The sequence below is a fragment of the Lepisma saccharinum genome, chromosome 7, assembly GCF_977018435.1.
Source record: "Lepisma saccharinum chromosome 7, izLepSacc3.1, whole genome shotgun sequence".
Taxonomy (NCBI): Eukaryota; Metazoa; Arthropoda; class Insecta; order Zygentoma; family Lepismatidae; genus Lepisma; species Lepisma saccharinum.
Genome location: NC_139235.1, coordinates 15,353,333 through 15,497,511, shown reverse-complemented (window position 1 = coordinate 15,497,511; position 144,179 = coordinate 15,353,333). Strand labels below are relative to the sequence as shown.

At 37.7% G+C, this 144,179-nt stretch overlaps 2 protein-coding genes and 1 pseudogene across 3 annotated transcripts; 1 reads left to right on the top strand and 2 right to left on the bottom strand.

Moving 5' to 3' along the window:
* Positions 1-17,841: 17,841 nt before the first annotated feature.
* On the top strand, positions 17,842-18,579 carry LOC145990106 (uncharacterized; annotated as a pseudogene).
* A 6,186-nt stretch (positions 18,580-24,765) lies between these two features.
* LOC145990146 (ribitol-5-phosphate transferase FKTN-like) lies at positions 24,766-61,319 on the bottom strand. Its single transcript, XM_083125813.1, has 6 exons — positions 60,976-61,319; positions 58,373-58,537; positions 55,146-55,264; positions 30,827-31,089; positions 27,410-27,668; positions 24,766-25,033 (listed from the first exon to the last, which is right to left on the bottom strand). The coding sequence occupies exons 1-6, from the start codon at positions 61,270-61,272 to the stop codon at positions 24,817-24,819; spliced, it is 1,320 nt and encodes a 439-aa protein (XP_082981939.1). The 5' UTR covers positions 61,273-61,319; the 3' UTR covers positions 24,766-24,816.
* A 16,787-nt stretch (positions 61,320-78,106) lies between these two features.
* On the bottom strand, positions 78,107-132,747 carry cdm (importin-13-like protein cdm). 2 transcript variants are annotated; one of them, XM_083125026.1, is made up of 18 exons: positions 132,607-132,747; positions 127,734-127,896; positions 124,349-124,516; positions 122,586-122,738; positions 120,489-120,561; positions 117,024-117,328; positions 113,306-113,515; positions 110,542-110,724; positions 107,750-108,002; positions 99,458-99,639; positions 98,106-98,267; positions 94,627-94,887; positions 90,368-90,505; positions 89,121-89,337; positions 88,145-88,300; positions 82,749-82,923; positions 81,511-81,648; positions 78,107-79,716 (listed from the first exon to the last, which is right to left on the bottom strand). In XM_083125026.1, exons 2-17 carry the CDS (start codon positions 127,887-127,889, stop codon positions 81,540-81,542), a joined length of 2,901 nt encoding a protein of 966 aa, XP_082981152.1. In that variant the 5' UTR covers positions 127,890-127,896; positions 132,607-132,747; the 3' UTR covers positions 78,107-79,716; positions 81,511-81,539. The 2 variants fall into 2 exon arrangements, with proteins under 2 accessions (XP_082981152.1, XP_082981150.1); XM_083125024.1 differs by lacking the exon at positions 132,607-132,747 and adding an exon at positions 132,149-132,204.
* Between the last annotated feature and the right edge of the window lie 11,432 nt (positions 132,748-144,179).

The window sequence follows — 144,179 nt, the reverse complement described above, 5'->3', positions numbered from 1 at the left end:
ACCGAATGAATGAATGCCTCCGTAGATTCCAGAATAATGACTCTTCATATAAAAATAAATAGTTTAAAATAATATAATTTATGTGCAGTTGGTTAATGACATTCGTCGTCACGTACCAGAATCCGCTTTGTTGACGGAAAATAGAGAACTGTAATCATTTAGGATTGGAAACACTGACCTTCCACAAAAGCACGACTTCCCAACGTCTTCTTAATTATTTCATGCACAAGCTTCACTTGTATTTTGTCAGCAATGTGTACAGTATATGAACCCTATCTAATGAAGCGTATTGCTTTCAAATTAATGGAATTAGAGAGAAGCGACATCAAAAGTTTTGAGCTGGACAGGAAAAGATGCAATATTATGGATAAATTACTCGAATAGCTTTGTTTCTTCACCGTGGCTTGTGGCCATGTCGGTTAAAGGCCACCTTTCTAAGCTGAAATCCTAGGTACGAATCCCCGGGTCTTCAATTTTTTTTCTTACCAAAAGGGTGCTACATAAAGTATTTTATTCTCGTCACACCAATTGCGGCCTGAAACTTTGTTATTGTTTGCGTGCCAATAATAAAATATGTATTGACACTATTACGCGTTCAGAGAACGTGACTGTTACTCGAGACTACTTGAAATTGAGATTTTTTAGTTGTTGCTAAGCCTCGATATTTAAATCAATTCCTAAAATTGAAAATTGTTGTGTGATATGACACACCGATAATATTCTCAAGAAGAAAACCACTAAAATTAAATAAGTAAGTTGTGAGGAACGTCAGTAGATTTATTTTAAAATGTTCCGTCATTCACGTGTCACTCCCCTCGTTTTATACATAGATAGATATTTACAAGTTACCCACTCGATGAATCCTTGCACCTTAAGAGTAATTTTCAAATGGGAAAGAAAAAAGCCTGGTCCAAATTATAAATTCAAGACGTGCTCAGATTGGTGATGTTATTATCAGAAACAAACAGAATTAATCAGTAACTACAATTATTTACCTAAACACCGATGGCGCAGTGGCATCAATCAAGGTGTAATCAAAGTGTCCCGGGTTCGATACCCGGTGGAGGCACAAGGGGTTCGGATCCCACTTTAAACTGTGGCTCCAGTCCCGATTAGCCTTACTGGGCATAAAGTGGACTTAAAAAACAAATCAATTAATCAATCAATCGAAAGTAAGCAAGACCACACAGATCAGACCACTTTGGATTGTACAGGTAACAGTGGCATCAGACAATTTTGCTTTGTTTAGAACTTTGAAAAGTCACAAAGAACTTTGAGGAAGGGAAATCGACAGAGAGTACGTTTCAAACTAGTTCGTTAATGAATTTTTTCGTGACCAAACATAGAAAATGCCTCTGTGTAATATAAAAATCCTGTAAAACCTTTAAAAATACATCAAAACCTAAAAAAGGGCTTGATTTACGGGCATAAACCTAAAATAGGTTCTAGCAAGCAAAATAGTTTTTTTAGGCACTATAAAAGTTCATCAGTTGTTGCATTTTTTTTAATGAAACGCCGACCTAACTTATTATTTGTTTCATACCTGTAAAGGGAAAAAAAATAGGTTAAAAACCTAGAATCCGAGGTCTAGTTATAACCAAATAAATAGCATACATAACAAGGTAAATAATGTACGTATTGTTCCAGACGTTTTTCCGAATGTGCAAAGAATCATGCTGCCACCTATTCTTGGGACACACTAAGCGAAAGGATTGTAGGAAACAAGATTATACCGAAGCAGACAAACAGTTTAATCCCATAAAAAGTTATTACAATCGTCCAATTTATTTAGTTAGAACACTTTCAAAACAAGGAAATGTGCTTCTTTTTTACAATGAGTATAATTTGGCCAATACTGTAATTTCGGCAGAGGCCAAAACGAAGGATGGTCTAGGGGCACAAATTTTATAAATTCCCTCCTGGTTCTGGGTAAATTGATGATAATTACAGGCAAAGTAAAAAAAAAGAGAGATACATGTGCACAATGAATTCAACCCACCGAAATTTCCGTCCTCCAGTTCGCCGCGACTCTTCCAATCGAAGAAAGGTCGTTCGCCCATTTGTTCATCACCCGAGGCTGCTTGGATAGCGATTGAGCGCGGGAAACAGGTGGAAGCTGAGTGAAGGGGTGGGGGTTATCGAATCGGTGATCAGAACAAAGGAACTGAAGCTGGATGGGAGCCGGTAATTTCGTAATTGCTTTCCGATGGTAGAAAACTAATAGGCATTACGCACGAAACATACTAGTTTACCCTTTTCGCGAAAACTTGGAAGCTAAATATATACACCACTACAAAAGGTATACTTTCAATCGTGCCAAGAAGGCTCATAGGTAGGGATGGCCAAATCCGGATATTTTTTTATCCAGATATCGGATAATTATATCTGGATATACGGATTATCTTAATTATCCCGATATTCGGATTATACTAAATGTCCGGATATCCGATGTGTTCTAAAAATGGGTGTTCTAAAAATCTGTTCTATACGAATTATCCGTTGAATCAGAAACGGATATCGGATATTTCGAAATCCGGATTTTGTGACCATCCCTAGAGGGTGTGGATGTAGGGCAATACATATTCTCGATCTTGGCCATAGTGAAGGTGATGTGATCAGCACCACCCTCCGGCAGCCTTTACCACTACCTGGTGCTCATTGTTTAGAGGCTGATCGAGTCCTAGAGCCGCTATATGGAGGCTCACTTTCGGGAAAATTCACGCTCAAGCCTCCCGAGTGGTGCTGCACACGCGTACACAGTTTTTTCTGTAACTTTCTGATCTTTTACGCCGCCTTATTTCAATTAACACTTTAAATCGACACGGTTGCCACTGATATGTACCGTGCGTCCATTTCGATCTGCAGCCGAGAGATCGGGAGAAGCGTGGCGGGCGGCACTGACGGAGATGCCGACATTTGCGGTCTGAAATGCCCGCTTATTTTTATGGACATATGCAGACATTTATATAAATATTGCAAAACGAGCACTAACCTGTGTTATAAGAGTATGGTTTTAATTTTAGTAGCTGAGTGACTGTATGTGCCGATGATTTTGACACGCCCACCTCTTGTGAAACACGGCGTAGAAGTTTATTTGGAGAACGTTCTAACGCTGCACCAATATCATCGAGTTTTGCTTCGGTTAGAATCAGTCGTTTTTGCTTAGGTGTTTTAAAATTTAACGATACAGTTTCTCGTAATTTAAGGACAAGATGTCTAACCGTATCTCTGTGTGGAGTGGAAACGCATGGGAATTTCTGTACAAATTACCTACACACGTCTCGACACGAGTTTGTTTTCACGTAGGTACGTGTCATACATAAAAAATCTTTGTTCTAACGTGAATCTTGCGGCTGGCATTCCAATCGTCTCACTGACACGTCACACATACACACTACAATAACACAAACAAGTAACTGCAAGTAACCAAGAATAACACTCTTGCGCACAGTACGAAATTAACACGCTCTTGGTTTACATTGCTCGCCACTATATTTACAACTCTGTCTTCATCTAGTCGCGAAGGAACAAAAAACTCGAGCTCGGATATTTCGGATTGCAAGGAAGCTCACGAACACTATTGACTTTTAACGGTTTCTTCTACAGCGTAATCTTGATACAGTGTTGGACATTCAAAACCTCCAAACGATCCCCATCGGCACAAAACTCTTTCAAGGATATAAACTTAAGCAGGACGTTACTGGTCAAAACTATGATTAAAATGTTTTATTATCTGTGGCTCTTAACATCGTTTCTAAAGCGTATTTTTTTGTGTATATAAGAGCAGAACTTGGATGAATTACAGAAGAACTTTTGCGTGTTATAACACAGGTTAGTGATCGTTTTGCAATATTTATATACATGTCTGCATATGTCTATAAAAATAAGCGGGCATTACAGGCCGCAAATGTCGGCATCTCCGTCAGCGCCGCCCGCCACGCTTCTCCCGATCTCTCGGCTGCAGATCGAAATGAACGCACGGTATTTCTTCTATTGAATTTGAATTATTATTTTTTTGGGTGCGTCAGCACTTAGGCTATTTTGCACCCGTCACACTATACGGGGTCTAACCCCTTATCATAACAAAAATAAAAGCGTGTCTGAAAACTAAAATTTCCTTTACTACGTTAAAAGCTGAGGCTAAAAAGGGCGCTCAGCACAAAAAAGGACAAAACAGAATTATACTGGCCATGGGGCCAGTCGCCAGAGCCTCGTTAGTCTACAGTCCAGGGTGTACTACGTGGAAGCGAGGTTGACTATTGGGTGCACTACGTGGAAGGAGCACCCCTTACACCCCAATTCTTCTGTTGAATAATATGCCAAAATCTTTTGTACGCTAAGGACGGAGTGAGTAAGGAAGCAACAAACACACATGCCTCACCACAGTCTGTGATTAATTGATTGGGTTTATTTTAGTTCGCTTTTCTGCCACTTTTGGCTAACCGCGAAGACGAGAATGAGTAGTGATATGATGAAAGGACGCTCACAAAGAACACCCATGCCCAGGCCGAGATTCGAACCCGGAATCCCGGTGTCGTAACGCGGTACTAACCACTCCGCCACGAAGGCCGGTCCCAGTCTGTGGGACTTGTGTGCTGTCCATTAGTGTCTGTGACTGTCCTTTCAATAATTGTATCTTATCATCATTCATCCTCATCGCAATCAGACAAAACTGGAAGGAAAGCCAAGTAAAAGAAAACGATAGAATCAATCAATAAATGCTGAGGGCAGAAATGGCCAGATACAGCACTGTATTCAATATTTATGCAATTAATTCACAACACCCGCTAATAATAATAGCATGTAGAGTTCTGAAAAAAATGGAGAAACCCAACAACTTGGCTTGATACTGTTCCCATGGGGCAGTGGTTTCCTAAGTATCCGCCTTGTTAGTATACACATGGATTTTAGAATTGTAAATAGCTTTATTTTACTTCGCGCTTGTGCCACTTTTAGCTAATTTGCGAAGATGGGGACGAGTGATAAGGAAATTGATGATTGATTTGATGTTTTAAGTTCACCTAATTGGGACTGGACCTACAGTTTAAAGTGGGATGCGAACCACTATGTGCCTCCACCAGGTATCGAACCCGGGCCTCTTGATTACAGATGAAAATGATGAATCGGCAGTCACAAACATCGAACCCGGGACCCTGGCGTCGTAGCGCAATGTGCTAACCACTCTGCCACGGGGGCCGGCAAATTCAATCAAAGAAATGGTTTTCCAAATAATATAAGAAGACCTGCAGGAAAGCCGAGACGAAGATGGAGGGACAACGTTGAGATGGTCCTAAAGGAAATCGGTAGGAATGGAAAAGAGTATAGATCTTGCTCAAGATAGGGACAGATGGAAGGCCTGTGTTGCTGCAGCCATGAACCTTCAGGTTTAAGAGAGTTAGTTAAATAATATGTGCTTAATTAGTACTTTTTACATATAAAATGATTCTGAATGTGAAATAAGTGTTCATTTTTTAACTTAAGGCAAGCAACCCAACCACACTAGCTGAGCGTTGCAAGTGTTAGATAGGCCTACATTCTGACTTAGGCGCCGCGGTAAAATCTTGAAACACTAAGGGCGCCGTGAAACGAAAACGTTTGGGAACCCCTGCGGCATAGGGTATGAAAATATGTTATCCGACAGGAAAATAAATGTCGGTGGCAACAATGATTCTGCGATGCGAGGCTGCATTAAGTGTAGGATAAAAATTGTCATTTTTCGAGGAGAGTGTCGGAACGAGCTTTCAGAGAACATTGGGAAAAGTTCCTCGCCCTCGCTTTAATGTCCTCTACGCGATGTAAAAGTTAGTCGTTGATGTATAAGCACTACAGAGTGAGAATTCAGATATTCCCATTCCACCTAACAACTGTTATAAAAGTTTTCAGCCCAACTACGACATGATACATTGTTTCACTTGTTATAAATTAGAAGTTTATCTAATTTCGAAAAGAAGTATGAATTTATTATTTATGGAGACATTATTTTTTAAAAAAAATCGTTGTACTAACCTAGGAAGGTCAACACAAAGATTTTAAAAGAAAATGACAAATTTACAGAACTTTTTGTTGTAAGTGCAGTGGCGGCGATTAGGGGTTGCCACTTTTGCTCAGCACTATGCAAAACCTTATCTACAAAGTGAAAGTAAAAAGTTAAATATGCAACGATGGGGAAATGTGCCTTTCTGAAGGTTATCTTGTTAAAAATAATATAAATGTTACTCAAAATGTTTAAAGTATATTATTATTCAAATATTTAATAATGAATGTCGATTAATTTTTCGAATTAAACGTAAAACAACTTCAATAAAATTGGAATTTTGTTACCGCATCAATCAACCTGATTTTCTTAAGATCATAGACAATAGCGATGCATACAGCGAGTTAAAAAAGTATTCGTAGATCTCCAATTTTACACCTAAATGGTTTTCTCGAAATAATTTCGTACACAATGACAACGATCACCAAAAAAATGTGTCCGAATACACTATTATAATTTCTCGTATATGCTTTTTCATTAGCGAAAACATTTGGCTGTAGTCAGATCATATTATTATAATCCCAACATTAAGCATCAGGGATAATTACATGAAATTGATAAAGAAACAGTCAAAGATAAGCCACGACAAGGCATGGACTCGAATCGGTCTGGTGCGGAGCACATCCAGCTGCTACCAAACGCTAAAACTAATTGCTATAACATCTCTAAACTTGACCCTCCTAACCTAACCGCATTATTAGACCTAAGCGGAATTCTAAGTTAGGAGGGCCAGGTTTAGAGCTTTTATAGCAATTAGTTTTAGCGTTTGGTAGCAGCTAATAGATGAGCACCGCACCAGACCTAACTCGAACATGGAAACTCGGATTAAACCATGTCGACGACTACACACGCTTGTCCACTATATTGAGTTTCGAAAATGCTATACTAATGACAGCACAACACCAAACTTTAAAAATACAGATACTGCAAACGTAACGCTGTATATAGGTAGGCCTATCCTGTCGGTCAGTGATTTAGCCGCACACAAGCTTTCTTCAACGCCCCAAAAATTCTTCCCAAAGGCACAATTGATTGTCACTTCCGCATTAAATTTTCCTTTAGCCCACCTGAAAACTGCCTTAGCCCTCTCCCCCCTCTCAGATGGCATTACTGGATAAGCCCCCGTTGCAGCTGATGTGAGTATAACTTTCAACCTGGATGTCAACTTGAAACCAAGAACATCGCAAATATCCTTACAAAAGAATGTTTCTGGGCCTTTCACAGACTGTACTCCTCCCTGGAGAATTGTGTCGAATTTTTTAATTGGTACATTTCGATGTTTTACGAAAAATAGTGTGTTTTAGGGCGCGGAAATGAAAAACAACTAGGAGATTAGATCCCAAAGTACGGCCTGCGTAAGTAAAATAAAAAATATATATCAGAGTATTTTCGAAGTTTTTTTATTCGTAAAAACCGATTGTGTGTACACTCAAATAGAAAAACAACGTGCAAATGATAACATAGCCAAACTTTAGCATTCCTAACCTAACAAAAACGTCCAGAATTGCTATCAGCGTCAAACATAACCCTCCTAATCTAAAAACTTAAAAATTATAATCACCAATAGGCTTCTAAATGTAACACTCCTAACGATAGTTTCACTTCCATTTTTGGTTTCATAAGTGTTAAGTTCGTGTTTTAATTACATTATTTTATAATGCATTTTAATGCAAAATACATTTATTATAAATTTATTGACTTTCGTCATTATTATATTTTGTGTTGCTTCAGGTTAAAAAAAAAAACAGATGTACTTTACTTCGCTGTAACTCATCTCTGCGAACTAAATTCAACAGAAAACGTACGTAAACAACATAACTACGAAAAAGTTTTTCACTTTTTAGCGTGGGTACATAGGGTCAAGGGTACCAAAGTTTGTTTCTTAATTCGTAGTTTTCGAGCAACAAATGTTATCAAAGTTTCGTATTGTGAACGTACAAGTTTAATTTCTACGTTTCGGATATTTCAGTTTTAGCATTTGTAATGGTGAAATAGTCAGTTTACAGCACAGGAAAAGGTTGACAACGAAAATTTAAACACAAATCATCCACACGTTTTGACAATGTTTTTCAGTTCGCAGTTCTCGAGCAACAAATGTTATCGAAGTTTCAGTTCTACGATTGTAATTACTTCAATTTTAACATCTGTAACGTCGAAATTGTCCGTTTACAGCACAAGAAAAGATTGACAACGAAAATGTAAGCGCAGATCACTTACCCGTTTTAACAAAATGTTTGCTTCTTAGTTCGTAGTTTTCGAACAACAAATATTATACAAGCTTCGCATTATTAACACATAAGTTTCACTTCTACGTTTGAAATTACTTCAATTTTAACTCTGTAACGACGAAATGGCAAGTCTACAGCACACGAAAAGGTTGGCGATGTAATTGTAAGGACAGATTACTTACCTGTTAGAATTAGCAGAAGGTAAACTTCGCCGTACTTGATACGCCGTGCTTCCCACATGAGCGCCGCCTAGAGTAAGCTACAACAGACTGAAAACACATCCGCACAGCCCGAAACGTGAGCGAGCACTAAACTCGACACGAGGAAGAACTCGGCCACTGTCTGATGGGGCCTGCGCGGACTAAGGAATCTATCTACGCACATCGCTACACACACAATCGCCGAGCAAATACACATTGTAGAATCAACTCGGGGAGAGGCATTGCCGGTACTTTACATGCGAGTCTTCCACGGTTCACTTAGAGGGCAGCACAGGATCTCAAAGCCGGATCTCGAGGGGATTAGAAGCGCTCTCCAATTTCGATTTCTCCGGCAAGGTTGGAGAAATTGTTAGCAGCGAACGATAACTTTTTTCGGGTCGATTTTCTCTAAGTTACCGCAAGCTTCACCAACGCTCCTGTGTGCTGAAAGTCTTCGTTATGGAAGTTTTATTTTTTGTTTAGCGAAATCGGTGGGGAATTTACAGCAAAGTTCGTCTGGTTATACTCGGGAGATTTGAAGAGTAAAGCTATCTGTACACGGTAAAATAAACCTCGAACAACCAGTTTGAAGGAAAATTACGTCATTTTTACTCACATTAATATTCAAGAATTGCTATTTGAGAACGGTTCTAAATAAAGCTATTCAAGCCAGACACTCGACCAGTCAGAGCGCGAGTTACCGAAATAGATCCAACGAAACAGAATGCTATTGCCGACCTCGGTGTCGGAGTGGTTAGCACAGCAGGCTTCGACGCCAAGGGTCCTGGGTTAGAATCCCTGTCTGTGCGCGGTTGTTCATTATCAGTGTATTATGTTTTGTGCGATTCAAAGTTACATATTAGGCGAAAATATAAGGCATCAAACATGGAAAAGCAATTTCCAACGATTTCTAAATTCCATTTTTAATTCAACCAAACTTTGAATACATTGAGAAATTCATTAAATGCAATTTTGTAGAAATTCATTAGTATCAAACGTTCGTAATTTTCAATGTGTAGTCATAAGATGCGTTATATACTTGATCAAGTTTAATCAATTAGTGTTTTTACACAGTCGAATCTTACTAGTTGCGTCCACACAATAGAACAAGTTTAATTTGAACGCAAGACTTTTATAAAAAATATTGCCGATCTTGCTCAACTCGTGCATTCGGTTGTCAAAACCAAATTATCCTCAACGATTTGTTTTTTTATAAACTACTCTACTGATCATTACAATTTTCTGAAATGCATTAGACACCATAATAAATAGATATTTTAAAACCTTAGCCCTTTTTTTCTTTCTTTATTCGAGCCTTGCTCGATATTAAACTCGTACCTTCATAATGTTTGGGTTCGATCAGGTTTAATCGGTATTCAAGAATACATGGGATACTTTCCCTTCCTTTCTGTACTGAGTTTCTTTTTCTTAACGCAAATTGTTCCCCCATATTCGCCACTTCGCCCTTAAGTCAGTCACAAAAGATTTTGCGCTCTCGTTATAAACATTAATCCTACAAAGTTTTATGCGGACGTAGCTTATCAGTGAAAACCTAAAGTCTGCAGGGGTTTATTTAGAAAGACAACGGGGTCAACGAAATCAAGGTTCGAGAGATGTTGAGCAATTTGCAAACTATTTTTTTCGCCGCATCAGAATAAAAACGAAGATAATTTACTTGGAAAGATTCGACGTGAATTCGCCCCTTAGGTGTACGCGTAGAGATGGAAGAATTAAAGAGTCTGTTCAACTCCCTTTCGACCATACTGTTAACAACGTTCTCACTGGCAACTGGCTAGTTGCTTGTTCTCGTTCACGGGCTTATGCTGCGTGCAGTTCTATCAAGGTCGTCTTCTCTTGTGACTGAACGATAAACGAAGCACTCCTTGACTCAAAGAAAACAGTAAGTTCGACGCTGCCAAGACATACAGTGCAAAAGGTTTAACTTGGCACGGCTCCCGCCAAAACCTTCTCTGTCGTCTGCAGGACGTTGTTGCCACTGATTTCGGGGCAAGCGAGCAAACGTGGCCACAAACCAGGCTGCGAGCGGTAATTTGGGGGTGCAAGCACAGATGTCTCCACCACCAGAACATTCACGTCCTTAACAACGTGGCAACAAAGGACACGCGAAGGAAGCGGCGACCCCTGGTAGGCAGATGACAAAGCACGTGCTGTCTCCAAGGCTTCTGCCAATGGTTGAAAACACTCACGTGACGCCTGGGAAAGTCTGCTAGCAGAAGAAAATCTATGGTTTGGCGCGAACTGTGCAAGGTCAAATCTTTTGCACTATAGTTGTGGCCAGTGGCGCAAACTCACATGAGCCTGTGAGGCTCCACCCCACCCAATAATTTGCCTGTTGTTACATTTTATTTTAGAAAAAATGTCCCGCGCTAAAGAAAACAAAATGCTTCGACACAATTAATGAATTCTCACAACTTGATCACTGGCTGGGCGTTATCAAAATATTTAATGATGATTTATTACATCTCCTCTATAATACTTATCAGTGTCCTTTACACTGACAATAAAGCACCGAAAATACAAAATGGGCACTACAAGTGATGAACTTCGACAGATTTCTCATCATTTTCTCGAATCAGGCCCTCAGAAAGCAGTTATCTCCTAAATAGGCACTTATGATTGAAATGATTAATATATGCAAAAAAAAGCACTACACAATTCATTCTCAGACATGGCCTGAAACTATTTTTAAATGTAAAAGCCTACATTCCCTTGCCAAAGAACAAGAAAGGCATTTTAGTTCTAATTCTCAGCCTACTTATGACTATAACACCATTAAGCCTTGTTTCCATGATATGATCCATTTTCCCTGAGATTTCCAGAATCCTCAAACTTTTTCCAGAGTATTGAATGCACAGTGAATGACTACTATAATTTTACAATGGTCTCCTCCATTTCCCCTCATAGCCATACCATCCTCACCTTCTTTATTACTGTTGTTTTCTGATGCAAATAACAAAACTAGTTCAATAATAAAATAAAATTACACTTCTTTGCATGTAAATAAGAACAAAGATGACCAGTTTTCTAGAACTTTAAACAACTCGGAAACAATTTCTAACATATCTGATATAGAACATTGAAATATTTTCACACTTTTCATAGATGTTCATAAATGGATACAATATCAATTAATCTGTAATGCGTACAATAATAATTAAGACAAACAAATTATTGGAATTTTTAAAACATATAAAAATGAAGTGACACTTATTAGTACCAATTTAAAAAGGAATAATAAGTTACCGAGACTGAAATATAAAACAAGAAATGTACTTAATGTCTGATACAGTAAATTAAGAAAATTTACTTCTCAGAAGCTTCAAGTTTTTTTAATTGTTCTGCAATAGCCTTTGCTTCTTCTTGCATCTTTTGTTGTTTGGTTTGTAAAGCACAGATCTCGCTTGCTTTATGTTTCATTTCTTTCCTCTTGTTTTCTTTGTGATCACATTTCTTTCTCATCTTCTGCAATGCTTCTTCGTATCTAATACGTGCACCTTTAACACTCTGGATCATATCTTTGCTTACTTCTACATTTGACACTCCTCCTACCACTTTTACTGCATCATAAACTTGCTGAATAGCCACAACAGACTCTTCTTTCAAGTTTTCTATTAAAACCTGCTTATTTACAGAAAACCCACTTTCCACATATGCATTGTCATGTGATAAAATCAAAACCAACTTAACAGTGCTCCATAACTGAGAAAGTCATCCTTGCCCTTCATGACACCTGTAAAAAACAATCTAGTGCATCAGTTTTGATTGAAAAGTTACAAAACTTCTCTTTCAATTCCTTTTCACTACTGACATTGTGCAACAATGTCTTAAACTGGCAAATTACTTTATCACCAGTTACAGCCTTCATTCTCTTTCTCCTGAGAAGTTCCTGTATCAGGTCTTCCATGCGCTGAGCACATCGCTTTGGAAACTGAGTCATTTGCTTCGGAACTAAACAACTAGCGGCTCTCACCAACCTGAACTTAAGGGGTCTATGTTCCACAATCTTCCCTGTTGTTCGTTGCAAAAAAAATTATGCAGCTAGTAAAAAAAAATAAGCTTCTCCTTTTCATTCACCTCTTTAGCTTTCAAAGCAGCTTTGGCACCAATTCCAATATCAATCTTTGTCAAAGGAATCAAGTTGTCAGAATTCCTGACATTAATTTGTATTAATTGAAAACTATTTTTTGCATTGTTCAAGATGTCTTTTTGTAAAAAAAGAAGGAAGAAAAACTTAAAACTACTCCCTAATAAGGGAAATTAGATGAACACTGGTTAACTTTAGACATCAGGTTATCTTTATTATGCGTTTTCCACATCTTGAAAAATATTTTACGTCATGTAAAAGATCGAAATCCGTTAATTAAATGTTAAAAAGTGCAAAATTTATGAGGGTATACACTTGGTTACCAGCCCTGGAATCACATTTAAAAACCAGGAACAGACAAACAAATAGATATGAGTTCCTTGCTGAAAGAAAAATGCTACAACGTTTGGATTATCCACAGACAGGAGCATATTATAATCCCTCAGTTTTGCTTCATTGGGAACCATTAATCAATTACAAGGTTTTCCCTGAGATTTATATTTTTTTCAAATTCCCTGATATTTCCAGGTTTTCCAGGTGTGTGGGTACCCTGTAAATGTAATGTTTCAACCTTCTAGCAAGGTCTTCTTCAGACTCTGTACCAAGTACAAATGAAACAAGGTACAAAACAGGAAGATATATATACACAGAAATCACTCCCCTCCAGACACAAGATTATTAGAAAGTTGTTTCTGGAACATTCCAGCAGGTGGCCTTCCCTTATCAACTGTACTTTCACCTGACAGGCGATTTAGCTAAACATTTACTTTCATCTGGAAAGTGGTTGAACTCTTTATCTCACTCTCTTTTTCCTTTCTTTCCTCATTCCTCTTCCTTCTTCTCTCCTCTTTCGTTCGGCAGAGATCTATGAGGAGGGTATCCAAAAACTCATAGCTCGTTATGATAAATGTTTAAACTGGCAAGGAAATTATGTAGAAAAATAGAGAAGTGTATGTAAATTCAGAAAATAAATGTGTTTTTTTAAAAAAAACATTTACTTCATTTTTATTGCAAAACGGACCTTACTTAAAAAATAATCCTTGTATGTTGCTTGTTATGTGTTACTTGTCGCTTCGATCGGAAAGCTCCCTATACATACAACTACTGCAAATTAACAAATACATTGTAAATAAAATACTGCATATGTAAAAATCAGTTCTTTATTGCTGTTATGGCACTAGTAGTAAATAATACAATATAAAAAATAAATAAAATATATCCAAAAAATTAGGTATGTCAATGTAATACTACTTTATTTACTAGGTTTAAAAACTTAATTCATCACACTACAGGAGCAGCCTCACCACCTAGGTGTAAGCTGTGACAGGCCTGATTAGCTGACAGCCGAAAACACAAAAACAAAAAAAAAAAATTGAGAAAAGAGACAGGCCAAGTGTGAATCTAATGGAGAGAAGAGGGATCAACATCTTTGGAATGAGCGAAACAAAATGGAAAGAAAAGAGGAGAAATGAAATTGAGGAAAGACTATAAACTGTACTGGGAAGGTAGCGAAGAGGGCAGGATAAGTGGGGGTTGAATTTGTAGTCAGAAGTGGAATTAGTGAGGAAGTAGAGGGGGTAAATGACAGAATAACAAAACTAAAAATGAATGTAAGAGGAAAAGTAATAGAAATAATTCAAGTGTATGCCCTCAAACAGGATGTACAAGGGAGGAGAAAGAAGAATTTGAAGAAGACTTGGAAGAACATGTAGGAAAGGAATATACACAAGTGGGAAGAGACAGAAAAGGGTGTATGGAAATACTTGGAGCAGATGGATGGGGACAGAGAAATGAGGAGGGAAGGAAGCTACTGGACTTTTGTAGGAGAAACGGACTGTTAGTAGTTAATAGTTGGTTTAAGAAGAAATGTGACAGCCATAAAATTACAAGATACAGTTGGAATAATGAACAAAAGTCTGTAATAGATTATATATGTAAACAAGGAAGTAAAGATGATAATGAACAACATTAAAGTAATACCCAGTGAGAACTTAGCCAGTGACCACAGGCTACTAGTAGGAGATGTGAGGAGATGGAAAATAAAAGATAGAAGGGAGGAACAAGAGAGATGGATAAGAGTATGGAAATTGAGGGATAAGATGACTCTATCAGAGCGTTCGAAGATCAATATGGAACAGGAATGTACCTATGAAATGCAAGAAGGTAATATATAACGCATACTATATGCCAATAATTGCATATGGAACAGAGACTTGGACAATGACAAAGACAGAAAAAAAAGAAAGATGCAGGCATTGGAGATGAAATTTTAAAGTAGTAGATTGGGGAAGACTAGAAGGGATACAATAAGGAATGAGGAGATACGACGGACAGTGGGGGTGGTGAAGCTTCAGGACAGAAGAGATCAGGTACAGATGGTGTGGTTCAGACACATGAAGAGGATGGGTGCAGAAAGACTGCCAGTAAGAGCTTACAATGCACAAGAAGTGGGAGTAAGGCCAAGAGGGAGACCAAGATGTCTGTGGAAAGAGCAGATAGTGGAGAATGTTAGAAGAGGTCAAAATTGGAACACCATGGAAAGAGAGGAGTGGTGGAAGACCAGAAAAAAATGGAGAAGCTTGACTTCTATACCGACCCAGCCAGAGGCAGGAAACTGTGAAGGGTGGTGATAACTATAAAATAAAATACAAAATTATTTTAATTGGCACCATTTGCTTCTGTATATATATACCTTTTGTCAAGACAAATAACATCAATACGGTCTACAATACACAAGACAATGATATTCTTGTCTAAAAAAAAATTTCACACAACTATATACTGGTAAAATTAAAACAAATTTAAAAAAATATTTTAAAAAACCCTCTTAACAATTTCTTCCAAATCAAGATCCTGTGTTACCACTGCTATGTGTATGTCTTGACTCTTCAATCAAATTCAAATGATCTCCTGATGAACTTTATTTTGTAATTTTCTGTTATTAATTTTCTAAATAAGTTAAAGCTCCATTTATCTACTCTGTTTGGTTCATAGCATCTCTTTTTCTTTTTTACAATCCTTACACAGTATACGAGGGGAGAGTGAAAAGTTTTGAGCTTCGCATGGAAGGAGTGATGCTAGGTAGTTAAAATTTGGAGGATGTAAGGTTTGAGTTTTAGGACACACTGTGCGAACCTTTATGAAATTCACGTTTTCTTCTATTTTTTTTGTCAGGTTGAAAATGAATGAAGTGTCAGAGAAGAGAGTGGCCGACAGGGCCGTGATTCGGTACCTCTGTTGGCAGGGCATCACTGCACAGGCTGCTTTGGTCGAGTGTGGCTTCACCGCACTTCCCCATCCACCTTATTCCCCTGACCTGCCCCATCAGATTTTCATCTTTTCCCTGCTATGAAGAATTCACTTCCACATGGACAAAGGTGGTCAGTCAGTGGTGAGAAGACTCAGGACAAATCATTCTACCAGATGACTGTAAACAAAGTGCAGCACAGAATGCATACGTGCATTGATCTGGGGGGATGATTATAGATATTATGTGATTATGTACAGAAATCATAATGAGAAACTGTAGCTGAAATACCCCTTCCCTGTGAGGCTCAAAACTTTTCACTCCCCTCCTCGTACACATTCAGTAAGCCAAGTTCATTTCTTCACCATTGGCCAACTGAAAACTTGGTATCTTCCATGGGTGTTGCTCAAGTTTACATCATTTCACTCATATGGCACACATTGTTACACTTAACTAAATAGTTATATACATATTTAAAATGCTACAATTAAAACAGAATACTCCTCAAGTATCCTGATGTCAATTCTTGTAAATGATGCCATTTTGTAATTTCACAAATTGGTTATTGACTAACTTGAGATTTACAGTTACCAAGAGCTTGTTATCATGGAAGTAGAAGATGTGTGTGTATTCTGATCCACTGTTACATTATTTTTTTGGTGAAATATTGGAAACAGCAATTGAACAAAAGGTTATTCAATACTAATGTTATTTTTATTTCTTTCAGTGCTTCGTTTAAAATGTGAAGTATATAGAATCAATATTAGTGGTAGCAGCTGAGTGATAATCAAAAGAACATATGGACTAAAGTGCTAGTGGAGACACCTGTGATATGGGATCATATGTTCTACAAAATTTCGCACATCTCAGGTGGTATCAGAGTAGGTTGATTAAATCTCATTGTTCACCACTTAAGGAATAAAACTTCATTATATATTTAACTAAAAGGCAACAGAAACATTACAATATTTCCTATTGGGTCAATCCATACAAAAACAAATAATTGTTTGCTTGACAATTATTTTTTTTATTCCACCACCTATTCAAGGATAGTTCAAAACCAGCATATCTTTTTAAAAACTGAGATTTGTTTAAAAAATGTAGGCCATTTTTTTCAAGACTTGGAACACTTTTGGCCTTTGCAGATAGTTGAAATAATTATGATACCTCACCTAATTCAAGCTACATTTTATATTCTGTGCCTTTTTTCACCAGCTCAAATGCAAATGGGTGAAATTTAGGGCTACAACTGATATTCAATTCTGAACAAATATCAAAGTTTAGAATTTTTATAGCATGGAAGTAATGTAATATCAGAGCTATAATTCGTATAGAGGAAATATATACATCCAAAGTTTTAGCAGAAAATATTTGAGCTCTGTTACGGGTTTCATAGCTCTCTGAAAATACTCTTTTCTCATTTTTTCAAAATTTGAGCCCCAGTATCTCTGGTGGGGGAGCTAATAAAAATTTGAATTACAGCGTAAAGAGTATCTATGAGAGGTACATGTAAAAAAAATAGATTGATTTTCCATAGGTACCAAAGTTACAACAGGAGAAAGTTAGTCAAAAACAGGCAAATTTACATTATTAGCTTCAAATAAATATTTCATTTTTAATAAACTACATGTAAATAGAATTATTATTGTTGAACGTTGTACAAACAACACACTTTCCCAACATGGTCAAATTGACTTATCAATTTGTATTTGCTCTGTAGTGAGTAGTCTGTGGAGAATGCTCTCCAAGAAGGTTGTCATGTAACACTATACATCGCGTTGCGGTCGGTCATGTTGGACACTAATAAAGTGTCAATTAACTGTTAGCACATGTTGTTACTCTTTGTAAAACCAACTACGGAAATATATTTGCTGAGGTTCAACAGGTTATGGGTCCAGATACGTTCCACTGTGCCCGTGAAGTTTGGTAGTTTATCGGAGTGCAACGGGAAGTGTCCTTTGTCTTCCTAACTGGACTGGCGAGAGTTTTGCACTTTCAGAAGAAGCTTGTTTCGTTAGCTGCTGAAGATGGAGTTCAAAACAACAGTAGACAAGCTGGAAGGTGCGCACAACTGGTCGAGGCGGAAACGACAAGTGGAGCTGCTGTTACGACACCACGACGTCCTAAAAGTTGTGGATGACACGTGTACTTCTCCACAGGAACTTGGTGCTGAGTGTACTGCGGAAGAACGAAGTAAGTACGAAGCAGAGTGTAAAACATTCCAGAAGGCGGACATTATGGCACAAATGATATTGGTAAATAGCATGAATGATGCTAATTCAGAACTTTCCAGCACGTGTGATACGTCTAAGGAAATTTGGAACAAACTGATGTCAGTGTATGAGCAAAGTTCGGCACAGTGATTGGATCTATTATCAGAACAGTTCTTCAATCAATCCAAAGATGCAGTGGAAGATATTGCAACATACGTGTCCAGACTTCAGAGAAATTTCCGTGAAATGAATGATGAAATGGAACGTCTTACGAAGTCCAAGGTTCCATAACTGCTTTTGATGAGTTGAATCATGTCTACCTTACCTAGTGAATATTTTGAATTCAAAAGTGTATGGGAATTAGTACCAGTGGAAGAGCGTACTGTAGACAGGCTAACTGAACGACTTAGGCTAATTGAAATGAGGCTTCCCAACAAGAGTAGTGACACAACAGCTTTTGTGGTGAAAAGTGATGATCCAAAGAAGCACAAGAAACGTCCAGAAATTGTTTCAAGGATGACTTTTCGAAATTCTGATCTGTGTTTCTTCTGAAACAAAAATCGAAATTGCTGCAAGACTGAAACAGATTTTAGCTGAAGTCAGTGTTGCAGGTCATGTAGTGAAAGAATTGATCACTGACTGTGGGAAGGAATTTGATAATGCAGAAGTGAAGGCTTTATTGAAAGAAAAGGGAATGAATTTCAGAACCACCATGCCTTACACACCTGAACAGAATGGAGCTGCAGAACGTGAGAACAGAACATTGGTTGAATGTGGCCGCTCCATGTTGCATTCAAAAGTTCTTCCAGTGAAACTTTGGGCTGAAGCAGTGAATACTGCAACGTATGTTCTGAACAGAACTGGACCAACAACTGTAGAAAAGAAGACACCATATGAACTTTGGTATGGAAAAGACTTACCAAGTATAGATCATTTGAAAGTGTTCGGAACAGAGTGTTTTGTTCATGTACCAAAGCAAAAACGACAGAAATGGGACAAAAAGAGCATTAAGGGTCTTCTGATTGGTTACTGTGATGAAAAATATGGTTACCGCATCTGGAATCAGAAAACTGACAAAGTGTTGCTCAGTTGTGATGTTGTTTTTTGCACAGAAACAATTTTACTGGTAAAAAGAGTATTTTGAAATTGTTTCACCAGAAAAATCGGTAATGTTTGAATCTACTGTGGAAGAACCTGATAGCCCTGGGAGTGAGTCTGCATACTACAATGATACAGGAAACAGATGCATCACAGAAGATGTAATTGGTGGAAGTGAATCACGTTATGAATTGAGAGATTGTCAAAGGGTGCAAAAACCAGTGTGGCAAGATGGTTATGTGTTACAGGTTAGATTGCTTAGAACCGAGCTCATATAAAGATGCCATGTCGTCAAGAAATGCTGCAGAGTGGAAATTATCAATGGAAGATGAAATGCAGTCTTTAGCTAAGAACCAGACTTGGATACTAGTTGAACCTCCAAGCAATAAGAAAGTTATTGATAATCAATGGGTTCTAAAAGTAAAGACCAAGGCAGATGGCAGTATCTACAGATTTGAAGCGAGACTGGTAGCAAAGGGTTATCTTCAGAAGAGTGGAATTGATTACGATGAAACCTTTAGTCCAGTAGCTCGATTTGATACTGTACGAACTGTGCTGAGTGTTGCAGCTTGTGAAGGGTTGAAGTTAGCTCAATTTGATGTGAAAACAGACTTTCTTTTTGGTGAACTTGATGAGGAAATCTATATGTATCAACCTGAAGGGTTTGATGATGGGACTGGTCGTGTGTGTAAGCTAAAAAGGAGTCTTTATGGACTGAAGCAAGCACCTCGTTGCTGGAATAGACGATCTGTGAATTTCATGTCGAAACATGGTTTTACATGCAGCAAAGCTGATCCCAGTATGTTCATTTGTAAGAAAAATGGAAAGAAAATAATCGTAGCCATCTATGTGGATGATGGTTTGGTTACAGGTAATTATATTGAAGATACCAACAGTTTTCTCGGAACTCGAAAAGAAGAATTTGAAATTGTGGTTGGGTCATTAGATTGTTTCTTGGGCATACAGATAACACAAAAAGAAGACGGTTATATTTTTGTATGTCAAGATAACTATACAAAGAAGATTCTTGAGAAATTTCGCATAAGTGAAGCAAATTCTGGGTCAATGCCTGCTGAAAAAGGAAGTGTAAATGCAGGGGAAGTAAACACACAGCAGTCAGTAGACACTAGTGTGCATACAGAGAAGCAGTTGGCAGCTTGATGTATCTGGCTACAGTCACTAAGTCTATGCTGTTTGATTAGTGTTGCAAGCATTGGACAGTCCAACAATATCTTATTGGCAAGCAGTGAAACGAATTTTCAAATATCTACGAGGAACCACTACTTATGGGATATGCTACAGTCCAAATCATGATCCTGGGATCCTAGAAGCCTTCAGTGATGCAGATTATGGTGGAGATCCAACAACAAGACGCTCACGCTCAACAACTGGAGTTCTATGCAAGTATGCAGGAGGAGCGATATCCTGGATGAGCCGAAAGCAAAAGTCGGTTGCTCTATCAACAACAGAGGCTGAATTTGTGGCAGCCAGCGAGGAAGTGATATGGTTAACAAGACTTTTGAATGAGATTACTCATCTGATAGACATGCCCACACTGCTAGTGGACAATGCTAGTGCTATTAAGTTGGTAAAAAAGCCTGAATTTCACAAACGCTTAAAACATATTGCAGTGTGTTACTATTTTGCAAGAGAAAAAATTCAGGAAAAAGTGTTAAATGTGGAACACGTTGATAATGAAAGTCAGGTAGCAGACAATCTCACAAAACCATTAGCAAAAGTTAGGTTTGCTAAATTATGTGGCTTAATGGGAGTGGGAAATGAAAAGTAGTATACTTATCGTTATGTTAAAGTGTAACAATGTTTTATGTAAAAAAGGAAGCTTGTGAAAGTTGTTTTTGAGGGGAAGTGTTGAACGTTGTACAAAAGACACACTTTCCCAACATGGTGAAATTGTTTTCCTCTAGTTTACGGTTATTACAAGCATAAGAAAACAGTTTTTCGTTGTGACGTTTCAACTGCAACTACAGGAAAATAATTCTACAATGCAAGCAATGCGTACATACAAGAAAAACTATGGTGAAATTGACTTATCAATTTGTATTTGCTCTCTAGTGAGTAGTCTGTGGAGAATGCTCTCCAAGAAGGATGTTGTGTAACACTGTACATCGCATCGCGGTCGGTCATGTTGGACACTAATAAAGTGTTAATTAACTATTAGCATGTGTTGTTACTCTTTGTAAAACGAACTACGGAAATATCTGCGCAGAGGTTCAACAATTATATTTATTAATTACATCATGTGAATGCCATAGAAGTCCCTTAGTAGCTATTATGAATGAAAACATGTATAATGCAGAGATTTTACCCCAGATTTCTACCATTTCTCTTAGCTGAGTTATCATAATTATTGCAACTCTCTGCAAAGCCAAAAATGCTGAAGTTATGCAACAAAAATGGTCTCCATTTTTAAATGAAATCAAATTTTAGAAAAATAATGACTGTTTTGACTACCCTTGCGTAGGGGTTAAACAACAATATGATTTTTTTTAAAAATGGTCACACAACCAGTGTTGGACAATTTGGTGTGGATTGGCCCTATTTTGCAAACTTATACTTACCTATTTTTCTTAATTTATTTAATTCAGTATAATTATTTTAGCTTAATTTCAACATATCTCCTGTCCTTCGTAGTGGTTCACATAGCATACATACTATATACATGGGACCCTATGTTCGAATGCTGCGGAAAGCTTGGATATTCCTTGTATTTGTTCCCTCATCCATTTCATCAAGTCACCAACCATTCACACTTATCATCGCCATTAATCTAAAGGTTTAGAGAAGCAATGAAAACACAAACTCTACATCTCTTGGGCTAAAAAAAATACATCTGGCTACCATTTTGTGAATTTAGTTGGTGTATGCAAAAACCTGATATGTAATAAACATTGGGTTTTTAGATAACGTAAAAAGAAAAAAATCGTATTATCTCAGATTAATTGCTTTCAGTATCTTCATTGTAGCAGTTCGAATAGGTCACAAATGAGTTAACTCAAGAAATTAGAATAAAACAAAGATATTAATTCAGCAAAGGAGAAGAAGAGGTAGAACAAAAATATTATGCTGTCATGGCTGCAAATTTGCATACTTAGGTATTCACATGAATAATATGAATGAAGAATTGGCAATGACACAAGCTTATATCTTCAGATAAAAACACCAATCATGAAGGATATGAATGTTTTCCTTCTCACTCATGACTAATAATGCACTGATGATTTCTCATGTCTGCAATACCATAACCCCAACGTCTTAAGCCAAAAGCATAAACTATTACACGTGTACATTATGCACGATCATCATTCCTAATATTTGCTTCACTTCCATGTGCCAAATTTACAAGTAACACTCCACATAGTCATAGCACATGAAACCAGACAACAATCATGCAATGCAACATATCAAGTTTGTGTTTAAAGTCCACTTTATGCACAGATAGGGCAATTGGGACTGGACCTATAGTTTAAAGTGGGATTCAAACCAGTATGTGCCTCCACAAGATATCAAACCAGGGACCCATTAATTGCAAGGTGACGACGTTACCACTAAGCCATCAGGGAGGCCTCGCAACACAAGTGTCTGTCATGTTGACTCCCACTTAGAACAAATTGTCCTCTCTATTTCTATTGAAGATGGAGAAAATGAATTTCCAGATAACAAAAAAAAGACAGCTGACAGAAAGACTTAACTTTTCAAACAATAGTTATACTTTGACTTCCTCCTTCCTGGAATCAAACAGATCAGGAAGCTACTTAACTCTACTTCAGGTTCAACGGCTTTCTTCATATCGAATCAATGATCCACTTATGAATTAAGCAAGAAAAGGGAATATGTATCTTATATAGGGCTGAGTCGATACCAATGCATCATTATCAGGAGATACCAGTGGTATAAGTCACAAAGTATTGCTTCAAATTTAATTACTGATACCAACCAATATTTTTTTCAGAGTTCAAGAGTCTTGCAGGGTTCGCAAATTGTTGTGCAATGTGTTTGCTAACTGCATTGTGGTGAGAAGTGAAATTGTGATCACATGATTCTCTCATGTGATATTTAAAATAAAACTCTGGTAGATTGATATTAAAACATATAAATATTCTAAATTACCTTACACTGTTCTGGTATTGGTGACAATTGGTATGACCAGCACTAGTATCGAATAAAAGTGGTATCAGCTCAGCCCTAAGCTTACATTTATTTAATTTCTACGTACTTAGAAATGTAGACTTTCCATTCACCTTTCATATTCTTTGGAAGTTTACAAAATTCGAGCAGCAACAAGTTAGTATTCACTTGGCAAATTCATTTAAACACGTTCCATTCCTTATGTATTACCAAATTAACAAACTTTCATTATACAAAGAATAACAAAGGTATAAGAATTCACATGTATAACAGGAAGTAATGCAGGAAGTTGCTGTTATATTAATGCAGTTACTGCAAAAGGAGCACATTAGCAAGTATTTTTTAAATATTTTTAAATCAATTTTCTGCATCTTTAGGCTAATCGCAACAAGGAGGTTACATTTACTTGATGAAGCTGATACAGTGTACACACACACAATGGCACATCCACACCCAGGCTGAGGGGAACCCATAGCCTTCAGTGGCTATACTCAGCTGCTGAGGTGGTTAGTGTTACGTTATTCAAAATACTGACTCTTCTCTACATACAATACCTTCTTTTTACAACAAAGAAATACAGTATTTTCTAGCTATTTACTAGGATTGAACCGACAGCTGATACAGCAGTATCATTCTCGATTGGAATTTATTCACAGATACCAGACAATACTTTAAGGAGTTTGGATATTTCGGGGTGTCCATAAAAATGCCATGCAACACTTTAGTAGAGTCTAATTATACTGGAAATTGTGGAAAAATTTAAATTTACGTTCATTTTTCTCAAGTATATGAAAATTCTGTGTGATAATATAATGAAAATAATTTTAATATGATGATGTAGTTCTTTGAATGATTTGAATTTAAACAAGTAAATCGATGCATATAATTTATGTAAAATACAACATTTTGAACAACTTTTAATTTGCACTAATTTGAATTTTCAACCTTTCATATGATTGACTAAGTAACTGAAGTCCAGTTTTGGCCCATGGCGCAGTGGTAGCGTCATTGCCTTGGAATCAAGGGGTCCCGGGTTCGATATGCGGTGGAGGCACAAGTGGTTCGGATCCCACTTTAAACTGTAGGTCCAGTCCCGATTAGCCTTACTGTGCATAAAGTGGACTTAAAACAGCAAATCAAACCAATCCAGTTTTGGCATGTATTTACATTAAGTACGGCCCAAATTAGACTTCCGTTACTTAGTGATGTGATGGCATGTGGTGTAATTTATGCTTTACCAGTTGATTTATTTGGATTATTTTACTTCGCTTTTCTACCACTTTGCGAAGATGAGTGATATAATGAAATTGATGAAGAGACACACACAATAAACACCCATGCCGAGAATGGGATTTGAACATGGGATCCCTGTCATTGTAGCATGATGTGCTAACCGCTCCACAATGGATGTCAGCTTAAAAATTTCAGTATTGGCATTATTGAGAATCGAGAATAGGATCTACAACAATGGTATTGGTTTTCATTCAAAGTGGCATCAGTTCAGCCCTATCTACTATCACTTACAGATCCACAATGTATACTGCATCAGATATTAACCTGTATAACTTGTGGCCACTCGTCTACTGGCCAAATGCCATTCTCCCTCACATTCGGTGGGCTTCTCTTCCAGTCCCAATCCTTCACTGGAGTGAACCAGTCAACTCCGTAATTTGCTTCGATGTATTCTTGCGTTTCACAGGGAATGCGAACTTTCAACTCCAGGAATTCTGTCCAGCACAGAGTGAATTTTGGGAAAACGTACCTGTGAAAATAATGATAGCTTAATGTACAATTTTTACTAGCACTGATCTGATACTTTTTTTTTACACCACATGTCTACCTCTCGAGCTTGTGACGAAGCTGCTCAAAATAGATAAATGAACAAGCACACCATACTCCGGAATTGAACCAAGGACCCATTAGTTTAAACAGTCTGCCTCAAAGACAGTTTTTGAATTGAAGGAGGCATGTCGTGAATTCACATCTGACATATGACTTACCAGTACCGTGCACTGAGAAGTATCCACTCTAGCAGTAATAGGTCACTCAATCTAACAGCTTTCTAATTTCAATATTTATTATTTTGATGAAGTGGCCTCTTTTTCTCGTGCTTTTTTCATGCCCACAATCAAAATTTAAATTGTGCTATTTCTAAAGTGCTTTAAATCACTTTAAATATAAAGAAATAATTCATAGATTAATGTACATATAAGAACCACTTTTGGTGAAAGTACATTAATCTTATAATCTATCAATGGCATTTATTAGGCTCTAACATTTTCAAAGGAAAAGCATGGAAACAAAATACAACATAATACGAGGCGCATCCAGAAAGTAAGTTTCCCTATTTTTTTAAAAAAAAAACCAACACAGTTTAAGGAAACAATTTATTGGCAACAGGTACAGCAAAGGTTCAGCTATTTTTCAACATAGCAACCACCAGAATTCAGACACTTGTCGTATCGTGGTATCAACTTTTGGATCCCACTGTCGTAGAACTCTGCCGCCTGTGAATGGAACCAGCGTGTGACAGACGTCTTCAGCTCTTCATCGTTGCCAAAATGCTCACCGGAGGACAGGAATTTCTTGAGGTGCAAGAAAACGTGAAAATCGCTGGGAGCCAGATCAGGACTGTAAGGTGGATGATCAAACAACTCCCAGCCAAATTCCGTCAAAACAGCTGCTGTGCGCCGTGCCGTATGTGGACGAGCATTGTCATGGAGAAGCACAACACCTGCAGTTAGCATGCCACGCCTCTTGTTTTGAATGGCACATCGCAATTTCCTTAGTGTTTCACAGTAATGGTCAGCGTTCACCGTTTCACCTCTGGGGAGGAAGTCAATGAGCAAAATGCCCTTCCTGTCCCAAAACACGGTGCACATCACTTTCTGTACCGACAGCGTCTGTTTGAATTTCTTCTTGACCGGAGATCCACTATGCCGCCAATGCATTGACTGCTGCTTGGTTTCCGGGGTGAAGTGCGAAATCCACGTCTCATTGCCCGTGACGATCCTGTCGAGGAAATCATCGCTGTCATCATGGTACCGTTGCAGGAATGTCAGTGCTGCTCCTGAACGTTTCATTTTGTGTTCGGGTGTCAGGTTTTTCGGCACCCACCTAGCACACAATTTTTTGAACAGCAGGCGCTGCGTGACAATCTCATGCAACATGGATCGCGATATCTGCGGAAAAAGGCTACTCAACTCCGTAATCGTGAAGCGACGGTTCTCTACGATGCGCTGCCGCACCAGCTGAACCAGATCATCAGTGATGAGGGACGGACGCCCACTGCGCTCTTCATCATGGACACTTTGACGACCTTCCGAAAACTGCCGACACCAGCGACGCACCATCTGCTTACTCATAATGTTTGGCCCATAGACCTCACAGAGCTGACGATGAATGTCAATTGGCGCAATGCTTTGTGCATTCAGGGACTTTATCACCGACCGAACCTCGCATGCGGCGGGAGAAGGAATACGAGCTTCCACTTCGGACCACTGCTGCCTCGCTACTGGCGCCGTGCGGGATCTGTCCGCCTGGCATATGATTGATACGTCTTAGCTCTGCTGCGCGTGCGCAATTTACATGGCTCATTATGTTTACTTTCAGGGGGAAAAAATAGGGAAACTTACTTTCTGGATGCGCCTCGTATATAAACTGTAAGGTAAAAATTGCAACAATTTGGAGTAGAATAATAAAAAAATACTAATGAGCAACTATTTGGAGTATAATAATAATAAAAAATATTAATCATGTTAAACTGTAAATAGTGTCATTAACATTAAGCTCTATAAACATGGCAGCTGATAATATTTTGCATTAAAAAAATGCCCAAATTAAGTTACAAAGACTGTAAAAATATTTTAAAGTTACAATTACATCCAAAATGTTTTAGTTTTACTGGAAGAAAAATGACTGAAATATGAACTGTGCCAAAAAACATACAAGCAATTTCATGCATTTTTTAAAAATCAAAAACTGATATAAACCTAAATAAAATATTTAAATAAAAAAATTATCAAAATGATTATTTAAAATAAAACTCATGATTTTTATAAACTGTGTCCATGCTACTAAAGCAGAAGTATGGTGGGAAACAAAACAATAAAAAATAGAGAGAGAACTGCATACTAACTTGAATTTCCTTCCTGTTCTTGCTTGCGTCCCTCCATTCCACATAATATCACCTTCTTCATAGAAGAAAAATATATCCAATTTGATATCATTGTCCATAAATGACAATTCCAGGCTATCATTTAATTTTCCAAACCAATGTGTTAATTTGAAGCCATGATTTGTAAATTCTGATACTATATTTTTATTATAGTCTTTAATGAAAATTCCTATGTCAACATCCTTGGCATACGGTATGATGTCGCACTGACGAAAGTAACCTGAAACAAGAATATGAAAGACCACAATATGATCACATATGAAATGTCACACATGTGATATTTCTCTCTTATTAAGGTAAAAGTTAAAGGCAAAGCTACTTCTGTACAATTGCACAGTACCATGAGTGCACACATGGAGTGTGGATGTACAACACCACATTCTGATTTTTCGCCATAGTAGAGGTAGTGTGTTCAGCTTGCAATCGTTAATTCAATAGGTTTGGTAAGCGGCCCTGGTGCCCACCCAGTGTCAAATAAGATGGGTACCTGGGTACCCTGGGGGGTAAAGGCAGTCAGGGGCGTGATGCTGATCACATCACCCCCACTCATGACCGGATCAAGAAAGTGTGGGGCGTTAACCCCACACCCCCTATATGCCTTCATGGCGTGGTGCTATGCACAGAGGAGCACTTTACCTTTTTCACCCCCACATAACAACTGATTACATAGTATAATTTAGGGTGGGGGATACATCGACATATTCAAATTGTGTTCGTTAGAAATAATTGAATTGAATAGCTGTTTTTTTAAGTTTACTTTATGCACAGATAGGCTAATCGGGACTGGACCTACAGTTTAAAGTGGAATCCAAACCATTGAGCAATGTGCTGGTTTTGAACCCAGACTGCTTGATTACAAAGCGACGACAGTTTGTTAAAGATAGTAATAATAAATATATTGCTTTTTCACTCCAGTATGTCATACTTTCACATGCATATAAACTAACAAAATATACAGAACTGAATTATCATCTGTAGTGTTCAAGAAATGAACTTTCATTGATGCCAAGTGGTGGTGGTTTAATTTGAATACCGATGGACATAATTTGGGTGGTTTGGTTTGAAACCTGGGTGGTTTGGTTTGAAACCAGCCATCCTCTGAAGATTAATTGAATTGAATTGAAAAGTCTTTTTATTTACTACAGAGTGACAAAAATCAAGAAGCCTGCTACATGTGAAATGCCATCTGTAATCCTTTCCTTGAATGCAAAGAACATGAAACAATCTGAAATTAATCGTTAACTTCATGAGGTGTATGGAGAACATGCAAGGAGTGATTCAATGGTATAGGAGTGGGTGCAACTCTTCAATGAAGGACATGGAAATGTGCATGGTATGTCGAGCACCTCCACAGTGGCCCCTGTAGTGGGTTAGCAGACCAGATTTGTAATAAAATTGCCAAGTCTGTCATAAGTTTGATCCACATGATTGGCAAAAAGAAACTGTTCACCTGAAAATGAAAGAAGAGCTCTCTCGTAACAAAGTGTTAGAACAGGTAAAAATAATACATGCACTACACAAAGGATAATGTTCAATTAACATTGCATCCTGGGTGTGAAATCCTGGGGGTGACGGGGATTTCTCACAACAATATTGTCCTTAAATTCACCACCAAAAAAATCCAGGGAGGGAGGGGTTGTTACAATAACAAAAATAAGCAATTAGTTTTGACTTCAAATATACTTTACTAAGAACCATATCAAACACACACATGCTTTCTCTTCCTCTCTTTCAAGAGAACATTAACAGATCTACAGCCATAACAATATATGCTTAATAAAACAATTACAACTATTTTGTAATTTAATGACATTTTTAACTAGTTGGTAAGAAATTACTTTGCTACTTTATAAATATCTGACAAAAATATAAAATTAACAAATCAATTCCTCGTAATAATACGAGGGTTACAGCAAAAGTCATGGCAACTATTTTTTTTTTTTCATGATAATGCAGGTCAGGCAAGAAATTGTAAAGTATACAACTGGAGGGTCATGATTAGGGCCTGGGACTTCATGTTATAACATATTTTTCATTTGGCTTCGGATCTAATATTGGGGTGAGATCTTTACATATCAGATGAAAATCAGCCGAAATAGACAAACTTGACAAAGCATATTGTGACATACTTCACCAATTTTGCATTTATACAACATATTTCTTCAATTTTGTTGTAATAAGACATATTTCTGTATAATTTTGTAATTCTCTCACACATAATCGGTTATTTCATAATTTTTTATTTGTAGCTTTAGCACAACAGATAGTTCATATTGTCGATGGCAGGACCTGGAAATTACGTAGGAAGAAAGATGCAGTCTTTTCTTAGTACAGAACAATAATACACCACTTTTTTTTATCCCGCCGACAATTGATAGCCATGCAATCATTATTGAGGAAAAATGTTCTCTCTTATTGTTGCACGGGAAGTGAAGAAGTTTCGTTCTCATTTCTTTGGCTTTTTCGCTTTTCACAAAAATCAGTCAAAAGTAGAAATAACATTCGGTACATTACAGCCCCTACTCTACATACGAATTCTATAGGGTATGGGAGAAATTTGAGAGTACTGTTGTGCATATATTTGAATTTACTGGGATTATTTCTGAATTTTTCTGACATATTTGTAATGTTTCATGACATATTTTCTGATTTATATGACATAATTACATACATATTTTACAGTTTTATAGGACATAAAGTCCCGGGCCCTAGTCATGATATATGCTAATGTTTAATGTATGAATTTTGAACAACATAAAGATCTGTATTAGGATAGAGAAAAAGGCAAAATATGTGCAGTCACAGGTCATCCAGAACGTTGCATGTCAGGAGTTGCTTCTCTTCCATGCCCAAATGCTGCTGGCCACCTCGCAACAGTTCGGTATGGTAGAGCATAATTTTCTAAAGCTCCCACATAGCTCAGTGTGACATTCTCTCGCATTCTTTCCACGGAGAACTGCTATTCACATAAGAACGCTGTTCACGCCAAGTCACATTCATCCTGCATGATTGTTAAACATGCACTGACTTCCCACTTCCCTCTGTGCAATGCCTTGGCAGCCCCGGCCATCTAGTGGCATCGCAATACATTGCATGTGATGGGGTCTCCACTGTATATTTTAAAATTTCTTGCCTGACCCGCATCACGGGAAAAAATTATTGCCATGACTTTTGCTGTAACCCTCGTATATGTTCTTAAAATATTTATTGATATATGTATATGTATTTGTGTGCATGTGTTTGTGTGTGTGTGTGTGTGTGTGTGTAAAAATTAAGATCTTCCTTCTCCTCCCTATTAGTCTTCAATCACTTCCAACCCTGATTGTGTTCTAATAAAGAACCATTGTCACTAACATTAAGAGAATTTCTCTCTCTTACCTAGGCAAGTTCCACTACTTATCCAAAATGGGACTTGTAACTTATCAAGTAGAGCTTTTGCTTTCGAAAGGATTTTCCAAGCTTTGTGATTGAATCTAAGAGCCTCCACACTCGTATCCTTTCCATAAAGTTTGTAGAACACCTTGGCCCTTCTTATGCTGCATTCAATGAATCTTGAAGCACGAGTTTCCTTCAGAAAATTGTCTAAATCCTTTGGCACTAAAACACTGAGACCATCCATTGTAACAGTGGTTGTAGAAAACCTAAAACAGACAATAGAATGTATAAGTTTAGCACCATTTCATTAAGAAGAGCCCCAGGCTAGAATTATGAAGTGTATGAAAGTAACAAAATAGTTAAATTTCCAGATAAATTTAAGGCTTGTGAAACATTTAAGGGGCTCACAGGAGATGTACAGGGTGGTGCATATTGTATCTACCAATATAAGTTGGCAACCCTATCGGAACGCAGGTGAGCATGCACAGAAGTTTCCCATGCTTAGGCAGCTGCAAGTCTCGCAAATAGTCTGCCATGGAACATTGGCCGGTTCAGACACGAATCGTGGCAGTGGAGGTGTTCATCCGAACGGGTCCCATTTAAGAGACGCAGTAGATGCTGCACTGGGAAGCATCAGGGGGCTAGAGAATCCACCTCCTTCAACCTGAAGACTTCTGTTTCTGCAAGCTGCCATTGGCTCTCTATTGTCTGACCCATCGTATCATGTTGTGACACTCTGGCACTGGTTGATGGTGACCCTCGTTGGGCCTTTGTCGCAGTGTCTCCTGGGTCTCCTGAATGCAATCCGTTCGGATGAACGCCTCTACTGCCACGATTTGTGTCTGAAATGGCCAACGTTCCATGGCAGACTAATTGTGAGACTTGCACGCATGGGAAACTTCTGTGCATGCGCACCTGCATTCCGACAGGGTTGCCAACTTATATTGGTAGATACAATATGCGCCACCCTATACTTATTGTAGAAACTTAGTAAAAACTGAAATTCCTGTTTAAGAATACATGATGTAATACAAGGAAACTACAATTTTACACTATTCTGCATTATATTTGACCTTCTTAGCTCCAATAAAGAACATTCTTATTTTTTTCTTCAGATTATACATTTTTCCACACTAGAAGCTCTGTAGTCAAAGACCTCCGAAAAACATGTAGTTTAGTTTCCACTATATTCAATTCTGTTATGCAAGATACAGTACAACCCATTTTACATTTTTTACACATTATACATTCAATCTTGATGAGCCCAACATAGCAAAATGCTGTAAAATTTACCTCAATTTTACATTTTTCCGAATTTTAAGTTTTTGCACATTGGTCCCCTGAAAAATGTAAAATAGAGGTTACACTGCAATTGGCATTATTACCAGTAAATTAAATGCAAGTTTAAGTTCATTTGTATTTTTGTTACTTAGCGATACTTTTGGCTAATCACAGCGATCAGGAATGATGATATGCTGAAATTGACGAAAGAACACTCATAAATAGGACTAGGAAGTTGATGAGAAATCATCTTTTTTTCTCGACCTTTAAGACAAAAACCTTATGGTAGTGTGTTTTCCTTCAATTAGAACCCGGAAACATTGTTTTTATTTTACATTTCCAGTCATTTTTTTTTTTTTTTTTTGCTTTTAGGTCATTTTTCAGAATTCCTTCCCATTTTTGTTGCATTTTTTATATTTTTTTTAGGTTTCTTTTTGATCCTTCCCTGTAGTTTCATGCATTTCCTAACATAACTTACATATTTAAATTTCCTAACATGGTCTTTTTAGCAAGTACGCCATTACTAGAAAATATTGTCCATGGAAAAAGCACTATAACTGAAATCTGTGGCAATAAAAAATTTAAACTTTTTTCCTGTATCCTGGATGAAATAATGTGTTCTTTACTAATTTCAGTGAGAGGAATTCAAAGAAAGTCTCAAAATTTGTGTATCACGTTACACATACAGGGTGTACCAAAAGTCACGGAACAGAGACTTTGAACATATTTAACTTTTGGACAAAAAACGATAGAGACATGAACCTTGTATTAGTTATTAACTTTATCTAAATGGATATTCTTTAAACATTAAACACGAAAATAATTCTCTGCATGAACGTTCAGTGTGGAATAAAAGCTTGTAAGGTGTAAAAAAAAAGGTTGTATGAATGAAAGAAAAACATGGATAAAAGACAGATATGGTGTAGCTTGCAATAATTTTTGATGTGTGTTGATGGTCTCAATGGGTATTTATCTAATTGATAAAAGAACGATACATTTTTATGTATTCTATGCATAAAAATTTAAAAAAAACAACTAACGTTCCCCATGCATATAGCACTGTGCCATGAAAGCATATTAGATGATGTGGGAGTAATTCTATGTTATTACTAAATTACAAAGTGTACTGGCAACATTGGTCGTGTCAGAGTGCAGTACCAGGTGCACTGACATCTATTGTGCAAAAACTAACCTACCTATCGTTTTCTATCTAACACTATCTGTTATATTTGAAAGAACCTTCCTGGTCACGAGAAATGTTCAATTCCACTGTGGTGGATAGTGATTGAGGAATTGGGAATCCCTCACTGTGTGGTACTAAGTTCAATGCGGAGGGCACATCGGTATATACACATGCTTTTATTCTTCGAGGAATAGCCACGTATTACGGTGCAGCAAAAATAATAATCTGTCACGTGGTCCCTTGGTTCAAGCCATATCATAGACACATCAAAAGGCAGTGAATGAATACCATTTAAACATTCTCTTAGTGTTACAGCACAACTATCACATGTACCATGTGAGGCCCCTGGGTGGTCTTGATCTCCCAGCGACAACAAATGTACAGTCGGTACACTATCTTTACACAATCTGTGATGTTTTCACATTGCAATTTTGGAGTGCATTGGTCAGAAATGTAACAATGTGTTAGGATGATATATATAGCTAAGGTTTTTTTTTCAGTCAACATAGTTTATCACAGCAGAGCCCACTGTGTCACTGCACAAATCCAACGCTGTACAATGCATTTTTATTTATTACGATATATAGTAATATCCTTTTTTTGTAGCAAACAGCATTACAATGAATCTCACATACCAACACATAAGAAACGACTGGAGGTATACATGATAATTTGGCACACAAACAGTTTGCAGTGTTGCCAGATTACAAGAAAAGTGGAATTCAGTGACGTATAAATTACCCATCTTATACCATATATGACGACACGCGTATCTCGAAAATGGTACGTGATGGAGAAAAACGATTGGCAAATCCAAAATCAGCATGCCGAAATTAGTTAAGAACACAAATTCGCTAACAGGATACAAAATGGCTGTTTCCTAGTGTAATTAATTCTGGTAAACTTTATTATTCCTCCAGCAAACTTATAATACTTGGAGTGAAGCCTGCTTTGAAGTTCCCTTCCTGGCCACTATTATCGCTTTAATCTGTAGTTTTAAATTAAAATGAATCACTACATTAAAAAAAATTACAATCTGATGTATGTCAAACAAAATTGTATTTTCAGATGCTGACGACTACTAAATCGTGCAAGACTTTCGGTGTAGCGTCAAATCATCGCCAACAAAACATCGACGGTACAAAACATCGACGGTACAAAACATCGACAGCACAAAACATCGACAGCACAAAACATCCACATCAAAAACATCGACGGCAAAAACATCGACGGCAAAAACATCGACGGCAAAAACATCGACATCAAAAACATCGACACCAAAAACATCGACTGCAAAAACATCGACGGTAAAAACATCGACACCAAAAACATCGACGGCAAAAACATCGACGGCAAAAACATCGACGGCAAAAACATCGACGGCAAAAACATCGACACCAAAAACATCGACGGTAAAACATCGACGCCAAAAACATCGACGGCAAAAACATCGACATCAAAAACATCGACGGCAAAAACATCGACGGTAAAAACATCGACACCAAAAACATCGACGGTAAAAACATCGACACCAAAAACATCGACGGAAAAAGTATCGACGGCAAAAACATCGACGGCAAAAACATCGACGGCAAAAACATCGACGGCAAAAACATCGACGGCAAAAACATCGACGGCAAAAACATCGACACCAAAGACATCGACATCAAAAACATCGACGGTAAAAACATCGACACCAAAGACATCGACGGCAAAACATCGACATCAAAAACATCGACGGCAAAAACATCGACACCAAAAACATCGACGGGAAAATCAGTTTTTTACAAAGTTTTCCACACTAATGAATTCAGATCTAATCCCGAATATTTTGAGATTGGCTACCCTAAATTATAAAGTGTTTCAGTGAAACGAACAATGTGTAATGAGCGAACTCAAGTTTCAAACTTATAGTGCTACCGTGCTACCAATGTATAATGGTCATTGTTGTAAGAACGGTCCGCGAGGCCGAGACACGCCCTCTCAATAAAGACGTTATTATTATTATTATTATTATTATTGATAAAATTACAAACAATGAGGTTGCGCAGTGAACGTGATTGTTTAGTTTCTGGTAACCATTTATGACTTCTCGCCGGCAGCGTTTGTGGTCGGGGGAAAGGGAAAGGAAGGCTCCTCCGTGCGAAAGATGAAAAGACCACCGACTATTGTTATTCCTTGTTTATTAGACGCAGGAGACCGTAGTAATTTCTTTTGGTACATGCACTGGTACACACCGTGTGCAAGTAATACAACTGCCCCCTTGCAATATTGCCTTGCCCCCTTCCTCTCCAGACATTTTCCCCGGGTGTCGCACGACGAAGCGCCTTCACTGTGTATCAGTACTGCTGTTGTATTTGATTCAAGGGGTCCGAGGTTCGATCCCCGGTGGAGGAAAGTTGCACAGTGGCATGGATTCTTTAAACTATAGGTTCAGTTCCGATTAACCCTTCGTGGGTCACACGAGAATAATTAGCTTGTTGATCGCTCACGGTGCCAGAGACCGGGCTCTTAATATACAGTGATGGACAAAAGTTATCATACAGTGGAACTGAAAGGACGAATTGCAGCAGCTAGGAAAACAATAAGGAAGTCAAAACTGTTAATGCTGTACCATGTATGCACCAAACAGTATATTGACAACAAAAATAAATATCAGATGCTGCTTGTAGAAAAATAAAATACAATACATTCTCAATACCCGCTTCTTTGGCTGGACAAAAGTATTCATACACCAACATAAAAGTTCACTTTGAAGAAAAGAAAGAAACAAATACCATGTCGTCAGAATTTAGTATGCATTCCTCTGTTATGGAGAACAGCTGTCAGTCTCTTTGCATGGAATGAACAAGAGGCGTGGTTATTTCAGATGTAATATTGTGCCACTCATGCAAAATGACCTCTTTCAGTCTATTCTTGCTTGTTATGTCATGTTTTCGGAGTCTGTTTCCAAATGGCTCCAAAGACGTTCAATGGGGTTAAGGTCGGGGGACTGAGGTGGTGTTTTGAGTGTGTGGGGAGTATTATATAACAACCAAAGGTTGACAATCTCAGCTGTATGTTTAGGGTCGTTCTCCTGCTGGAAGTAAAAATCATTCCCAAGACCCAAATGATTGATACTCTGCTGCAAATTATTCATCAGAATATCCAAATGGATATTGGATATGGTGGCGCGGTGGCTCAGTCGGTAACGCATCTGACTACCATGCTAAAGGTACCGGGTTCGATCCCCGGCCGGTTCAAATCCGGGAACTTTTCTAACGGTGGAAGCGGCCCCGGCGCCCACCCAGCTTCGAATAACATGGGTACCTGGGGGAAACCCTGGGGTGTAAAGGCGGTCAGGGGCGTGATGCTGATCACATCCCCCCACTCACGAACGGATCAAGAAAGTGTGGGGCGTTACCCCCACACCCCCTATACGCCTTCATGGCGTGGTGGTATGCACAGGGGAACACTTTACCTTTTTTATCCAAATAGGCAAATATATCCATAGTTCCCTCAATAAAGACGAGTTCTCCAACACCTGAGGCTGACATACAGCCCCAGACAATAACGCCACCACCTCCATGTTTAACTGTAGCCAAGAGATTTCAAGGCTCAAGCTCAGTATATATTGTGTATATATATATATATATATATATATATATATATATATATATATGTGTGTGTGTGTGTGTGTGTGTGTAGTTGTGTGTATATGTATATATATATATGTGTGTGTAGTTGTTTTCAATCTGAACCTGAGATCGAAACCCCCATAATCTCCGCCACTAGTTAAATGTGAAAGAACATTTTTCTACTTTCCAGCAAATCATGGGTTACCTTCGTAATGGGATTGGTAACTGGAGGTTGAGTGCTGTATTTATTCCCTCAAATGTAACAGTTATTTAACAAAATAGTCCTGGATATTATTTTTAAGGGATGAAACAACTTTTTGATTCTCGAATAGTGCAGTGGCGGCGATTAGGTTTGCACGGGGGTGCAGATGCCCCCCCCCCCCAACACACACACTTTTTGCCGTTTTTGTCCCCGCATTATGCTAAACCGTATGTACGAAGAGAAAGTAAATTGTTCTTGCCCCCCCCCCCCACCCAAAGTTTTGTAACCCAATCGCCTCCACTGCATTTAACTGTTAATGAATAACACAAAGCTTATAAAGTTCGTTAAAGGCAATTTTGAACGTTTCAGCTTTCCATAGTTCATAAATTCGGAACTTTCTGAATTGAAACGGCCAAATCCAATTAACAATTAGTAAAGCCTTACTTTAATTTAGAAATTAATAAATCATAATTTTAATATTCTCTTCACATGTAGCTCTTCTGCTTTCACATGGTGGAATCGAAATGGGCTACTATGACAGTGCACAAATTATTTTCTAACCTCAGAAATGAGGTTAATATAAATCCAACCAACTAAATACTGCAATACGGTGCAAAAATCAGCACGCTTGGGGAATGTAGGCATACTAAGACTCCAAAGAGCATTAACTTGCCCAATCGTGCTGACTTTTGCACAAATTGCAGTATTTTATAGTGGAATTCGAGGCACTTAATGAAATGTACCCCCACCAGGGATCGAACACGGGTACACTTGGTTATAAGGCAACAGTCTTATTGCCAGACTACCTGGGTGTGGAGCTTGATTAATAAACTCAAAAATTTAACAATCAAAGATGCGCATCAAGCACAGGCATATCTCATCGAATTTATGACCCTAACCTTGCAGCTTAGCCAATTTTTCACCCTTTTTGAATATGAGAATACCATTAGCAATTGTAAACATCATTTTCTCTCTGAACATGTTGTATCTAAAACAACACTGCACCGAGACTTGAAAAAGATTCAAAAAAATATTCTTCCTACTGGATTTGATATAGCGATTCCTCTCACACTTATTGACATGTATTATCAGATACCACTGTCCCAATGCAGAATTTCTGCTGATGCTGTCAATATTGAGTTGAAAGTGCCTATCACTTCCACTCAGAAGAAATATAAACTTTATTTAGCAATCCCTGTCCCCTTTTCATATCAAAATTTAACATGCGTAGTGTCGCATAATCCATCGTATATCGCCATCGATGATACTCATAATGTTGTCACCATTAGTGGTACAGACCTTGAAAATTGTCAGGTCCATACACAGAAATTGTGCCTTCTGCCTTCTCACACAGGAAGACACGATGGGCTCAATTTCTGTTTTTCCAAATTGATTCAAGCAACAACCGTGGCTGATACGATGAATGGGTGTACCTACGCATGTCACGAATCCCACCTCACTGATGTGGTCAAATTAGATTTAAATGTTTATGCAATAATTAATCCTCCTCCTACCATCACCTTTTTTTACGCTAATGGCTCCACTTTACATTACAATCTTACCACTTTTCACGAACCCGGTGCAGTATTGTTACACGTGGCTTGCCGTACAGATGTACTTATCACCCCCGATATCAAAATTCATGCTATCTTTCCTTGTGGTTTCGATCATTCAACAATCCACCGAACAATTCATATACTTCCTGCTGCCTGGACTAACAATCCCAATTTTCTACTCGACACCCATTATAAAATTTCCCCCCTTGTGAATGCAACGGCTCTTTATCATAAACAATGGACATTTCGATTCCACCATGTAGCGTGACGTCGGGTAAGGTACGGGATCGAGTCACGCTGGGACGTAGCTCAGATAAATACAATAGGGCTTAAGTTTGACTTGGCTAACCACCTCTACCCTTAAGGAGGCTGATGAAGGATTGTTGGGAGCCTGTGTTGTTGAACGCTACTCACCCCTTGCTGTTGGTCTGGCCCTCGGCTTCTGGCGTCGGCGATGGTGACAGGTGTCCGCTGGAGAGATCGAAGATGACGACAAGAGACGGCAGGCAATTCGGCGACTTGTTTTATTCTTGCAGATTCTTCGGTTGGCTTAATCCGGACTGCTATGGACTTCTCGCTTGTTGCCGCCTCGTATTGTCGCGATCTCTCAGCAGGCCGTCGTCCTCTTCTCGTCGATGAGTTTGGTGGTGATATTGGAGCGAAGTGAGAGATTGATTTACTGTCTCCAGCGGTTTTATACATTGGATTTGAGTCATAGGTTGGTGGACTTTGCACCTCCACTGTGCACCTGGGGTATCCCTGGATGCAGATGGAAATTTACAGTGGAGGTGCACTCACCGCTGGCGAGGGCCGTTGCCTTGCTGACTGTGCAGAGCCGAGTGGAAAATTCTAGTTGCTCGGCTCTGCATCCGGTGGAATGTGGGGTGAATGAGCGTTCAACTTGCGAGCTTCTGAGCGATGTTTGAGGCAAATTAATGTTTCGACTTTTATGCTCCCAATTCCTTCATCATTCCCCTGGCCAAGATGTATCCACTGTGAGTGGTTACGAAGCAGAGCAGAGATGGGTATGGAGAGTATATTTTGAAATAATACTTGAAAGTACATTGAGTAAAGAAAAATAAAAACCCTGTATATAATAATGTGTAAAAAATAAAAATAAAAAAAAAAAGTTGGAGCTGTCGGTATAGCTGGTACTGCACGGGTCTGGCTGCATGTCCAGCTGGAATGCTGACCGCTGGTGGTATGCTGAGCTGCAGGCTGCCTGTGGTCTGCTGGCTACATGTTTATGTGCTTGCTGCAGGATGGCGGCATGATGTCTGGCTGGCTGCATGATGTCTGCATGGTGTGCTGCAATAAGATATCTGCTGGCTGGCCGGCTGCATGATGTCTGCATGGTGTGCTGCAATAAGATATCTGCTGGCTGGCCGGCTGCATGATGTCTGCTGCAATAGGAAGGCTCCTGGCTGGCTGGCTGCATGATGTCTGCATCATGATGTCTGCTGCAATAGGAGGTCTCCTGGCTGGCTGGCTACATGATGTCTGCATCAGGATGTCTGCAATAGAATATGTGCAGGCGGCCTGGCTGTATGATGTCTGCATCATGATGTCTGCTGCAATAGGAGGTCTCCTGGCTGGCTGGCTACATGATGTCTGCATGGTGTCTGGCTGGCTGCAATAGGATGCCTGCTGGCTGCATGATGTCTGCATGAGGAGCCGCATGATGTCTTCAATAAGATGTCAGCTGGTTGGCTGGCTGCATGGTGTCTGCATGATGTCCACTGGCCGACTGGCGGGCTGCATGATGAGCTGAAATAAGATATCTGCTGGCTGGCTGGCTGCATGATGTCTGCAATAGATGGCCGCTGGTTGGCTGACTGCATGGTGTCTGCAATAGATGGCCGCTGGTTGGCTGGCTGCATGGTGTCTGCAATAGATGGCTGCTGGCTGGCTGCTTGTACAGCTGCTCCAGGATGACTGCTGCGCCATGATGATTCCTCGCTGACCGACTGCTGGGTGACTGGCTCTATGCGGAACTGCCGAAGAGATGCTTGAGAAATGCCGTGAGTGTAGTATGGCCAGATGGTGACGTTGTGCAAGGGGGAGCCGACAAGCGTAGGGAAGGGGAAGTTATAATAAAAGGTGTTCGCCTAAGTGCGGAAGAGTAAAGGTTGGAGGCGAAGGTGACATAAGTGAAATGACAGAGGTGGGTAGACAGTAGCCATCATCGAAGGTGATACGTGTGGGAAGAGGAGGAGCTAAGCGAGTGGGAGTTGTAAGTTGACGAAGAGTGGGAGGGGGTGGTGGGGAATGTGCGGGACGTTGAGATATAGTAGCTAAGGAAATAGGAGGACTAATAATAGGGACGGAACATGTCTTAGGAGGAGATGGGGTTCGCCGGTGACAACATGAACAGCAAGAAGTGTGACGTTTTAGACGTAAGTACATGTAAGTAATGCAAATACAAAGAAGCAGGAGAGCTATGAAAATTAAGAAGAGATAGGAGGTTGTATGTGCAGGAGATTTTACAAGGTCATGAGGGGTAAGTGCACGAGCCTTAGAAGTAAAACATAAGAAAAGGGGAATGTGGAGAAGTTTAAATTGGTATATGACACCTAGAGTGAGACATGTGAGCCAGACAAAAATTATAATGATGGGAAAATCTGCATGTCTGTAAAGGGGAGTTATGGGAGGGATGTCAAGAACTTTATATTGGGAGAGGTTAAGGTGAGGGATATGAAATGTCCATTGTTTATGATAAAGAGCCGTTGCATTCACAAGGGGGGAAATTTTGTAATGGGTGTCGAGTAGAAAATTGGGATTGTTGGTCCAGGCAGCAGGAAGGATATGAATTGTTCGGTGGATTGTTGAATGATCGAAACCACAAGGAAAGATAGCATGAATTTTGATATCGGGGGTGATAAGTACATCTGTACGGCAAGCCACGTGTAACAATACTGCACCGGGTTCGTGAAAGGTGGTAAGATTGTAATGTAAAGTGGAGCCATTAGCGTAAAAAAAGGTGATGGTAGGAGGAGGATTAATTATTGCATAAACATTTAAATCTAATTTGACCACATCAGTGAGGTGGGATTCGTGACATGCGTAGGTACACCCATTCATCGTATCAGCCACGGTTGTTGCTTGAATCAATTTGGAAAAACAGAAATTGAGCCCATCGTGTCTTCCTGTGTGAGAAGGCAGAAGGCACAATTTCTGTGTATGGACCTGACAATTTTCAAGGTCTGTACCACTAATGGTGACAACATTATGAGTATCATCGATGGCGATATACGATGGATTATGCGACACTACGCACGTTAAATTTTGATATGAAAAGGGGACAGGGATTGCTAAATAAAGTTTATATTTCTTCTGAGTGGAAGTGATAGGCACTTTCAACTCAATACTGACAGCATCAGCAGAAATTCTGCATTGGGACAGTGGTATCTGATAATACATGTCAATAAGTGTGAGAGGAATCGCTATATCAAATCCAGTAGGAAGAATATTTTTTTGAATCTTTTTCAAGTCTCGGTGCAGTGTTGTTTTAGATACAACATGTTCAGAGAGAAAATGGTGTTTACAATTGCTAATGGTATTCTCATATTCAAAAAGGGTGAAAAATTGGCTAAGCTGCAAGGTTAGGGTCATAAATTCGATGAGATATGCCTGTGCTTGATGCACATCTTTGATTGTTAAATTTTTGAGTTTATTAATCAATGCTTCCTGATTTCGAGCCAGACTATCAGAGTGGTTAGCATATTCAGTAAAAACATCCTCAATCTGATGTTGGAAAGAGTGAATTTCACCAGTTAAATTTTGATAGAAAATATGATTAGCTTGCAGTTGTAATTTAATGTTAGATATCGTTTGTTTTACTTCATGAGCATTTTGGAATAGGGGTTCTAGTTGCTTAGTAGTGGCAAAATCACAACAATAGTTAGCAATGCTACTGATAAAGCCAAGGAGTGCACGCTTTTGTCTAACTACGGAAGTGTTGGGGGTGGGTCGTGTGAAGAGGGAAAGGTGTGAAAAAAGGTGTGAATGAAAATTTTGGAGTTGGACCGCAAGTTTACATTGGTTGGAATCTTCTTCACCTTTATTGCACATGGCATTATGTAGTGTTGATGGGAAGTGTTGGGGTTTAGGCATTTGTAATTTCACATTATAGTAGATGGGGATGGTATAATGATAAGGAATGGTGCCTGGTAGTTCTTTCAGATAAATTCCCGAGATAATTTTTACATGTTCAGTCGCCGTGGTGACCGAAAAAATGAGGGAAAAAAAGGAAAGTAGTAACATTACTGCCATTGTCGGTAGTGAACCCTGAAAGGGACAAAGATACAATTTTAAAACTGAGTTTGCATAAAAAAAAAAATATCATGTATTAAGCATGAGATTTGTGATGGAAAAAAAATTGTTTTCCGAGTAAGCTACTCGAATAAAAAGGTAAAAGATCACTAATGAAAAATTATAAAAGAGAAGGATTAACAAATTGTAATGCAAGAGATTCTCGAGACTGAATAGTTTATAATATAAACTTCTGCATTTTTATTTGTTTGTATTTTATTACCATTTGTTTGTTTTGCGCTCCGCGATGTATTTGCTCGAGCCGAGGCGATTACTAAATCGTCAGCTGTGCGAGATTCGTCTACGGGTAGATCGCGCATGCGCATATACTTGTGCGAGTTTTTTTTTTTTTTTTTGTACAATCTGCTTGCTGCAGACAGAAAAAAAAATCGCGTTGTCGCTAGCGAGTGGAAAATTCACGTACTCAACCAGTAGTCAGTTGAGAGACTACGTTCCTGATTGGCCGTTTTTACTTTCTACTTCTTTATTATTAATACTTTGTGGAATATTAAAAGTTTATTTTAGTCTTCGAACTTGCTTTTAAAGTTAATTTCCGACTCTTTTATGTGTACAGTATTGAGGAGGAGGGAACAGGAAGAAGAGGGTACTACGTGAATCAAAATGGCGGAACTTCCGTTTTTACATGTGCTCGTTCTTGTGTGCGGCTTGGTGAAAAAATCACGTTGCGAAAGCAAAAATTGCGAAAATACAAGTATTATATTGACATGTGGGTGCGAAAAGATTATTTATAAGGTGTGAATGGACTGTGCAACGGTGAAAAATGGAAAAATTGAATATTTAAGTGACAGACTCGTCCGAGTCAAGGTGTCTTGGTTTCAAACGGTGAATCGTGATAGCATCGGTTTTCAGTTTGCCACGACCATCGGTGTATTCCACCAAATAGGAATTGGCGTCGTTTTGTGAAATTATTTTCCCGTGAAATTTGTAGGAGGAGGAAAATGCCTTGGGTACGTGGGGATGAGGGGTAGTGTCCAAAATATACACTAATTGTCCAGGGGAGTAGGTTGTTTGTTGTGTCTTTTTGTCGGCACATTGTTTTTGCTGCTCAAATCGCTTTGCTAAATGTTTGTGTGCTAGTTCTCGAGCGGCCTGGAGTTGTTCTAATCTCTGTTCATTAGAGTGGATAGTGGTGTTGGGATTAGTAGGGAGAACAGCATCTGCAATTAATCTAGGGTGTTGTCCAAATAGCAAAAAATAGGGGGAGTTGTTCATGCCAAGGTGTGTACTTACATTGTGGGCATGGGTCGCGCTAGCCAAAAGTTCATGCCATTTACCTTGTTTTTGTACCACATAAGTTTTCATGATGGATTTCAAGTAGTGAAAAGATGATTCGACTACACCATTTCTGAAGTGGGCAGCGGTATCAACAAATTTTAATGTGACACCAGTAATTTTGGATAATTCCTGTATTAATTTGCTACAGTTTGGGGAGCTCCTGTCAAGCATAATCGTCTCTGGAAGACCAAAAATGAGAAAAACATGCGAGACAAGGGCGTTAGCTATTGAGTTGGCATCATGGTTGGGGAGGGTTGTAGTTATGGCAAATCTGGTACAATTGTCAACAACGGATAGAAAATATTTGTGTCCTGTGTCAGAGGTTGAAGTCAGTGGTCCACACACGTCAATATGTATTTGGCTAAAGGGATGACTAGCGGGTGGGCTCGTTTGCAGTGTATGTTGTACGGCTCCGTGAGCTCTTTTTGCTACTTGACATTCATTGCATTTGCGTACTGCAGCGTACACATATTTCTTTAGATTAGGCCAATAGTAGCGTAAAGAGAGATGGGAGTATGTTTTAGCAGCACCTTGATGTGCGGCCATCATTTTGTTACAGTGAATTAATTGAAACACTTCTTTTCTTAGTTTTTGGGGAATACATAACTGTCTTCTATAGCCTGGTGAAAATTTAGTGTTCCTATAAAGGATTCCGTTGTCAAGAACAAATGAGTAGGCTGTTTTCTCTAATTTGTGATCAGCATCTGGGTGGTTTTCATGAATTTTGATTAATGCTTGTAAGTATGGGTCCTCTCTTTGTGCCGTACCTATGTCAAAGTCATCGGATTGTAACATGAAGACTTGATTTAGTATGTCCTCCTCGTCTGTGTCAAGGGAAGTGTCTTGTGCTGTGTTGTTGGGCAAGGAAGGGGCTGGGTCTACAGGATTCCTCGATAATGCATCAGCAATACCATTCTGTGACGATGGGATATGGTGGATTTGGAAGTTGAACTCTTGGAAGAAGAGTGATCTTCGAGCAAGGACCCCGGACAACTGTTTTGTTGTTCTAAGGTAAGACAATGCATGGTTATCTGTGAAAACTATAAAAGGTGTGTTGATTAAGAAGAATTTGAATGATTTTAGGACATAAAAGGCAGCTGCAATTTCAAGAGAAAAGACGTCTGCTTTTTTCTCAGTGTCTGTAAGGTGTCTGCTGCAGAAGGCTATCGGATGTAGTACTCCATCAGTATCCCTCTGCATAAGACAACCTCCCATACCCTGGTAGGACGCGTCGATGTATACGCATGAAGTTTGCTTTGGGTCATAAGGTCTAAGAATGGGTGCGGAAATAATTTTGTCTTTTAATGCCTCAAAGCTTTTCTGATGCTCTTCATGCCAATGAAAGTTTACTTTCTTTTTGAGTAATTTGAACAAACATTCTGCGGGTTCCGCAAACCCTTGTACATAGCGTCTGATGAAATTGCATATGCCTAGGAAAGATTTCAAATTCTTCTTAGATTTAGGTGGAGGGAATTCTTTGATTGCACGCAGGATGTGATCAGAAATTTTAAATCCCTTTTGCGACACAAGATGGCCTAAGACTGGAATTTCCTCAAAGCAAAATTTACATTTATTTGGCCCTAGTTTCAAATTGGCTGCACGTAATTTAGCAAAGACTTTATGTAAAACTTGTAGCATTGCGTCAACTGAGTTTGTGTAGCAAATTATGTCATCCGTATATGCAGATATCTCGGAACTATCTATGCCAGATAGAGCCATAGACATTACATTGTTCATGACCTGACTACTTGTCTTCAATCCCATTGGCAGTACTTCATACTCGTAATTTCCACAATTACTAATTGCAAAAGAGGTCATTTTCTTCGACCTTTCTGTTAATTTTACCTGAAAAAATGCCGATTTAAGGTCAAGGGTTGTGTAATATTTCTTGCCTGCCATGTCTGCTAAAATGTTATCAATGTTAGGTGTGGGGAGAGAAGAGGGCTGAATAATTTTATTCAGTGCCCGAAGGTCAGACACCACGCGGAACGAATTGTCTCGCTTGCGCACTAAGAGAACTGGGTGTCGGAATGGACTACCTTCTGACCTGCGAATGATGCCATCTTGTAAGAGCTTGTTAAGCTCAATTTTCATTTGCTCTCGAAGATTCAAAGGAATGGGGTATTGTCTCATATATGGAGGTTGATTGTCGCCAATGTCAATGTCGTACTCATAAATTGGGGTTGTGGTGAGTTTATCGCCTTTCCAAGCTAAAACATCAGCATAATCAAATACTAACTGTATGATTTTTTGTTTGTCTGCCTCTGATAAGTCAGGGTTAATACTGATGCAAGATGGGTCAAATTTTTGCTGACTTTCCTTCAGTCTTGTGTTGTCTGTATTGTCTTCCGTGCATGCGTATGTGGTGGTAGTCATATCAGTGTTGGATGCATCTGTCATGTCTACTATTATGTCACAGGGGGTTGCTTGGCCAAGTGGGGTGTTGGATTTGAGAGTGACTGGTTTCTCTGAGGGGTTATGAATTAGTAACAGAGGGGAAGAAGTGTTAAGTAGGGCATGGGGTATGAGGATATTGTATGTAAGGAGTGTTTCCTGAGAGGGTGTGAGTAGGATATTGTGGGGGAGGGGGGGAGTGATGGAAACTGGAACATATGTTCGGGTTCTAGGTTTTAGGGTTACATTTTCTGGGATTGTTACTAAACTGTGTTGGGTGCTAGTAGGGTGTAGTTTAGAAAAAATTACATCAGGGATGGTGTAGGTGTGTGATTTTGTGGGAAGGTTATAGTTCGGAATATGGCCTAAGCGTCTAAGAGTTAACAGGTTAGTACTAAGTGAAATGTCACAATTTTGTGTCTTCAAGAAGTCATTGCCAAGGAGAGGAGGTAATTCTTTGGATTGCACAACTCTAAAAGGGTGGGAGTACCTATATCTTCCTATGTGAAGGGGGAGTATTACAATTTCTGAGATAGGAAGTCTGTTGCCAGTGACGCCTTTAATAATGCTGTGCATTTGAATTTTCTTTGCATTGGGTGGAATTAAATGCTGAGGACAAATACTAATTTGGCTTGCGTTGTCAATCATAATTTCTAGGGGGTGATTATTTACATGAGCTTGAATGAAGAATAGGTTGTTTTTTTCAAGGATAGGAACTGTGTCAAATTTTGTCTTGCGTGTGGATCCGTCCCATCGATTCACACGGTTTTTCAGTTTAAATCGCCCTTGTTTTCATTGTTTGGATTATAAAAACAGTCCCTGGTAGAGTGATTTGACCGGAAACAGATCTGGCATTGTGAAAACTGTGAATTTTGTCGCCCCCCGGCTGAATTGTTATTTCCACCTCGAGATCTGAAATTACGTCTCATACCGCGAGTAGAACCTCTGCGATTACCATTCCCCTGGCCGTAAAAAGTAGGCCGGGTCTGAAATTGATTACTGTTATTTGATTGTATTTGATCAGCCAGGTTCTGGACAGTGTGACACAACGCTTCAACTTTATTTTCTAATGTTAAGGTTTGCAATTGGTTCGTGACTGAATCTAATTGGTTCGCTGTTGAACCGCCAGATGGCAAAATTGCGTTGCAAGACTGGGAAACGGCCGCGCTGGGAGAACTAGCAGACTGCGTGTTTGGAGTTTGACTTGAGGGGAGGGAAGGAGAGGCTGTGTGCGTGGGTTGGACCTGCCACGAGTTGGTCGGGAGAGCTGGTGGTGTTTGATAAGATTGCTGCGGAAGGAAGTTGTATGGAGCTTGAGAGATCTGCGGGAGGGGGGTAGGGGGGGAATACGTCACAAATGACGAAGCAGGCTGAGGTGTGGGGAAAGGATGGGTGTTGCTGACCTGAGGTTGCGTACAGCTGGTAAACTGAGGGGAGGCTGTTGCGTAAATGGAATGCATGTACTTGGCGGCATCTATCAGTTTCATCGCTTCACTTTGTTCCTCATTGCGTCTAGCTTGAATCAGCATGTCTTGCCTTTCTTGATTTTGCAGATGTGCAATGAGAGAACTTGTGTCGGTGAACTCTTTGTCTCCTATCGCAGCGATGTGTTTAGATCGAAGTCCCGACACAACATAGGAAAGGATTTGAGGGTTCGTCGCTTGCGGGAAGAATTGAAGGACGAGATTTTTCTTACGAATAACATAATCATGAATGGGCTGGTTAATTTCCTGCTTTGTCTCTAATAAAATTTGGATGGGCATGCTGACTAAGTGACCGCCTTTAAATAATGAAATTAATTCTTTTTTGATTTGCGGAAAGGTGAGGGTGTTGAAGTTTGGCTGCTTCTTGAGATCGTTAAAAAATGTGAGCGCTATGTCTGCGAGGAACAATGGCAACATTTCGCGTTTTTTATTTTCCTCCCACGCCAAAGCGCCCGCAATGCTTTCGAACTTTTCAAAAAACTGCTCAACTTCTTGAGGGTTTTTTCCTGTGAAGGGGGCGGGGTATAAGCCATGGGGTATATTTACGGACATTCTTGACGGGGATGAATTGATAGTGGTAGGATTGATGGTGGTAGGGGTGTTAGTTTTAGGTGTACTGGTTTGGGGTTCTGGGTGTTTCTTTTTTCGTTTGGGTGTTTCTAGACCACCTAGAAACTGTGGATAATCGGGATGTTGAGCCTTGGATCTGGTTATTCGGGGGGAAGGAGCGGGGGAATTAATAGCGGAGGCTAAGGAGAGAATCTGGTCAAGAGAACGGTCTAGCTCTTCGTGAAGAATAATTTGGGATTCGTTCATGCGAATTTAGGGAGGGGGAATTTTTATGCACTTATTCACAAGGAATGAAAGATAGTGAGCGGAAGAGAAAATTTACGAGTGGGAAGTTTATAATACGAAGTGTATTATCGAAAAAGAAGAACTTCTAGGGTTGCTGCTGTGTGCGGCGGGGATTTTAAATTATGGGGTTTTGAGTGACGTAAAAAAAAATTAGAATTTTATGCAATTCCACGGAGTGGAGCCGGCTATCTCCACCATGTAGCGTGACGTCGGGTAAGGTACGGGATCGAGTCACGCCGGGACGTAGCTCAGATAAATACAATAGGTCTTAAGTTTGACTTGGCTAACCACCTCTACCCTTAAGGAGGCTGATGAAGGATTGTTGGGAGCCTGTGTTGTTGAACGCTACTCACCCCTTGCTGTTGGTGTGGCCCTCGGCTTCTGGCGTCGGCGACGGTGACAGGTGTCCGCTGGAGAGATCGAAGATGACGATAAGAGACGGCAGGCAATTCGGCGACTTGTTTGATTCTTGCAGATTCTTCGGTTGGCTTAATCCGGACTGCTTGTGGACTTCTCGCTTGTTGCCGCCTCGTACTGTCGCGATCTCTCAGCAGGCCGTCGTCCTCTTCTCGTCGATCAGTTTGGTGGTGATATTGGAGCGAAGTGAGAGAGATCGATTTACTGTCTCCAGCGGTTTTATACATTGGATTTGAGTCATAGGTTGGTGGACTTTGCACCTCCACTGTGCACCTGGGGTATCCCTGGATGCAGATGGAAATTTACAGTGGAGGTGCACTCACCGCTGGCGAGGGCTGTTGCCTTGCTGACTGTGCAGAGCCGAGTGGAAAATTCTAGTTGCTCGGCTCTGCATCCGGTGGAATGTGGGGTGAATGAGCGTTCAACTTGCGAGCTTCTGAGCGATGTTTGAGGCAAATTAATGTTTCGACTTTTATGCTCCCAATTCCTTCATCAATATATATGTGTGTGTAGTTGTTTTCAATCTGAACCTGAGATCGAAACCCCCATAATCTCCGCCACTAGTTAAATGTGAAAGAACATTTTTCTACTTTCCAGCAAATCATGGATTACCTTCGTAATGGGATTGGTAACTGGAGGTTGAGTGCTGTATTTATTCCCTCAAATGTAACAGTTATTTAACAAAATAGTCCTGGATATTATTTTTAAGGGATGAAACAACTTTTTGATTCTCGAATAGTGCAGTGGCGGCGATTAGGTTTGCACGGGGGTGCAGATGCCCCCCCCCCCCACACACACACTTTTTGCCGTTTTTGTCCCCGCATTATGCTAAACCGTATGTACGAAGAGAAAGTAAATTGTTCTTGCCCCCCCCCCCACCCAAAGTTTTGTAACCCAATCGCCTCCACTGCATTTAACTGTTAATGAATAACACAAAGCTTATAAAGTTCGTTAAAGGCAATTTTGAACGTTTCAGCTTTCCATAGTTCATAAATTCGGAACTTTCTGAATTGAAACGGCCAAATCCAATTAACAATTAGTAAAGCCTTACTTTAATTTAGAAATTAATAAATCATAATTTTAATATTCTCTTCACATGTAGCTCTTCTGCTTTCACATGGTGGAATCGAAATGGGCTACTATGACAGTGCACAAATTATTTTCTAACCTCAGAAATGAGGTTAATATAAATCCAACCAACTAAATACTGCAATACGGTGCAAAAATCAGCACGCTTGGGGAATGTAGGCATACTAAGACTCCAAAGAGCATTAACTTGCCCAATCGTGCTGACTTTTGCACAAATTGCAGTATTTTATAGTGGAATTCGAGGCACTTAATGAAATGTACCCCCACCAGGGATCGAACACGGGTACACTTGGTTATAAGGCAACAGTCTTATTGCCAGACTACCTGGGTGTGGAGCTTAATTTTAATATTTCTAATTCATAGTTTGTTAACTCCTTGATTTCATAACGTAGTATTTCTCTCTCTCAGAATTTTTAGCGATAAGGATATACGTATACACTGCCTTTCACGGCCGAGGTGGCCGTTGGGCGGCGGCTAGCGCGTCGGAAAGTAAGAGCACATCTGCCGGCATTTAAACCCACAACTGTACGCTGACCTTGACATTGGACACGTCCGTGCTTCAGTATCCGGACAGCTGTTGTCCAGTTTGCACATGTTTGTGAAGTGTTAAATTCTTAACTAGTGTTTTAGATTGTTTTGTTTTATTTTATGTATTGCCAGTTCTTTCTGCAGTCTAATAATGCCACGCTATCCGTACAATTTTAAACAACGAATTTTTATATACGACTCTTATGTCATTACGAATTATTGTAGGGAAGTCAGAAGGCGTTTTGCAGCAGAATTCCCACATGTTCCTGTTTCACACAGACAGAGTGATCTGATACTTGTGAACAAATTTAGGAAAATAGGGTATGCTCTTGTTAAGATAAGACGGCATGTGCTTACTGAGGATAACCTAGACGACGTTGGAACACGAATGAAACATACTCCTCAGAAATCTCTCCGATGCCTTGCACAAGAAACATACATATTTCTAACGTCATCGTGGCGAGCTGCCAAACTTTTATACCGGAAGCAATATATCAGAAGAATCGAAAGAAAATATGAAGAAATAAATTGAAGCAATTTCGAAAGAGGAACTGATACGTGTTAGTGAAAATTTCCTATAAATATGGTGATGCAGGAGGACATCATTTCAGAAACACGTTCTATATCCGCCTATGTGTATGGCGACAACCTGTATATTTATGTCTAACACAAACTACTAGCAAAAAATTACAGCTAAATTATTCTCCTTATTTTCTTAAGTTCATATAAGGCTGTGTATTTTTAAAAAATAAAACACGTTGTTTGTTAAAAACACTTCATGCACAATCTACATTTGTGACAAAAATTCTTGAAACCCTTCTGGTGTGACTGGCAGAATTGATATCAGTTGCGGATAAACCCCGATGTTTGTGAGAGACGATGTTTTGAAGGCTTCTGTCCGGTGGCTGTCACAAGGGGTCTGCTGTGTGAAGGTGGGCGGGGGAGGTAAAGCAAAGGGGCCCTCAGTCGGTTCGTACCACAGTCATAAAAGAACATTTCTTCCACATCCACAATATAACGAGCATACAACTATCCCGTCTATGAAGTTAAAAGCAGCTTGCTAGAAAGCAGAAGGAAACATGACACTTCGCATTGTTTACGATTCCATTGTTTGAGCTTTGAGGCAAGAATCAGGTGCTAATAATAATATTGTTTTGATGTCAGAAGGTGCGCGTGCAGCGCGAAATAATCGAATCAATGAAAATGCCGCTCTTGCACAACAACCATGGCTGATAAGAAATCTAAAAAAAAGATCGACGAATGTAGGCATGTTTGGTCGAAACAAAGAAGAGCTATAGCTTCATGATGCTATTATCACAACTCAAAATCCTATTCATGGAACGAATCAAGATATAAATTTCACCTGGGCGAGTTGGAGTTTTAGCGCCCCTCTACTTTCCATTCTGTTACTCACCCCAGTCTTTCTACTCTGCTCCTCCTACTTTCCGCCTTCCTCCAATAATAATAAAACATGACTGCATTATAAATTAACTGCTTTAATGACAAAAAATAGCGATGTTTTTGGTGTCGATGTTTTTGCCGTCGATGTTTTTGGCGTCGATGTTTTGTGCCGTCGATGTTTTTGGCGTCGATGTTTTTTGGCGTCGATGTTTTGTGCCGTCGATGTTTTTGGTGTCGATGTTTTTGCCATCGATGTTTTTGGCGTCAATGTTTTAGCCGTCGAAGTTTTTGGGATCGATGTTTTTGCCGTCGATGTTTTTGCCACCGATGTTTTTGGTGCCGATGTTTTTGGTGTCGATGTTTTTGCTGTCGATGTTTTTGCCGTCGATGTTTTTGGTGTCGATGTTTTTGGTGTCGATGTTTTTGGTGTCGATGTTTTTGCCGTCGATGTTTTTGGCGTCGATGTTTTTGGCGTCGATGTTTTTGGTGTCGATGTTTTTGCCGTCGATGTTTTGTGCCGTCGATGTTTTGTGCTGTCGATGTTTTGTACTGTCGATGTTTTGTGCTGTCGATGTTTTGTACTGTCGATGAAATGTAGGCGATGTTTTTGTTGTCGATGTTTTTGCGTCGATGTTTTGACTTATAACCAAGACTTTCTCTGAAAGGAGGTGAAAGGCATTCAGGAAAACTTTCTGACATTTCAGAACACACGCTCCCTTCATCAGACATTTATTTTCATTTTGACTAAAGATACAGTTATAACAATGGTTAGCAATTTTTTAAACAAAAAGAATCCGTTATATAATGGATGTTGTCAATGTTACATTGTTGTAATATAGCAACTTAACTGTGAAAAGAAGCAGTCTGTTTTATTTTTATTTCAGATAAAAAAAATTGATCACATTATTTTTTTATTTAAAATTATGAATCCCAAAATATCATCAGGTAATTCAAAGTCATCATTGTTTTCACAAAGTCTCTTGATGTTTTCTGTTATATTAAATTTTAAAGATGGTGGCTTACTCCATTTGTGAAAAAGAAAACTCCATACTGGATCTATGTTACCATTTTCATTATTTAATTTATTCTAGTGTTCTTCTGCAATGAGCGAAGCTTCCCAGACATTCAACTCTATGTTTCCAGTTAATATTTTTAAAACCCTTCTCTTTTTAATCAAATGCTTCTCTTCAATGATGTGAGCTGACAAACATCTTCTTGGGTTAAGATTTATAATGTCCAAATCATGTTCATGCCATCTTATTGCCATTTTCCTTGCTGTTTGTCCTACATAATCCTTTGAACATGAACAACTTATATTATATATTCCTGTGGTTTCCACATCTGGTAGAGAGTTTCTCATTTTGAATTCATTAAATGTACATTCCAAACTTCTTGATCTAAAAACAATTTTGAAATTAAATCTTTTAAAAATTTTGGCAATTTTATGTGAGAATCCCTTGTGGAATGGAATGCACACAAATTTATTTTCAACGGATTTTTTATTTTTGTCTGTATTTCTCTTTTCCTTTAGTTTTCTTGCGACTTGTTTCTTGATTTGGTTTATTCTGTTAGTGTGAAAGCCATTTTCTTTTGCTATATTAAAAAGCCTTTCTTCTTCATTTTTGATATCCTTATTATTAGAACATAAGACTTTGTGCTCTCAGGAAAAAAAATTTGTTTAAAAAATTGCTAACCATTGTTATAACTGTATCTTTAGTCAAAATGAAAATAAATGTCTGATGAAGGGAGCGTGTGTTCTCCTGAAACGTCACAACGAAAAACTGTTTTCTTATGCTTGTAATAACCGTAAACTACAGGAAAATAATTCTACAATGCAAGCAATGCGTACATACAAGAAAAACTATTAAAGTGTAAAGCTGCAAAAAGAAGGAACCTGTATCTACCTTCAAACCCTTTCAACTATAAGCTGGCCTCTGTGGCAGAGTGGCTAGCACAACATGCTTTGATGTCAGGGGTCCTGGGTTTAAGTCATGGGTTTTCTTTGTGAGTGTCCCTTCATCAATTTCATCATATTATCACTCACCTTCATCTTCGCAATTAGCCACAAGTGACAGAAATGAAGAGTAAATAAACCAAATCAATTTATCAATCAAATCCTACAACCACAAAGACAAATTTTGATGGGCTGTACACATACCAAAAAATAGCTTGCCATGAGGAAAAATAATAAGTGAGGTGTAACCTCAGAAAATGTTAAATGCAAATAAGAATTGTATCTTTCCTGCCACCATGATTCAAACAGGTATTCTCGAGTTACCAGCCACATTATGTCGGTGTTCATTTCCAACATTCCAGGGATGTGGGGCTCAAGGTCAGTGAAGCCTGGAATCTACTTCACCGTATAAGCACGACATCCACCAATGAAACACTGGGATTCAGAACAAACCAATCATAGGAGAAATCTAATCTCTTCCTCCTCATCCACGCACACTTGCTCTCCAGTCAACATTTCCTGATGATGAAAGCAATGTATGCATTCAAAACGGAGGAAGTAAATACTGACTTAGCAAGGCTGATAACCGGAGAATACTTGTTTGAATGTTAAATGCAAAATTTAATGAAATTTAAGATGTAAGAAATGCTGGTAAGATAAAGTAATATGGCTAATTGTTGTATTGTTTCTGTGACATATAAATTATGTTACAACGATATTCATATGACAGATTCAATTTAAAAGTAAATCTTACTTCTCACATGCAGCTTCTTCCTCCATCATAGTTAATTCACTGCTTGTTAATCCAATACTCTGTAGTTTCTGATCCAATTCAGGATCACTACTTAATTTTCCACTCCACCAGTAATTGCCCTATGAGTAAGAAAAATATATGTTTACATTTCAATGCAAAATTGTATAATATTCACATAATTATGTTTCTACAGGATAACCATAAAGTATGAAACCAATGGTGGTACTGAGGCACTGACGAAAGACGACAGAATGCAGATAATTCTCTGCGGTCAAGAGCGAGACATCGGAAGGGGTCAATATGTTGTAAAAATTGAGATACTGGGTCATCTCGAAGAACGGATGACCACTGCAACAGTTGCTCTGATTCTTAGCATTTCAAAGAGAATTCTTCAAGGAAACATGTTCAAACATTAAAGTGTGCTGAGACTAATAGTGGACATATGAAGCATGCTGTACATTAAGGAAATGTGCTGTTCAGCTGTTCTTCCATCCAGACTTTACAGCCACCCTGTATTTTAATAAACAGCATATTCCACATAATACTGTCCCGGGTGACATGAATGAAAGAACAACCACCCAAAGACCAGCTTAGAACCAATAATATTAACTGGCAGTCTATTTTAAATTGTCATGTGGTGAATGTGGCAATTAATGTGTAACTGTGCACATGTCTTCATCAGTATTTGCTTTCTTGTCGCCTCTATGCCAAGTTTCATCACAATCTGTTGCTTGAAACAGGCTCGAGAGAGCTCTGAGTAAGGGAAATTTAATTGTAAGCACCAAATTTCCACCTGGTGGTGAAAATTTGAACTTTTTCATCAGCATTCCTGTCTCCAAGGGCTACATAGCCTCTACACCAAATAGGCTGCATATCAGAATTTTTCCAGCCTTGTCCCCACGTAAAGTGCTGGGGCTCAACCAGCCCTAAACAAGTGGGTACCCAGGGACAACCCTGGGGGGTAAAAGTAGCTGGAGCATGGTGCTTATCACATCACTTCCTAATGGCAGAGATCGAGAATGGTGGGGCCCGATACCCACATTCCCTAAATGTGCCTTCATGGCACGGGAAACTTTACCTTTACCCAGTACGAACAAACTTGATTTGGCTAGATATTAAGCTTTTTCAAAAATTAAACATTGGTACTGGTTACCAAAAGACAGCATCCCAATTTTAGTCCATGCTACTTGTTTCTTCAAGACGATGCAAAACACATTCAACAATTAGCATGACCTAATATCACCCCCTCCCTCTAAAGAATTCTGCTTGAATTTGAGAACTGAACAAATAATCAAGCACTGTCGCATTCGACATGCAGTATTTGTTGCAGGGGAAAAGTTTTATTCTTCACATTACTGTTCTGGTTTCCAAAATCGCTTAGTGGGCCAGTTAAAAAAATGGAAACGATGATTTTCTGAGGTTCCACACAGTAGCGAGTAGAGGAAAAAAAAATAGTGGAGAGGCAGAAGGCGAAAATATTTTCTGTGAGGCAGATTACATCTAATATGGTTCTAGATAACATTTTTAAAAAAAAAAGTATATTGTGGCTAAACAAAACCAATATTATTGTGAAATTATGGTCACATTTACACGGTGTACAGAAAGTACACTAAGAAAATTATCACTGTCGACAACACAATGTATTGTAAGCAATATATATATTTTTTTTTTTTTTTACAGCACACACCTTACAAACAAGTGGGAGCCACTTGTGACTCGACAAATGTCCACTCTGCAATCCAACTCTTGCCACACACAGCCCAACATGTCCTCTGTGACTGTGGCTGTCGCTTGCTCGATTCTCCCCCTCAGTTCCATCATATCGCTGGGAAGAGGAGGAACATACACCAGGTTCTTTACATATCAACATAGAAAAAATCACATGCGGTGATGTTGGGGAATCTATGAAGCTATTCCATCACACATTGGTCGTTTTTTTTTTCAGCACAGCCAACGGTTAGGTAGTTCTGCATTTAAATATGCTCTAGCATTGCCGCGGAAGTGTGGATGGGGCCTGTCTAAGCCCAAAGTTATCAAAAAAAAAAAGTGCTCCCCTGTGCTTAGCACCATGCCATGAAGGCGTATAGGGGGTGTGGGGGTTAATGCCCACACACTTTCTTGATCCGGTCGTGAGTGAGGGTGATGTGATCAGCATCGTGCCCCTGACTGCCTTTAACCCCCCAGGGTTTCCCCCAGGTACCCATGTCATTCGATGCTGGGTGGGCGCCGGGGCCTCTTCCAATGTTAGAAACGTTCCCGGATTTGAACCGGCCGGGGATCGAACCCGAGACCTTTAGCATGGTAGTCAGACACGTTACTGACTGAGCCACCGTGGCCAAAGTTATCAGAATCAATATTCAATAAGGGCATCAACCAATTCTGCAACATTTCAAGGACAGACTGTCCAGTTTAAGTGGGTTCTTCAAAGAAGAAAGGTCCATACAGTTTTTTGCACAAAAACATTTATCTTAGATCGATGGAATTCACAACCGCCATTTCCCTTTTCTTTATCTGTTGGACAACTGTAGCACTCTTCGTTTTTTTCAAAATGTAGGACACAAAAGCATTTTCAGCGCCAGAAAGCAGCATCTTGAATTTGCCACCATCTAGCGCGGAGAAATGGAACTACAGGGAACACTTGCAAAAGGACTTTACTCCTTCAACTAATGTACTGTGTGACTTAGTAATGTTAACAGTTTCTTTACAATAAATTTTTGAAAGTATTACCAAACTTTATGTACACCCTGTGTATTCACCCAATCATTCCAAAAAACAAATCAATACTTTACTCAATGCTGAAATCATTTATACGCTCATAGTTTTGTGGTCCATGCCGTCATCTTGTCGGCAAGAGGGTTCAGGTACAATTTCCAGTAGAATCACAGTGGTTTAGATAATTCTTTATTCAGATTTTAATGTCTGAATACTTTTTTCAAAAAAAATCAGTAATGGTCAAAGTACACATTTAGTGCTTGTCTCATTAGAAAAGGTATGACCCCCATGTTACTTGAGATATATAATTGTTATTTGGTTATTAATTTTAGTGATTCGCCCTCAAAAAGTTCCCCATTAAAAAAAAAATAGCCTTTTTGCAAATGGTGAGAGTGAGTCACTGAAACTGGTAAATGAGTAAAAATCATATTTCTCAAGTGACATGGATTTAATGTTTCTCTGTGTAAAAATATATGTTTTACCATATTTGTGCTATGAACTGAAATGATACTCACTTCTCTCTCATGGAATAGTACAATGTGAATTGTACTCTGACCCTTCTTTAACAGAATAGCAATGGGAACATTCTTTATCTGTGATGACGCAGCTTCTGTAGGCTTAAAATTATATAGTGTGATGTCTTGAAAACCACTATCTCTAAGCTTTTTCAATACACTTCCCTGCAAAAAATAAAAAAATACACCCAAACTTAAAAAAAGTTCGAAATAACTTGACATCATACAGATAATACATATTTTTTCTGTAATTCTTCACACCTGCTTGTTAACCCTCTGTGACACATGGGGTACCAATGTCCACCATCAGTATTCTTTGCGAGATTGCAACACTGTGAACAATACTGCACATGGGTGCTTTCGTGTAGCTGAACGTTCATTCTTTGTTCAGCTATGTTGTTCTGTTGCACTTCTAAGCCACATAACACTATAAAGTTAATGTGAATCACATGCTTGGAGGTCTGTTGTCCACCACGTGCCTAAATACAAAACAAGAAAAATATCAATGCGTAGAAAGACAAAACACACAGCAGACACAGGTGTTATACAAACGTGACCAAAAAAAACATGACACTGCTTCATTGTTACATATTTAGGCACGTGGGGGATAGTCCCCCAAGCATACAATTGACGTTAACTTTACAATATTACGCCATTTAGAAATTGCAGCAGAAAATTACAGCTGATCTTAGAAAAAAGACAAACAAAGAACATTCAGCATGCATGTGTAGGGAAATTCCAGTGGCGTAGCAAGGGGTGGGCAAAGTGGGCGACCACCCGGGGCCTTGCGCATGAAGGGGCCTTTGCGTCCCATGGGGTTGATACGAAAAATATAATAAATGGAAGTTGATACGAAAAATGTAATAAATGGAAAAAACAGATGGAAAAAGGTAATTATTGTGGGCAATAAAATTAAAACGTTCTCTTTTTATCTTGCTTTAAATTCTAGTGTAACGTTATAATTTGAATGAATACGTCAAATCAGAGGCATAACATTCAGGCAGTCGGGGCCCTAAGCCTAAGGGAAAACCCCCTCAAAAAAAAAAAAAAAAAATAAATAAATAAATTATTGTCATATTTCTCATGCGAAATATTTATGCAAAAAAATTATGTGCGTCCTTCGATATTTTCTTCTTATGCCATCCATGGTCTGTGATATTTACATCCTCCAAATTTTGAAATGAGGAAACAAAGGAAAAATCATTGAAAATAATATAGGTTATATTTATTGATTCGTAGTTTGCATTTCTGATTTTTTTTTTAAAAAAAGGTTTTGTATATTTAAGGATAGTTCAGTTATGTCATAGTGCCTGAAGAACATCTTTGAAAATGTACTATTACTACTACTTTGGTTAAAGAAAATTCCAGCAGTGTTTTACAAGAATTTCTCTGTCGCATATCATTTCGTCAGTAATTTATTATTACTATTAATATTTAAATATGATAATTTGTTGGGAAAAGTAGTTAAACTTTGTAAAGATTTTCTATCGATTCAAATTGAGATTTCAAATTTAAAGATCGGATGAGGGCCTCACATTCTAATCTCGTCCAGGGCCTCGCGATATGTTGCTACGCCACTGGAAAATTCATGTTGTATTTCGTAACTTAAAGGTAGTTAAAGGATTGCCTAAGCATGTTACAGAAAATGGACGCACCTAATGCAGGTTAAACTTGAGAGAGAAGTTTCGGGGGAGGAGGGTGAAGGGTGGACCTCCTGCACCAGAGGTAGACAAAACAAAATAATTCGAATGCCAGCCCCTCTTCCTCACAGTGGCGTGCCCAGGATTTTCGAAAGGGAGGGGTTACATACACTTTTTCTGGTAGTCAGCTCTCATTTTGCCATCTTTTCCTACTTTGATGATCTTTTTTTTAGGAATACTGGACCAAAAGGGGGGGGGGGGGTTATAACCCCCACCAACCCCCCCTTGGGCACGCCACTGCTTCCTCAGGAGCCTTTTTTTTACTATGGGGTAAGAAAGCCACAAATTAACTAAGATAAGGTATGAAATGTGATCTTAAAACATTTAATTTAATTAATACAAGATTGGATTAAAAGTAATTAATTCTTGGACCGGAATGACTTTCCTAAAGAAGACCAGTAATAGCATAAATAACTATATATGGCCAATGCTACCATATTGCTCCAGATTTTAAAATTCTGATTTAATGATATGTGTGATGCAGGAAACACACAAACATTAAAAAAACACATACTGTGTGGGAATTTCCATAATCAAATTCGAAATATGAAAAAAAAAAAAAATGAACTGGTTTTAAAAATTCAGTCACATGGTGAAAATTTTCAGGCACCACGACAAACTGTATTTTTTTCTACCCCTGCCCTAAACCATCCCGTTTAAATATAAGCACAATGATCATGTATACACTATGTTTTTCTGGTTATAATATTGTACATAAAATAACATTTTTAAAAAATTAGGTAACAATCAAGAGAACAAGCCAAGTGAGGTAAATTAGCTGGCATATATTTAAAAAATGGCTTATATGAATCTAGAGCTAATACTTTGCAAAGTACCACAGTTTCTAAGCTACAATATTCTATGAAGATAAATTAAATACCAATATATACAGCACATTCATACCTTTAGTGTGACTAGTCTGTATAATGTAGCAAATGCTAAAGGCTTGTGCTTTCCACAAAATACGCATCGTTTTTCGTAATTCCAGGCAGACTTATAATTTTCCAGTATGTTACTGTCAATTAATACAAGAGGAAGTTGCCACTTGGAAAAAATTCCTAGGACAGTTCTAATGTCATTGGTGCTGGATGACCCTCCTCCATCATCATACTTCAGCAGCATCCCAAGAAACACCAACTGAGCAATCAATAAGACGACACCAGCAACCAAGCACAGGTGGATTGCATGAATGTTTTTCATTTCCAAAATAAACTATGTTCATAGTTAAATTATTATGCATAACGACCATTCCTAGAAAAAGATATCAATAAAAAGACTCATGTCGATGTTACAATATATCATATTCTTTACTATGCAACTCTACAATTGTTCTTAATTACTTTACACATTATCTCTCTTGCACATTACGGCTGTTACAAGCAACATTTTTTGTTGTAACTTTTCAGGAGTGTGCACATTCCCTTATCAGACATTTATTTTTAGTCGAAACGTTACAACAAAAATTGTGTTGATATGCTTGTTAACAACCTTAAACTACAAGAGAAATAATTCTACAATGAAAGCAATATGTTCATACAAGAAAAATTACTTTACAAGTCTTTTTAATTTTCTAATGGTTATAATGAACATAAGGATAGACAATGTACTAATGAATGGATAAAGGAACATATATTGTTTCACCTTGGTACCTATGATGCTCATGAACATTTTTCCAGATCACCCCTACCTAACCCCCCCAAAAAAAGTGTGTCACCCTTGGCTCTGTTAATTCTTGTCTAGCGAGTTTTATTTATTTATTTACTTAGAGTTTCAGATACAGTACTGAAAGACCATTTTATACAAGAAAAAATAAAAATAACAACAACAAAATGAGACAATACAAGACGGCAGACGAAAGAAAATAAATTGTTACATGTACATTCTTAGTGATTGTCGGAAACTGTGTTCTGACAAGAAAATATCAACTGTTACAGGTAGGTTATTATATAAGTTGGAGAGCCTATAGTAAAGAGACCGCTGTAGGAGAGAGAGCCTTGTAGCAGGAATGTGAAAGAGCTTTACGTTGCAGGTTGGCCGTGCGGGTACTCATAGATAAAATTGATTGACAAACAATTCGGTTTTAATTTTGCCACTAATGATTTTATGCAAAAATTTCATGTCTGCTAGTTCGTGACAAGTGTGTGGTGACTGGATGTTCAAAATATACATAATATCTGTTTTATGGAGGTGTCTGAGAGAAGGCATTCTATGGCGAGGAAAAAGCTGAGGACAGAATCAAACCTGGAAAGATTAGTTTTAGAAGCCATAGTCCAGATGGGAGAGCAGTTTTGTTTTTGTTTTAAGTTCAAAATGAGATCACTATGAAAACACTGTGTCTCTCCATCAAGCAGCACCTCTGGGACCCTACATTAGGTGGATTTTTAATTCTTCTTAATTAAACACACCGTCACTCAATCCATGTAAATATAATCATTTTTAAAAATGATCAGTACGAAACATTTCCAGTAAAAGAAATATCTGCTTGTACTTTTGTAGTGATATTAGAGTAACCACTAGTGCATACACAACAGTAGAACAAATATAACTGCACAAGAACTATACAGTACATAATAATAATAAAAATAATTCCTTTATTTGGCAGACAAGGTTCAGCTGTGAGGCTGCTCTACCACCTAACCCTTGTCATGAGCTACATAAAAAAAAATCACATGTACCTACAATCACAAATACAGTAAAACCTCATTAATCGCGACTAACGGGGGGATAAGTTGACCAGTTTAACGAAAGTCTGGATTAACTGAAATAACCTAAAAGAACAGTACAAAGTGCATTAAAACTCTGTTTATAGCAACATTATTATGGTGTATTTAAAGGCCATAGGCCTAAATACACTATACAGTACAAAGTCTGCAGGAAACAGCCCAGTTGTTGACTGCCTTTTCTTTGGGAAGTTATCTTGTTGACTTCTAGCCACATTTAAAATCTTGCATTCTGCCCCTTATTTTTTTTTTTTTTTTTTTTTTGCCTGTCCGGATTAAGCGAAGTCCAGCTTATCAGGGGCCAGATGAATGAGGTTTTACTGTATCCTCATTATAGTAATAGTAGTCATAAAATAATACAAATGTGCCGGACCCTGTGGCTGAGTGGTTAGCACCAAAATTTAATGTAAATATAGTAATAAAATACCAACAGTTATAGAATGTAAGTGTTATGTCATCTGTTGAGTGTCACTTTACTTCTAGTATGTGCCACTGTTCTGTGTCAGTATGAAAAACAGACACTGACAAACTTCCACAGCATATAAAAGGAAGGTGGTATTTTATAGATGATGGTGACCCCCACCTCCTTCTGCCAGAATAACAGAATGAGAGAAACTAATAGTTTCAAAGCAAACGAAGGAAAGCAGGACTCTTGTAAATAACGTTGATGTAGGAATAGCGCATCTGTGGAGATAACAAATTCCGAAGATAAGTAGCCTAAAATTACTAACCGACTGAAAACGTTTTCGCATCTACCAAATAATGCTAATTCTTGGAAGTTGGTTGAGCTCAATTATATATATACGTACGAATGTGTGTGTGTGTGTGTAATTTGTATAATATACGAACACCAGTGCCTTGCAATTAAAGGATTCAGGCTTCGATTCCAAGTGCAGGCACTTTAAAATGTACGCCCAGTTCTGATTAGCCTATCTGTGCATAAAATGGACTTACAGTCAACCTCAACAACCAGCTTTAAGTTATTGGCGAGACATGCTGTATAGTGCAGGAATAAATATTATCTGGATTATTGGGGGACACATCCCACCACTAACAATGCCCATATGATATACTGATTACTGGAATGCTCCCCTTCCCTCCACAATTTTTTCAAATATCACACTGAGCAGAAAACATCATGGTCGAAGACTCATTTTGAAGAGCTGAGCCACACAAAAATGACATATATCATTAATGTATGAAACCATCTCGCACAGATTCAGATTTGCAACTAACATTTATTTTTCCAATGGAGAATCATAACATATTTATGTTATGGACTACATGATCACAGTTAACATAGCATGATTAGAAGACAGAGGTCACAGGTTCAAATCCCAGCCTGGGCATGGGTCTTTGTAAGTATCCCTTCATCTCCTTTATCATATCATCACTCAGTCCTCATCATCACGATGCTAAATCAAATCATACTGATAATGTCAAATAGTCAACAGGTTCTGCATTAAAAAGATCCAAGATGGCACACTAATTTTTCAGCATATTTAAAAAAATCAAAATTGCTTAGTCACCAAAAATGACTACTTGATCTGATTCAGAAAGGCATCAAACAAGAAAATAATTACATCTTGCAACTTTTGAATACTACTACATCCACCCCATTAAAAAAAATAAACATTGTTTAAGGTATATTTATTTAATATGTCCTTCACCAGAAAGCTACACTATCCTCTCTCTTCTCCAATTGTTGCAGATCAACACCAAAGCTAAATTACAACATAGTCCTTGTATATTTTTCATTATTTTTTTACTATGTAGTGTTTGATGCAGTGTGTGTGTAATATGCTCAGGTCAAGAATACATATTTGGTATCCCACTTCCAAATTAAATATTTAAGTTAAATTAATATGTATTTATTAAATGCATAAATCCATTCTGGTTTCCTCTTTAAAAAGATAATGGGAGCGAATTTACAATATAGAGAAAGTCTCCAATTTTGTTAATTTTCGGTATACTAACAAATTTTGACCTCCTAATCACGAATCTGTTGAAAAAAACCGGGGGTCACGTCTGAAAATTTGAAAAAAAGCCGATTGAATTTTTTATATATATATAGGTGCATATGCGTAGTTTTACGAACAAAAATGTAATATCCTGTCATTGTGTCCAACCACGCCGTTGTTTAACAAGAAAATGATTTATGATGTTCAATTCTAGTACGATCCCAATTTTTTCGATGAATTTAGGGGTGAAATGAGTGCTAATGGAACCTAACCTAACAGGCCTAACCTAACCTCGTGTGAATGGTTCGTGGGGCTACCCGTGGATGGTTTTTGGGGCTAACGTCAATGGTTTGTGGGGCTACCCGTGGATGGTTTTTGGTGCTAATGAACAATTTTTCATCAAAATGTACAATTTCCAGACGTGACCCCCGGTTTTTTACAACAGATTCGTGATTAGGAGGCCAAAATTAGTTAGTATACCGAAAATTAACGAAATTGGAGACTTTCTCTATATTGTACATTCTAGCCAGATAATGTCTCTGTGTTTAAATGTTGAGGAAATAAAGGCCCAAGTTGCATTTGTGTGATTTTGATATCATCATGATACAGTTTTCTGCATGAATCAAATTCTTTGTATGTGCATAAGTAAATACTGAAGAGGCTTTGTAATTACTTACTGTGTTTTATTTCTGTGTAAAATTATTTTTTGCATCTTGTTGGTAAATGCTCACATGAGTAGGTTAAGTGAGTCGTTATAAGTGAATCAGGTTATGCTCCTATGTCCTTATGGTGTTATTATTTATGCACTTGAAGTAAGTTAGGTATATTAAGTTGGAATGCCTTACTATTTCTGAGGCTTGCCCTTACCTTCTGCATATTTTATGTATTAAAAGAACACTTCAGATAGTGGGGACTTATGAGCATGGTTACTTGCACAACCTTAGGGTGACCAGACGTCCTTTTTTTAGGGTCATGTCCTGCAGTCTGCAATGCTACTCCAAAAAAAAACAAAATATGTCCTGCAAGACATCCAGACAAATTGTTTACCTCTGTGAAACTGTTAGTGCCTTTTAGATTAATAATATTGTTAGTTTGCAAAGAAATACTTGTGTACTAAACATTTTCACGCTCGCGACCTTAATCTTACTGTAAAGCTTATATTTATTGCTTAGAACCCTTATTGCAGGCTGCTTGTTCATAATATGATATGCAAGGTACCGAGTGAAGACTAAAAGTCTATGCATGGGCACTTTGAACATTGAAAATAGCCCAATTCTGGTGATTTGAATGTTTGATGGGTAACGGTTCAGATTGTTTTATGATTTCTCCTAGCACAAAAACTATTATTGTAGAATTTTGGAAATCATTGTCACACGAAATGTGAACGTTCCTTAAAGTAATGAGCACTGTTTGGAATCGGAGAAAGGCTCAGTCAACAAGCGACAGTAAATATCGTAGAAGCGTGGGAATGAATGTAGAAGTAAATCGGAACCTTAGTAGAATGCATTTAGGGACTTTATTTTAATGCTAAGGGAACCTAACCTAACCATGAAAGCATATATTGAAAAAAAAAAAAAAACCTTAAGTAATCGCTAAAACTCCACACTATATGTTAACAGATGTACATTGAAATCGAACCACATAAAAAATTGCCATTCGTAGCATGAAATCGCAATAAAACAAAAGGAACTTGGGCCGTTTGATGCATTGATGAGATGATTACTACAGCTGTGGCAAGAGATGAATATATTCTCACTATTGATTAATATTTTAATATTATTTCACAATGTATGGATGTTTTATGGTAAGAAGAGAACCACAAAAATACAGTAAGAATGAGAGAGATAGAAAGGTTAATCTGTAAAATTAAAAAGAAAATCAAAAGGAAGAACAAAAAAGAGAGAAATGAAAAGGGAAATACGTAAGAAGGGAAGACCTCCTGGGATTGAATCCCGGCCTGGGCATGGATGTTCTTTGCGAGTGGCCATTCATAAATTTAATCACATCACTCATATTCATTATTACAATTAGCCAAAAGTGACAGAAAGGCGACGTTAAATAATAAAACTTAAATCAAGAAGAAAATAGATCAAAGAGAATTGTGAAACATTTCAGGAGACATGTAAGCAGCATGATTAGCGCCGTCTAGTTGGCTGCACTATTTGACACTCGGTGCAATGCAGGTGTAACCAGTGTCAGGGTGGTGCAAGGAAATTACGTTCGACCAACTAGACGGAAAGTGGTGTTCAAGTTCAAAAGATTCAACAAATGCTGTTTTAAATGGTCATTTGATTAGTTAGTACTCACCACGTGACCATACACCACACATACACCGGTCCGGAAGGTAGTGCAGACACCAAATACACTACTTGACTCCGAATCAACGAACTAGATGACTTGGTGTTGCACCGTGTATCCAACTAGATGCTTCAGTGCAAAGAGAGTCAAAAAAGGCAGCGAACTATTTCTTTGCCAAAGAGTGGGGGAGAGGGTGCACTTGAGCCTAGATTATTTTAGTTACACTTGCAATTTCCCCCATACGCATCCATGGATGTCCTGCATTACGTTTCAGAAAATCTGGTCACCCTACACAACCTACTTTTCATGACACATTGTTTTACAAATTAATGCTCTCTGCATCTTTAAAATGAGCAAATTAATTAAGGCACGTTGGTTCTGTCACTTATCTGAGCATAAAATAGATACATTTCTTCCTCATTTAACAGTCTCTTTTTGGGGAATAACAAACATTTAAAAAAAAATGGTACCAGTTTCATAGATCGGACACACATTAAAATCGGATATTTTGTGTTTCGCATGGTTCGTACTTACCAATTGGGTATTGCAGAACATAGTTCAAGGTGCCATTATGCTTTTTACACGAAGAAAAAAAACACAATTTTTCACAGAGTAATTTCTTTGACTCCTTTTTTTCGCTTCCATAACACAGAATATGGCGGGCAAATCGGTAACACTTTACTATACCTGAGACAGATTTCTTCAAATTTACAGGAGAAAGTACTTACGCAAATCATTTTCTGTAGCGTTGTTGATGTTCGGGAATGTAATTTTGATTAATTTTAATGCGAATGCATGTGGTTTTGTACGAAAATCTATTTCCGACGCGCTATTGCTGCTGCCGCCATTTGCTTCCTGCATGAGAGCACAATACGCTCTCGTATTGTCCGTATATGCTAAACTGAACGAAAGGAGTGTTAATGGAACCAAACCTAACAGGCCTAACCTAACCTAGTAGGCATACCTCGTCCCCGTGATGGTTTGTGGGGCTATCGTGAATTTTTGGGCTAACGTCAATGGTTTTTCTGGCTCAAGGAACGATCAACGGTAAGCTATCGCCATGTTGTGTGTGGAAATAAACAAGAACAGTAAGTACTCGTAAATGTAAGAAATATACATTACTTTCCTAACAAATTCAATTATTTCACCTAAATAAGTGTTCCGGAATGCAGAATAGTACGTTAGCAATGTAAAAAAGTGCGAAAGAAATGATTCCCAGGTGTCTCAGGTATAGTAAAGTAGTACCGGCAAATCTTGACTACCATAGTAGGCATGCAGTGTTTCCAACATCCTTCACCGAAAAATACCTACTATCGTGTTAGTCACTTGTGCAACTTGTACATTATGCATGGGTAGCTGACGGATAGCCCCACGAACCATTTCCGATAAGGTTAGGTTAGGTTTGGTTACGTTTGGCAAGCATAGTAAAAGAAAATGGGTTTGAAACACTGAGAGGGGCATACGTCATCAAACATATGCAGCATCCGAGGTATGACTTGAGATGACCGGACCCCTCTCAGATTTTCTTCATATTTGACATACTCATTAACTGAGACCTCCTAATCACGAATCTGAAGTTAAAATTTGTCAGCCACGTCTAGAAATTGTGAACCATTGACGCTAGCCGCCTGAACCATCGGCCAGATTAGGTTAGATTAGGTTAGATGGTTAGGTTAGGCAAACATAGTTAATGTTTGGTGTTGTGGTAGTATCAGGAATATACATTTGGTTGTGAAACAAAAAAATTCGCGAAAATCGACAGTTTCCATTCCGAAAACTAACGCCTTATTTTCGCTTATTTTGCAATTTCTAGACGTTTCCGACAAATTTTAACTTTAGATTCGTGATTAGGAGGCCTCAATTAGTGACTATGCCAAATGTGAAGAAAATCGGAGAGGGGTCCGGTCATCTCAAGTCGTTCCGCATCCGGTTGTCGTAGGGCAAGCAAATGAAAGCAATGGCAATTGTGCGTCGGTGAGATATTTCACTTGAAAAATACATGATTTCCCAGTCAAATATATTCCACGATGAAAGAAAATACCTCGACGAACCTTGTAAACCTTGGAGAAACTCATTTCCGTAAGTAGTTTCTTGTGTAAAATTGAAGAAATGTGTCTGTAACAAACTGAATAAAAAATACAACTATATCGTGTCCGTAGTGCTACTAGTTACCACACTATGAATAAGATCTACTGGGCAGAAGTGTATCTCCACAAGGAAAAACTGCATCTTAAAATCGTTTAGTCAGTGTTGCCAAGTTGGCCCTTTTGGGGCCAGAACTGGCTCTTTTCAGTACGTACTCAGCCCCAAAATTCAGCAAAAGCCCCAAGGGGCTTTTTAGCCCTACAGAGAGAAATCTTGCTACAAATCTAGCCCTTTCAGTAATGAAATGTTTTTTGGTATTTCAGTAAACTGCAAAGAAAAAATCACTTAACCGACCCTCCTCTGCACCTGCAAGCTCGTCCTGCGACCCCTCCTGGGGAGTAGGTAGCAAGTGCACATTGTCACTTTATCCCCTTGTTTCTGGTTTTGGGGTATGCTGTGTAGCCCGAGGCGAATTACGGATAACGTCGATTCCAGAAAATGCGAATCTTTGTTCAGTTGCATTGCATCTGGTTCTTGAAAGTTCACAGAAGTGCGGTGCGGAATCAACGAATCGTTCGTAACAGTGAGGCTCGCCAGTTCGTGCGTGCGGCCGTGTGTGTGTGTGTGTGTGTGAGTGTACGTGTGCATATATATGAAGGAGGAACATGCCGAAAATGTGTAATGCTTTTGTGTAATCTATTGCACCACAATTTACGGGGGAAATAAATTATTTAAGTTAAGAACATTTAATTTGGTTGAGCGTATGCCCCTCATCTTGACAGTTGATTAGTTGTGGTTCTTGAGTTTCAGAAATTTTGCACCAAAACACCCAAGAATTAAGAACCAGTTTTTTTTTTCAGTGTGCAGCCGCACCTCTGTAAATCTAGCCCCTTGGATGTAAATTTTAGCTCCATTTTGGGTGCGATTTAGCCCGTTTTTCTCTCGTGCTGTTGGCAACACTGCGTTTAGTAAACGACATTGGCTAGAGCTTGCAATTTATGGATGTACGTATGTTAAAGAATTACAAAATGTTTAATGCACTTCTTACAGTTCTATTGCCGATAAATCAAGTCGTATCGTTTTCATCTTGTATCTCTAACGTCTCCTATACTTACATGTATAGATTATAAATAGGTTCCACATGTGCGGAAAGAAAATCCAGAAGTATTTATATTACATATTTGAAAGTTGAACCTACCTCTCGTATATTTTGTATTTTATTTTCGTCTGCTAGCCTGAAATCAGCGTTACCAACCTATATACGTAAAAAAAAGAAAGTACAGCTACAGACAGACGCTGTTGTGCAGAATAAAAGATGCATTCATTGCATTACCTTTGTAGGATCACAGTTCTGCAATGATATATGAAACTTAGATGAGCAAAAGTTTACTTTAATTAGTCTTTGCAGGAAATCTTCGGCATACATAGGATGAGTATGACTAAATATCATGATTGGCAACACTGCTTTTGCTGTTGTTGCCAGGTACAGTGCAATCCACTAGTATTGCCCTGCAAATTGTCCATGACTATTTTCATTAATTTTTCTCTTATATCCTGCGTGTTTTTAAGCGATGGATTTTTATGTATGCCGGTGCAGAAGTTGTCAACAGCTTGTTTTGAGTTTTCTTTTTAATTCTTGAAGCTCTTATTGGGTCAAATAGAGTGCGCGGACATGGTGATGGACAATTTGCAAGGTATTACTCATCGATCCCACTTTACACGAAATTCAAACTCCTCACAATGTGACCTTGGCTAAATGGCCCGTACTACTGTAACTGCAGAAGAACGCTCTGGGGTAAAACTGCTTCGAAAACTGCCACACAACACAATGGAAGGAAACAGACATTTGAAATGTAATAAAAGGTACACGCACTAATACACTCGCAGGAGTTTTTTTCAGAAATTAGCATTTGAGAGGGGGGGGTCGTAACAAAATGGCATGTTGAGGAAATTTTGGAAAATGTTAGGGAGCACACTGACTGAACTTTAGGTTTTCAAGCAGAACACATGGGGAAAAGAATGTCTTAAAGGAGGCACGCCCCCTTTTAAAATGAATGTCAACAGAGAATATCACACATATAATTTCATTCCAGTCACAGTAATTTATGTTATTCTTATAAGGGTGTTGCAGGAGAATGATAACTTCAAAATAAATTAGTGTTTCCCTGGAAAAAATCCTGTGGACGTTCATGATAGTTGAGCCAGACCACCCTTTTGTCAAGGGGCGGGCACCGTCACTCTGTCTGTGTGGTGCTGTTCCTGGGTTTATTTACTGACAAAATTCGGCAAGAATTTCTTGCATCCTGTGTGGGATATTCTGACTTGGATACACGCAAGCTGACTTCGGTATGATGGATGATATTTCCACGGTGTACAGGAGAATGAAAAATCATTTGGAAATGAATGAGATGTAATATTTGCAGTTAGATTAAAGTTAACCTGCAATTTATAATCGCTGTGAAGAAGTAATCGTGCATGTATGTACTTTTGGGTTGTGGAATTGCGCTCTCATATGTTTGATGCATGGAGTGAGTATTCGGCATTGAAAAATATTATCCGAGTCCATACAATAACAAAAAATTTTGTTTCAAAGTAATTTGGTACTTCATTCTGAAAGTAATAATTACTTATGTATTACTTTTTCACACAGTACAGACAAATATCAATATTCATTCTATTTTTGTGTATAAGCATGCAAACTATATTTACATAACCACGCATTCACGCATCAGTGTTTCTAACTGGACCTTGACATTCAGGAGTCATTTTACTTCTAATGCATTAAACATAGCTGTCAAATTATATATCATTTTGAAAAATAATAATAAAGAATACTCTTTAATTTTGAAAGTCATTAAAAGGATTAGCCGTTTTGTTAGAATTTACTGAACTCCACCGACAAGGTCTGATATTACATTTCACAAGTAGCTCCTGAAATTTCCCTTGAGCTTCCCTGATGGAATAGTGGTTGATGCTGTCACCTTGTAATCAAGGGATCACAAATTTGATTCCCAGTGAAGGCACAGTGGTTCACATTCCAATTTAAACTGTAATTCCAGTCCCAATTAGCCAATCTGAACAAACTTTTTATGATGGCTCTCCCACCGGAATTTACTCTTCCTTGCAGGTGAACAACGCTCTGATGCCAGAGTTTACACCCAATATAATTCTTGGTGTGGTTGAACATTGTCGTGTTTTCGACCACCTGTGTGCAGAGTGCCTCTTTACAGCCTGAACTTTTAATCAGTTTGGTAGGAACTTTAGTTATTACAAGTATTTTAATTCATTCTTGATAAGAAGTTATGTTTTTTCTCCATAATATTTGTTCTAGTTAAAATATTTATTCTTTTAATTCACTTGAATGATACACCTGTGTATCACACATGTAATATATGTAATCATTTATATATTTTTTAAGTACATTAAAAATTAAATATAACTAGTTTAATTGAAAAAAAGAGTAATTCTTTCCTCAATTTCAGGTGTTGGTTGTGTGATATTTTTTTATATCTGCGTAGAACTATACTGCCACACAGAATACTGTTTCTTGGGTAAATTTGCTTCTGGCAAGACTGCATCAAAAGAGAGGAAGTACTTGGAGCAATCTCCATCGTGTGATCTTGCTTGCATCCTCAAAGTGATCTTTGTTTTCTAAAACAGAAAATTATCTGTAATTTAGTATTTTTTTTTTACCACAGTATTTGAATCTACAAAAGTAAAGGGTAACAGTTCGATCTCGGCAGGATGGATTTCTTCATTTTTACAGGAGAATCTACTTACGGAAATGAGTTTCTGTAGCATTCTGAAAGTTCATGGACATATTTTCTTCCATCGTGTAATCTATTCGACCGGGAATTCATGTAGTTTTGAAGAAAAATATCTCTCCGATGAACAATTACCGTTGCTTGTATTTGAGCCGGATGTTCTGTACGTTTTATGACGTAACCCCCTGTCAGTGTTTCCAACCATGCCATTGTTTTGCAAGAAGTGAAGGTGATTTTTTTTTAAAGCTGTATCGCATTGTTTTACGAACAAAATTTTAACTATGCTTGCCTAACCTAACCGAACCTTGCCAGAAATGGCTCATGGGGCTATCTGTGAATGGTTTTTGTGGCTATCCGTCAATGGTTTGTGGGGCTATTCAGGTATTTTTTGGTTACGAAGGTTGGAAACACTGCATACCCACATGGTCCACCTTGCTACTCAAGCTGCGCCTGCCATATTGTGTGTTATGCAAGCGAAAAAAGGAAGAACAATAATTACTCTTAATGTGAAAAATTGAAGTTATTTTCGTGAAAGAATCAAAATTACACCTTAAAGAATCTTTCGCAATGTAGTTAAGTACGAATGTAAAAAATGACAAAATAAATAAGTGAGAGGTGTTCTGCCGAGATCGAATAGGTAATAAGTAAAGTTCTCCCCTGTACATTGTCTGACGTCACACCTTCGATCTCGGCCACAGGGGGTGCAATGTGATCAGCACCAGGCTCCAGCTACATTTACCAGGAAGCCATCAATTACAATCTAGCTAAGCCTCAGAAATCCTTCTGATCACCTTTGCTGGAGCACATCCAGGTGCAGTTACATGCCCTATTAATTAGACCACCACAACTCTCCGCATTAAATCTAACGGAGCTTTCAGAACACAGCGGCAAGTGACATGGGGTGTTTGACACTGAAGCATGAAGGGCACCATCCAATTTGTAGAAAAGCATTCACTACCAACAGACCAAGGTATCGTGACTCATGATGCACGATGTTGAGAAAATGTTCTAGTCTGAACGATATGTGCAGCTTGTCATGTTTGAGTTTTTCTTCAAGTCCACTTTATGCACAGAAAAGCTAATCAGGACTGGACCTACAGTTTAAAGTGGGATCAAACACTATGTGCCTCCACTGGGTATCTAACCCAGGACTCCTTGATTACAAGGCGACAGTTACCACTGCTCTATCCTAAGCATGTTGCTTAGGTATGAAAAGTTGTATTTAATTCTGAACATTGGTTTCTAAACAACACATGTTGAACGCTGTTTCGGTCTGAACGCTCACAAAAAGTTTGGAATATTGATATTGGGCAATAGGTGATGGGCACGGTGGCATATGTCGGCAAAAACACAATAACATCCAGCAGACAGACAGATACCATGCGCTGTTGCGTTCCAAGGCTGTGCCTACCAGTGCCTAATGTAAAAATATTCCAAACTTTTTGTGAGGAGTGTATAATTTGAAAAATCTCATTCGGCTATTTATTATTAAGTCTGAAATGCTCACATCAATTATGTGGATTTCATACATAGATTTATCATTTTGTGTGTGTGTGTGTGTGAACATGCATGTACACACACATACACACACAGATATGGAATAATAAACTAGGCTTACTTCACAATTAAATTTATTCACTAAAAATATCACAGAAGTAATACAGCATCAACTGTATGCCTACACTTATGGCCAAATAGAAAATTAATTTTTCTGACAGTGTTTAGAAGATATATTTATTTTCTTAATTTTTCACAAAGTAATATATAGTTAGTTTCGACCTTTGCACATCTACAGTTCAGCTTCACAGCTTTAAGAAACAATTCAAAGACAGTTTGCTTTTGGTAAGTATTTGGTTCTGTACATATGTGGAAAATCACATGACCTTTAGAACAAACTAAACAACTTTGTATAAAATAAGTCAATAAATAAGACTGGTATCAATACATGGAAGTTACATAATTTGTGCACAAATTTTCACATAATCAAAGAAGGTATATTTTTACAAAGTTATATATACACACTACAAAATGACAAACATACAATACCACTATTTACTAACATACAATTCTCAGACTTAGTTAAATAGTCATAATTCTGCACAAAGATACATCACTCACAACTTTATAAAACTCGTTCAAATGTCATTTTTCACAAAAAAGAGTTATGTTTTGTAATTCTTACTACTAAAATATTTACAAATATTTACATTAAAGATTTCCATTACTGTGAAAAATTAATGTTACTTTATCAAGTTAGTCTCGCAGCAAATAAGCATAAAAAAGTTATTTTACATAGGAACAAAGGAAATGTTCACTTTCAAGTCAAATTATAATTTCACAGGAGCAAAGACATATACAAAATTACATGGAATTATATCTAAATTCTTTGCCGCCAGAATAACAAGATAATATAAGTTTATGTAAGTGAACTTCTGAAATACCTAGCTAGAACTGTGTCTGCCTTCTAGAAACAATAAAAAAAATCAACTATCACAGATTTTGAGTTAATGGCATTTCGATTTTCTTACTTAGTCCTTTATATTCCTGTACATCACATCTAGTAACCAAGGTCAAGGAGAACAGCATGTCCAGAAATGAGAAACTACATTAATTTTCTATCTCAACGTAATAAAACACAATGCTATTTGCACTATTGAAAATATGACTGTCATTCACCAATACTACAATGAATTGTCCCAAAATATATATATATAAAAAAGACACTTCCTTCCTTTCCTCTGTGAACAACAATCAACTACAAGTAAAACAAAGGAGATAACATACAAGAAACACATTGTTTTTAAAAAAAAAACAGACATGTGGCAAATTCTAAAAGCTACCTTTTATTTTATATAAATAAGGTAATATCAATGGAAACTTGTTAAACTTCATGGATTAAAGGAGAGAGTATTTTTAAATAAGTACTTTGTATACATATTTTTATTTTACTTAAAAGGCACAATTCTTTTCTCTGCTTCTCTTAGCCAAATGATGAAGATTTTATTTTAAAAATGGTTTAAATCTTAGGGAATTTTCAAACCAAATTGATAAGTGACTAGCTACATGTGGCATGGAGGTTCCACACCGAAATGACAAGCGACACAGGCCCAGTATGTAAAAAGCATTTTGCTGTGTATGTACAAACAACAGAATGAGGCAACACAATAACAAAACATTGCAGTTGAAGTGACATGCAACTGAAATGTATCACTTCTGTAGGTTTGTTTCCAAGAGACACATCACTTGTCACTGTGATCTGAAAGTGACCACACGCTCTTTTGATACCTCCATTAAAATGGGCACTGCTGTACTTAACTATTGAAAACACTTCAGTTATATGAAAATAACATAAACAAAACACAATTTTCTGTAGTTTTGCTGGAGCACCTTCAACTAACAGTGTAATTTTGTGATACACTATAGAAACTAGTAAAATTCTATTCATAGTATTGTGTCGATAAAGAAAAGTCATTGGATTTATGACTAGAAGTGGTAATTTCAGATATTATGATGGTAGTAAGAAACTTACATGCATGTTTTAGTAATATTTTCATCCGAAAATCAATTTACAAGGGTCGTTCAAGGTTGACCGGGATTTTCGTACGTAAAAAATCGATGAATAGCCGGATCATGATGAAACGTGCGGGTGACGTAATGTATTCCTTCGCGAGTAACTAGCGCCTGGCATGACGTATTTCGCGCATGCGCAGCAGTTGCAGCGAACATGGCGGCAAGCAGTGTGTCTGTGGATGTGGAGCAGCGGTGTGTAATCAAATTTCTCGTGAAGGAGAAAGTGAAACCAGCTGAGATTTTCAGACGATTGCAAGCACAGTATGGTGAACAAACGATGTCGCGGACAAGAGTGTACGAAAGGTTCCCCACCCCCCAAGAAAAGCAAAACACAGCCATCCGCTGGAAAGATCATGGCAAGTGTCTTCTGGGACATGAAGGGCGTTATCCATGTGGATTTTCTGGACAAAGGGAGCACGATTAATGCCCAGTATTACTCCACATTGTTGAGTGGTGCTGTACAAAAGTCCATTCGCAAGAAAAGACCTGGGATGTTGTCTGGAAATGTCATTCTTCTCCATGACAATGCCCGCCCTCACACGGCCAATGTGACAAGAACAACTCTGGCTGACATGCGCTGGGAAGTCCATCCCCCCTACAGTCCGGATTTAGCCCCAGTGATTATCATTTGTTTGTTTAAAGACCATCTGGGAGGGAAGAAATTCACGACAGACGAAGCACTGCGGAGCGATGTCCTCCAGTGGCTACGACAACAACCAAGTTCTTTCTACGCCAAAGGAATTCGGGAGCTGCCAGAACGATGGCAATGGTGCCTCGGCGCGCACGGAGAATACTTTGAAAAACTGACATAGTTTGGTGTTTCTTCTGCTACCTATTTCCTCTGCAGAAATAAAAGTCCCGGTCAACCTTGAACGACCCTTGTACTATCAACACAAGCAAACAACAGACTTCATTGTTTGGTTTATAAAGTTGTAAAAATGTTATGCACTGTGGTAAATTAAAAGCCACATAAACAGAATAATATTGCATTGTTTGTTTTGGCTGAGTCCAGAACACAGTTGTCAATATGAAATTATTTCAAGAGGAATTAAAAAAAAAACTTTAGTTACTGCAGCATGTGATGTGTGGATGTAGTGTAAATGCGAGCTGTTCAATGCCAGATGTCTTTAGTGGCGGCACCAGCATAGGTCCACAGGAAATTTTGTTCATCATTTGGGTGTCCTAAGCTAAATATTGTGTGGTGTACTATTCAAACATTATTTTTACCAAAGTGAAGAGTATCTTGCCTACATTGATAATGAAAATTTGTTTTTTAAACCTTTAAGGTAATGTTGTAATTCAGAATTTTCCAAAACATGTCATTCTTGTGAAACCAAGAATTAATATATTAAAGCAGGAATTAGCTAAATAGAGCATGTTTACACACAAATAGCACTAAAAATTCCTAGCTGCTGTACGCTGACAATACAAGGATTTTGATTCTACATTATGTTTTATGTTCCTTTCTGGTTTGCAAATATGTGTAATTCAATTATGGGTGTTGAATTTGGAGAAAACTCTCCAAATAATCCAGAAAACTGTATTAAATGTAAACATGATATTTATTTGTTAAAAACACTAAAAACACACAAACAACACAAACAGCTCGGAAGAACTGCTAAAGTGTTTTTTATCGTGCTGTTTGTGTTTTTTTTAAGTGTTTTTAACAAATATGTTGCTGGCACTTGGCATAAGAAGTTTTCTACTGTCATACGATATTTATTATTGTACACTATTGCCTCTCCAATAATTTAATGTTAAGTATATTTTATTTTATATTATGCAGATATTTTCCCTTGTACTTTCCTTTTTCTCTTGGTCTAAAACATTCCAAAATTTTAAATCTTGGAAATAAGGGTGTATTAGTGCTGAATGCACAACAATAAAGCACTTAAAATTTTGAAAACTGTAAACAAAGAGTATGCAAATTTTCTTAAGTTTCAATATTGTCTTTGTTGTTGAGGATCAACTTTATTTTTATATAATTCTATCTAATCCTCTTCTGACATAATTTCTCAGGTTAAAATAAAATTGAATATGCAATTTAATATAATAACAGCATGTCCAGCATCAAATTCATCATGTATTTAAATTAAAGAACAGCATATCAGCTAATGTGCTGTCATCTGCAATTGGCATTGCCTGAACAGCTCCATTGCCAAGAACATTTGATGAATCCTTCAACAATTATATCTTAAGACATAAAAATAATTAAGGTGATCACATTATATTCATAATCCCAACAGAAAATGAAAGGTTTCGTTCATACTTTGTGTAAATTTACATTTAGCTTTCATGCTATCAGTAGATACATTCTCAGGATTTTTCAAGTTGAAAGTAGTAATTCTGTGATGTTTACAGGAAGGAAACTGAAGTTAATTACAACAATGGAGTTCAACAATAATGAGAAAATAATAATTTTTCTGAAACAATAAATAACAATAGCAACAAAGGTAAAGATATAATAACACAAGCTATGACTTTTTCCCATCAGTGGCTTCTATAAATTTACCTCTCACTGCTATTCCAGCAATTCCTCACTAAGCTCTTGCCTTTCCAGTTGCTACCATGATTATGACGACTAAAAGATGACAAAATGAGGACTCTTACTGTGCTAAAGGTTTGGAATCTTCCAGCACCCAAACTTGTAATGATCTTATAAAAGTCACATTATTCGTAATATGAACTAACTAAAACATCCATGAACTTCTAATCTTATCATAATTTTATTTTAAAAACTTCCGGTTGGTGAAATAAAGAATCACTTCGTCACATTTGTCACACACAAACAAAAATTTCATCATAAAATTCTCTGTATATTAGAAACAGTTTCGTCTCCATAGCATCAGTACAAAATACTATTTCTTCACAAAAGAATGTGGAATCGAACCAGTTATTAGACGAGATGAACTCCAGATAAATATATTACAATACTGACAGAAACATGCTCCAATCAGCATTTTCTTCTTTGAACATATCATGATAGCAAAGGAAGAAAATATTTGTACATATCAGAAGTATAACTTACATATACACCCATCTCTTACAATAAAAACAAAATAACTTAGGAACACCGTGGAAATGAACAAAATATTTCTAAATTTCATTCTTCGCTATCTCTCTCTCAATGAGTTCTATGAATTAACACTAAAGAACGGAATATGTTACTGTAGTTTTTGCCTCAGTAGCTGGATTACATAACCACAGAAGAAATTACTGCCCTGGCGTGCGTGAAGATCTTTCCAGCTTAAATGAAAATAAACATGTTCTGGTTAAGTACAAGGCCACAAGAGCATTTTATAAGCTATGTTCACAGTGATTAAAAACATCTCACAATGCTGAGTCCACGATGTGGAAAAATTCCATTTTTCTTTTCACACTGGGATTTATTGCAATTCAGAAATGGACTTTTGTGACAAAGCAGTTTCCAAATACACACATAAAAAACAAGTGTGTGGTCTGAACATCCACAAATGAATACACATCGTCATTCTACAGATCACCAGCAATAATCTGTCCAATACTTTTGGTGTAATAATAATAATAATAATATATTTTGGTGTAATAATAATAATAATATATGTATTTATATCCCCAATAAAGCCAGACCTCCTGCTCATATGTTTGGCATCTATTTAGTTATGATTTAAACTGCTGAAAATGCTCACGTGGTTTTGGAGTAAGTGTCAGCAGAACTTAAGTCAAAAATACATACATATATGTATTGTCAATATGGCCAGCAATCATAAAAGTTTAAAACAATTCCCAATTTGCAGACTAGCACCTCCATCTTCACATAAGACAGGATCATATCTCCTTTAAAAATAAAGTCTATTTACTTTATTCCACACTCCTGACAAAATATTTGAAAAATATATAGAATGTGTATGTAAAAATTTCTTGTCTTGTTCATGATGTTATTGAATAATTTTTTACAAAAATTCCATGACCTTCTCACCATTCTCTTCACTCCTAAGCCGAATTCCCTGATTGTTCAAATTTTCCAAAATTTTCATACCAGAGATTGAGGGGGAGGGGAGGAGAGGAAATACCTGCCATTTGTAATAGGCAATATTAAAAGTTTTCTACACAACTGTTGGATATTAATACAGTAATACAGTTACTATTAGTGATTTATATTCTTGTGACAATGTTTCATTCTGATTTCGCTGAACTTCACAGAACTACATCAGAGTGACTAACCAACCTCAGGTTATGTGTGTATATAGTGCCACTATAATAGTGGTAGTGTGCTGTTCAAAAACTTCTGGGAAACCAGGACAAAACATTGCCACAACAACTGAGTTCTTATTAGCCTTTTTGTTTTAAGTCCACTTTATGCACAGATAGGCTAATCGGGACTGAACCTACAGATTAAAGTGGGATCTGAACCACAATCTGCTTCCACCAGGTATCAAACCTGGGTTGCCACAAGAATAAAAACAACTTTAAGGTAAACATATACTGTATTACAATATTTTCATGTATCTGCAGAGTTTCTTTGAAATTAATTAATTCAATTAAATTAAAGTCAAAATGGGGAAGGCAGACAGCTCATTACAATAAATTAAATTCTGTTTCATTCCCTACTGCAACACCTAAGTTCAGTTTTGTCAGTGTTTAATGGAGATACAGATAAAGCACCGATATAAAATTTGCCGATGCCAATAACCAACATTCTACCAATGTGACATAAAATTCAAAATGGTTCACTGACCTCCTTAATAACTGTATGTTACCAGATGAACCAGGTTTTTGCAATGCAAAAGAAGCTGCATATTTAGACATTTACTTAAAAAAATGTACAAAATGGGCATTGTGTACGTCCATAAATACTATAACAAAATGGCACAATATTGCACTTGTTAATGGATTGGTAATTATACCGATAAACCGATATGCATATATCAGCTGATTCCGATAGAGTACCGATTAATCTGCCCATTACTAGTGTTTAATAACACATAACAATTATGGAAATAAAACCCTGAGCAGGATACCATGGATAAAATAATGGTAAAGTAAACAACAGTTACTTACCTAAAATCTTGGTTACTGCTATGTTAAGTTCAAAACAACAGTGGAACCTGAGATGCATATTCCGTTCCTATTAGACCTCGACACATTAATGTGAATTCCCTCACTGTTTCTTGCAGTTTTCGTTTGTTACCTCTCTCTCTATACAGAAAGAATAACACATTTTTTTAAAAATTAATTTAGATTTAATTAATCCTAAAAGTAACTTGCTTGAGCTTCTAATATGGCAGATAGCATCATGTATGAAGAGAATATACAGATAAAGTTTACAAATTTATTCTTTTTACTTTCCAAAAAGTCAATATGCTGACCAATTTCTAGAATATAAACTAAATGTTACAGTGGGATGAGGCTAAGCAGATAGGAAGGGAGACGAGAGTACTAGTGAGAAAATGGAAGGAGGCCAAGGAAATAGAGAAGAAAGGGGAAGATGACACAATGAACTGGAATGGGGGACTGAAGATAAACAAAGAATGGAAGAAGGTGTTAGAAAGAGTGGAAAGAACAAGAGCGAAGGAGAAAAAAATAAGGAAGAGGAATGAAGATAGAAAATATAAGGAAAAAGAGCTTGAGATAAGGAGTCCAACCACTTTCCAGATGAAAGGAAATGCTTATCTAAATCGCCTGTCAGGTGAAACAACAGTTGACAGGAGAAGGCCACCTGCTGAAACACCTGGAAAGGAATGTTCCAGATAAACAACTTTCTAATAATCTTGTGTCTGGAAGGGAGTGATTTTTGTGTATATATATATATCTTCCTGTTTAGTACCTTATTTCATTTGTTTGGTACAGTCTGAAGAAGACCTTGCTAAAAGGTTGAAACATTAACATTTAGTTTATGTTTTAAAAATAAAATAAATTCTGCCTTGGTCAGCATATTGAGTTTTTGGTTATCATGGAAACAAGGCATAATGGTTTTATAATTTTTACTTTCGTATGTCAAAGAACAAGTTGACATGAACACATCCCTGGTTCAGCCATAATTTTAACATAAATTAAATAACAATTAGTGTTGATTGATGATTATTAGTCGACATTATGAGACATTAAAAATGCATTATTTGTGCAGGAAAAGCTACATTTTGTCCATAAAATATGCACATATGAACACTAGTGGAAGCCTTGATACTTGTAATATTTATACTAACATGAATAGCCATTCTGAACAAATTTAACTTGCTACAATGTTTCCCATTGTTACCAATTCAAAGCATCTCATTCTGAAGAAACAAAATACTTACTTAAGCACCATTTTCTTGAAGTGTTCGGCCTGTTCCTTTGTTATCCTCTGGGACGGGAAGCCATCTTGGCTTAAAAACTGGTTCAACCAGCGACATAAGTTATCAAAGTACTTTTTGTTAAGTGCGTGCAAAACGTCCGCCATGTGTTCCATTACTGAACGGGGAGATTCTCCACCTGCAGAAAAGAAGTATACCATAACTAAGCACTCTTGAATGCAATATTACTTTTAAAAAATAAACATTCTACATGAAGCCATGGAATAAGAACTTCCTAACCCTACAACAATTGATGGATTTTTTTTAAAAAATGTTTTAACCCTTGAGAGGTAGAAGATGGGTGGATCAGAGATGAATTTACTACAAACCTGGTGCTTTAACCAACCCAACGGGGGTGCCAAGGAGTAAAATCACAGATCTGTAACACTGTTAAGCCTTTTCCATGTTAATAAAACATAAAATGCTGACCAAGGAAAAATTTATTGTATAAAAATATACACTATACCACGTTTGGTAGAACCTGTCCCATTTCCCGTGCTAGGGATCGCTCGACAGTTTCGGTGCCAATGAGAAATGAGGAAAAAATCGTCTGATGGGCAGCGAGGAGCGAATGGAAGCCAGAAGAGAGGCGCTTACGTAGCCGCTGTTGCGACGTTGCGTATTTTAATTGGCTGCCTGGCTTTGACTTTCCCCAGCATGGAGAAAAGCCAGTGAACAGCTAGCACGGGAACCGGGACAGGTTGTAACAAACGCGATATACAAACGTAACGTTTCCACCTTCAAACAGGATCTTCCTAATTCTTCTCTATTGTGAATCTTCATCTGAAGAAGACCTTGTTAGAGGGTGCAAACGTTACGTTTTAATGTATATTTTTTTATACAATAAATTTTGCCTTGTGTCAGCATTTTATGTTTTATGTCTGTCCTAGGTTCGATTCCCAACACCGGCAAAAGAAATTTCACCTGAGTACAAGAGAAGAGGTGCTCTCTCAAAACACAGTGTTAGAATAAGAGTTTAAAGCACTAGACAATGGGTAATGTCCAATTAACACTCCATGCTAACTCATAATGCTGTCCTCATACACAAAACAGAATCGACTATGAATCTCTGCTTACAGGAAATGTATCACATGAATGATATGATCAGCACCATTCTCTAGCTGCCTTTAATCCACAAGTACACATCATCTGGAGGCTAGATGGGCCCTAAAGCAGTTATATGCAAGGACACTTGGACTCCCACCTGAGATAATGCAGCCATGGAATCAAACCCATGTCTGAGATGCACTACTGACTGGACACGTGACTCCAACAACAAAGCAACGAGAAAGCAATTTTAAAATATGGACTTATCAGACACCTTGTATGCTCAACAAAATACAGGTGGTGGACAAGATAAATACGAACACCATGTTGCAACAAAAAATCTTTATTCGTAGGACGTCCACCCACCATTAGCCAAAATTACAACCTATGTGATTTGCGGAGGTAATGCACAATGCTCAAGGCAATACACATCCATTCCTCATGCAAACCAGTCTCTAGTTCAGAGGTGGAAACTTAGAATGCACTTTGGCCTTCAAAATACTACACAAATGTTCAACTATGTTAAGATCAGGCAACTGACGAGACCAGGCGAGAAGTTGCACTTCATCCTCATGCTCATCAAATAAATAAATAAACCATGCTTTGATGAACTGAGCAGTGTGAATGGGGACATTTGTCTGTTTGGAATACAGGTTGTTCCCTAGGGAACGCAATCTTGATCATAGGGTTGAGACGAGATATTTCTCTGCCATGATCTACAAGTGGTCCAAGACCATGTCAAGATATCACACCATCACAGAACCCCCTCCATGCTTAACAGTAGAACGGAGCCAGTCAACATGAAAGGCTTCTGCAGGCATTCTCCACACCTGAACATGCCCGGTGGTCTGGAATAATGCGAGTGCAGATTTGTCAGACCAGATTACCTGATCCCACCTGCTGGGTCCTGGAGATGGGAGTTCATCTAGGAGGTTATCTGGTACACCGTTGTCTTGTGCTTTTGGACCACTAATCCACTTCAACACCAATCTATCCCTGTGGGTGAGCTTCAACTTTCACCCATTGTTGTTTCAAAGATGACACCTTACCTCCATTACTGTAGGCTCTCATCAGATGATGACACCTTGATCCTTGCACTCCCCCAACAAGGTTGGCTATTTTCGTCACTGAGGATCCAGCTGGGCATTTTCGAATGACCATGCCTCTTTGGGAGTCTTATGATAAACTGCTTGCTACCTCTACCTAACGGCCACCAGGGATAAAATTCACGTATAATTCCAGTTTTCAAGGCAAATTTTCCAAAAATTCAAGGGTACAGGTAGATGTTTTTTTTATATTTCAACCTTACATATTACCGCCTCTCACCACCCACACACATACACACACAAATATATTAACAATATAAAGGGTATGTATCCAAAAATTCTAATTCAATTCAATTACACAGTACAGGAAAACCTCGTTAATACGAAGTTCAAGGGACCAAAAAATGTCAACTTCGTATTAAACGACTTCGAGTTATCCAAACTTTTCAAGATGGCACCTGTTTTTAGGTGTAAATAAAGTAGAGTATAAATTACCCCCAGAAAGGATGTTTTATACTTGGTGGTAGCTCAGAAAATAAGCTTTATATGTACTATATAATAATATTGTACGTTTTAAAGAAAGTGTAAAAAATGTTACACAAAATGAGAACATGGAGCTTAACGCGGGCACGAAGATTCCAAGGAGACTGTTAACACAATATTTATCCTACCTAGTTATACAACCGGTTATGCACGGGATGCATGTCGTGGCAAAAAGTCTTATAAAAAACGGTATTTTCTTTTAATTGTGCAAAGTCGTTGCTCTTCTATGAAATTCTTACAATTTTAGTTCATAAAACCCGTTTGCATGGAGACCTACGGAAAGGAAAACGCAAGAGACGGGAGATAATCCGACAGAAGGAATATTGTATTTTATGTGCGTTCCGTTACAGCATTAACTGGTAAGAGTAGATTCTCTTGGGATAGAACACAACCTTTCCCTGGCACAAAACAAAACAAAAAAATCGAGGCTGTAAATTTCGTTCTGGTTCGGCTGTCTAAAACAACATCCTAAAAAAAGTCACGTATTCTTTGCTTCAGTTAACTTCATATTCGCCCCGCCCCCCCTTTTGCAGGGATCAGTTCAAACTCTTCCTCAACTTGCATTGTAATCCACTCTGAAAAAGTAAACACACAACTTGCGATCTGTTTGCACCGAATGTGTATCCTAGGACACATTAAACAGTGCGGCACTCGATAATCACTCTGGTTTGGATCCCACTTTAAACTGTATATTTAGTCCCACTTAGCTCATCAGCATAAAATGAACTAAAAACAAGCTTTACGAAACTTGCGTATTTTCAGATTAATCGACAATTTATTGTAGGTTTCAGGAGTATTCTGGAGGTCAAACACTCGCTCCGCCAAAACTTTTCCTCTCGTATTCCTACATTGAGCATTGCGGTTTTTTTTTTGTTGTTTTTTTTTGTTTTTTTTAACAGCAGCATGCTAATGGTTCTGAAGAAAAGCGGGGATTATATGGCTTTGCGAGATTCAAAACAATGAAGCTTATTCCTTCGCACTGGATGAGTCATTGCAGTTATCGGCAAGGCAGACCTTTCCAGACGCTAGACTAAACACTGGCACCAGCTGCAGCGTAAACACAATGAGACCAGCTGGAAGTTAGAGCAGCAGGTGGCAGAAGGGAAATCATCCGCATTTTAAAGATAACGCAGTTTTGTTGAAGACCTAACTTTTATCAGGAGTGTGAAAAAAAAATGATCCTTGCATTACCTTTTACCATGCAACAGACAATAATACGGGCAATATTTCCTATCCTAGCAGCTGCATTCAAACAAGAAAGAGAGACATGAATTCTGCAATTATCACATTACCATGCACACCAGTGGCGGATAATGAGCTGTTGTAGGAGAAGGAAGGGGGCCACTTTTCTTTTACTTATCATGCGGTTTTTGTTCGTTTTAAAGAAGGTATTCAGAACTGTTTGCTTTTTTTAGAGGCCAAAGGAAAGGAGCCCGTGTGCGCACACGAGCAAGAAAATTGTGACCGAAACAACCCCCCCCCCGTTTGCTGATAGGTATAAAGGGGAGAAGTCACTCAGACAACGAAACACTGTTTTGGCAAATTTTATGACCTGCACAGTTGGGAAACGTATGAAGCGGAAAAGTGAAGTTGCAACATACGTAATATCGACGTCAACTTTTGCGGGAAACCTAGATGACAACGCATTAAGCGGGTTGACGATCTTTAGTTGGCCTATGCGGCTTTGATTATCTGTAACAGTTCCCTTTTTTTTTTATGAAGTTGTACAGGGCACAAGAACACGCTTTTAACGAAAGTGGTTACCGGAAGTTGTCGGCTACCAGGCCAAAAGTTGCTCGCTCACGGGAAATTGCTGTATCTCGAGCTCAGAGCCAGACAGATGGGTGAGACTTCCAGGCGCCAGGCGTCTTGTATTTAGGAACATTCGTGCGATCTTATCTCACATTTCTGATCTAGCACTGGTGAATATTTCCAAGGTGGCGCATTCAGCGGGGAAAGAGCTTGACCTCCCATGCACATTGACAAAGAATGTCAATGTCCAGCGGGCATTTCGGGCTGCTTCCCTCGAGTTGTTAGCAGCTCTTACGACAAGGAAACATGTCAAGGTCAAGTTAAAAATAACGTCCAAGCTCTCTCCACATTCGATCTTCTCCTGTCGACTTACGCATACGCAGGTGTCTACTTCGAATTAAGCACGGAAGGGTCTTGTAAACAACTTCGTATTAAAAATTATCCGTATTTCGATTTATCCGTACTGAAATACATTATAAATCCTATCTTATCGGCTGGGGAATGGGAAGAACTTCGGATTAAAGGGTACTTCGTATTAACCAATATCGTATTAACGAGGTTTTCCTGTATATATATTTAAATATGTAATTGAATATGAACAAGCATCACAAATGTTACGGTATATACCTACTAATCTACAAAATATTGTTAATTATATAAGAATTTCGAAGTCAAATATTTTATTTGTACATTTTATAAATTTAAATTTATAATTTTTTAATAAATATTATACATGCAATGGAATTTGGATTATTAAAGGGTTTTTTTCACATCCACGGAGAAAAATGCACGCAGAATTCCCGAAGCAAATAATTCATGCATAATTTCCAGAATTCAAGGAATTCCTGGTGAGTGGCCACCCTGGTCACTAAGCAGCAGACGTCTGTACCAATTTGTGTGGCTGTACTGCAAGGATGAATTACAACCTATCCACCTGTACATGAAACGAGCAATAGGGAAAAATCAACCTACCTATACATCTAAGTATCCTTTCCACTAGAGCTTCTCCAGAGTTATTTACAACTAATAAAAGGCAAGGAATATCCCTACTTTCAGTAATAAAGGTTCCTAGGAATGACGCTGCTGCCTTTACTGCACCAGCTTCTGGCAGACCCAAGGTTACAGTTGCTGTGAAAGATAAGAACTATAAATATTTATGTCTTCAACAGGCACGAGGCACCAATGTATAAAATTGTTAACAATAATATATTAAATATATGTCTTAGTTTAATTAACATTAATAAGTGATAAACTTAACAGTAACCCAACTGTTATGTAACAATATTGATGTTATGAAACAAACATGCAAGTGTGAAAATTGGGCACAAGGTCAAAATTACTGACTTAACTGACCAAAATAGCAAAACAACTACTGGCTAATTCCAAACCAAGTTAATTACAGCCTATTCCAAAATCAATATTTTAAAGTGAAACTGGGATTTCATTTTAAAAAAAAAAAGTATTTTCTGGCATACTACATTCCCCAGTTCAAATTTTGCACCTTCTTCATGAACACAACGAATTCCAACAAGGATGGTGGTAGTGGCTACCGAAATTAATAGAAAATAATTTAAAACAGCTTCGTGGAAAACGTGAGCCCCTTAATTATTCTTCATGAACAAAAAATTTATAATTTTAGAAAGTAAGGAACTCAAATTATCTAGAAGGAATTTCAAACATATGTAAGTTTCAAATTTGGAATATCGTAATATTTTCCTGAAAGTACAGGAATTTTTGAAACGATTGACTTTGATGCCATCGATCAGTCAAACATGGCCTTCATCAGTATGCAAGTTTTACATCTGTGGAAGAACACAGGTGATTATATAATAATGATAATAATAAAATAGAAAGAAAACGAAAGTATACATTCAGTAAATGTCTGTCTCTACAAAGACTTTGTATCCACTACTTCTAATTGTAAATATATCATTGTAGCAATACTTACCACAATGAAATAGAGCAGTTACATTTATAGTGTCACTATTGAACATTTGAGAATTTTTCTTCAATATTTGCGACAGCAGCAAGAAAAATGCTTCCAAAATATCTGCTTGCTCAGACATGTTAGGTTCACAAGTGCCTAATGTCACTAGGCATATTTCACTTAGTAACGACCGCATTATCACTACTTGGGAGTCTTCTTTACCAAACAATATTAGAAACTGCAATGAAAAGAGTAACATTCATTCAATAATTGCTAATAATGTTAAAAATGCATCATATATAACATACACAAATTATAGTTCAGTCGTACTAGGCGATACAGTTATTAAATGGATGAATTCATATGAAAAACATTTCAAATAGACATTATGGGTGACAAACATATTGGTATATCGGTAATTTTACTGACCTGATATATTAATAGTTTGAAACTGAGTGCAAAATTCTTCCATTCTGTTATTATTTCAATGGATATAAACATATAATTCATCATGCCCTGGTTTTGTAAAGTAGATGTCTAAATACACAATTTATTTTCAAAGGCCATGCTCATTATTAGTCACCAGGTTACATACATTAATTTAAAACAGAATCGAAATATGTTTATTAACTGTTGTGAATAGTTAATGCTTTTCACAAGACTGATAATTGTGTTTAACTACAAGTGATATTAGGTACAATTAAAACTATACGGTAACATATTAAAATATGTATTAATATTTACCACATTACCAATATGTATTAATATTTACCACATTACCAATATCACATCTAGAAATAGATAATAGGATTAAAGACCTACATACATTACATAATAGGACATTAATTTTTATTGAACATATTATAATAAAAATATAGAATCAATTTTTTGCATAGTGTTAAAAAACTAACTTAGTGTGAAATAGTTTGTGTTTCTTACTTTGGAACTTTATACGTGACAATGAGGAATGAGGATGAGTGATGATCACATGAAAGTGATGAAGTGACACTCACAAAAAACATACATGCCCAAGCTAGGACTCTAACCCAGGAAGTTCAATGATGAGATCAAAAGTTGACCACTTAGCATGCTTGACCATTTTGGCCACTGAGCTCGTCCTCATACATTTACATTTCACTGCACTTCATTTCTGACCACACTGCATATGAACCCTCATATGGACACGTGATAAAATTCAACACCCAGAGAACAGAATTTTTGAAAGGCGGTGACCTTCAACTACTCACTTCCTTTTTCATGAAACTTACTTGTCGTGCTAAATCCAAAGCTGCACCATGTGGATGAAGCTTGTAACTCTTCATCAGTAACTGGAGAATATCAGGCACCAATGGTTTACTTTCATCAAGTAAAGTTGCTGAAGCTTGCTTCAGCACAGAAAACACAGCCTACAATACAGAGAAACAAACAACTGCAATAAAATAATTTCTTTTATGTATTCTTTATTAGAAGACTAAAATGCGAACTCAAGAATGTACATGGTTGATTGATTGATTTGGTTTATTTTATATCGCATTTCTGCCACTTTTGGCTAATTGCGAAGATGAGGATGAGTGATGATATGATGAAACTGATGAAGGGACACTCACAAAGAACATCAACACCCAGGCTGCGATTTGAACCCGTGACTCCTGGCATCGTAGCATGCTGTACTAACCACTCTGCCATGGAGAACGTACATGCGTTTGCATGTGTGGATTAACTGCACAATACCATGAATTCATGAATGTATTGAAATTAGGGTTGAGCCAATGCAAATGTCGATTTATCACAGATACTTTGCCAGACTCCAATAACATGTGGCACTTTTGTAGAATGTAAATAGAGTGAAACCATGATTGTATGTTTTTCACGCAACCATGGCGAAGAATCCTAAAATGTGAGAAAATGTAAAATCTGGGAACATTTTGTTGCACTTTGCTCTATTGAAGATCGAACGTACATGATTGTGCAGACTGTATCTACCATTATCAGCTAGCAACCCTGTCGGAACACAGGTGTGCATGCGCAGAAGTCTCCCATGCTTAGGCAGCTAAAAGTCTTGCATTCAGTCTGCCATGGAACATTCACCTGTTCAGAGACAAATCATGGCAATGGAGGCATTCATCCGAACAGGTTCCTTTCAGGAGATGCAGCAGGCACTGGACCAAGAAGCATCAGAATGCAAGAGAATACGCCTCCTCCGACTGGAGACTTCTGTTTCTGCATGCTGTCATCGGCTCTCTATTGTCTGACTCATCATATCGTGTTGTGACACTCTGGCACGGGTTTGTTGGCAACCTTCATTGGACCGTCACCACATCGCCCCCTACATCTCATGAATGGAACCTGTTCGGATGAACGCCTCCACTGCCATGATTTGTGTCTCAACAGGCGAACATTCTATGGCAGACAGATTGCGAGACTTGCAGATGCCTAAGAATGGAGACTTCTGCACATGTGCACTTGCATTCTGAAGGGGTTGCCAACTTATATTGGCAAATACAATATGCGCTACCTTGTATAATGTTAAAAAAATGTCAAATACAGGGAAGTAAAATCATGGTTTCACTATATCCTGGAAATTATTCCAATTATCCTTATTTTGGCAACAGCATTATTGGGAGAAAGAGAATTTGTGACAAAATTATTATCTTATGTGAAGTTATGAATATTTTAAAGCAAAAATTTGGTAGATTGCTATGATACAGTTACAATGCAAATTTTATGTATTAACATTTATAAATATTCTGAATTACTATGAATGGTTACAATTTCCAATTATTGGTACTGGTGGGAATTGGTAATAGTATTGATATCGGTTCAAAGTGATATGGAGTCAGTTCTAATTTCAATCATCCTCACTATGGTCTGTAGTATGTATTTATTTTCTTAACAACCTGCAATGAAAGATGCCACACACTTTGAGGAATCAAACATCGGATCGTTTGACTACAAACTGATAGAGGTAACGACTACATTATTATGGAAGCCTTTGTTTCTACACTATGTAAAAAAAAATTAGCATCACTTCATTATTTTTGGTCGTTAGCATTTCGCTCGTGAATTATCAGTTGTTTTATTGATTTTATTCGACTTGTCGATTTGTTTTCCTAACAATTATATAAAACACTATATCTGTAAAATATATTTTTATTATTTAAGTCATAGTTACGTACATAATGCACTTTACAGAACTAATAACAAAATTATTGCAAATATAGCTTGTGGAACGTTTTCGCACAAAGACAATTTTTACAAGTAAAAAAATTGAACAAAGGTTTTAAATGCATCATGATATGTCAATTTGTAATGATAGTAAGTAAATACATTGACTAGTACTTAGTGTGGCCACCCCTGGCCTTCCTAAGTGCTTCCAACCTTCGAGGCATGCTATGAATGAGATTTTGACAATATTCGACCTCAATTTCATTCCAAACATGTACAATTGCTGCCATAAGTTCCTATTTTGACCTGTACGTCTGATTACCAAGTTTTTTGCACATCATAGCCCACAGGTTTTCTATAGGATTCATGTCTGGCGGCCACTAAGTCTTTCAATATTCATATCATGAAACCAGTTATTCACCACCTGAGCACGATGACAGGTTGCATTATCGTCTTGAAAAATAAAGTAGTCCAAATTCTGTCCAGAAAAATTATCTCCTGCAGTTTGTAGAACTTTCCGATTCAGGATTTCCAGATATTGATCAGCCTTAATTGTCCCTGTGCAAATATGCATCCTGCCAATCCCTTTTGCAGAGAAACATGCCCAAATCATAACACTGCCACAAAACTTTTGAGTTTCAAAAATACAAGATTTTGCAAGTTCTTCTCCCTTCCACAACCACAGTTTAACTGAGCTGTCATTCCCCAGCAATTTAAATCGTTTTTCATCAGAAAATATCACATGTTCCCAATCTGTATCATTCCATGCGCCATAACATGTGACAAACTCATGTCTAGCTTTTGCATGTGCGTCAGTTAGTCTGGGTTTTTTACGTGGGACGTGTTTAGAAACAGCCTGTTTCTTTAGTCGGGATACTACAGTAGCATGAGGAAGATTAACTCCCACCTCATTTTGAAGATTATGTGCAATTTGACGTGAACTCATTCCTCTGTTCTTCAGTGCCATGTCCTTTATCATACGATCCACTCGAGGTGATGTCTTTCTTTCTGCCACAGTGACTTCTCAGTGATGATTTTCCATGTTCTTGTTGCTTTTGCAGGCAGCGGCTAACTGTGGATTGATGCATTTGAAGTTGTCGACCAATTTCTCTCTGAGAATGACCATCCATATGCAAAGCAAGAACCATTCCTTGCTTACGTGGCGAAATGTCACACTTTCTGCCCATTTTTTCGAGAAAACACGCTCAAATACACTACACACCACCAGAACACTTCACAAATATGATAACGTATCCAAACTGTCAATAATGAACATGTAGTGTGCAACATAAAACACGTCACAAGTTGCACTACTAACAATCGTTTTACAGATTCCTGACAATTGATTACAAAACCTTGCAGCAGTAACTGATTGCAACACCCTCTAGCGGACACTCCAAACACTAATTCACCAAAATAATAACACCACACTACGCAGTGATACCAGACCAATGCTTCAATCAATTGATTTCAAGTTGTGCAGGAAAGATGCATCCATGCGAAACTCAAAATTGTCAACATCCGTAATAAGAATACAGTGATGCTAATTTTTTTTTACAGTGTGTAGTTGTAAAACCCTAGATGTTTCTTTATCTTTAGCTTGAATTTGTACACAGTACATATTTATAGTGAATAAAAGACCATGATTTTGGTACAAAAACTGAACATATTTCAGGATTGAAAGCAGTATCTCAAATAGCATTTTTAGTGTTAAAATGGTGAACAAAAACCAAAATTCGATTAAAAACTATGCTTAACTATACTTATATAAAATAAAAATTTCTAATAGTATATTTAAACCGTTACTGGAGTGTTATTCAGTTTATTCCTGTGTGAAATTCATTGTAACATCTTAATTTCTGCAACAGAATGAAAATGTTTCAGGATTTTGCATAATTCATGGGGTAATTCACAATGTGTAAAGTATTTTGTTGATGAATAAACTCTATATTTTGTTTTTAAAAACTTAGAAAAAAATTAGAACACTTACCTTGTCTTGTCCTCCATATTTTCCGATCTTTCTTAATTGGAGGGCAATACAAGGTACACGTGATTTTATATCAGTTACGAATATGAGAACACATGACCCATTTCAATATAACTGCGTTCAAGAGTACGAAAACACACTTCTCACCTTTCACAACATAAAAAATGACCAATATAATTTCACACTTTGTGACATATGCACGTTCATAGTAACATGGCAGAAGCAGTGTGCCCTTGTACTTATCAAACTTTGAACTAGACTCATGATCTGAAAACTTTCATCATAACAAAGATCCCCTACTGACATAGTGACACAATGTTTCAGGTATACTTCCTCAAGATAATCCATGACAAAAGTTCGAATCAATGTACAAACCTCAATTACATGTCCATCCCTATACCACTTGTCCATCACACCTTGAATAATTGGCATAATTTCTTGGAGAACCAGAAAGACTGGCTGTGGTTCGGTGATCACTTGTGAACGCTGATGTGATTGTTGTTGGCAGGAAAAGCCACTCTCTGATCCCTCGGACACGTCATACACTTCGTCTTGTGGCTTGGTATCGAGTGTTGCGAACAGCATGCTGATCATTTTCAAACGTAAAAGTATCACAGCCTTTATGAAAGGAGATGGCTGAAAAGATAAGATTGACACATTTTTAAATACCATATTTCACCACATGATCAGAACAGGCCATTTTCTTTTGCAAAAAGTGAGCTGCAATCATTATGTGAAGCTTTTTTTTTAAAAAATGCATCCGTATCATTGGTACTTAAAAAACATTAGTTACTAAACTCGTGAATATATGTTGAAATTTAATATAGTCTAGACACACATCATTTCTTCATGACCCTTTAATGAATATTTTTTAGGCCTAAAATTGATTTGTGCATTATAGTCGAAATACTACACTTGAGAAAATTTACTAGTATTGCGAAGTACGAACTTAAAATTTAATATTCTGTGTCCCAGTAGCGGCTTTGGCCTATTCGCACGTGCACACCCAAATAAATCTGTAATGCAAAACATTATTATTATACTTATTCATTGAACTCTGTCTCCTTCGAAACATCAAGTGTTCCCACGCCACTTCACCAAGAGAGGTGGTGGAGAAGCCTGTGATCAGTGATATCAACACACGTAGACCAAGCCATGCTAGGGGCTTGGCTTGAATGTAATGTTAATTTCACTCCCTATGACGCTTTTGCAGCAGTCGCGCAGAGGACGCTGCTTGGGTCTTTTGGCTTGAGCACCGTGTGAGGGAAGGTCGCATCATTTAGGAAGGTGGCAAACACAGCGATCGGTGAGCTAGCAATGTAGTGCTGCAAACCCATTCCATTAGAGATCGTGTAACAGAGTTGAGGCAACCCATACATCATTGCAAATTGAGAGAATTTTTTTAGACGGGAAATTTTGAAGGTATATTGTCCCTCCGATTCTGTCCCGAGCATGAAGGGGAAGAAAAGGGTGAAGGGGAGGGAGGCAACTGAAAAACTGAAAACGAGACGGGTGTTTAAACATGCCTGGTATTGCCTTTGCTTGGTGCATCTTGGCCAAAATAAATGGTCTCTATGGCACGGTAGCCGAATTATCAACCCGCGCGGAGGGAGCGTACATCAATCAGTCAGCTGTTTTGCATTGTGTGTTTCTGTTACTGAGTTGCAAAAGTGTTTAGCGCTGTCAAAAGTTCGTACCTGTTTCAGTGCAAACTTTTTGATTTCATGATGAATAGGGAAACTGTACATAGCGAAAGCAGAGACTTAATATTTAACGTTGTTGAATTTTTGGAGGGAAGTTAGCTACAAAGCCTGTAGCAACTGCAGCAATATATGAATATGGCGGAAGAGAAGGAAAAATTCTGAAGTACGAAGCAAGGCAGTGTGGACTGGGTGAGTACTGTGATTTTCTTTAACATTTGTTATTCTCTTGATTTCGCTTCATTTGCTTGGTTCAATCAGTCTGTCATTAGAAATAAACAATGGCTAGATAGATTACAACTGATTTCCTCCATGTGGTAGTTTGATCGGCTTCTTTGGTGTACACCAATGTTATAATTCTCCTTGTTCATTAATATCAGGAGAGCGGAGGAGGAAGTTTTTATGAAATATTTTGCAGATTGACAATAGTATTGGTATTGTAGATTGGTATTTCTATGTTTTGAGTGATTTTGTCAGATTATCGAATGTTGAATTACAAATTGCACAATAACATCGATCTTCTCATGATTGGCTGGATAATTTCAGAAATATTTGAAATTTTTAAAAAATCAGTGTTAAACAAAATTTGAAATAGAACTCTGTCATAGCCTCTTTTTCAGTGAAAGGTGATCTAAACTTGGGTTTCCAATATATTAAGCATCATTATGTACGCAAAAACAGGTGTGAGTATTTGACAGGGGTGGTATAGCACTTCTGGATGCAAGACTAAAGTGCACACCCATAGAGCCAGACCACGAGCCGCCAATGCTGTGTCCACAGGTTCTGTGCCACTATAGTAGAACCACAGTAAAAAGAGCCTGCGCAGAAAGGCATGTCCTGTGCATCCTCCTGCATGGAGGGGAGGGTTAGAGTGGAGCAGACTTCCTTCTGGCCCTGAGTTGAACAGATGAAGGGGAAGGTGCATAAAGGATTTTGGCTGAAGGTTCTTTATAAACCAATTTTTGGACTGGAAAAACAGGTGCATGATTATGCGGTGAAATACAGTAAGCACAATTATTACTCAAAATTAGGAAAGGAAAATTTTTACTGAAACTGTGCCACATGTAGCAAAGTTCAGCTTTCTAATCACAAGTTGGATCATCTGCATAATCTGTGACTATGTTACAATCTTGTGAGAAAAGCTCTTACCTGTTGGTAACCAGAAACAGAATAAAAACTTTGCACAAGATACCACATTAAAGTTTCAGTGTTTGGTGACTTTCTCGCCTGCATTGTCGAGGAGGAAACAGAGGAAGTAAAAACCAAGAAAAAGGGTTTAAAGACAGGCTGACACAACACCCTTATATCAATATTTTCTTTCCTCCGTTTTTGTAAAGTACAGGGTGTCCAGAAAAGATTGCACATATTTTGTCTCTTTCGTTCTAGGTAACCAGCATGCGGAGAGACATAAAATGAGCACTGATTGCAACTAGACTGCAGGAGTTTTTCTTGAGATATCCATCATGCGCATTTGGAAGCGATTATGTAAAATGGTGCTGACCAACCAACAAAAAGGGTTTTGTGTTTTTGAATATGTGAAAACGATGTCTGGTCACAGTTCAATGCAGTTTTCAGTGTCAGTTTGGGTTTGATCCACCTGATAAGACTTGGTATATGCAATTCTAAGAGAAATGTTACCTGTTTAAGGCAAAAGCACTTGTCGCCCATCATGTTCGCTGGAGGCAATGGCTAAAGTTGGGTTAACCTTGTAACCTTGCAGCTTTTTAACTTTCTCAGTCATCACTGAGCGAGACAAAGCTTTTCACTCGGTCTTCAGTGTGAACATGCAAGAAGTTGGCTGAAAGTATACTTGTAAATTCGTAGCTTATGTTAACAAAACTTTCAGAGATAATATTCATTTCGTTGTAGAAAGCATGCCCATACCACATCATGGAGCTGAGAATAAATGTTTTGAAATAGATACACTCTTTTTCACACACCCCGTATTTATTCATTTGTTTCTAATGCCATGGATATTTTTATCCTTTCCCAAGATAACTGGGTAGAATTACAGGTGGTAGGCAAAACATTAGCCAAGAAATTTCCATGATGCATTTGAGTGATGTGTGAACGAACCTGAACGGAGGCTACTTTTCAGTAATGACTCATACTATCAATGTTTTCTTGCTTTAAATGAAACTACATAAAACTTACCTCTTGAAGAACTATTTTTCGTAGTTCCTCAACGTAAGGCATGAGCAGAGCATTTAGATGATTCATAATAATTTCCATGGGAAGAACAGAAAGGACTTTTCCTACGGTGTACATGAGCCTAACATATTCACTAATTTTCAGATTTTGCCTTATTAGAGCTTCCTGAAAAAGAAATTCATATCATAGTTTTCTTCACTTATAAAACATATCACACACAGTGGTACACAATTGAAATTATCAGAAAAATTGAAAGTGTCATACAAATTATCTGACTAAACATGAAGCAGTCCATAGCTATGCAGTAGAGGGCAAAATAAAAGTGAAGCAATCTGACACCTTAAACAGTTAAATATTTCACATAGATTTTATGTTTTGCAACAGTGATAAAGTAAATGCCACTTGCAGTATAATGTAAAGTTTATTATAACTTAATAATTCATCTGGGATAAATCAACTTGGGATTGACGGTGTGTATAAGCATTTTATGCATAATAATATTATGTGTAAAATATGAAAGGGACTTGACTTGTCATCAGCTTGCCATTTTTCTGTTTATTTTGAAAGCTATTCCCTTCATTTGTCTAAGTGTGCTTTGTGCACAAATTGGCTAATTGGGACAGGAGCTACAACTTAAAGTGCAATCCGAGACACTCTGCGCCTCCACCGGTATTGAACTACCCTTCCTTTGTAAAATAGCTTCTGGTGATATAAATTTCAGTGGCCCTAACTAGAAATATGGTAAGTAAAGAATGCATGCTACTAATTATCTATTTTATGCCACGTTTCTTTATCTTCTCATGGAATAGCAATAGTTATGAGGGCTAGAAAAAACTTAAAATAATTCAGGTGGCAAATATGTTCTAGGAAAGCTATGAACCCAACTAACATAAAAATACACATTTTGAAATATGATCTTAAAACATTGAATGTATTAATTAATACAAGATTGGATTAAAAATAATGCATTTTTGTACAGGAATGGCCTTCCTAAAAAAGGCTTTCCTGGTAACAGCATGAATAACTATGCTATACATTCTAATATATGGCTGACTATACCACATCACCAAAATTTTAATATTCAGCTATTTATAATGGTATGTTTATTATTCTGATTTAAAGATACATGTGATACAGTAAGCACACAAAAATTAAAAAAAACACATACTATACTAGTTATATTTTTTTTAAAAAAAAAAGGTAATGGAAATTTCCATAAGCAAACTCGAAATATATTATTATTATTATTATTATTATTATTATTATTATTATTATGCTGGACACTTGGCTAGCATGCAAGAATCCCTCCGAAAATATGTTTCCAGATATGGGTGTGGTTAATACATGCTACATACCCGACTACCGTGCAATATGTGTTCTGCAAAAGGCTTCATGCTACTCTGGCAATCCCTCGTGATGTCCTTCAGTGCCATCGTGGCTGAAGGAGCCACGTCTGGACTTTCTAATCCCATCACAAGGAGAGGTACTACGTAATTCAGAACTTCTGGATGGGCATTAATCCACTCGGCATACACACCTGAAAATAATTATTTTTTAAAAAATGTTGTAACACCGCATATTCATTTAGCTCTGATTACAATAATAAACAATTATAAACAGACGAGATGGTTCGGACACATAAAGAGGATAGGTGAAGAAAGACTGCCAGTAAGAGCTTACAGTGCACAAGGAGTTGGAATAAGGCCAAAGGAGAGACCAAGATGTCGGTAGAATCGTGGAGTGTGTTTGGAGAAGAGGACAAGATTGGAACACCATGGAAAGAGAGGAATGGTGGAAGATCAGAAGAAAATGGAGAGGCTTGACTTCTATGCCGACCCAGCCAGAGGCAGGAAACAGCGAAGGATGATGATGATGACAAATATACACTGTAAAACATTTATAACAAGTACTGTGAATGGGTACATATTTGTTTTATCCATAAAATACATAGATAGTGTACATAATTTAGACATGGAAAAAATTTCATCCTCGGATAGTCTAATAGGGATTATACCTACAGTTCAAAGTGTCATCTGAACCACCGTGCAATATGCCACAAAGTACTGAACATGGCACTCCAAAATTATATAATAACAGCATTGCTATGACTATTTACGGAATAGTAATACAGTGCTGTTCCATTCAAATAGACAGTGTGTTACTGTATGATGCTGAAAAATTTCACAGCATGTGGAGGGTATCAAGAAGAAGAATTTTTGGTAATGCCTTGTTTTGATGCTACAAACCATTAAAAAACAGTCAAATTTTCCTCCTGTATGTGTGCAGCCACACAATACAGATTCATGGTTGCCACTGCCAATTATATTATTTGTTGGAAAACTATAACATGTTTAGTACATCCAGCGCACGCTGTGCAACCAATCAGTGCACCATCTGGAGTATGGTGAATATCTGCATACAAAATTTACGAAGATATTCTTTAATGAAAAAGCATGAAATCAGATATTGAAGCAAGCCTTTTACTTGTACTTCAACGAAACATCCTAGTATTTATCTTTATCCAAATCTACTTACAGTTTGTTAAATTCAAAGAAAACTCGGACGTCACTATTTTAAAATGTCCATATATTTTATCACTTATTGATCAACTGTGTTTTGTTTCGTTATCGTTGCTATGGTCAAAAATGTATATAGAAATGTATACATCGTAATTTTACATTATCAATAATTAATTATACATCTTATTAATTCAGCAACTTTTGGAACATAACAAAATAGTAATTGATAACAACATAAATATCATAATGCATTTTAAACACAAAATTAAACAATAAATATAAATTAAATAAATGAACATCTTTGGGTCAGTCACAATACGCACCCCTTCCGGGTGAAAATTTTCGACTTATTTAAGTTCTGTAAATATCGAAAATTTTACATTTAGTTACAAACTTGTGAACATTGCATTTTTATATTACAACATAAATTATTTTTTTTTCAAACAATATTAATTCAGTTCACTATGATCTCCGTGAATCAAACTTGACTGACATATTCTTCATTTTGTTTTAGTTGCATGCATTCAGTACATTAAACTAAAGACAATATTCTTGAATGGAAACAATCATGAACATAAATTGTTGCATCTGAAATTGTATTTATAGCTTCTCATTGTCCGATGTAACTCTCAAAATCTTCAAACCTTCTTAATTCACTTCTTCACTAAATCTTGGATAATTTCTTCAGCAATAGTAAATTTTAGATGTAGCTAATACAGGACAGTCAAGAAATACTACATATGCACTTTGATCTTCTGTTCTTCAAATCTTCCAATTCACTATCTCAGTTGGAAACTCCGTAATTATTCACATATAGCTACATGATTACTTATTTCCTTGAACAAATACATCAAGTTGTCAATTGAGTAGCAAGTAATAACATAATGCTACGACTGCTTCTTCAAATATCATACTTATTTGCGCACACATAAACTTGTTAGACGAGGATAATCATCACATCGTCAGGGCATCCATGGCCTTTCATAAAAGTATTGTCTACATTTATTCATGTACTTTGTAGACACATCAATTCTCAAATAAAATAATAACCATATGTAATCTAGTGGATAATTACATTTCTCATTCCTACTAGATACAACACATTGGCATAAATCAATTATTTATATGCAGAGTATATTATTCTCTGAACAAATTCTTAAACAATATCGCACAGAAACAGAATGTACATTCACATTCTTACTTGCATGCAGCAACAATTCTCGTAGCAATAGAAAGAAGTTCCAACATCATAAGTTACATTGAATATGCATAGATTAAAATATTCCACCTTTCTTTGAATTAAAGTGAAAATAATTAATGAATACATTTCTTGATGTCATTTTAAGCAAAAGTTTGCCCTTGTACAAAAAAAAACTTGCTTGAAGTAAATCATCCCAACCTTTTAATTTAACATCTCACGGGAACTTGCGTTAAAGGTAAAGAACCTTGTACTTGATTTATTTGCGAAGTATTTTGTTCACGATTTGCCATTCTTGTAGAATCAGAATTAGTTTGTGATACTAAACCTGCTGCTTCAGGTTGATAATTTAATGAATTTGAATTTGCAGGAAAACACTGATATGGCACTGTATTATTATTAACACTGCGATTTTCATTCCTGTAATAGAATCGCGATTGATTGAGCAAATTTTCATCATTAAATTGTCCTGTAGGTGAACGAGAATTATTTTGCCTGTAATTATTTCGGAATTGTCCTCCGTTTCTAGATCTGAAGCTATTATAATTGTTTCGTGCAGTAAAATTTCCATGATGTCCTTTATTATTAGAGGTTCGCCTAAAATTGTTGAAATATCGACCTCGAAGATCATTTCCCTGCCGATTTTCGTAACCTTGATTGATAACAGCATTGGCTTCTGCCTCACTACAAGTTGGAGTCTGAGTACAAACACTAGTGGTCTTCGAACGTCGAACATTAACTTGCCGCACATTTAACTTGCCTCTATTTTGTTCAGAGTTCTTAAAAATCTTTGGAATATTTTCACGTTCGTTGTCTTCATTAGGAAGAACAACAAGCCCCTTTCTACTAAATTTTATTACATCTAATCTTCTTAACATGCTAGTCAGTTGATCTACTGAACGAATTTCGTGATAAGTAATGTGATTGGCAATATTATCAGGTAATTGGCTAAGTATTAACTGCACAACATCTATATCTTGAGGATTTTCAACCAAATTACAATAACTGGAGTGAGTTTTTAAAGCAAAAGTCTCTAAACTGCCATGTACACTGGGATCGTATTTGCGATTCCTCAATACGGAGAGTTGTGATTGGATAACTTCCGAAGAAGCAAACTGATTAATGAATTCTTGTACAAACTGATCATAAGAATTAAAATAATATTTATGAGTCCGAAACCAATAACCAGCTCTCCCAGTGAAGCATTGTTGGATACTTCGCAGTTTCATTTCTGTTGGCACTCCTACAACATTTAATATGTTATCCAGCTGCTCAATATATTCTCTCGCTGATTGTTGCTCTATCTTTCCCGAGAACTTAGGCAATTGAGATAATTCACTTAATTTTAAACGTCCACTTCTTGCATTTCCTTCTCCATTGCATGTATTTCTAGTTATAGGATGATCACTTCTTCCTCTCGAACTATACGGTCGATTATAGCAAATATGATTTGCTTCGTTTAACCCTGTGTTACTACAGTTATGCAATCTCGAACCATTTACAGAAGAATGAGGATCATTGTGATTGTTCGAAACTGAACATGGTACACTTGCATCACGATAGATATTACTAACACAAACATTTTGTGGGTTAGGTTCTGATATTTGTGGGTTAAAATCACACCACATACAAGGAGAATTACCGCTTTGATCCAGATGACAATGTGGATTATTATGTACATTACTAACATTGTCATTATTCTTAGTAAGCACAAAACTAGAAGTAGGATGTGAATTTGTACCAAACAGTTGATAGCAAGCGTCAGTGTAGTTATATTTCTCTGCACCTAACTCTTGTTTTTCGAATGGACCTTCTGAGTCGTCACTTCGGAATTTCTTTACGGAAGTTTCTTCAGAGCTAGATCTTACAGATTTATTATACTTGTGTTTCCAACGGACATGTTTACGGGCACGAGTGTTAGTAACATTCTTCTTACCGGAGAGTGTCCTAGAAGAATCATCTGATACATCACTAGACGAAGTACTGAGTACAACATCACACTGAGTTTTTCCATTCCTACATGTATTAGATTCTGTATTATTCACAGCAATTGATTTTGTTCTATTATTACAATTTGTAACAACAGAATTATGAGCAGAGGAATTATGTGTAAGGGCTACGCTACCTTCATCATTATCGTTAACCTTGGCTGTTAAATCCTTGCCATCAGCTTGAAGCTTTTTGATATTTTGTTCTATACCTTCAATATGGGAATTAAACTGTTGGAACCTTTCTGTACAATGAGAAATATGCTTATGTACATCAGCATTAACATCGCTTTTACTTTCTAAAATAGTGACTCTAGATATAAGATCAACTATATTAGCAGAGCATTCATTACAATTTGAATTGAGATTATCTAAACGTTGGTCATAATCAAGAATGTGTTCTTTCAATGATAATTGTACATTTTCAAATTCAGATAGTTTGACATCAACATTACGACATTTACTATCAAACACAGATTCAAGACTTGTAGTTGATTGTAAACACGCTGTACTAATCGCATCTATTTTGTCCTTAAATTCAGACATTAAAATATTGAGCCGATTGTTAACATGACTAATATCATGATTAACAGCTTCAAATTTGACATCAAGCTGTGAAGATAACTGTGTATGTGCACTAGATAATTCAGCTTGTTTTAAAGATATAACGTCAAGTTTAACCTGAATATTTTCATTAGACAGATTTAATTCTGATCTAAGTTCCTGATTAGACTGTTTAAATTCCTGATTAGACTGTTCAAACTGAGTCTTAAGTTTCTGATTAGACTGTTTGAGATCCTGATTAGACTGTTTAAGTTCCTGATTAGACTGTTCAAACTGAGTCTTAAGTTCCTGATTAGAATTTACAACAGCTAATTGTATGCTTCTAATGCTGTTTCGTATGTCATTTAAATTAGGATTTATACTTTCCAAATACACTGGCAATTGGTAAGGATCGTAACTGGAATCACATTTCTTACAACAATATTTTTCCTTAGTGGTAGAATAAATTGTCCAATGTGTGACGGAAAGCTTCAAACATGAAACATGATACCACAAACGGCAATCAAAACATTGCACATACCTCAGGTCATTATCGAGCTTATCACAACACGTCACTCCTTCAATCTTACCTGACTGTACATCACAAATGTCACCATCATCAGAATTACTACTATTTAAGTAGGTTTTTAAGTAGGTTCCTTCATATGCAACATTAGATTTTAGCCTACGTGAATGTCTAGGCTTCGTTTCTTTAGATTTATCTGGCATGATTTCACAGAATAATAATAAACTTAAGAAATAAAATATTTAGGGTCGCCAATTTTGTCTTCGCACCATGTTCAACAAATTGCAAATCTAAGACAAAATAAAATTTAAAAGTCTATAACTACCATTGCGCAAACTTCTCACCACGCATCAGAAGATTGTCCTTTCTTTTTCAATCCTGGCTGTAGGCGCCAAATTATTGAAGCAAGCCTTTTACTTGTACTTCAACGAAACATCCTAGTATTTATCTTTATCCAAATCTACTTACAGTTTGTTAAATTCAAAGAAAACTCGGACGTCACTATTTTAGAATGTTCATATATTTTATCACTTATTGATCAACTGTGTTTTGTTTCGTTATCGTTGCTATGGTCAAAAATGTATATAGAAATGTATACATCGTAATTTTACATTATCAATAATTAATTATACATCTTATTAATTCAGCAACTTTTGGAACATAACAAAATAGTAATTGATAACAACATAAATATCATAATGCATTTTAAACACAAAACTAAACAATAAATATAAATTAAATAAATGAACATCTTTGGGTCAGTCACAATATGCTACTTATTAGGAATGGACTGATATAAAAAATTTGCTGGTCTAATGAAGTACCATTATAAAATTTACCAATGCTGATAGCTGTTATTTTACTATCAGATATAAAGTTGTTCCTTGAAGAACATTTATGGTCCATTAAATTATTTATTTAGTGCATATAACCAGTGACTGCATTCGTATTTGCCTAAAAAAAAAAAAAAAATATGCATTTAAATATTTACCATACATAAAGGACATATGGATGGATATGTTTTTGTATCGATAAACATAGTAACAAAATGGCAGAATTCTGCACTAAACTGTGGGCTGTTTATAGATATATCAGATCAGTAAAATTATTTGTAATTTTACAAATATACCTCTATCGACTGATTCAGATAGGAGAGTACTGATTAATATCTCTCATCCCTACTATGTATGGATGGATGGTGATTCATTACAGTTACAACCTCACACTGACAGTGTCTCTGTTGCATGGAAATGTTTCCATAGGAAATATCACTTGCATAATGTTTTCTGATAGAAACAATAAAGGCAGTAGCAGCCATAAATCTGTGAAGTATGGCTGTATACACTATGTTGCCATTCGTCACCGGACACCCCATACCAGTACGTTAATCCGGTTGCAGCACCACATCAGTATCGTGTAGGGCCACCTTTCGCCGCAATGACGTCCGCAACCCTTCGAGGAAGACTTTCCACCAATTTGCGATACGTATCGACTGGAATCTTGCCTCATTCCTCCTGCAAAGCGGCAAACAGCTCAGTGGTGTATTTGGGCAGCATGGCCTGGCTCTCAAGCGGCACTCCAACTCGTCCAAAAGGTGTTCAATGGAGTTGATATCTGGACTTTGGGCTGGCCAATCAAGTTTTTGCACACCCATGTCCTAGAACTACGTGTTGATAATGCCTGCCGTATGACCTGGAGCATTGTCGTGCTGAAACAGGTATGGGCCAATACCAAATTGTTCCCACAATGTTGGTAGCGCAGAATTGTCCAGAACTTTTTGGTATGCATCGGTATTCTTATTTCTCAGAACTAAAACAAGAGGACCAAGACCATACCACGAAAAGCAGAACCACACCATAATTCCACCTCCGCCGAATTTCACTTTGGGTACGATACAGTCCTGTAAACAGCGTTCACCGGGCATACGCCACACCCAGACACGTCCATCGGACCGCCACATCTGGTAGTGCGATTCATCACTCCATAGGATGGATTTCCATCATTCGAGAGTCCAATGGCGGTGTTCCTTGCACCACTAACCGATGGGTTGCATTGCGGGCTGTAATATGCGGCTTGTAAACTGCTGCGCATCCATGAAAACCAAGTGCGACGATCTCCTGGTGGACAGTACGATCACTTGCAGCACTACTGGAACCCGATCAAAACTCCTGTGCCACCATCTGTAATGACGCCTTCCGGTTTGACTTCACCACACGTTTCAAGCATCGACGGACACGATCTGTTAATATTTTTGGTTTACTGGGTCTGGGAGGCATGTCATAACCCCCTCTCACTTCCACTTCATGATAACATCACTCACTGTCGACCGGGGTATCAGAAATTTGTTGGAAATCTCACGGGTCAAATGCCCAAACCTGTGGGCTCCTCTAATGATCATCCCTCTTTCTGCCTCACTCAGTTCGCGTTGTCTGTCCATATCGACTACTGTAGCTGGTATGAGTGTATTCTCAACCGGCGATGCCTTTTATAGGTTGTATGACGTGTACAGACGATCCCGAGAACTTTTTGAGGGGTGTCCGGTGACGAATGGCAACATAGTGTATATACAGGATAGGAAATGTCATTTTTCAAGGTTTTGTAGCATCTAAACAAGCCCTCAATAAGCAAAACACTACCAAGAAAAGCTGTTCCTCATGATGCCCTTTAAACGCACTGTAAAGTTTAAAACTATCACATGGCAGCACCTAGTATACTTAACATTACAGTACTCATAACTGTTCAGACTAATTTATGACTAGATTACTTACGTGTTTCAGTACACATTCAAGATGGTATAATGTAAGTTCTAACATGTTTGAGAAACATCTAGGAACATAATCATCAATAACTTACACGCAAAGTTAGTTACTTACCTATAGCATCCAGAGCTGTTGCTATGACACGAATGTTGGAATTAAATGGAATTTCTTGCAACATGGAAATGAATTTCGGAATATAGAAATTTTCTTCAATTTCAATATTTTCAGCGACAGCGTAATAGGCATGTAAACATGACTCCAAAGGCTGCCAATGTGAGCTGTTCTCTCTGAACTTTATAACTGCTGAAACAAGTCTTGCATCCAGCAGTTCTAACATACACTCACGCAATATGTTGTAGCAGTACATCTACCAAAAGAAGAGAAAAGAAAACTTTTAACATTGTTAATACATTTAACCAATATTCTACAGGTCCGCTCTATATTTGACTGCTAAATCAATATGTGAAACCAGGTGATTGAATTGGGTGTTCTAGAAAACAAAACAACATGCATTTACATATTTAAAAGGACGAGTCGAATGACAACCTAAGAAGTCCAATGAAATTATAGGGCAGGGTATCAGCTATTATTGGCAAAACACACTCAGGGTCACAATAGCATTCAATAGAGGCATGTATATTTTGTTTTTGACAGGAACATGAAAATGTGAAGTTACACACTGCAATGTTTATTTTTCATGATTTTGAAAGGTGTAAGTATTTTCCTGCCATGCTTTGTCAACAAATGATACAAAATGAACTTCAAAATGCAAAATAAATTGAATTTATTTACTGATGGGATACTTTTCTGAAGTCTGAATTACTGTGCGAGTTATGCAAATCACGGAAAAATGGATTAATTCTGCTCTAAATATTTGAGAAGCCAAAATAGGCTCCTTTACACAGGAATATACTTAATACTCTGACAATTACAATAAATGTCCTATTAAAAGGGAGAAGTTTATTTTGTGTAATAAATACAGTTTTTAAATCTAATTTAGGGTTATATTCACAATTTTAACACAGAAGTGCCATTTTATATACCACTTTTGATCCCGAAATGTGTCGATTTTTGTACCAAAATCTGGATATTTTATTCATCTTAAATATGTAACTCTAGTGATCAAGTAAGCTTCAAAACTCCATTTTGAAGATGGAAGCCACACTCGACACTTGCACCAGTGAAGAGCAATGGTTCCTTGCACTCTGGAAGTTTAAAACATACAGCAATTCTCTGGTAAGTGAAAATTCAATGGTCCTGTGCATGCCTACCACACCAGCACGTTCATGAATGGAGGAAAAAGTTTGATAATGGCATCACTTCATGGGTAGATGGGTAGAAAGATTTTCACAGTACTGCATAAGTGACTCTGTGTGTGTGTGTGTGTGTGTGTGTGTACTGAAGACATTATTTCCTGAGGTTACCTGTCACTTTTGGAGCACTTTAAAATATGCTGAATACAGCAAAATTTGGCAGTCTTACATGTAAAAATCAAGAACTAAAGCAAATAAAATTTTCATCTGTCTAACCTTCTTACATCACAAACCTAGAGTATGTGAAATATACCTTTGTATTGATAATGATAAAAATAACAAATAGCAGAATTTGGCAAAAGTCTAAGATTTATTCAGAAATATTAAATCAGTAAAATAATGAAAAAAATCAACATGGTTTTGATTGATACTAGAAAAGTATAAAATGTTAACAGCTGACAAGTCTTGCTGATGATGACTACTTCTTATTACCACCAATACTGTCAATTTAACCCCTTCCCTGTGTTTGGCATAATATTACGCTCTTGGTCACTATAGTTTATTCGCAAACATCTCTGAATGAAGTAACCTGTGTTGAATGGAATAATACCTTTTTGTTGGTGAAAGAAATGTCTTGCTATTGAAGAAAAACGACCTTCTATTTAGTCACAATTTTCAGTGCCGACAAAGAAGAAGAAGAACAAGTTCAGAGGAAAGTAAACTGTTTTTGTGTTATGCTGACAAAGTGCAAATGTGAGTTCGTTTGTGTGCCGCGTTTAGTCAGTTGCTTTATACATTTTTTTTTTGGTGTTATGTTATTTGAACTGTTGGTGATTCATTTTTGGTTTTTGAGTTTGTGAGTTTCTAATAGTATCGGCAAACAGGGTTGCAAAATATTTTGTCCCTCATACCTATTGAAGATATTGCAATGAAACTTGGCGGACGCATTACATATAGACCATAGTATTTTTCAAGGTAGATTATAATCGGGTACCTATATCCAGGGCCGGTCCAGAGGGCCCCAAAGTTACCAAAAGAGATTTTTCGGAGGGAAACTTCCCGATTAGTATCTAATAGTACTGTCAAACAGGATTGCAAATTATTTTTTGCCTCACCCCTCATACCTACTGAAGATATTGCAATGAAACTTGGCGGACGCATTACATATAGACCATAGTATTTTTCAAGGTAGATTATAATCGGGTACCTATATCCAGGGCCGGTCCAGAGGGCCCCAAAGTTACCAAAAGGGATTTTTCGGAGGGAAATTTCCCGAATTATTTCCGATTTCCCTTTCCTCATACTTGATGTACACATGTGCGTGTTACCATTTGAAAGCCTGTTCTATTCTGAATAGAAAGGCGTATAAACAATGATACTTGGATGAATTGTGCTGAAGCAGTAGCTACTTAAAAATATTACTATGCAAACTCAGAAAAAAAAATACACAGAATGGGAAATCATTTTGTCAGAAAATTTCACAGGAAAGGGGTTAATAAAGCTAATATTTCAGTTCTACATACATTTCTGTCTGTATTACACAGATTAACAAGGTTCACGTTGTTACAATCGCTTCAACAAAGCCACTTATAGAAATCTCCAAACCCATAAAACCAAGAAAGAAAGATATTTATTATAAACTATTTGACATACCAGTGTATCTGAAACATCCTGCCTGTAGCACCTGAACTGTTCCTTCTCATCGACAGACCAATCACCTTCCTCTGGGGAGTACATTGATTTTAAGAGCAGCACATCAACAAGAGACCTATATACAGGTGACAACAAGTCTTCATATATTTGGAATTTGTCTGGATCCGAAGCAATTATATCATCCTACAAAGAAAACTTGTATTTAGTACTTAAATACAGTATTTAATGACAGGTAAAGACAGGTTGAAGCAACTTAAGGATGATGTAAGACTAAAGAGGGAGAAAAATGATATATTCAAGCAAACAAAAGAAACGGGACATGACATAGAATGGGAGGAGGTTAGGATGGTAGGGAGGGAGAAGAGAAGACTAGTGACGAAGTAAAAAGAGACCAAGGAAATAGAGAAAAAAGGAGAAGAAGAAATAATGAATTGGAATGAGGGGCTTAAAATCGACAAAGAATGGAAAGGAGTGTTAGAAAGAGAGGAAAGAAGAAGGAAGAATAAGGAAGAAAGAAAACAGGAGGGAAGGAGTCCAGGATATAAGGAACCTGTCTATGTCCAGAAGTGGAGGAATTGATAAAGCACAGACTCTCACCAGGCACCTGTCAATCACCAGTCAGGGGTAGTGTCAATTACCTGTCAGGAGATTCCACACTCAGGAATTCCTGACAAGAAATGTTTTCAGATAAGGACTGGAGTATCCATGTTGTTTTGTGTATGGACCCTGTAGTGGGAGTGTATATATAAGATGATGGTTGGATCTTTCATCAATTTATTGTGAACATTCGTCCGAAGTAGACCCTGTTAAGAGGATGGAAACGTTACTTTTAGTGTAACTTTTTTATACAATAAAATTTGCCTTGGTCAGCATTTTAATGTTTTATTAACAGTATTTAAAAATATTAGAAATTAGGATGGGACAAATTAAATGACATGCTGTTCCTGATGTTGCATGTGTTCCATCTTTGGAGCCAGGAACGATTGGATGAGGACGTGTGGCTTCAAACTGTTAAAATTACAGACAACAGATGCCCTTATTCTTTGACAAAGTAAAGCTAACAGCACCACATTGTATTTCGAAGTATTCAATTTTTGTAAGTATGATTATTGTTCTCATATATATATATCTCAATGATTATGGCCTCAGTCCAATTTCTTTTATGTCAGTCCTTGTAAAACATGAAAAATGTACAGAGGTATACTACAGGGTGTCTGGAAAGTCACGCAACTGAGATTCTGAATGTACGTAACTATTGTACAAAGAGTGATAGAGACATGAAACACCCTGGATATTAACTTTGTCTATGTGGATATTTTTTTAAAACATTAAACAAGATTGACTCATTGATTGATTTGCATTATTTTACTTCGATGTTTGTGCCACTTTTGGCTAATTTGCGAAGATGGGGGATGAGTGATGATATGATAAAATTGATGATATGATGAAATTGACGAATGGACACTCACAAACATCCATGCCCCGGCTGGGATTCGAACCTGGGACTCCTGGCATCGTACACATTAAACACGAAATCATGCTCTTCATGAACGTTCAGTGTGCGGGAAAAGTTACTAAGGTGCAAAAAAAGTTCAATCATGAATATAACTGTGGAGCATAATTTTCTTGTTTAATGTTTAAAAAATATCCACATAGAGAAAGTTAATATCCAGTGTAAGTTCCACGTCTCTATCGCTTTTTGTACAAAAGTTACAAATTCCAGTTGCGTGACTTTACGGTCACCTATGAAGTGTAAAAAAAATGTTACGATTTACTTAGTTCAAAGTTGTGTTTGTAACTGTCTGACGTTTATTCCTCAATATGTTATTTATTCACCCATTACCTTCATCTAAACTTAAGTAGCATTATAATTGGCAGTAAATCTCTTTGTGCTGAGAAGACAAAAGTAAAAATGCAATTCTATCAATATTTTGAGGCAAAACTTGTAAGCTCTGTCAATAGTTAGACTGGTGTCAACAAATATCACAGGAGATATCAATGATATTTACATCTGCTCACCAGGGTCATATGAACTGCAAAGTTTCTTTATAACTCACAGGTGTGACATATTCTTGTATCATCATTCTCATACTGATGTGGGTATGAGTGTAAAAGGAAGGAAATAATGTCAATCTCCACTGGACTGGTCAAGGACAATCCAGTAGCATGATCATAGAATTTACAAAGACCACACCCAATATGTAGCCCACATGGAAATACAAATCATTATTCAAGAAAATTGAAGAGTTACAATAAACATGTCAACCCATATGGTTTCTATTATCATCAATCCAGTACTATGCAAAAGCAGAGAATCAAAGTGGATGGGGGCCTCACCAATGGCATAGTGGTAAGATCGTCACCTTGTAATCAAGGGGTCCCTGGTTCAATAACTGGTGGATTTACATGGCACAGTGGTTCGGATCCCACTTCAAACGGGAAAACATGTTGAAGGCTTACCAACATTTGTCTTCTTATTTTGTGTATACTTTCGACCATTTTTGGCTAATGTGGTTAATGATGATCAGGACTCACAAAGAAACAACATACGTGAAGTTCAGACTCAAACCAGGAGCCTTTGATGGCAATGCCTTAAGTCGATTAAAGGGACTTTCAGACTGAAGTGCCACAAACCTCTGTAAAAAAGCATTCATTGCAAAACGATGCACACTATTGAGAAAACAGTCCAATGCAAGTGATACGCAGGTAACAAGGAACATGTGCACATTGAAGGTTCATTGGTTTCATTTAATAAAGATCTCACCTGCAATATATACCAAAATCCAAAGGCTAATTCACTGCAATTCTCCTCCGTTGGATACTGTCCAGGGGTGTTGCTGCAGCGTAAGATTATTTCTATCAACTGAAGAACATTATTCCTTGGTTCTCCATCGAGCAAAAGGGTGTCAAGTAACAATCTTGAATGACTTTCAGCTAATGCAATAAAAAGAGTGCAAATCGAAGCTACCGAATCCTGCAAATAAAAATAAAAATTGCTCCACTGATTTTTGCTTGTCAGCTTCACTACAATTCACTCTAATAAAAAATGAATCAAGAAAAAAAATATTTTTAACTGTAATGTAAAACCTTTACCAATGAAGCTCCATGGAAACTTTATTAAGGCTTATCACCACCCTCGATTTCTTGAAGTGCATGACTCCACACTGAATCAAGGCTGATATGACCGTGCAGTGAAAACAACCCATGCACCTCGAGGACATTCATTATAAATTACGAGCGTAATATTAATTACCAGCATTGCTTTTCAATTAAAAGATATTTATTTTGACCTAATTAATTCACTGCCCAAATTAACAAATGTCTCAAGATTTAACTCATGTAATAGATTCAATTTAAACACTCCATACCTTTCAATTACAACCTTTAACCTTAATTTACAGACAAACCTGGAACAAAATTACGTTTCACAACTTGTACACTTTCCACCCAAAGAACTCTATAAACCTTATAAAGTATTTGTGTGAGTGCACTAAATGTGAGCAACTACCTGAAATTTTGCCCCTTATTTTCCAAATAACTACTAAAATACCTGAAGTGTGGTGAGTGTGTTGTGATGTGTCCGGTGTGGTACCCAGAACTCGACTGGACGAGAGCTCTAGGTCATTTGTGAATGCTCGAGTTCATTTTGGATGCACCAATCAGAGAGAAGCATGCCTGACGTCATGTTTGCAAATACTTCATCTATTTACCAGAAGAATTCACAACTAACAAATATAAAACTAACATAAGGCCACTGTACAAACATGGAGTGATCTTAGACCACTGATTTTTATAACAGAAAACTGTTGAAGTGACACATTTTAAGTAAAGAATAGAAGTACCGGTAACTATATTAATATTTTACCCTGCCTCTCAATTGTACTTTTATATAATCTTAACTACGGTTAAGCTGATACCTAGAGGCATGCATGTTTCATTTTTGACGAAAACACGAAATGTGAAATAACACAATGTAATGTTAATTTTTCATGTTTCTGAAAGGTGAGAGATCCATTTTCATACCCTGTTATGTCACAAAAAAATACGAAATGAACTGCAAAATGCGAAATAGACTCTTCAACATGATTTTGATTGATTGAGTTAGTGTTTTAAGTCCACTTTATGCACAAGGCTAATTGGGACTGGACCTACAGTTTAAAGTGGGATCCGAACCACTATGTTCCTCCACCGGGAATCGAACCTGGGACCCCTTGATTACAAGGCGAGGACATTACCACTGCGCCATCGGGGAGGCCTCTCTCTTAAACATGAAATTTAGAGTTTATTTACCGATACGACACTTTCTGAAGTCAGAATTATCCTGTGAGTTATGCAATTCACAGAAAATTAATTAATTCTGCTGTAACTATTTGAGAAGCAAAAATGGACGACCACTTTGTTCAGTAAGAAACTTAGTATTCTGGTAATGACATAAATGTGTTATTAGAAGGGACACATTTGTTTTGTGTATTAAGTGAAGTTTTTAAATCATATTTGGGGATATATTCACATTTTTAAAACCAAAATGTCATTGTGTATACTGCTTTTCCACAGCTACAGCAACAAAATTTTATTTTATTTATCGCTTTTGAACCCGATATTGACTCTTTTTTTGTACTGAAATTTTGCTTTTTAATTTACCAAAAATATGTGCCTCTACTGATACCACTTTGAAACGACACCAATACTGATGTTCATGCTCTTAGTGATACCTACCATTAGTGATACTGATGTTGCTTGAAAATTGCTATCAATTTAAAATTGTTCCAAATATTCATTAATATTAACATGCAAGTATCGTGGCTACGTAAGCCTTTTAAACTATTGCAAATATCTAGGCAACAGCAAAAGCAAACGACACAAAAATTCAAATGAATGTTCTACTAGGAATTCTAAGCATAAGTAATTTTCAGATTTTGGAATATCATGGTTTTTTTAAAAAAGAGAGGGAACGCGGAAGACACGGGTTCGATTCCCAGGTGGGTCATCAAAGGTTGGAATTTTTCTTATTTTGTCCTTGCATACGGCGGCTCTGGGGCTCACCCTGGGGGAGTAAATTAGGCTGGAGCATGGTGCTGATCATATCACCTCCAAAATGGCCAAGATTGAAAATCTGTCGGGCCCTAACCTCACATCCCCTAAACCTGCCTTCATGGCATGGTGCTATATGAACGGAAAACTTTACCTTACCTTACCATTTCAAAAACGGTCAAATGTCCAGCTGAGCCTTAAGATGTTATACCTGTACTCCAAAACGGTAAGTTCTATTTAAATACTTGCTTTATCATTGGAGACCGGATTTTAAAGAGAAAAATTTTCCTCTAAAAAGGACCAAAAAAAGGGAAAATAAAGTACTATAGTTTTTTCTGCACTCCACTGAGAATACTATTTTAAATGAAACCACAATATATACTATTCATATATGAAAAGGGAGACGTTAAATTTGATATTAATGCATCCCTTTTTATATATAAAAGGTACATATTATGCTTTCATTTAAAATATTTTTATTAGTGGAGTGCAAAAATAATCTACAGCCCTTTTTTCATTTCCTTCTTTCTGAAGCCGGACCCTGTGACCGAGTGGTTAGCACATCGCGCTGCGACGCCAAGGGTCCCGGGTTCGAATCCCGCTCGGGCTTGGTTGTTTGTGAATGTCCATTCATCAATTTCATCATTCCATCTCTCATCCCCATCTTCGCAAATTAGCCAAGAGACACAAAATGCGAAGTAAAATAAACTAAATCAATCAATCAATCAAACAAACCTTCTTTCTGAAGGTAAAGTACAGCGAATAATCTTACCATCCGTTTCGATGAAATCTTCCTTGCCACTTGTACTTGGCTTCGCCATTTCACTGACACTCAATACTGTCTTCACTGTCACACAGTTAAGTTAAAACTATTCTAAAAAACTTCACAATAAAAGTCTAAATCTAGCACATAAGTAAACTTTCAACCCAACAGTTGTGCCGCTTACAATGTGTTTGTTGCTGTGTAAGCCCAGATCGCATTGTTTCAACAATCGCTGCAATGTACTCCTAACACTCATGGAGGGAAGGTAAGGTAGAAGGTGCTTGTTCTTTCTTTCCTCTAAGCTGCACCAAATAAGACAATTGTTGAATGTTTTGTTTGGAAAATACAGTCCTACAAAATATTTATTATCTTGTATATAAAGGGACCAAGGAAGAAGTTTTTCTAAAAAGGGAATGCAGGCTGGAAAACTAGTCAATAACAGGACCACAATGGAAAATGTTTTTAAAAAGGGGAATGTGGGCTGAAAAAGGGAAGTCAAATCCATATAATCTTGTTGATGGAAGATAATTATCAACACTGTTGTTATTTATTCCACGATCCGTGTTGAAAAATATAAAAATGGATTCCCTTTAAAATCCCATCCGTATTTATGATTATCAATGCATACACACGGTAACTTTTAGCATAATCCTCAACACGGCATGTGCACATTTATCATCATACTCACATCCATCCCATCCTCTGCTCCTCTTTCAATCATCTCCCGCAGTCGAAGCAGCTGGGCGAGAATCCTCAGCAGCGTTGTAGGGTATTTATGTGAATCCGGGTGCGTTAGCATCAAGGAGAGGGCCTCAACCGATGGATCCGTCAGGTCAGGTATTGTAACTGCCACCTGAAGGCATCCAGCTAAGGGTTCGGCATCTGGCAGGGGTACGCCAAACTGCATCCACGAGCCTGCACATTTTATGGCCTGCTGGGACATCTCCAAGCATGCTTCAGGGCAACCCAGGAGCTCTTGTAGTGCTGACAAGACTGGGAAGAAAATAATACACAAATGGAGACCGATTAACTGTTTAATTGCCGATATTTTCATCTTGTGAGAACCAGAGGGATGTGACTGCAATTTATCAAATGTACAGGAGGGAGGAAACAATGTATTCTTAGAAATATGTTTGACACTTTAAAAAGACAGTAAATTTGAGATCCCTAAGGAGTAGAAGTGGAGATATGTCGATCTGAGTTGGCCCTAAATAGGCTCTAAAAACCCTAAAATAGGCTCTAAAAATTCTAAAATAGGTCCTAAAATTCTAAAATAGGTTCTAAAAATTCTAAAATATTAAATTAGACTAAAGAATCCTAAAGTAGGTTCCAAAAAACCTAAAATGGTTCAAAGTTCCTGAAAAATACTAATTAAGTACAATTGTTAAAAACAAAATTTCAAAGGAACCGTGAGAAATTTTAATAGATATATACATATAACCATCAAATATTAATGTTCTAACCAAATTTTCATTTCTATGAATCATTTTCAAAACGATCCACTAATTTTTGTAATAGTAATACTTGTACTATTATCCTCAGGCAAAACCCTGCCTTATCTGTGAGGATCATTTTATATTATCAAAATGATCTTTAAACAGAAACTTTGTCAGTGGTGCAAATTTGAATGCTAGAAAGCACCAAAAGTAAGCAAGACAATGCGGATCAGAAGTTTGTACTTTGGACTTTGCAGGTATCAGTTGCACTAGGAGGGAAATCGGCAGAGAGAATGTTTCAAAAACGTTAGTCATTGAATTTCTTCATTACCAAACAGAACAAATACCTCTGCGTGGTGTAAAAATCATGTAAAACCTTAAGAAAAAATATACAAAAACCTAAAAAAAAGGTTTGATTTAGGCACAAAAACCTAAAATAGGTTCTAACAGGCAAAATAGGCAAAGGAAAAATAGGTTAAAAACCTAAAATCTGAGGTCTAGTTATCACATCACCCTACGATACCAGGGGTCCCAGGTTCGAATCCCGGCCTGGGCATGGATGTTTGCGAGTGTCCATGCATATTTCGTTTTTGACGAAAAAACGAAATTTGAAAAAACACATTGTAGTGTTAATTTTTCATGTTTTTGAAAGGTGTGAGGTGCATTTTGTGACCATATTTTGTCACGAAATAATGCAAAATGAACTGCAAAAAGCTAAATTAACTCTTAAACACGAAATTCAGGGTTTATTCACCGACGCGACACCTTCCGAGGTCTGAATTATCCTGAGAGTTATGCAATTCCCGGAAAATTGATTAATTCTGCTGTTAATATTGGAGAAGCAAAAATGGACTCCTTTACACAGAAATAAACTTAATACTCTGATAACTACATAAATGTGCTATTAGAAGTGTAATGTTAATTCTGTGGAACAAGTGTAGTTTTTAAATCAAATTTAGGATTATTTTCACAATTTTAAAACCAATATGTCTTTTTATATACCACTTTTCATCTATTTTTTCACCGCTATAACACCGATATTTTATTTTATTTACCGCTTTTGAACCCGAAATTGACCCAGTTTTTGTACCGAAATTTTGCCTTTTTATTTACCAAAAATATGTGCCTCTAATGATTACTTATGTCAAGGGTTCCCAAACTTTTTCATTTCATGGCACCCTCAGTGTTTCAAGATTTTCAAGTCAAAATATAGGCCTATCAAACACTTACAATGACCAGTTAGTGTGGTTGGGTTGCTTACCTTAATTTAAAAAATAAACATATATTTTAAATTCAGAAACATTTTTAATGTAAAAAGTACTAATTAGGTAAGCACATACTGTATTTGGAACCATCATATGATTGAATGAATTTCAGAGAAAATACTGGAATATTTCGCGGCACCTTTGTAAGTAACCGACAGCACCCCAGGGTGCTCGGGCACACACTTTGGGAACCACTGGGTTATGTCATATGTTATTGCATATGGTACAGGCAAAGCCCTGCATATTGCAACATCCCATAAAGGCAGATGGGAGATATTTGGACATAATTGTCCCAAATTCACAATTTAAGCCAGATGAGGATGGTGGTGTGGTGATCAGTACCATACTCTGGTTGTCTTTAACCCCAAAGTACCCATTTATTAGAAGCTAGGTGAATGCCAGAGATTGCCAAAAACAGCCTAGGTATTTAAGGGTTAAGCAAAACTCATATATGTATTAAGCTCAAGACTGATAAACAGCAAATAAGTAATTAGGGAACATGAGGAACATCAAGACTTCTAATAACACATTTCCTTTATATTCTGTGCATATATATTTTTTTAAATTGTTCTTATTCCATGCCACTTTACTGCCTCTGGAGGCTAATTGCAATGGTGAGGGTGAATGATGATTACATGAAATGGTAAAGGTATGCTCTCATTGGCTGTCCTTATTCGGAAGTTGATAATACATAACCTTTGATATCTTTACACCATTCCTATTTGGAAGTGTTATCCAGAAGTTAGCAGGAGAAATACATTGATTTTGTTTCACACTGTAGTTAACAAACAAGCTACTGTATTAAAATGAATCAATTTCCTGTGGCACGTAATGTGACTTTGTATATTGATCATACACTATACAGTCAGAAGTAACCGGACACCCAAGTAAGCATGGTGGTAGCGTCATGGTCTGGGGATGATTTTGCTAGTTTGGGCTTGAGCCATTAGTTTTGGTCAATGCCAACATGAACAGTGGTGTTATTGAGAACATTTTAGACAATAGCATGCTGCCCTCACTGTGGCAACAGTTTGGAATGGGCCATTTACTCTATCAGCACGATAATGCCCCTGTCCACAAACAGGGTTCATTGCATCATGGTTTGATGACAATCAGGTGGGTGTGCTTAGCTGGCCCACTCAAAGCATTGACTAGAACCCCATCTTTGGGATGAACTGGAGCGTCGGTTGCATGTCAGAACAGAAAACCACCCATGAAGTGTTCATGAGGCTACAAGATGAATGGAAAAATATTCCACCAGCAATATACCAGAACTTCTGGAAAGCCTGCCCCAAAGAGTAAATGCTGTAATAATAGCAAAGGGAGGTTCAAAATTTTATTAGTTACCTGGCTGGTGTCTTTGGAATGAACAGCACTGGATGTCCAGTGACTTTTGGCTACATAGTGTAATTACTGATTATTACTAATAAGTAATAAGAAAAAAATACTTACTTCGAGGTGCATTTTTCTGGAGCTCATTCCTTACAACTCCTCTCTGACTCTGTGCTATGTGCATACTCTGAAACTAGAAACAATAAATACTTATTCGTTACATGCAATGTGATCACTTATTTTAATTTTGAGTTACAATGTCAAAGGAACATACAGGTTAAGATAAAGTGCATTACAGGAAGCCAGAAACAGTATTGGAATTTATGATGATGTGCCATGTGTTAGCTGAGAATCTGAGTCAACAAGTTGTCACCAATGCAAGTTGTGAGGCAAAACAGCAGTCATAGAGAACATGTGGCCGCGGTGGCTCAGTCGGTAACGCGTCTGACTACCATGCTCAAGGTCCCGGGTTCGATCCCCGGCCGGTTCAAATCCGGGAACTTTTCTAACGGTGAAAGCGGCCCCGGCGCCCACCCAGCGTCGAATAACATGGGTACCTGGGGGAAACCCTGGGGGGTAAAGGCGGTCACGGGCGTGATGCTGATCACATCACCCCCACTCACGACCGGATCAAGAAAGTGTGGGGCGTTACCACCACACCCCCTATACGCCTTCATGGCGTGGTGCTATGCACAGGGGAACACTTTACCTTTTTTTTTTTTATAGAGAACATGTAATCCTTTAGAGAAAAGTTTCTCAGGATTATAGTGATTAATTTTGTACCACCTGAGCATGAATATTATCACAAATATATAGCAACCTTGATTTTTCACAAACATGGTAACACTGAAAAATGTTGCAAAAGGAATGTTTATGTATGTTGTATCACAAAATAATGTAATTTTGCATAAAATGCGAACTGTGACCTTTTTCGCAAAATTCAACACATTTTGTGCTTAAAAAAACATAAAATACCTTGAAAATTCAAGATTCGTGTGTTTTAGGATTAAAAAATAAAATGCACCATATTTATGCATGCATAAAGTGCACATTTCCAAAAAAAACATTATCCCAAGAAAAGAACTATGATTTGATTTGATTTTGTTATTTCAAGTTCACTTTATGCATAGATACGCTAATCGGAACTGGACCTACAGTTTACAGTGGGATCCGAACCACTGTGTGCCTCCACCAGGTATTGAACCTGGGACCCCTTGATTACAAGGCAACGACATTATCACAATGCCATCGGGGAGGCCCAAGAAAGAAAAAAAACTGTAGTGCATGCTTTACATGAATGCAATAATTCACACAGCTACATACAACCATGTGAAAATGGATGTTTCCATGATTTTCACCTTGTATCGGAACATTTTGTACCAAAGCAAAGTGATGGGGTTCTTGTAGTCATTCGTGCATCTGAAAGCATTTTAGGAAAATAGTATGAGTGGCAGTTTCTTCACAAGGACAATTTTTTTGAATGACTCCTCAAAACAGAGATCTGAACTCGTTCAATATTCTTGGGAGTGCAAACCTTATATGTTCTTATTATTGCTGATGCTGTTGCCTTAAAGTTCCTTACCCACAGCAAAATGGTATTCCAACTGGAAACATGCAGATTACGTTGAATGTTAAGTGTCAACAGAAGGCACTCTGCGTTGCCAGCACACATTCATTATGAAAAATGTCTCAACCACAAAAGCACGGTGTTGTGCCGACAGACATGCTTTGAGATAACGAACAGCTGAATGTCATAACTTCATGCAACTTCCATTCAGTGTTGATTTAAAAATCGTCAGATTCAGTTGCCACACCTCAGTCGTGCTATTTAAAAAGTGTCCTTGTCAAGAAACCGCATGAAACTGCCACTATTGTTATTTTCCTAAAATGCTTTGATATGTGGTACATGTATTAAAATGACTTCGTTGCACAAAAGAGTTTTGTTTTTATTTGTAATTATAAACAGTCAAGTTCAGTTGCAGCACCCTGTAGCAAAATTTTACGTGCACTTAGCAGAAAAGTGTGCTAAAGTAAATATGTGAATTGGGGAAAAAATAACACCGAGAAGAAAATAACAACACCAATTTTGGAAAAAATAAAACACCGAAAAATCAAGGTTCCTACAAATAGATCAGCTATACATGAAGCAAATGATGTGGCATCATGCACTATCCTGTACTTAGAAACTAGAAAGTTGCTTACATTCTTATTACATACCTCTTCAGGAATCAGCGTCAGTATCTCCAAATACGTACAGAGTAAATTCTGAAGTGGCATTTTCGGATGATTACTAGGTTCAAAAATTGTGATGAGATCAGCAAATGGGTCAGCCCAGTGTTCAGGTACAGTATGAAGAATGTATGCTGACAACTACAGTGGAAAAGAAAAAGATCACATTAGGCATAAAATTGCAATAACGACATTACATAATAATACCATGTTTCCAGATTCAGACTGACACATTTTGAATGACTATAATTACAGTGAATAAAGCAATATAAAGGAACTAATGTATGCAATTTGAAAACAAACTTCGCAAGTTTTACTGGTAAAAAAATTGTACAATGCAGTTGTACGTAAAATAAGTACTGATCCACATGCACGAAGTATATCTGGTCAGTAATCTTTTCATGTGTTCAACATCTTGGGTATGGCAAAGCAACCCAAACACACAAAGTCCTTAGGGGTGAAGGATTTCATGCCAAAATAGACCCTATCGTTGATATAACCCCAGAAGTACAAGTCTAGGGATACAATGTCTAGAGACATGGAATTGTTCTGCTAGTCCAGCTCAGTGACTAGGGAACTTTGTGCAGAAATTGCTTCACTTGCCAGCCAAAATGTTTGATTTAGGGTAGCTATTCTGCCACTTTTTGGCTAATCAAGACAATGAGGTTGAGTGATGATATGATGAAGGGACACTCACAAAGAACATCCATGCCCAGGTTGGGATTCGAACACAGAACCCCTGGCATCGTAGCATGAGGTGCTAACCACTCTGCCATGGAAGTCGGTGCAGCCAAAATGCAGATAAGCATCACTTATTCAACTGGTAAATAACTGCAACACTGCAAATTTTGCCCCTTTAATAAAAATGGCCCAATGGTATTACCGCACAGCAAAGTTTGCATCCTCCTTGAGTTAGAACACACTTCCAGTGGAAGAAACTGTTTCCATGCACTGGCAGTCTCAAAAGTTGGAATGTAATTCCTAGACTCACAACAAAAGTCGCACTGCACAGAATACCACCACACTGTTCTCCCTTGAACAGATGCTATTTTGACATTCACAAAGACAGTGCTACGACCACACAATTAATCCACGAGACAAACATTTGGGAGAGAAAAAAACTGAATTCCTGGCTTGCACGCAACGTTGTGACTGCAGCTCTGCAGTGGCAATAACAAAATTTTCTGTATTTGCCAGCATATAAGACACACCCCACTTTCTTTTAACAAATTTTGAGAAAAAAAACTTTTTGTCACTAAATTTATAATAATTTACAGTATTTCAAATATAAAGTAGGTCTACTTTCAACAAATAACTTACCTAACCTAACTAGAATTAAATACATTTTTATCTTCTTCATCACACACTGCAAGAAATCAAGAAAGAAATCGTCTAACTCAGAACATGGGAAATTTCTAGAAATGGAGGTAATCAAAAACTGAGTATCAGCATATAAGATGCGCCCTGTTTTTCAGATCTATTTTTAAAGGGAAAAAGTGCATCTTATACGCCAGCAAATACGGTATTCTGTGGATGTCCCTAAAATTTTCTTGAACTGGAGAAATGCAGAGAATACAAAACTTTAGCAGAAGACTGAATCTGGTCCCTGTTATCAGTTTCGAGATAGGCTGCTCATTACCCAAGTACAAAGCAAATGGGCAAATGCTAATCTGCACTGCCCTCCTGTATATTACTGCATTAATATCATATGTAAATTAGACAATTATGAAAGTAATTCTGTTAATACTTACTGCAATGCATAGCTTGTTCAATATAATCTTGGGTCCTGCAGAATAAGCGAAAATGGACTCCAAAAGCTTATTTTTAAGCAATGAATAATGATCAGCAGGTACCTCATGCCAGTACTTCGACACTTTTACATGTAATGTGTTTGCCCCAAAAAACTGGACTTCAGGTGGCTGAAAAATAGAGGATTACTAAATTAAGTATGAATGTATGAAGTAGCAATAACAGTGGCGAAATTCTTCTCTTTATTTTATGATTTGACACACACAGATGTACTCCATAAAAACTTAAGTGTAAAGTGTAGGCTTGACCTAATCACCGTCAATGTCATCAGTGTTTGAAAGGCAACACATCCCATTGCAGTATCGTTGACAAGAGAGAATTCCACATCAGTAAAAGCCAGACCCTGTGGCCGAGTGGTTAGCATATCGCGCTACGACGCCAAGGGTCCCGGGTTCGAATCCTGCTCGGGCTTGGTTGTTTGTGAATGTCCATTCATCAATTTCATAACTCATTCCAATCTTTGCAAATTAGCCAAGAGACACAAAACGCGAAGTGAAATAAACTAAATCAATCAATCACATCGGTAAAACAGACGATGTGAAAAATCAGTCAAAGCCAGGGCTGGCTCAGTAGCTCAATTCACTGAGCAATGACATGGTATACCAGGGACTTGGGTTCAAGTGCAAGTCAAGCCTGCATTTTCCACTTATACATCATGTTTCAATTTCACGTTTGTAAGGTGGAAATGGTTAAAGGTTAAAATTACTATCAAAAACTGACTATAGAAAGGTGGTGCATATTATATCCACCATAACCAGCTGGCAATTCTGTCGGAATGCAGGTGCGCATGCGCAGAAGTCTCCCATGCTAAGGCAGTTACAAGTCTCACAATCTGTTTGCCATGGTACGTTCGCCTGTTTAGACACAAATTGTGACAGTGGAAGCATTCATCCGAATGAGTTCCATTCAGGTGACTCAGCAGGCACTGCACTGAGGAGCATCAGAACACCAGAGAGTACGCCTCCTCTAACCTGGAAACTTCAGTTTCTGCATGCTAGCATTGGCTCCCTATTGCCTCACTCATTGTATCATGTGTGATACTCTGGCACGGATTTACGGCGATCCTCATTAAATCATTGTCCCAGTGGTTCTGACAGGGTTGCCAACTGATATTGGTAGATACAACATGTGCCACCCTGTATTATCATTTAAAACTAAGAACTGGTACTACATTTAAAAGACATTCTGACTTCAAAATCCCCATAACTAGCATTAATACATTGTATTAAATGAATACAAAAGTAATGTTTTCATGAAGATTAAAATGCATTTTTATTATTACATTTACAATAAAAAAAACATTCCTTTTATTTAGAAAAATAATTATGAGAACAAAATATAATTACAGTAAACTACAAATTTTATTTTATTTTGGTGTATTATTTTTAAATAGAAAAAGGAAGTTAAGCCCCTATCACACGGAACTGGATTTCTAGTTGGAATGCCCTAGTTGGCGCTGAACTAACTTTCTAGGTAGCAATCATGGCCGCCTGGCTGACTGCTTGACTGGTTTGGAGGAATAGGACATGTTCTAATTGCTACTTGCTTTCCTCGACAGGATTCTGTGGAACAGCCAATCAGAGCCAAGTTTCGCCATGTGAAGATAATATGTGAGTGTGCAAAGGAGCGTTTTTGTCTGTGGTTTCCGAGTGCTATTCCATCAATGTATAACGTATACAGCATGAAAGGCACGTTGAGTTATACCATCTATGCTCAGTGCACGTTGTTTACATTTGAAACAACTAAAATATGCTTCCATACGTGTACAGTAAACGTTGTAAAGTATGTATTTAAGCAGCGCTATTGTTTCGTACCTAATAACGTTTTATACGAAACATTATTCCTCTCGGTTGAATAGTTATCGGCTTTTAAAAATGTGAAGTGATACATTGTTTACTTCTGACATGGCCGCCATTAGAACTTCCCTCGTATGGGAACAAAAGTCTATCAACAAGTACGCTGATAAGTATCATGTGAGGTGAAAACTAGCAAATTGATAGCAAGTCCAGCACCAACTAGGGCATACCTACTGGAAATCCAGTTCCGTGTGATGCGGGCTTTATTAATGTATTCTTTAATTTCTCAATAGTGTCTGCATGCATTTTTGTTTTCCATTCCTTCTAGCATGGGTTGTGACCTGTTGATTCACAGAATGTTATATATTATCTGCAATCAAAGATGATGATATCAGTATGAAGTTGGAAGCACGGGACCCATTTTAATGTCTTTTATCAAGACATTTTTGGGTGCATTATTGTTTTTAAACAAAATAATGTTATTTTCCTCATTACCCTTTATCATATGCCTAGGTTTCTCCGAGAAGTATACCCCAAAATTCAGTAACAAAAACTAAAAATCACAAATTGAAGTCATGAAAACAAACATTGTTACTACAACATGCAGTTCAGTTAGTTAGGCATCTGACATATTTGGGAGGGCCAGGTTCAGTTCCTGGGGTAGGTGATCTAAGGTCGGAATTTTCCCAACCTTGTCCCTGCATAAGTGGCTATGGGATTCAATGAGTTTAATAAATATGTACCTTGGGGTAATCCTGGGAACAAAGGTGGTCAGAGCATGGTGCTGATCACATAATGTCTAAAAAACAGACTGAGATCATTCCACGGTGCAATCAGCAGGGGTAACTTTTGTTTGTTTTAGACCATTGGCTACTCCTTCAATGTGTGTATGGTTTGAAAGTTAGAAAATATTGACCATTACACCATAAATATCATAATTTTCAAATTGTTACTTTAGAAACAAAGAAGAGTTTAAAGTAATACTGTCGTCAATACTTTCACTATTTGTCCAATTTGAATATGAGCACTGACACTTAACACATATTGGGGCATTCTATGAAAAGTGGTTTTACTTCATGTATATAACAAAATTAATTAATCTGGAAATTATTATTGTTATTAATTACATTAAAGTTTAGATGTTTATGAATGCATATAATTTGCACATTTCACCAATAAAAGTTACTAGCATCTGCAGTGTATATGCTTCACAGACAAATGAAGTCAAAATTTGCTACATTTTTAAAGCGTCACACATGCACATTAGCTCTCATGCATTCATCCTATGACATCATACTCAAGTTTTTTAAAATTTGTTAGTAGACACCACAAAGTACTTCATAATTGTATGAAATCAGTTCTTTATGAATATTTTAATCCAATCTCGAGTCTAGAAACTTAAATTTTGTGTGTAAAATGTCACACACGTAACACTGGAATGCTGCTATTACGTTTTTGAAAGTTACACGTTTCTACAGTTAATACTCCATAGAAGTCTGCTTCAGTTATCTGTTGATGCAAATCCCCATACCTTCTGTGGATCCAAAAGACTCCAACTAAAAGACCATGCCTGTGGGGAGATCTGAGCCCCAGTCAGAAAGTGGTGAGACTGGCCCTGAGTAGCTCCATCCGTGGAGTGATAGAAAATAATCACCTCTTGTTCCAATCTTTCAACAGAGTACTCCATCTTTTCTCTGCAATGAAAATTCAAGAATGAAAAACAAATTTTGATAGTTAACAACAATAACAGCAGCAACCCCCCCTCCCCCCACACACAAATCAAATATATGTTCATTTTACACTGGGAATGTGGAATCAGTGTTCCAGTACTAACCAATATAAGACCACTAATATAAGCTGGCGAGGGTTAGGGAAGGGGGTTAGAAACCATTTTTTATGGAGGTCCTGAAAGTAAACACGAGACTATGAAGTGATAGGGTGCTTGTTAGGTATTGTGTTTTTTTTCTAGTGTATTCAACCACAAAGTGTGTTATGGCTCAGCAAATGTTTTCTACTGCACAGCGTGTATTTATTTATGGTTCATGTGTGTTAACTCAATCGGCAAGTGAAGTTCAAAGGCGATTTGAAACAAGATCCCTGGGTGTAAAAGTTCCATGTCGTAAATAAATCACTATTTAAACTAGTTATGTAACTTGCGCACTTGATTCAGAGTCTGCAGTGCCGACATACAGGCACGGGCACCTTGCTTGTCGATAGCGCAAACACTGATGTGGTGGTCTACACTTCAATGAATCACTCTGTATTAGGAATGCACTCCTGTAGAATTTCTGGGGTGGTGAAATGGATACATAAAAACTTCGGTAAATGTCTGTTATATCTGAGACACATTTCTTCACTTTTACAGAAGAAACTACTTACAGAAATGAGTTTCTGTAACATTTTGAAAGTTCGTCGAGGTATTTTCTCACCATAGAATGCTGCACAACAAGAAATAAGCAAGATATAATAAACTTGCATTTTGTGCAAAGCGACAAAATTATGCTGTTGTTTCCATTGTGTACCTGCAGATGGCATGAGCGTCGACAGTCACACGGTCTCGCCAGTGTTTCCAAACGTGCCTTTTTTTATGAGATTTTTTTTTTAAACTACCGTATTCTCGCGTCTATAAGCCGCACTTTTTTTCCCCGAAAAGTGGACCAAAAAATGGGGTGCGGCTTATACACGCGAATGATAAGAAAAGCATGTGTGGCTTATACACGCGAATGATAAGAAAAGCATGTGTGGCTTATACACGCGAATGAAAGAAAGTGCAGCTACTGCTAGGACACTAAAGTACGTACGTTGATTTGTAATCTTTATCACATAACGGATTCATTAACAGCAAATCCAACAACAATGCATCTGTAGCAGGCTTTGCAACAATATGATTTCTTATCTTTAAATATTTTTTTGCAACAATATGATAATATCTTATCTTTGAACACGAATCATCCTTACTGTCGTATTGATCTGAAAACCATTCAGTAAAGTGAAGTTGTTAAAGAAGGTTGTGGGCCTGAGGTCAAGCTTGGTACTATCAAAGGGAGGATGTCTGGCACAAGAATCAGCTACGATGCTCATTTTAAACTTCAAGCGATACGATATGCTGAAGGAAACGGCAACAGATCTGCAGCATGATATTACGATGTGGACGAGTCTAACATTCGTCGATGGAGAAATCAGGAACAACTTGCTGCAACAAGTGGTAAGAGAAAGACATTTCGTGGAAAAGGAGCCAAATTTCCACAGGTAGAAGAAGACGTTTTGGCCTTTGTAAATGAGAGAAGAAATGCTGGCTATGCTGTAACCATAGACATGATACGTTTTCAAGCTCATGAAGTAGCTTCAAAGTTGGACATCAGTCGTCAAGCTTTCCGAGCTAGTGCGGGATTATCGCTTCGCCGTAGGACAACAATTGCGCAACATTTCCCTGCAGACTTTGATCAGAAAATTGTTAAATTTCACAAATACATGATTCGAATGCGAAAGTCCAATGATTATAGCTTGTCTCAGATCGGCAACGTGGACGAAACACCTATTTACTGGGACATGCCTATGTCCAGCACAGTTGCACCGAGAGGCTCGCACACCGTATCGATCAAGACCACGGGTGGAGAGAAACAACGATGCACTGTAATGTTGGGTGTTCTTGCAGATGGAAGGAAACTGCCACCGTATGTTGTGCTGAAGCGTAAGAATGTGCCGAAGGAGGCATTTCCACCGGGTATTATCATACGTGCCCAGCAGAAAGGATGGATGGAAGAAGAACTGGTATTGGACTGGATAGACAAAGTGTGGAATAGAAGGTCTGGTGCATTGCTGAAGAAAAAGCGTTTGCTGGTGTGGGACAGCTTTTGTGGTCACCTAACAGACAGAATACAGACAAAATTGCAACAGTTGAAAACAGATGTAGCTGTGATTCCTGGGGGTCTAACGTCTGTACTGCAGCCCCTAGACGTTTGTGTAATTCGCTCGTTTAAAGCTGCGTTCCGGCGTCTGTATAATGACTGGATTAGTGCAGGAAACCATGAGCTTACAGCAACAGGAAAGATCAAACGTCCGACTGTCAAGCAAATGTGTGAATGGATTCTGGCAGCATGGGAAAGTGTAAAGTCGGAGGCAATTGTGAAGGGTTTTCTGAAGTGCGGCATATCCAATTCCCTAGATGGTACCCAGGATGAAATGTTGTGGGATGATGATGTTAGTGATGAAGATGACAATACCTCTTGTGCAGAAAATATTTCAACGAGTAGCAGCAACGACAGTGAATAAGGGCTTTGAGGACTCAAACTGAATGATACGGTATTAATATGTAGATCATTGCGCTAAAATAAAGGTTAAAATACTTTTAAAATACTTACATGAAATTGGCTGCCTACGCGCAAAAAAAAAAAAAAAAAAGAGTCAATCGTGCAGCTTATACACGAGAAATTTTATTTTCCTGAAATCTAAGGCCAAAAAAGGGGGTGCGGATTATACACGCGTGCTGCTAATAGACGCGAGAATACGGTATGCTAACCTAACCTAACCTTGACGGAAATGGTCTGTGGGGCTATCGTGAATGGTTTTTGGGGCTATCCGTCAATGGTTTGTGATGACATAATGAACACGAAAGTAGGCATTTTTCGGTTAACAAGGTTGAAACACTGAATACCCACTCCAAATCGACAAAACACAAGCACAACGCGCGATGATCCACAGCTGTGCACACCATATTGTATGTTCCACAACGGAGGAAAGGAACCAAAAAAATTACTCGTAATGTGAAAAATCGAAGTTATTTTCGTGTAAAAAGCATAATGGCACCTTAAACTATGTTCCGCAATACACAATTGGTAAGTACGAACCATCCGAAACACAAAATATCCGATTTTTATCTGTCTCCGATATAACAGACATTTACCAAAACTTCTAGTGGCAACAGACTGATATGTAGCTTTGCAAATATAGATGAAATTGACACGTAAACCTGAGTGTTCTAAATGTATTACAATATTAAAATTTGTGAACCAAATATTATTATGAAAATAACTGTAATTCTAGAAAGTGCATATCTAACAATTGTTCTTGTAACAGTAATTTCTTATGAGTTGGAACTTATATGCTGACAATAAAAAAGTCTGGGTAACACTTTACTATACCTGAGACAGATTTCTTCAAGTTTACAGGAGAAAGTACTTACGCAAATCATTTTCTGTAGCGTTGTTGATGTTCGGGAATGTAATTTTGATTCATTTTAATGCGAATGCATGTGGTTTTGTACGAAAATCTATTTCCGACGCGCTATTGCTGCTGCCGCCATTTGCTTCCTGCATGAGAGCACAATATGCTCTCGTATTGTCCGTATATGCTAAATTGAACGAAAGGAGTTCTAATGGAACCAAACCTAACAGGCCTAACCTAACCTAGTAGGCATACCTCGTCCCCGTGATGGTTTGTGGAGCTATCGTGAATTTTTGGGCTAACGTCAATGGTTTTTCTGGCTCAAGGAACGATCAACGGTAAGCTATCGCCATGTTGTGTGTGGAAATAAACAAGAACAGTAAGTACTCATAAATGTAAGAAATATACATTACTTTCCTAACAAATTCAATTATTTCACCTAAATAAGTGTTCCGGAATTCAGAATAGTACGTTAGCAATGTAAAAAAAGTGCGAAAGAAATGATTCCCAGGTGTCTCAGGTATAGTAAAGTAGTACCAAAGTCTGCAATTGATTGTTGCCAGTATTGCACTGTCAGTTTAATGGAAAAGCATTTACCAAGTGGTTGAATTATAGTAAATGATGCGACTGTTAGGACATAGCTAATATATCTACACCCCCTACAAGGGTAATGTGTGTCCATTTATCTTTTCTTTCAAATTGAGTGAACCACCAATTAATCAATATTTTCAATCAATCGAGAACTAATGCACAAGAATAAAATGAAAGACTTATGCAAATTACCTTTTGTGTAATGCATAAACCAAGAATTTAAGCTCCATAATTTAGAAACTTACTTTAGATTTCATATAAATTTAAGAGAAAAATGCAAATGTTCGACCAGAAATAAATACTACTTCTGCGTTTTTTGAGTAAGCAATGAGAAACATGGGCAATCAAAGTACTCGCAAAGTATACATTCGTAGATATTATATTAGTGTACACATACTTATCCCCAGATTTCCCGAAATAATGGGAGGGTCTCAGGTTCGAATCCTGGACGTTTTGCGATGGTTCTCTCATGTATTTAATCAATTCGTCATTCATCGTCATTGTCACAATTAACCTAGAAAAGTAAAGAAGTGACATAAGATTACCAAAAAATATACTATGTTCCCGGTGACGATTGTACAACTACAAATAGAAAACTAGTTCCTAACTTTGCAGGTGTAAAGTTAACACAAGGATAAATTTGTTCTTACCAAATTCTTTGGCTTTTCATTACGAATATCTAAAACCCTCCACTCCAGATACCACCGGTTTCCAAAATGTTGCAGATTTGGTTGGAAGCAATTAACATCACAAAGTTAACAACTTCTGTTTACAATTAATTGCCACATACATACAAGTGATAGTGATGTATTGCTTACATCGTGAATGAATCACTGAGGTGAATCAAAGAATCAAACGAATCGGGTCCGGAACACGACTTTGATTTGATCGAAACTCATTTACTTCACAGCACAAGGACAATATATTCATACAGCTGGAATAAAAATCTTTTTTTTTTTTTTTATATACATATATGTACTTTATTGAATTTCAAATACGAGAAGAGTTCTATGAGACCACGCTCGCATTGGAGTCTCGGAACTGGGTGGGATTGAATCACAAAATTACCTAAAACAATTGAAATCCTGATTTGACTTGTTTCGTATTTCTTTTGTTATAGACCAAGACAGTGATGATGGAAAAGTTAATTCTTCGTGTCAGATTATTGAAATCGACTAAAAATGTTTCACGTAAAAAATGTTCGTTCTTTATTGAGAGAAAACAATAGAATATTTGTGGTTTAAACAAAAATCACGCATACTTGTAATATGCAAGGTTATAAATGGGGTTGGTTAGGTAAATCTAATTGTAGGTGGCAGCACGATACTTGTGTCTTTGCGCTTCAGAGAGGCAACTGTCCTCCCATTTAAATACATCAGGATTGTAATCTGAGATGTAGAAACAGGAACATGAATAATCAGACATGAATAATCAGCGCTTTTCTTAACAGAATAAAGATGATCGTTGACGACAACAGGAAATACATCGGAACTGAAACTTAAATTTAAATTGTTGCGAGTTGGTGCGATAAAGAATAATAATAATACAAAATATCTCCGCACGACTATTTTTGTTTCATAATTTTTTGTTAATAATTGATTTTTTATTTATATGATTTCACACTTTTCGACATGGTGAGTAAAAATTATTATTATTATTAATTTAAAAAAACCAACATATCTCAACCTCTAGTGCGTTCTTATTTAAAGTTGAGTTGAGTTAAGTTGTTGTTTTAGGTCCACTTTATGCGCAGTAAGGCTAATTGGCACTGGGCCTAAGGTTTAAAGTGGGCTCCGAACCACTATGTATGTGCCTCCACCGGGTATCGAACCCGGGACTCTTTTATTACAAGGCAACGACGCTACCACTGCGCCATCGGGGAGGCCCCTTCAACATAATGGGGCCCCAGCCTACTTTGTAGCTGGTGCCCGTGAACATCTTGCCAGACGGTGACTCAAAGGTAGATAAGGACAGAAGGCAGCGCGTTCGCCTGATCTGACTCCACTTGATTTGTGTGTGTGTGTGTGGGGGGGGGGGGAGATCACGTAAAAATTGAACTCCTTGCAAGAAACTTTGCTGCCTGCTATATCGCTAGAACGACTCCAGGAACGTTATAGCGATTGCGACAGGGCTTATTCAGACACTGCCATGCCTACATCGAAGCTGGAGGACGCATTTTGAACAACTGCTCTAAATGTATAGTAATTTACTTATTAAAGCTACAAGCAGAATTTTTTTCGGATTTATTTCTCACTTTCATAAGAATCCCAAAGTTCGGTTAAATTTTGGTTTTGTTAAGATGGACAAATTGGGACGAACCACTTTGCTAATTTCGCATTCCAAAAGGATAGTGCTTACGAGGAACATTCTCCTACCGGACAGGGAACTCATGTTGGTGCTTCTGTCCCCCTCAAGTGTTTCGTAAGGAACCAGTGGCGCATTCTGAAAATTTGACCTCTGTTTTACTGCAACAATCTTTATTTATTCCCCACAGAAAATTTTATCCCCGGAAATAGGATTTTTGTTTAACCAGCGGCGACTCGTAGCTTTTTTTTGAAGTGTAGGAAGAAGTTATGGTAAACTGAGGAAGGTTTGAAAAATGCGTTCAATTACAGTCGCACAAATCGCTTGTACCATTCATTGCATTTAGAATGTTACCTGCAGGCCAACGCACATGGTAGGGCAAGGGGCCCTTGCCCCCTTGAACTACGAATTTTTTTAATGTGAACCTATAAAAAAAACAATGAAAATAGTATTGACGATATTTCAGATTTTGCAACAATTTCGATTTTGTCCCCTCTGCCTGTCGTGTGGATTGAGGATAATAAAAAGTGCTGCTTAAACTCTGAAATTATGATAAATGGTTCTAAATTGTGCTAGGATTTATTATTAATTACTTTTTTCGGATAACTACAGTTTTAAGTTCAATTATGCATATATTTTTCGAGTTTTGAACTTGCGTTACTTATTATTCACTACACAAAATTGTGTAGAATGGCTCAACAAACAAGATGGGTTCAGCATAGAACTTAAAACGGTTTGAGAAAAATGGTTTGTTTACCGCCAACCTTCTATCGATTTAAATCTCCGACAGGATATAGAAAATATAGAGGATGGATAGTCGCATGGTTGTAAAAAAATTGTGTCGCTGTGTATGCATATTCCCTTTTATTTTAAACAAGTCCGCTGGTGAAGTATAAATAAGATTTGGACGTAATTTTATTTCAATTTCCTGAAAATCTATCCCTTTAAATTCATTTTCCCTCTCCTATGGACTCGCCTTTGAACATTATAGTAGATTTGACCATTAGGGTCAAGTGCCCATATTTCGGATACTTAATTTCAAATTAGATTTTCAGTACCTAAATATAAACAAAATAAGCCATAAATGTGTTGATAAACATCGAACATATACTGCTGGACAAAATAAACCGGACACTTGCATTTTTTGTGATAACGCAATGGGTCGATAAAAGCTCTGATTCGAAGGCTAACTAAATGTTGCCGAAACTGAATTAAGTACGAATGCAAAAACAAAGTTCGAGCCTATGAATGGTGCATATGGTACTACATGATCTGCCAAACATTCTGTAATATACCTGCGAGCTGTCATTGCAATTCAGATGTCAAATATTAAGGTGTCCGGTTTTCATTGTCCAGCAGTATATATTTATTAATGTTTCTGAAAGTTATATTAACATATACAAGGTGATCCAAAAAGGCCGCCCCTTTTCAATTGACTACTGCAAAGCCAACACTGGCCGGCGCGCGCTGGCGGCAGTGAAGCGTATTCACGAATAGTGGGAGAATCAGTTGCGATGGAGAAGTGGAATGTGCAAGACCGTGTTCGCGCGGTAGAGCTGTTTATAAAAAGCAAGTCCATTGTTGCAACCCAACGAGCTTAACGCCGACTAGGCCAGCGTAGAGACGCACCGGACAAACACACCATACGGCGCTGGGTAGCGAAATGGCACGAGGAGGGATCGGTACGACACAGGTCGTCTCCTGGACGACCCCGAGCTGTAAGGACACAGGAACACATCAACCGTGTGCGGGATGACATCCAAAGAAGTCCACGAAGATCAGTGCGCCGCAGATCGCAAGCATTGCATATGACATATGGCAGTTTACATCGCATTTTACACTTGGATTTACATACTTGAGCGTATAAGGTGCAAGTAGTGCAAGCAATGACCGCAGCCGACAAAGTGGCACGTGTTCAGTTTTGTGACACGTTTCTCGACATGTGGGCACAAGATGCACGCATTGTCGACAACCTTCTGATGTCTGACGAGGCACACTTTTTGCTATCGGGGTCGGTCAACAAACAGAATTGCCGTTTCTGGGGTACAGAAAACCTGCGGCGATTGCATCAGCGTGAGTTGCACAGTCCCAAGTTAACTGTGTGGTGTGGGATCAGGAATCATCGGACCATACTTCTTTCGCGATGCCACTGGTGCCACGTGTACTGTCAATTCAGAGCGTTATGTGACCATGCTCCAAGACTTTCTCGTGCCGGCACTCCAACGCCTTCCTCTGATCACATGGTTCCAACGGGACGGTGCAACGGCACACACAGCCCGTGTGTCCATTGCCAAATTGTGCGACCTTTTTCCCGGCCACCTCATCTCCCGATATGGCGACGTGGCTTGGCCGGCACGTTCGCCGGATCTGATGGCAGCTGATTTTTTCTTGTGGGGATACCTGAAGTCCCGGGTCTACGAAACCCGCCCAGGAACGATCCAGGAACTGGAGGCGAACATCCGCCGTGAAATCGCTACTATTCTGGTTGCTATGCTGGAGAATACATTGCGGCGTAGCTTCGTGGCTCGGCTTCATGAGTGCTCCAACAACGGTGGTGCTCACCTGAGTGATGTTATATTCAAAACTTAAGTGAGACGTGATGTGATGTGACATTCACAACCTGATTGACATATATTGTATCAAACTCCCATGTCTGTGCAACACTTCTGTCCTTGTAGCTTGCAATTATTCGCCTAAATAAAGTTATGCTCACCAATTGAAAAGGGGCGGTCTTTTTGGATCACCTTGTATAAGAAATACTTGGTATATTTTATGAAACAAAGAATTGCATGCATATTTTTAGTCTGACAAAAAGGTTTCCTAATGTCGGATAGGGTATTTCCTAATTTCGGATAGGGTTACTAATGAGTATTTGGAAAGGGTGCACAATTTCGGATAGTCGAAATTAGGTACTCGTGTAGCATCCGAAATTAGGAAACCCAGTCGCATATTCAATATGGCGATTCTGTGCGTTCCCCCTCTGAAATAATGTGACTGAAACTACGTAATAATGTTTGCTGAATCTCTCAAGATTATATAAAATTTAGACAGAAGTGAGTAAATACTGAACTTCTAGTTGTAGGCCTTAAGTTTGAATGGTGAAATATTACATCAAAACTCCGGAAAAGTCAGAAATATCACCCACACACTAAAGAAACATTGCTCAAGGTCACGCACAAGGGTGAAACTGGGGGACGAAGTAGCGTGTTAGTTGGCACTATCTGCACTTCGGCGCTGCTGTTCTAAGGTGGAAATTTCTTGGTATCCGAAATTAGGAACCTATCCGAAATATGGGCACTTGACCCTATGCCAAAAGCAGGATGCTAGGGACCAACGAAGATCAAACTGTGCTACGTTTAGTACTATTTTGATGGGGTTGGCACCACTGATGTAGGAACCTCTCGATGCTTCCTCGCTGGATCTTTAAAAACCGCAACCTTCCCCCTGCCACTTTTCCACTTTTCACCCATCTGTCTGTAGGATGACCGCTGATGTTCCTCGGCGAGCGGCAGCCAAGTCTATGTGTCCATCGTCTTTGGGTTTGGGGCTGGAAGTAGCTGACCTAGTCAATTGTACGTACATTGCGCTTATAATTTTATAACGCGTATTAGTATTATTAAACTCCTAAAAAGTAGAGAACTGGAAGCAAGTCTAAATGAACTGTAGGATGTTCCTCACTTCCTACATGGAGGAATCGCCCCTGTCTTTAACCCTGCCAGGGATGTTTTTATCACTCTCAAAGAAAACTTAGATTCAAAGCATATAGTACTCCATGTCCTAACTATGTAACAAACAAATTTATTCGTGTCAATTATTGGCCCAGTCATCAAAAATGTACCTGCTGAAAAGTATGCAGCCTTGTGGATTAAAGAAGGAAACAACTCTGCAACTGACCAACCTCACTGAGCCAAGACAACAGCAGGCTGTTTTTCACTTACTTAAGTTGTCATGCCACAGTGCTCATATTTTACATGTATTAGAGTGTTCACAAGAAATTTGTATGTAGATTAGATGGACATTAAATTTGAACCTGGAAACATAAATCTAGTCACGTTTCGGTGTTAATAGTTCTATAGCTCTTTTGGCGTGTGATTGTTTTCTTAGGATGTAAATTTACTAATTGTTCCTAAATTGCGTGTAAATGTTATCATAAGATCTAATGTTCTAGGTTAGAACTAATTTTCTAAGATAGCTACTAGGTCCGTGAACTTAATCCGCCACTTGTCTAGAAAAATAACCAAATTTTGTCCATCGTTAGTGCTACGTTAGTGCTGGTTTCTGCCGTAAAGGGTTTCGTTAGCGCTGCTATATTTTGGGAACAAGGGCCGGACCATAGAATAATTAGAAATTTCTAATACCTAAGGATTGTATAGAAAATTACTTCAACAATGAATAGTAGAGGTGACGATGTGGTTACCACTGACGCTACAGTTATTTAATGTCAAGTATACTCTGAGCATTTAAGTATTAATTTTAACATCTTAAGTATCTAGAAAAATTTATTGTGGTTCACACGAAAATTTACATACACCACTATTGTCACACACACACCAACTTCTCGCAATCCCTTATGGCCACAATTCCACCTTGAACAACAAGGTCACTCATTTCATGTCGTAAGGACTATTAAGCACAACATTTTCGAAGTTCACTGTCTTTTTCGTGATAAGCAGATACTACGAGTAGGCTAGCTCATTCTTCAAATTTCTGACGATTTTTTGGAAACTGGAACAACCAATGGCACGCAAAGTAAAAGTTGAAAAAATAGGGTTATTTTTCTTAATAATTTTACCACTTTTTGTCAATGTATTCTACATATAAGGATATAAAGATATTACAGTAGGAAATTGTTCTTCTGGGTTTGGGACCAGATTTCAGGACTTATGTAAATTAAACCATAATTTTTTGACTGCCGAAAACCACTTGTTGGTTTCTGTGCACAAATTGTTCATGAAATGGAGGAGTATTTTTACTTTTGTTATCTGTTAATAACTAGTGCATGGTGATCCTGTTATTTAGGATTAATACCTCAAATCAGTCCCAGCAAATAGGCATTTTCTACTTTAACCAAAAAAATGCAAATGACAGAAATGCAATATTCTTTCACTATCCATGTTGAGCCATTATATTAAACAGCTACGCTGTAAATATGTGTATATAGGCGGAAATTGCTTCAAATCTGGCAATTATGTAGTCACTGAAATGATCTGAGGAAAGTGGGAGGGTATGCAGTCAAAGCATATAAAGATCGTAATACACAATTTCAGGGCATCTTTTCAAAATTTATAGTGCATATTGTGTCAGTTTTTAATGCATATTTTGGTCTTTTTAGTGCATATAAATCCGCCCCCTATTTATAATATTTAACTATCAAAGAAATAAAAAGTTTATTTTTTAAAAAATAAATCAAAACCCCTACCTATTTTTTTTATTTTTCCCAACACCCCATAAGAAAAATTATTTTTTATAAATAATGAGCCTAAAATAACTATCAAAATATGTGTTTTTAAAATTATAAGAATATAAACTAATAGCACCAAACATAAAAATTATAAAAAAGTTAATAAGTAATTTTTTAAAAGATAAGGAGTCTAAGTTTAAGTTTTTCACACAAGGTTTTCTATTCTATGATTAATTAATATTTCAAACAACTTTTAATTACTACAATTTTCAATCATTAAAATTGGTTCAAAATTGTATCGGCCGAGCCTTTGAACACTAGACCTACCATTCACCACAAACATTTCTACATTGATTGATTGGATTTTGTTTTACTTCGTATTTCTGCCAGTTGGGCTAATCGCGAAGACGAGTTATGATGAAATTAATGAATGGATACTCACAAAGAACACCCATGCCCAGGCTGGGATTCAAACCCGGGACCTCTGGCATTGCGTCACTGTGATAACCCCTTTGCCGCAGTTGTCAGCTGGAACATATGTATGATTTACCCTTACATCATTAGCATGCATTTCCTTCACTTACAACTGGTGGCACTGAAACAGACTCATGAACCCATTAGTACCACCTGTCCGATGGACTATTTGGAGATATAATGGAATCTGACCTATTTACAACATACAGTTCACCCAGAGGCGTATATTCGGGGCTATCTGCGAAGCCCAGACTCGGGGAATAAACTACAGAAAAAATATCTATCAGAAAATGTGCATAAAATGTTTCATTTCAATAAGAAGATGAACCTGATTTCTCAGAAGTTGGAAACATTACCCGCTTTCTTTGAATTCGCGAGAAGGCTGGCCCAACTGGCGGGCAACTCCACGGGGGTGACGGGTAAGCTTGACAGGGCTCCGATCAATGTTGCAAATCAATTTTTCCCACCACGTAATTTCCCCAGGATCGGGGAATCGTGGAGTCAAACTGTTACAGGAGAGAGAACAGGGTTGCATATGGCGGGGGAAAAACCCTCTGAACTTCCTCAACAGTCTGGGTCAATGTTGCAAACCAATTTTTCCCAGCACGTAATCTTCCCAGGAATGGGGAATTTTGAAGCCAAATTATCGCGCGCAAGGGGAAAGTGTCATATGGCAGGGACAAGAACATAATTGAACGCTTGCAGAGGAGTTGAAAAAGAGGTCGTTGACCTTCAAACAACTAGAGATACAGTGGGGAGTAGAAAAGTGTTGGCTGAGCGGAAATGGTTTACCGAGATGACAACGACCAGTTCTTAGATCGCGTCGAGTGGTCTTGGTGCGTGGAATTTATTTAGAGGCAGCGTGTGAAAACAGTAGTGAGTGGATTGTATTTTTGTGAATGATATGTGCTGTGTGTTGTATAGTGTACTGAAATGAGGGACATAATTAACAAGCTGTCTTTTCGGCTTACGAATTACGATAAGCTCCAAATCGTTGTGGATTTTTCTTGTAATGTCCACTTTATGAACAGATAAGCTAATGGGAATCGGACCTACATTTAAAGTGGTATCTAAACCACCATGCATCGAACCCGGGACCCCTTAGTTTCAAGGCAACGACGTTATTACTGCGCCAACAAGGAGTACCCGAACTTAAAATCGTGAAAATAGGTAGGTTGGAATTTTATTTTTATTCTCGTATATAGGCCTACATAATATTTTAAAATATGGGCCTTTCATTTATGCAAATAAGAATGAAATTCTTGAAATCCTTTCCTTACTGACAGTGTATATTTCCATGTTTTATTTATGAGGTATATGTTTTTAATCACAGTGTCACATCACTTCAACCCGCCACCCCAAATGAATTTAAAAAAACAAAAACACCCCCACCAGCAAATTTTTGTCCATTCGAACACTATGATATGGTGCGATAGCCCAGGTTCTTAACCCAGCATACGCCACTGAGTTCACCATATTTGATGCACCAAAAATGCAATGAAAAATATGTAGTTTATATAATTCTGTATTTAAAGATATACAATTCTGCTGAAAGCATTTCAACATTTGAAAAAAGTTTTATCCTAAAAGACAAAATAAAATTATTTTTCTTGCAAGCAATTACATGCAATAATTAGCACCTTCATGAAAATTTAACACTGATGCACACACAATTTAGTAAATCACAAAACATCCATAGAACCCTAATATAAAAGTAAGAAAGAGTACATATAGTTTTAAGATACCTGCTGTGAAAATAATATGTCTAAGTTATACTATGAAATGTTCTTAAAATACAATCACAAACAATATACAACATATCAGTCTCTTTTTCCCATAAAGACAAAATCTAGATGTTATGTGAGGGGATATTTGTGACATTCAGAGTGAAATTTGAGTAAGTAGGATTCGTATCCATCCAAGGAAACTTGATTTCAACTTTTTTCAGCTGTTAAGAAGTCGCACATTCCGCATCCAAAGTCATCAGCAGCTTCCAACATAACACGTAAGCGTTCAGCCTCTTCTGGCGTGGAAAGTTTTAATGCTACCAGTGCAGAAGACATGCGTGCACCTCAAACCATACGAAAATATCCTTTTGCAGAAGGTAGCACCAGGTCTAGTGTTTCTGAGTACTCCACTTAGAGTTGCAGAGTTAGAGTGGACAAGTCCGCATTGGACAAATCAAATGTTAAATTGTTCGAACGTAAAATGACTACTTTCCTTGTGAAGAATGGTTTTCGAAGTGTTGTCCGTTTAAGAACATCAGATCTCTGACAAGATCATCATTTCTGGAAATATTTATTTTCATTTATAGTCGTATTTCGAGAGAACCCGCCACACATATATTGGACATTCCGAAGACATTGAAACAGTTGAGTTGGAATGGACAAGGCACCGAATTTGCTTCAATGACAGTTGGTTCCATGCATTCTTGGCCTACACTTATTGGTTTGGCTTGTGCAGTACATTGAGTTCATGAATTGCAACCTCAGGCCGTGTCCGAAAGGTGCAAGACCATACTTGAAGCGAGTATCCTTCGAGTATGGTCTTGGAGTGTGGTCTGGAAGTTGTGGACTGGAAGTGAAGATCTTTCGAACTGCACTTCGACTGCAGCGCCATATACGATCAGTAGATATAACCGAGGACACGTTGGTTTTCCAAGTTTAAAACACTTGTTTTTCACCACAGAAATCACATAGCATTTGTAAATGCTCTAATACATAAATTTCCACACATTGGAAGAACTGTAACAAACAACTTGCTGGCTTTCTACCTGCGCGATTTCAAACAAATGAACAACAAGTCCACTTGTCATGTGACCGAGTCTCCAACTTCGTGTGCTCTGTGGTCTCGATTCCTCGTAAACTTGACGCTTTCGAACTGTACTAAGTGACGTCACTTCCGTCAAGACCATACTTCAAGTTTGTACTTTGTGCCTTTCGGACAGAGCCTCAATAATTTCTTGTCCGATGACCTAGATGAGGAGAAGCTTTGGAATGAGTTTTACTTCAAAGCCTATCGTACATGGAATTGGTTTGGAGATGAAACCGTAGAGCGAGCGAAAGAAGCTTTCGAGAAATGTTTAAGAACAGCCAAAAATATATTGCGTTTGAAGAATTGTAGAAAGAGAAATGCTGGAGGAAAAATTCAAGAACTTGCCATGTCACGAGGTGGAAAAGCTTGAAGCAAAAATGAAAGCTTACTCTGATGATGAGCAGGCGCTATTGATGTCCATACACAGATTTGAAGATTGTAAAGATGCTCTGGTTAACCCAAAAGAACAGCTTCCAGAGAAATTTTGAAGACTTCAGACAAAAAAATGCAGACAAAGAGAACGAGATTAAACAATTGTCAGAAATCTGTGAAAACCAGGAAATATCTGTTCAAGAAAGAGATAAAATAAGATCAGAATGCGAAAAACTGGAAATGCACATTTATAGAGTTAAGAAAGAAGTTGAGAGAAAAAATAAGTTGGTACATGCACGCGAATATGAGATGGCATGGAAGAGCAATTCCGTTGATGAACTGTGTGCAAGGTTCAATAAGAACTTGCGTTATTTAGAAACAAACATGGACACAAATGAGTTAAGAATCAATTCCTTATATATTGATGAGAATAGATTGCAAACATCGTTAAGCAAATTTAAGCAGATGGAGAAATTGCTGAACCAGGAAATGAAAAAGGATGAAGGTAATGAGGAAGAGAAACTTCATAAGGAAGAAGAAAGACTTCGTAAGATCCTTGAGCATAAACAGGAATTAATTACAACATTGGAAAGAGGAGAAGGAGACACATGCTCTGAGCATGGAGTATGGAATGAAGGAGAAAGAGATGAAAGAAACATTGATTCAATCAAAAGTAAGATACTGGCCAAGAATCGAGAGTTTCCTGATATTGATGCACTAAGTGCCTCTATAGAAGAGAAGAAAGCTGAAATAGAACGTCTGGACAGAGAGTTGATCACTATTGCCAATAACGCTAAGGAATTTCTCTCCAGGACTTTGCCTGCTGATGAAGCAAACATGAGTGCTTTGTTGGAAGCA

Bases quoted from the DNA above. Each gene is read 5' to 3' on its own strand.
- LOC145990146 (XM_083125813.1), bottom strand. From the start codon at position 61,272: ATGAAAAACATTCATGCAATCCACCTGTGCTTGGTTGCTGGTGTCGTC. The intron at 58,538-60,975 runs GTATGAATGTGC...TATTTTTTGCAG, and splicing joins ACAGACTAGTCACACTAAAG to GGAAGTGTATTGAAAAAGCT. The intron at 27,669-30,826 runs GTAAGAGAGAGA...TTCTTGTTTCAG, and splicing joins AAGTAGTGGAACTTGCCTAG to GTTACTTTCGTCAGTGCGAC.
- cdm (XM_083125024.1), bottom strand. From the start codon at position 132,186: ATGGAGCTTAAATTCTTGGTTTATGCATTACACAAAAG. The intron at 122,739-124,348 runs GTAAGTATTAAC...TTTCCACTGTAG, and splicing joins TGAACAAGCTATGCATTGCA to TTGTCAGCATACATTCTTCA. The intron at 98,268-99,457 runs GTATGTAGCATG...TTTCTTTTTCAG, and splicing joins ACATATTGCACGGTAGTCGG to GAAGCTCTAATAAGGCAAAA.